The sequence below is a fragment of the Thermobia domestica genome, chromosome 7 (genome assembly GCF_964235325.1).
Source record: "Thermobia domestica chromosome 7, izTheDome1.hap1.1, whole genome shotgun sequence".
Taxonomy (NCBI): Eukaryota; Metazoa; Arthropoda; class Insecta; order Zygentoma; family Lepismatidae; genus Thermobia; species Thermobia domestica.
The window spans coordinates 160,202,284-160,346,462 of NC_137460.1; the positions used below are offsets into that span (position 1 = coordinate 160,202,284).

At 35.8% G+C, this 144,179-nt stretch overlaps 1 protein-coding gene across 1 annotated transcript; it reads left to right on the forward strand.

Annotated features, from left to right (window-relative positions):
* The first annotated feature begins 1,414 nt into the window (after positions 1–1,414).
* On the forward strand, positions 1,415–103,224 carry LOC145689388 (uncharacterized). Its single transcript, XM_081763542.1, has 16 exons — positions 1,415–1,843; positions 5,251–6,070; positions 20,694–20,814; positions 23,000–23,104; positions 28,241–28,300; positions 39,273–39,386; positions 47,015–47,116; positions 47,834–47,935; positions 58,642–58,707; positions 63,609–63,691; positions 72,214–72,317; positions 75,172–75,310; positions 76,802–76,887; positions 84,335–84,482; positions 93,743–93,812; positions 100,765–103,224. Exons 1-15 carry the CDS (start codon positions 1,415–1,417, stop codon positions 93,754–93,756), a joined length of 2,493 nt encoding a protein of 830 aa, XP_081619668.1. The 3' UTR covers positions 93,757–93,812; positions 100,765–103,224.
* Positions 103,225–144,179: the final 40,955 nt, after the last annotated feature.

Here is a 144,179-nt window from a genome sequence, read left to right on the forward strand (position 1 = left end):
GGAAAGAAATTGTTATGATGCACTAGACACAACATGATTGCCTGTTTCTTCTCCTCATGTTGAATTGTCCCATTTTAGCGATGCGAGACGAAGCCTGTGTCTCATCTCGTGGATATCCCAGTGTCATCTCGTGTTTCCGAAACGAGACAAATTGTTATCTCGTCTCCTTTCGTCTAATTTTCTTTCGTAAACCTCATAGTAATAGAAGTAAAATTGGAAGCCATGCGACTTCGAAATGTAACGAAGTTTACAAGTTAGAATTGAAAATCGGACAAGACAGGGCTATGGAATGCTTTCGAGACATTTAAAACGCGATGAGTCCAGACAAGGACATGCCACGTCTCGTCTCGGAAAACGAGATGAGACAGACGCTTTGTCTCCTCTCGTCTCGGATTTAACAAAGCCTATATTGTCTCGCCCATGCTGAATTGGAAACCTCTCACCAGAATTGAAGTGGGTCTTGTGTCAAGTGAGACATGTGGGTCAAGATGTGTAAGTCAGTTAGTGAGTCGTGGATCAACAGGATGTGACCCACTGGAATCCACCATCCACCGTGACCCACCATAAACCAGAGATCCATCATAATCTACAGACTCACTACAACGCACTCTGCTTAGTGCATTGTATATAGCATCCTCTGAACAGTCGTGAATTTGTCTACATTTTACTTTTAGGGTCTCTATTTTCTTTTTTTTTTCTTTTTTGGCATTTGTTTCTATTTACTTACCTGAGATGACTATATCTTACAAGGAAAAAGCAGACTTTGTTAAATGAACTTTTGCGTGGTAGTAGTGCATATTTAAAGTGTTAATATTACAAACTGGGAGAGTGCAATAACCAGAAATAGCGTAGAAAATGCGTCTTAAAATTTCGACTCGCCGTATAAATGATAAGACGCCTCAAATTACCAAGTGACGGTGTGGCAGAGTGTGGAGCATTCACGATTTACACGTAAGGGATCGCGAGTTCGATTGCCGTTCGAGTGAACTTGTTTTTGCTTTTACCAATAAAGTAGTCATTTATAACTACAAGTAAAATATTAATTCACCATATGTTTATAAGCCCAGTAATAGCAGATCTGGTAATGAATGAATGGGAGAAAACAGTGATAGAAAAAGGTGGTGATAAACTAATATTGTTTTGTAGGTATGTGGATGATTGTTTTGGAGTATGGAAAGGAACCAGAAGGCAATTGGAGAAATTTATTGGAGAATTGAATGATGAAAGAAAAGGTATCATGTTAGAGAAGGAAATAGAAAAGGAAAGTGTAATAATGTTTTTAGATATCAAAGTAAAGAGAACAAAGGAAGGAAATTTTATAACATCGTGGTTTCAAAAATAATGTGCATCAGAAATTTACTGCAATAAAAGAAGTGATGTCGATGAAGGAACAAAAATGAATTTCATTAGGAATATGGAAGAGAAGATCAAAATGATAAATACGAAGGAAGATCAAAAGGAGAAAGATATAGAAAGACTATGGGAACAATTGAAAGACAATGGTTACAGTGAAAAGGACAAGAAAAAGAGCAGGAAGAGAAGTAAGAAAACTGAGAAAGAAGAAGAGAAAGAAGAGGACAAGAAGAAAAGATGGCATGGTATTGAAAGTGCAGGGGTGATATCAGAGAAGATAAGAATAATTCTTAAGAGAGAAGGTATTAAGACGTACAGGCAAGGAGGAATGAAGATAATAGATATCATCAAGAAAAAGAAGATGAGAACGTCAGCGGAATTATGTAAGAAAGGAGTGATATATGAAGTATCGTGTGGGATGTGTGATAAGGTGTATATAGGAGAAACCAAGAAGAGAATACAAGAACGTTTAAAACAGCATAAAGATGATGTAAGATTGAAGAGAGACACGAATGCCTTTTACAAGCACGTAGATGAAACAGGCCACGAAATAAACTGGGAAGGAGCGAAAATATTGGAATATGAAGGGAGACATCTGGTTAGGAAGTGGAAAGAAGCGAAGAGGATAAAAGAAGTGTATGTTAAAGCTATGAACTTGAATAGTGGTTTGAGTATTAATGAAGAATGGGAAGACATTTCGAAAAGAGAAGAAAGAAGAAAGAAGAAAAGTAGAATATAAGGACAATATAGAGTTAAATTTTATTTATATGTTTTTCAATATTCACGTAGTTAATTAGTAATCAATATTCAGGTAGAAAAGTTAGTATTCAATATTAGGTAGAAAATTTCTATATTTAGATAGTTAATTGGTATTTAATTTAGTTAATATATATTAAAAGAAATATAAAGTTTAGTTAACAATGTATTATTTCTGTTAAGAGTTTAAAATTGTCACAACAATGGGCATATATTTTGAATTTTAATGAAAAATGAAAAAATGATTCTTGATTGGTGGAGATAACAAATTATGTTACGTTATCTATGATTTCAGTTGGAACAGTAGTCTGAAGAAGGAAGTGATATACTTCCGAAACTGTAACATTTCTCGTTAATTTATAATAAGGAATATAGACAGCCTTGTAAGAAACTTATGTTTAATTTATGTTTATAATGCATGAAACAATAGGAATTTTTAAATCAGTTGTAAAACTTTTCAATGTTTCATGTGAACTAGATACAAATATAGCCTATTTCGTAAAATCGTTAAATGAAAAATGTACTTGACGATTCGTGTCTATATCTGTGGACATAGTGCGAATTGCAAGGGGGATAATTAGGAAATACCCTTTGGCTATAGCATTCATCCAGTATTCCCTAGCGGATTTTCCCCTCATTCCCCTTCCAATTCGCACACTGTCCACAGATATAGACATGAAACTTCGGACACAACGACTGTGGTAACCGTAATACAGCTAGTGATATCAATATATGTTTGAAATAGGTTATATTTTGTATCTAGTTCACATAAAACATTGAAAAGTATTACAACTGATTTGAAAATTCCTATCGTTTAGAATATATGAACATATAGTGAATTAATATTTTACTTGTAGTTATAAATGACTACTTTATTGGTAAAAAGCAAAAACAACTTGGCTCGAGCGGGAATCGAACGCTGGACCCTCTACACGGGAGTTGCGAATGCTCCACACTCTGCCACACCGCCGCTTGATAATTTTAGGCTTCGTACCATATATACGGCCAGTCGAAACTTTAAAACGCATTTTCTAGGCTATTTCTGGCTATTGCGCTCTCCCAGTTTAAATGTGCACTACTACCTCGCGAAAGATGGCCCCTAAGTTCATTTAACAAAGTCTGCCTTGTCCTTGTTAGATATACACATCTCAGGCAAATAAATAGAAACAAATGCAAAAGAAGAAGAAGAAGAAGAAAATGGAGATCCTAAAAGTAAAATGTAAACAAATTCACCACTCTTCAGAGGGTGCTATATACAATGCACTAAGCAGAGTGTGTCGGTGGGTCGTACTGGGTATGTAGGTTATGGTGGGTCACTGGTGTATGGTGAGTCACGGCAGATGGTGGGTTACAGTGGGTCACATCTTGTTGACCCACGGCCCACGATCTACTTCATCTCTGGTAAGAAGCTTTCAATTCAGCATGGGCGATACAATATAGGCTTTGTTAAATCCGAGACGAGACGAGACAAAGCGTCTGCCTCGTCTCGTTTTCCTAGACGAAACGTGACAGATCCTTGTCTGGACTCGCCGCGTTTTAAATGTCTTGAAAGCATTCCATAGCCCTCTCTCGTCCGATTATCAGTTCTAACTTGTAAACTTTGTTACATTTCGAAGCCTCATGGCTTCCAATTTTACTTCTATTATTATGAGGTTTACGAAAGAAAATTAGACGAAAGGAGAGTAGATAACAATTTGTCTCGTTTGGGAAACACGAGATGACACCGGAAGAGCCACGAAACCACTGGCGGATCTAGAAGGTAAAAACTGGAGGGGCTGCCTGAATTTAGACTATGATAAGTATATCATGACCTTCCTTTACATTTTCAAAACTATATAAATAATAGCTTCAATTATTTTCATCAATCTGAAAATACGCCCCCCGCCCCGAGCTAGATCCGTCACTGCACAAGACGAAACACAGGATTTTTCTCGCCTCTCTAAAACGAGGCATTTTTACATGACGAGACGAAACAGGCAACCATCTTTTGTCTAGCGCATCATAACCATTCCTTTTATAAAATTCTGTTTTCATCTCATTATCAAGTTATTTCTCGAAATCCGACCTCTGATCATCTTCTTTTCATTGACCGTCATTGCTTCCTTCACTAACTTGTGTTCATAATTGTAATTTTTTAAAAAATCATTCTATTTTCTATGGTTTTCATTCCACGGTCAGTTTACTGTTTTCATTCTACAGCTTGTGATGTGGAATTAACATATGATAGGTTATAATGGTGTTGTGACTGTTTGTTATGTGTCTACCCCCTCCATGTAGCGGACCGTCATCGTCGGGGAGGGGGTGGAGCTGAGTGGGCGGCTTCATCATTCATTCATGTATCACCCCTCATCGTCATATAGTTGCATGCCCTCTCAGCCGCGAATACCGCTACCGGACTCGCGGGTGGTTGGTGGGAGTCGGGAAGAGGAAGGTCTAGTGGACGTCTTCCTCCACTTGGGGAGGACGTGCACCCACCCGGCCTAATGTTGTCTGCGTCCAGTGTTTGTGTTGTCCGGCGTGCTGAGTCTTTGAAAATATATTTAAAAAAAACAAAAAAAATCGCAAAACTAAAAATAATATAGAAAACAACAAAAATTAAAATACAAAAGAATCCGCACCTTTTTGTTTTGTTTTGTTCTTCCTGGGCTGGTGGGGGTCTATCCTTTTCTTTGCCAGGTTTATTTTGTTTTGTTTCATTTCTTCCTTTTTCCGGGGCCACGCGTTTTTGTCGACGGGAATGGTTTTTCTTTGCACTTCCATTCCTCTTGACCGCGTCGGCCCCACGCTGATCCTAAGGTGTTGGGCGTGATGAAGGGATTGCCAGGGGTAGCGTTAGTTCCCCTCTTAACGCCCCGGTGTGACCTCACACCCTTTTTTCCTTCATAAATGTTTATATAAAATCATACTTTTATGGGTAAAAACACTTTAATATCTGATCCGGGCTCTCCCTCACGGAAGAAGCCCAAACAAACTGAAACGGAGGTTGTGGAAAAGACAAGTATCGTGACCCCTGTTGTCCGATATCTTGTAATCAAAGATAAAGATGTTGACAGTGCCACCTCTGAGGAAAACCGTCCGAGTGCTATTAAGGGCTTATCCCCTTTTGTTATTAATAAAGTTATTAATTATCAAGCCAGGCAGGTTAAAGATATCAAGAATTTGCGGAATGGCACTTTATTGGTGGAAACCATGGACGAGAAACAAACGGCGAAGCTCATGAAGTTGACTTCAATTGGACCAGTGAACGTGTCAGTAGAACCCCATTGTCTACTGAACGTTTCTAAAGGGGTGATATCGTGTTGGGATCTCCTCAATGCTACCGAGGAGGAGATAAAATCTGAGTTGGCGGACCAACATGTTATTGATGTCGCTCGCATCAAAAGTAAGAAGTCAGCTGAACTCGTAGCTACACAGTCACTGATTCTTACTTTCAGTTTGCCCACACTTCCGGATTCCGTCAAGGCTGGTTTCCATCGTTTAAGAGTTCGGCCATATATACCTAGTCCCTTGCGCTGTTTCAAATGTCAACATTTTAGGCACACCAGCACGTCGTGTAATGCGAGTGCTGCACTTTGTGCAATTTGTGGCCAGGGTAGTCATGGTGCGGAACCCTGTACAGCGACCAAGCCCTTCTGCGTCAACTGCAAGGCTGAGCATTCCGCTTGGTCTCGCGACTGTCCCGCCTTTCAACGCGAGAAACGTATCCGAGAGCACATGGTCGTTGAGAAGATTTCAGCTGCTGACGCTAAGCGTCGATTAAAGGACAACATTCCTCCCTCGCTTTCTGTCCCATTTGCTCGAGTTGCAGCCGCTTCTCACAAAATCTGTAGCGACACAAACGTCTACCGTTTCCACCCAGACGGATACTGTCCTCGAGACCGTGGTGACCCCAAGACCCAAGTCGCATCCACAAGCGAACTTTCTAAAACCCCACGAGTTTCTGTTAGTGGTGGTCTTCGGCGTACTCCAGCCCATCGCCGATCACCTTATATCGCCGGACTGAAACTTAGCCAGCATATCCGAAGGCTCAATGAGACGGTTCTCTCTCCTAAGAGACCGAAACCTACTCCAGTTCGTAAGCCACCTGCAGTTTCTCTGAAATCTGACATGGTGGAGGACGAACTGATGGACTCCGAGTGGGCTGTTATTGGACCCCGTGGGAAAGTTCGCCTCAAACGTTGATCTTACCCTGTATGGCGCTTCTTCAGTGGAACCTCAATGGCTTCTGTAGTCACCGTGAGGAATTGATCCAACTGATCACTGACCACTCGCCTGTACTTATCTGCTTGCAGGAAACCCATTTTAAGCCTACCCAGTCCTTCCTTCTTTCTGGGTATACTATGTATCGATGTGATAAGCCAGACGCTGACCACGCTGCTGGCGGCGTGGCAGTCTGTGCCTCAGATTCTGTCCATTCTCAGCAAATTCACATCGTATGCAGACTGCAAGCCGTTGCGGTACGAGTATACTTTTCTCGTCCGCTTACAGTTTGTTCATTGTACGTTCCTCACTCAGAAGGCTTTACAACAGCCGATCTGCTTCAGCTCTTCAATCAGCTTGAGCCGCCAGTCTTGCTTGTAGGAGACCTTAATGCCTATCACCGTCTGTGGGGTTCTGTCCGTACTGACGGTCGTGGCCGACAGGTCACCGAATTTCTTGAGGAGAGTGGCCTGCTTATCCTTAATGATGGCAGTCCCACTCATTTTTCCACTGCTCACGGCACATATTCTTGTATCGACCTCTCCATGTGCAGTGCTGGTCTCTTGACCTCCTTGACATGGAGGGTGCATCCCGATCTTTGTGGCAGTGATCACTTCCCGTTATTTGTCGAAGGTCTCCCTGTTATTCTACCTTTTCCTCTCCGCCGCTTCAATTTGAAGCGTGCTGACTGGCGTAAATTCCGTGAGCTCAGTGAGTTTCATTGTCGTGATGATCTCCCTGTAGCTGTTGTGGCAGAGGCATTTGAGCAGACTATTCTTGATGCTGCTCATGGTTCCATTCCCGAATGCGGTGGCGACGTTTCTCGCCGGCGTGTTCCATGGTGGTCTGCGGCAATCCGTGAGGCTATCCTGGCTCGTCGGCACGCTCTTGCCACTTTTAATCATCATCCAACTGACGACAATCTGCAGCGTTTCCGCATTCTACATGCTCGCGCTAGACGTCTTATCAAGCTTTCGAAGCGCCAAAGCTGGATGAATTACGTTTCATCCATCAGTAGTCGCACACCTATGTCAACTGTGTGGCGTCGGGTTCGCTCCCTAAACGGATCCGCTTCTTTACTTCTTGTTCCAGCCTTAAAACTGCATGGTGTTCTAGAGACCAATCCCTCAGAGATCGCTAATATACTGGGCCACCATTTTGCCACTATCTCTGAGTCAGATCACTGCCCACCAGCCTTTGCTCGTTCCCGTCCTCAGCTGGAGCGAAACCCGTTCAATTTCCGTACTGCCAACAGTGAGGACTATAATGCTCCTTTCACGCTCGTTGAGTTCGATTCTGCTCTCCGCGAATCGTCCAATACTGCTCCCGGGCTTGACCGTGTTAACTATGATATGTTACGCAACCTCTCCCGCGATTCTCAGCTTGCATTATTGCAGCTGTATAATCGCCTCTGGGTTGAAGAGTTTTTTCCACCTGCTTGGTGTGAGGCCCTGGTTCTTCCCATCCTAAAGCCAGGGAAAGCCGCAACTAGCCCCACGAGCTACAGACCCATTGCTCTCACGAGCTGTGTCTGTAAGCTGCTAGAGCGAATGGTCTACAAGCGCCTGGTGTGGTACTTGGAATCGCATTCCCTTTTGAGCAAATTTCAAAGTGGATTTCGTCGTTTCCGCTCCACTACAGACAATCTCGCTTATCTTGAGGGTGAAATGAAATGAAATGAAATGAAATCTTTGAGTTTTACGTCCCACGTTTATGCCGGTTAGGCTAAAGGAGACGGTGATTATGAGAAATGAGTGAAATGGTGGAATGAAGAAAGTGGGAGGAAACGGGAGAACCCCGAGAAAACCCACGCACACGGTGTTTGTCCACCACAAAGTTCACTTGGCGGGGGCTGGGATCGAACCCGGGACCCCAAGCACCAGAGGTGAACGCTCTACCACTGAGCCACCGCGGCCCCCCATCTTGAGGGTGAAATTCAAGACGCCTTTCTAAACGGCGAACATCTTGTAGCTATATTTTTCGACTTAGAGAAGGCGTATGACACCACATGGCGTTACGGAATCCTAAAACAATTATATGACTGGGGTCTTCGTGGGCATATGGCCCACTTTATTTCGAATTTTCTTCACGAGCGTCACTTTAGAGTGCGTGTGGGCTCTACTCTCTCAGAGCGCTTTGTACAAGAAAATGGTGTTCCACAAGGCAGTGTTCTTAGTGTCACGTTGTTTGCTGTCGCAGTCAACAGCGTTCTTTCGCAGATCCAGCCTCCTGTGTCTGGTCTGCTTTATGTTGACGATCTTGTCATTTTCTGTCGCTCCCGCCACCTTCGCGGCATTACGCGACAGCTTCAACTGACTCTCAATCGTCTCGTTCGCTGGTCGAATGAGACTGGATTTCGCTTTTCCACCGAGAAATCCCAATGTGTTCACTTCTGCCGGCAGCGTACGTGCGTTTTTGACCCGGACTTGTACTTCGATGGCACCCGTTTGTCATTCGTTGATACAGTCCGTTTCTTGGGTCTGGTGTTTGACCGTCGCTTGTCGTGGGCACCACATGTCCGGAATGTCAAATACTCTTGTCTTCGAGCTTTGAATCTCCTTCGTGTCCTTTCCCACCGCACGTCGGGTGCTGATCGTACTGTTCTACTTCGTTTGTACCGTAGTCTTATTCGGTCCAAGTTAGACTATGGCTGTATTGTCTATGGTTCTGCTCGTGCTTCTCTGTTACGACAACTTGACACAGTGCATCGCCTGGGTATTCGTATTGCTACTGGCGCCTACCGAACTAGTCCCGTCACCAGCCTGTATGCTGAAGCCAATGAACCTTCGTTAGTATATCGTCGCAGTAGACTTCTCCTTAATTATTCTGCGCATGTGCGTTGTATTCCAGACCACCCGTGTAGACCATGTCTCCGTGGTGGTCGGATATTTGAGCGCTATGCTACACGTCCTCGCTCTACACGTCCATGGTACATCCGTGCGTGCGAGAGCTTCCTTGCCGACGATTTCGTGTGGCCCTCTCTTTCGTTGGTTCGCTTTTGTGCTATTCCACCATGGCTGCTTCGTCTACCTCGGCACGATTTACGTTTGTCTCTGCATTCGAAAAAAACAAACTAGTTCCTAGGTGTACTAGCAAGAGTTTGCCGCACTGTTAGATCAGACCCCGATTTTAGTGTGTTTTTTACGGACGGTTCTAAGGATGGGGATTCTGTAGGCTGTGCCTTTGTAACCGACGAGGGCAGCTCAGAATTCAATTTGCATCACCTGTGTTCCGTGTTCACTGCTGAATTGACTGCATTTAAGCTTGCCTTGGACCATGCTCTCACCCTTTCATTACGTCGTGTGCTTGTTTGTACCGATTCTCAGAGCGTGGTTCTGAGTATACAGAATGTCTTTAGTATGAACTCTCTCGTGCAGGACATTCTTGTGCGACGCCATCAATTGCAGCAACAGGGTTGTGTCGTCGTTGTCTGCTGGGTGCCGGGTCATGTCGGCATCCGGGGAAACGAACGTGCTGACACAGCTGCCAAGAACGCCGCCTTGGCCGGGGTTGCACTGGAGCATAGCCTTCCTTGCTCCGATCTTCATTCGTTTTTTCACATATTGATGCGCTCTCACTGGCAAGCCGATTGGGACCAGGCCATTGAGAATAAGTTACATGCAGTCAAGCCCCTCCTAGGAGAATGGCGTACGTCCTCGTGCCATTGTCGTCGAGATGAAGTGCTCCTGGCGCGCCTGCGTATCGGACACTCTCATCTGACGCATGGCTACTTTCTTCGGAGATTGGACCGTCCGTACTGTGAGGAGTGTATAGTTCCGCTGAGTATTCAGCACATTCTTGTTGAATGTCCTGAATACTCAGCTCTCAGAGAACGTTTCGGATTGCCTTCTGTTCTTACCCGCGCTTTGGGGGATTCACGTGATATAGTTCGCCGGGTACTTGACTTCGTTAAAGCTTGTGGGGTTGCTCACGTTCTCTGAGCTATTTTAATATGTTGTAGGTTTTTATTGCTGCTAAATTTTTAATTTCTGTTAACTTTTATTGTTTCTATATATTGTTATTGTTATCTGTTTTAGCTTATTTATTCTTTTATTTTCTCTTTTGATTTTCTCCTTTTATTTAGCAGCACTTTTGTTTATTGCGCTTTAGTATTTTAACGTTTCTCTTTATATCTTTTAGTCCAGAGCAACCGTGTTAATCGTGACGGGGACATATAGCCTCGTTGCTGACGTCCCCATTAACCCCCATACATTCATTCATTCATTTGTTATGTGTCTAATTTTTTGAAACCAGTGTATATTTAGATAATCGATATTATGTGGGGTTAATTGCATTCATCTATTTCTACTTAACTATCTATGTATGGTATATCTATAAGTGTAGCGTTCTACGTTTCCCTTTGTAGAACAAAGTTGTTTAAAGGCTCTGGATTAAGTCTAATGGAATTGTATAATAGTCTAGGCATGTAACTTTGTTGGGGAAATGGAAGTTAGAACTACAGCATGAAGTGTGGAAAGAGGGGTCTTTCTTTTTTTTCTCTTGAAATGTGTCTAATGCATTGCTTGTTCCGTTCACTGTATCGCTATCTGTCCTCGCTGCTTCCTTGAGGCGTTATTCAGCGTGCCTGGGTGGCTAGCCTCTGCATAACAAAACTCACGAGTGTAATATGCATGATTCACTGTGTAACGCAGTGTTGCAAAAACTTCGTTTTGTCGTTCACAAATATCAATATCAATATATTTGCTGTCTTGTCTTGAATATCAATAAAACTTGTTGTGGAAAAAAATAACTGAATACGAATCTGCTAAAAGTCTACTTATATAGTTTAATATTGAAGTCTCAATATGGTCCCTCATCCCAAAACTTGTGATTGTTTTCACAGGACACATTTGGGAAGAGACGGAGTTGTGTAAGTCACAATATTTTGGCATTCGGGACATTAGTGATATGTAGAGACCGGATGTTTAGGCACTAAAAACCTGTAAAATAGGCAGGCAAATAGGCACAAAAAATTTAAAAATAGGCAGTAAAATAGGGACTAAAATGTAACTCGAAATAATGAAGATAAATACTCAATACTATTAAAAATAGGTTCAGGTCATAGATATGTTCAAAGAATATAGAAACATACCTGACATTCAAGAGGACTTTTTGTCTTCTTTACATGTCACGAATCATCTGTCGAAGTGTGTGTACGATTTTCGATTCCAAGTTGGCACCTCTGTCACTCGTACACGACGAGGAATTCGACAACATGCAACAGGACTTTTTGTCTTCTTTTCATGTCACGAATCACCTCTCAACGTATGTGCACACCTATCTGTTCCGTTCCAATTGTCAAGATTTGATTTTCAATTCCAAGTTGGCACCACTGTCACTCGTACATGACACAGAATTCGACAAAATACAACAGGACTTTTTGTCTTCTTTTGATGTAATTAATCACCTCCCAAAGTATATGGACATCTTTGAAGTTTACCCTGTATGTACATTGTAACGTAGCACGTGTTTGTATTTACAAACACTTATTATACGTTTATATGCGTCTTTATTTATGTTGTATAAATTATATATATTCCCAATGAAGGCTTATTTTAAAGAAAATGCATAAAATAGGCAACATTAGGCACTAAAGCAATTATTTAGGCAGTAAAGGTCGAAATAGGCAAAATAGGCAAAATAAAATTGGCTTAAATCGAAACTATAACCCCCCACATAAACTTTGAAACGTTATTTTTTATCACATCTTTAATATTACAGAATAGGCATTTTGCCTAACATCCGGTCTCTAGTGATATGTTATTCGGATCTTGGAACCTTAGGTGTTAACGCTTGCAATTATTACTTTGCTGTTTTATGGCTGTTTGTATTCGGCATTCTTATTATGTAAGCATCTATTTGTCATCTCGTTGATTTGAATGGAAGCACCACACTCTCAGTTCCGGGAGCATCTCTCTCTCTCTCTCTCTCTCTCTCTGCAATACGCACATTTCTGAAGAAATTTGCCTATCGTAGAGACTCGCATGGGCGAAATGCAAGAAAATGTCTAGTTTTTCCAGTCACCACGCTCTGATACAACCCCTGATTAAATATACTTGCTTCCTCATTTTCATTGTCTCACTTCTCTAATAACTTCCACCGAAATTTTTAACTCGTTTTCACTTAACATATTAAACGGGTAGTACGCTCTCTTTTACCACCTTTCCTGTGCTGTATACATTATTTAAAAAAATAGAAATATACTACTTGCAGCTGATTCGAACCGCCGTTCTTTGGTTTTGTAATCTAGCGTTTAATCACTACACCAAGATCGTTGCTTGGTAAACGCTTAGCTGCTGGCATATTTGTTGTATTTGTATTTTATAAAATTTGTTGTATTTGCATTCTTATATTATGAATTTCGAGTGAATTGGAATAAGGTTACAAGGCACTGAAAATTCGATTTTTCAAAAGTTTTTTTTTTCCTTTTTTTAAACCCGTTTGGATAAAAATCTCATCCAATTACATAACGCCTGAGATTCAACACCGCGTAAGTAACATTTCACCAACTTTACAGGGGAGACTAAAAACTGTTTGGAAACTAGCTGTAACCTCATTATACGCGGTATTACTTTTAAGGGAATAACAGAGCCATTTGTCGTAATATAGCTATACTACTTAATCAGATTGTACGCTATCATATGCTTATTCTAATGGTATCAAAAACTCAAATTCGCGAAAATTGGAGATATGCGGTATTGAATGTCGGGCGACGAAAATAGCTTTCAATAGCTTTCAATAGATGTCAAGATCATATAACCGTATACAGCAATTTAATATCTCATACCATTCTGGATATATGGTAAAAATTGTTAAAGTTTGTAACGCTGCTTAAAAATATGTAATTCCGAGATCTTATTGTTATTATATCTACGAAAAAGTATTGTAATGTTATAGAAGCAAAATAAATAAATGTTTTAAAAGGTTCCCACAAATACTCCATTTTAAGCAATATATCGAATTTTACTATTTATTCACATCTCCCGATTTGTTTGAGATATCAAATTGCTGGAAACGGTCTTATGATCTTTATGCCTGTTGAAAACCATGTACGTAATTCGATGTGATACTTATCTAAGCACTTTTTTCTTTAAATAAAGTAACTTGAAAAAATCAAGTTTTCAATTCCTTGTAACTTTGTTTCTACTTGTTCCAAATACGTCGTATGATGACTGTAGTATTCGATATTCAGACACTGGATGTGCATTATCCCGTCCGTCTCATTTAAACTATTACTGTTTTAAAACCTTCCAAAATTTGTTTGTTTTTGTATGTTTGTGCTACTGCAGTGTCCTTAGTTTACAACACCGTATAACAAGTCTAGTATTATATGTTTTCGTTTTACATATAGATTTCCACTTGAAATATATAATAAGCTGACGTAGTGCTATTTGAAAAATACATTATGTTGGGTTGGCAACGCTGTTAAATTTGTGGTATCACAGAGTATGCCAAACAATATCCCCTCGCTGATATTTGGTACAAGCTTTCGGTGTTTTTGTCCCTCCATTAGTTTAAAAGTTACGAAGGCATATAAAGATAAATGGTCCATCCTGTTTATACTACCGTGCAAAAACTTTAGAAAGAAGGTAAAATTCACATGCTGTTTCACTCTCAAGTGGCATAGATCGGTTAAACTTGAACCATACTTAAAGTGTAGTGCTACAACATAATAGAGGAAACAGCAGGAAGAAGTATGTGATTAGAAGATCAAAAATAGCACTCTTATACAGAGGTGCAACTCATGATGGAACCCTCGTATCACAGTAGGAGGGAAATGGTCCTTAGAAGAGCGTGTGATCACCATAGACAGCGATACCTGCTCTGCAATGTTCTCCTATGCTGCTCAAAAAAGTTGGTAATCATTGTTGTGCTATGGAGTTCCATTACTCCACCAACGCTGTGCCAACTGCTGGATGGTCTTTGGTGTATCTGGACGGTGTTGCAAGATGCCACCCTATAACATCCTACACGTGCTTGATGCCATTTAAGTTAAGGGAAAAATCAGGCAAATCAATCTACTTATGAATATTCTCTCGTTCCAAGAGCTCTGTTTCATATACTTTTAGATGCGATCCCATATTATCATCCATAAAGATGAAGCTGGGCTAGACTGCTCGTCTTAAAAGGTGCACGTGGAAGAGTACAGTGTCACAATAATGTTGATTAGTTAGTATACCACGTTCAAGGATTTGGAGATAGTTATGTCCTTGCAACATTATGCCTCCCCACACAAGCACACCTGGACTGCCAAAAGGATCATATTCGACAATGTTCTGGGTTCATTGCGTGTTCCCAACTCTCGCCAGATCAGTGTACGTCAGAATCACTACTCACACTGAATATGTTCTCACGTGAGTAGAGAACGCGGGTAACATTCATAAGTCCTAAACGGCACAAGACCTCAACGACATAAGTCCTAAAAATATAGGCACTAGTCCTAAATTTTAGATCTTGTGCCTTTTAGGACTAGTGGAATATTGTACTGTATGGGTCAGAAACATGAACATCACGGAAAAATGATGAAAAACTAATGGAAGCTTTCGAAATGTGAGTGTGAAGAAGAATGGAGAGAGTTGGCTGGATGGAGCGGAAAACGAAGGATAAGGTATTAGTAATTGTGGTGGAGAAAAGAAAAATTTTATATATATTATTGAGAAGATGAAGAAAATTGGCTGGGACATTGTGTAAGAAGGAACTACATCAAGAGGGACGTGCTAGAGGGTATGGTGATAAGAGGAAGGGGGCGAAGGAGACTACAATTAATAGACGATATAAAAACAGAAAAATGGTACGTGAAGACGAGGTTAGTTGAAGACAGTGGAAGCTTCTAAGGTGGGCAAGTGACCTGCTAATAATAACAGAATCGCTATGGCGATGGTGATGATTATTATTTTAGAAAGTGAATACACTTTCGGTATGGAGATGCCGTACTCGTCAACAAATCAATGAATAGTTGATTATTTACGAATATTGGGCTCCTCCTCCACACTATTAAAGATAAACGTGGAACGAATACCCGATAATTAGCGAAAAAGATTTATATATCCGAAATGACGTTATATATTTGCACCAGACAGTCCTACGCTTTCCGAATTTTCTCTAAAAATTTTACTTTAGAGATAGCTGAGTAATATAGTCTTTTTGAAAATTCCTACAAAAGACTCTTCATGATAGGTTTTAACAGAGTGATGAGGAGTGAATCTGTAATTATCATGACATAAAAAATCAACTCCTTTGATCAGGTGATGAGCCTCAGATGGTAATGTAAGAAGGCATCTGAAGTGAAGATCGTGTGTTTGGTAATGAAGAAATTATTGGCGATCTTCGCAGGCCCGTGCTGGGATGCTAACGAGGACGGTGGACAAGTCTACCAAAAGGGCGCCCAAAGAAGTGTGAATACGTATATATACGTATATATATATAGTAACCTAATTAACATACGAAACATGGGAGATGATTCCTGGCACGGAGATAAAACGAAAAGTATAGACCAACCAGAGTGCAGAAATGCCTCTGAGCCATGACCACCCGAAAATTTTCGAGAAAATGCAACAGCATCCATACTCGAGAACAAAATGTCGGATCGAAATTGTTCAAAAGGGAATGTCCATTATTTTTAGTCGTAAATTCCATTAGTGTATAATCAGATGTGCAGTGACGGTGCAAGGGTGATTCCTAAAGAAACTTTAGTATTCCTTCGAGTATTTTATCAAACGTTGATGGAGGAAAACAAACAGCAATCAAATACAAGATTTCAACAATCAAAAATAATAGTACATCGTTCAAGTTAGAACACTTCGAATTCGAAAGAAAGAAAGAGAGATACACATGTGTGATTGATCTGTTTGTATCAGCACAGAATAAACTGTCGGGAGAAAAATTTAAATGAAAAGAAGTCTTTAACGTATCGCAGTTATATCTGTTAAACTAATGGCAATGGATGTCAAATGAACGACTTTCTGTCATAGATACGAGTATGTGAAAATGGAAAAAATAACTCTGAACCAGATTAGGTTTCTAACGACAGTCAGGCGGAAAAGATTATGTATGATGAACGAGAGTACAAGTGATTCTTGATATTATAATGGTGATTTCCACAAATTATGTGAATACAATTTGGGTAAAAGTAAACTGCATTAAGAGGTTTCCTCCTCGTAATACGTAATTCCGTGGAAGATTATCATTCCGAGCACAGAAGCAATGAAATTCGACGAAACACAAACTGTTGCGCGTGTTGCACAATGATACAAAGAAATACAAAACTACCGATTTATTCTGTTTCGTACAAAGTAAGGTATCTGCGAAAAACTCAGAAGTACCTTGTACAGTATTTGTGCAATACAGTATGTGTGCACAAGACAGCTGTGAAGAATAAAAGTTCACTGTCTGATATTGTAAACCATTGAACGCATTGCAAAGATGACATCGGCGAAGCAAATTTTTCTGCTTGCGGTCAAGCACACCTGAAATTTCGGAGATGATTGCCGCAGCTATATTAACTGGATCGACAAGTTCGTCGGCTGTCGTGGCTGGTGTTGCATACAATAGGCGTTTCATAACCTAAAATAATAAATCAAGGGGCGTGAGGTACGGTGAACGAGGTGGTCATAACACAGGTCAATCTCTCAAAATCCAACTAACTGGGAATGTTTCATGTTGCTAGGTCTGCATATTCCTGTCAAAATGTGCAGGTGCACTGTTATGCTGGGATCACATCTGCTGTCTTATGTTCAAGGGTGCATGTTCTATCCAGTTTGGAAGTACATTACTTAAAAATAAAAGATACGTACTCCTACACAGGCAGGCCGGTAATAAATAAGGTCCTACAACAAAATTATCTACCATACCGCGCGTTCACACTAAATATCTCTGCTGATCGTTCACTAGAGTTGCATGTGGATTTTTACGCCCTACATGTGGCTACTGCTAGTTTCAGGGCGGCCTCTGATCTTCCCAGTACACTTTCTTCAAATTCAACTGTCCACATAGTGCGATTTCCTCCTATTTCGAGTAGAGGAAATTGATGATACCCTATCTTCCGAAGGCGAATATGGAGGCGTGGAAAAAATAGAACAGTTACTCTCTTTAGGGCGACGGTCACGATATAAACGCCTTGCCTTTGGGCTATTTCCCCTTATCTTTCCATAAATGAGGTGTATATCTGCCTGCTCGTGGACAGGGTAATCTACTATTGCGCAGGCACGTACAGATTAATATAATCAATTTTCCTTAAACACCGTCTACAGTTTTACACGACCGTGAATAGCTGGACACAACACTCTACCGTTGTACGCAACACTTCCTATCCTGTTATACAGGAATTCCACATGTAATATGAAAGCACCGAACTCTGTATATCACTCATAAGTTGCGTCAGATGTCCACTACAACACAGATACGCTAGTTTATGACTTCCACATCAAAATTGCTATACAGGCTTCTGTGACCTACTCGCAAGTGGCACACAAAGGACGACAATTCCGTAAGTGCTGCTATGTCTAAACAAAAGTGCCTCGTTTTATTTCCTTCGTGTAGGTATTTCATCAAGGTCCAAAGTGCACAGAAAACTTCGAAAAAGATTTTCCACCATTTGTTTCATGTGTTTTCTTCTAGAAACTTTTTCCAGCAGTGAAAAAATCAAAATATAAGTGGGCTACACTACGACACTATTTTGGTATATTCACAATAGGAATTTAGTTTTTCGTAGCTCAGGATTAAGAGGCGGTTTGCCAACTCCAGGAGAAGGGAAAAGCCCCTCGAAAGTATCCCTGGAAGATTTACCTAACGGATAAATTAAGTATACTGTCCCAACGCATTTCTTTGTCTCGTTATGCAACATATACAATATCTCATGTTTCGTCCATTTCTGTAGCTTCTCTGCACAAAAGTATCAAATTCCACGAAATAACATATTACGAGGAGGAAACATTTTAATGCAGCTTACTTTTGCCCAATATGTATTCACGCAATATATGGAAATCCCTGTCATATGGAGAATCCCTTATACTCTCGTTCATCTACAGTATATGATCTTTGCATTTTTGGATACTATGTGTTTTTCCTTTACATGCCGCCTTCTTGTCCAATACACAGTCGTTTTAAACCTAATTTCGGTCAAAGTTATTTTTTCCATTTCACACACTCATAACTTTGAAAGAAAGCCGTTCATTTGACATCCATTACCATTAGCCTAAAAGATACACCTGTGATACGTTAAAGACTTCGTTTCGTTTAAATCCTTCTCCCGAGAGTTTCTTCTGTGCTGAGACAAAATAGATCAATCATACATGTGTATCGCTCTTTCTTTCTTTCGAATTCGAAGTGTTCTTCTAACTTGAAAGATGTACTATTATTTTTGATTGTGGAAATATTGTACTTGATTATTGTTCGTTTTCCTCATTTAACGTTTGATAAAATACTCGAAAGAATACTCCAGTTTTTTTGGAAGTCACCCTTGTGTCATCACTGCAGTATATCCGATTGTACACTAATGGGATCTACGACTAAAAATAATTGACATTCTGTTTTACCCGACTTCCATCCGATGTTCTGTTCTTGAGTTATTGCTGTTCTTACATTTTTTCCGAGAAATTTTCGTGTGACCAAGGCGTCAAAAGCAGGCATTTTTTTCACTCGGGTTGTTGTATACTTTTCGTTTTATATCCGTGTCAGGAGTCACCTCCTGAAGTTTGATATGTTAATTAAGTTACACCCTGTATAAATAGGGGCGTCATTTTATGTATTAAAACCCAAGGTTTGTTTAATAGCGTCAATAGGTAAACTGTGAAAATTTCTTTGCTAGAGAAACAAATTTAGTTCTTGTAAGATTTTTTTTTGTCAAACAAAATGAAGCTAAATATATATTAGTAAATCACTGTAGCTATATTTTAGAAATACAATAGGCACTGATTATTCCAATACTGATCTAAAACACATGAACAATCACAGGACAAGGGCGCCTTGCGTAAAGGGCGCACTGTACCCTTCACGGATTTTTTACCAACAGTTACAATATGTATTAATTGTACAGAACTGAGCCATACAGAAGAATAAAACAGTTTATTTTTGATGTGGTTTCACAAGGGCGCCTTATGCAAAGGGCGCACTGTACCTTTCACGGGCTCTTTACCAAAAGTAACAGTATGTAGTCATTGTACAGAACTGTGTCACACAGAAGAATAAATAAAACCGTCTATCTTTGATGTGGTTTCGCAAGGGCGTCTTGTGTAAAGATCGCAGTGTACTTATCATGGGCTACTTACCAATAACAACTATAAGAATTTATTATATAAAAATGTACCTTTATATATAATGTGATGCTTCGGAGGGCGCACCGGGACATGTCCCGGGGGCCAACACGGGCCTGACTTGAGCCCAAATTAACTCAGTTGGGTGATAATTCTCTAATTATTGCAAATTCTAATAATTACTAATTACCATTAGGCAAATCTACTTTGGTACTGAAGCAAAAACTCAATAAGAAATCACAGAAAAAAATAATATTGTTCTAAAATACGAATAAATGAGGCTAGAATCATTGTGGTTTTCCCAGCATTTTAAGAAAAGTATACTCTATTTTGGATCAAAAAATAATGTTTGGCTATTCGTTTGGACCGAAGCAATCTTCCAACTCATTCCGCTGGCAGCGTCACTGCAACCGGGTTGGTCGACGTGAGAGTAGTGCACAAGGTCATACCTCAATTCGCTTGCCGCGTACTATAAACGAGACCACATGGATCTTTTTCTGAATCTTCACCATCTATACCGACAAGTGCAACGAATGTGCGATATTTTCTGCCATTGTTAGCAACAGTGCAGAACGGGAAGAATGTTGTCGGGGAATTACTAATGTCAGAAGTCACTGAAATACTACCTCATTTGGCCTACACTTGAAAATTCGTACCTACCATTTAACATGGTTTTCGTTCCATGTTGCATTCTTTCAGACTACACAATTTCATTCCGTAGAGAAGTGAAAACGCATACGTTTTGTTCTCCAAAAGCTTCTTGATATTGCTAAAGCATTCGATCCTCGCAAAACGTGGGGGAGGGATGTAGGCTCTTAATAACCTGTAGTTTGTAGTTAATACAGAGCGTTAAGAGTGATGTTAAAGGGTGATTTGAAAAGAAGAATGTCCATATGTGTGTGGGAAAAGCTGTTGATGATGCTTCGGTTTTTTACTATATGGGATGTGTGAGAATCAATGTTATACTCAGAAACTAATACTACGCCGGTATGCATGTGGACTAACTAGAAATACACTGAATGTTTACTGCTTTAGTCTTGTATAGGTATTTACATTAAATGTCTTCTAAATTTTTTCTGCGTTATTTAGGTGTTAAGGGTCAAGAAATTATATTAATTCAATGACTGCTAACAGTGCGGTGTTTTTACAGAGGTGGGAAAAGCGGTTATGACAAGTATCCTGATGTGCTGCCATGGAGTGATGCAAAACCTGGTAAAGAGGGGAAAGTCGAGGACCTAAAGTTTCATCAAGAGAGGTGAGTCAGTAGAGACATAATAAATAGTAAACCAAATCTAGATGTTTGCAATATGACTAATAATAAGTAGGTAGGTCATTAGAACCAAATCATTAAAGTAATGAAACCGTTATATATATGGTGTTTCATAACAACACCACAACGTTTTGGAGGTGATTCCTAACACCAAGATAAGACAAAAAGTATAGACCCACCTGGGTGCACAAATGCTTCTTTTCGGAGTTATAAGCTGCCGAAAACATGAAAAAATAAACTTTAAAGGTCCATAGCTCCAAAACTAGGGGACCTGTCGTAGTCGGGTCAAGACTTCACTTAGGAACTAGTATGTGCCCTATCTAAATATCAAAGTTTCAGAAGTCTGTTTTACTTCCACGACAATTTTCAGAGGTAGTTAGTGAACATCTCCTGAGATGTGCTCGACGAACGTGCGTTTGTCTCTGCACGTCGATATCTACCGCTTCGAACTTACTGTTCGTATGCTTTCGGCCCTCGCTAACTCTACCAATATGTTCAATATGCTGTATGTGCATAGGACCTTTTTTTCTTATCTTATCGAGTCGCCCGATGGTTTTTCCACGCATAACATCATCAATATGGTCTCTTTGCGCCATTCTCCTACACGTATACTGGCACTATGTCAAGTAATGCAGCTTTGACTCACAAGTTTCTAACGTCTCGAACAAAAGTGCTTGCGTATTGAAACAGCGCTCATCACCAACCATCGTTCAATGGGTGTATACAGCATCACCAAGCGCCAACATCGGGAGTTACGCGTGTCAAGCAGTCAGGTATGTGTAATAGGATAAATTATATACATTTACCATACTCTCCAAAACTGTTGTCTATGTATTTTCACATTATTCTTAAGTTTTGCACATGAGTGTATATATATATATATATATATATATATATATATATATATATATATATATATATATATATATAATATAAAATAGATTAACGATGTGCTGATTGTTACGTCATAGTTTTCGTTATTTACACTCATTAGCATCTACTTATTTTACAAAAGACAAACCTTCAAAAAAAAAAAAAATCATTTTCACAGTTTCTACTTCTATTCTACATTCCTTGCAAAACCTCAATAACACCTAATTCTAATACTGTAGTCAATTAAATACAACCCTAATTAGAGTGTTTGAATTGTCTGTCATAACTTATAATGGAGTCAAATCTATCATCGTGTCCTTTTAAAACATTCAAAAATGAAATTACACCTATTTCAGTGATCCAGTTTTGTATTTTTTTTCTAATAATAATAATAATAATAATAATAATAATAATAATAATAATAATAATAATAATAATAATAATAATAATAATAATAATAATAATAATAAAGTACAATGTTATAAGCAAAACAAAACTACAATATTTGCACACAATCTTTTTTTTTTGTTTTTTTTTTTTTGTTTTTTATAATCAATCATATTAGAACTCCATTTAGGGACATAGGTTCGAATTCTACCCACTGTGCCAAGTGACAAAAACTATATATGCTCTATTTCAGCTATTTCTACAGCAGAGATAATCTAATAAATAAGACTTGATTTCGCATTTATGATCAAATGAAATATATTTTTCTTACACTGGATAAGCTGTATCTGAAAACATAACTACAATATTTACACGCGATTTAAAACTTTTTTCCCCTTAACTCTCTTGTTAAAACATACCTCGCAGGCATATTAGAACCACAAAACATTTCTCGTATTAATTTACCAAGAAGTAGGAAATTAAACATTCGTTACATCTTTCATTACAAATATTGTATGTTTGCTGTATGTTATTAATAAATAGCTTTAATCTATTAATAAATAAATAGCAAATCTATTAATAAACAGTTGAGCTTTTTCTTTTTAGTGTAGTTTATAACTCATTTTATAAATATTTATCTAATAAATTTTGAATTTTCAAAGTGCTTTTTCCCAGAAAGTCTATTTTGTTAACACTTTAAGGTTATCTTGGAATTGTGTCATAGAAACATAGTATGGGAATATTTTAATATTTCTTTCAGAATCTATAATTTATTTTTCGATCGTTTTGTTTTAATTTACAAAGTTCGGATTTAGGTTTTGTTTTATGCCTTTTTATATCTGTGCACTAACGCAAACTTGTTGATTTGAACTCCGTGAGCTACAAGAGTGTTAAATTTATTTATTTTCAGCTTCGGTCAAGACGACGCTGAAGGAATATCAAGTTCTCATAGGGGAGGTTATGATAGAGGAAGAGGAAGATTTCAGAGGGGAAGAGGTAACAGAGGAAGAGGAAGGTAAGTTTAGTTCAGAGCAATTGGAGATCCATACTTTGCGTTTTAATACAGGTTATTCTTGATTAAGCTCAATTACACAAAGTTCTGTCAAATTCAATAGTATATGTCATATCATAGTTGAATCTATACAGTTATCAGCAAGTATATGTACAGACATCCTACATGCTCTTTTGACAGTACTTGCCACCGGAATTTGCCAGTTAGATTATAATTTTCATTATTGTACAAAGTTACGTTCTCTCTATGCCAAAGAAAGTTTATTAAAAATGGTTGACTCGTTTCAAAGCTATTGTCAAGATGTGTGGCCCTGTTTAGTTTGTGAATGTACAAGTAACAAAAAATAAACAATTTAAGTTCTTGAAATTATAGACATGTGAAATTTTAAAATAATATATGTATATCCAACATTGAGTCGTGCTCTCAGCACGAGTCAAACGTATCAGTGCCGCTGTGTTAGAATGTAGAAGGTTGTTATACATAGGATTATGCGTAGTAATTTAAATCCGTAACTGTTAACTTACAGGAGTCAACACGGAAAATCTCTCATCTCTCTCAGAAGAAAAGGCAATTTCCTATATTACAATTTAAACTCTATACCACGATATCGTAGACTGGATGAGATTCCCAGAATGTGGTCATGTAATTCGGATCGCACGTTTAGCTATAGGTCCACATCTCATATAGCCTCGCTGTTGAAAGGAATGCGTAACTCAAATCAAATCACCACCGTTTTACAACCGATGAAACTTCATTTTAGTTTTTCATTTTTATGCAATACAGTGGCGTGTGAGAACAATGTTAGAACAAGACAGGGAAATCAGTTCGATAGTCTTACACAAACTCGAGTTCCAGTTTCAATTTGCTGAGTGCATGCTCTAACTGTAAGAGAGACCCAATACAATATAGAGCCACCAGTAGTATGATCAGTTTTGTTGTTTGTTGCTTATTTGCTTTCTCTGGCCTCTGTTTATCAAATTTTGCCTGTGTGTGTAATTTCGTTCATTCACTAATTCATCCAATAGATTATACCCTTATAATGTAGGATTTCTTGTGGAGAATGTGAAATATATATATATATATATTTTAAATATTAAATAATGCTATTACAGTATAACCCTTAGTAAGAGTTGCTTTTTTTTTTTTTTTTTTTTTAATGTGGTTTTTCACAAATGTAGAAGTGCAAATCATAAAAGAGTTTTCACTAAGATGTATAATATGAGATTTTAATATTTTGTGTGTTGTGAAACAGCAGATCTGAATGATTTTGATTTACATTTTTAAGAATTATTCATTTAAAAAGATCACAAAATTAACATACTTAAGTAAACGTATAAATTATCTTGCTTCATGCAGGGTGTTAAATGACATACCACTAAACCTAACGAACTGTTTTTAAAAGTAAATATACTATCAGTGTTTTCATCTTCCCAAGACTGAAAAACGTACTGAAATCCAGAACAAAAATAATCAAACGTATCACAGTAAAAACTAACAAAAACCTGAAGAAAAATAATTTCCGAAATACTCGCGGACCATTATGAAATGGAGTTTTGGAATTTCGGTCCTAGTATCAGTCGATAGTTATCGAAATATTTATGTTAGTTTTTTCCCCCCGATAATTTTCGAAGTACTCATATAAAAGTGAATTCACCGGTTCCAGTAAATATGACGCTCCGTGAGCCATATACGAGGCTTGTCACCTTGGCCATTTCTTTAAGTTGGCCACTTAAGTAACTTGGCTCCATTCTTGTAGAACCTGCATTTTTTCCCTGAATACTTGTACTAATTATTACTCTGAATGTTGGTCACCTGTCTAATTTAGACTTGGCAGGATTAAATCAACTTTTTCTATGCTAGTAATGTTGAATTCAGTTTTGTATATTGGACACCTACGCGATCTTCATTTCTTAGAAACCCTTTCAAAATATATTGTACTGTTGTATGTTTCGGGAGGTCAATAAACCCATGGGAGAAAGGGAAAAACTTAAACCTTGAAAGTAACTTTTCCAAAAACATAAGCGGTGGTACTGTTTATTGCTTTTATGTCTGTTCTCGGCATGTACGGAAAAGATTGTTGCCACCAAGGTTTCCCATTCATGCTCTATTGGTCTCCAGATGGATTTATTTAGCTATGGTGTCCTTTGTTTATGTTCGACTACTTTTCCATTTAGGAGCACACAAGAAATTGACAAATGACGATCGGACTCAGTCTTAAAAAGAAACAAAAGAGATATAACAGGACTAGTGCATTTGTTTCTCGTTCCACTCCCTGCTGGTCAACACAAATTAGCAATTGTTTCCTAATATCCAACAGAGTCACCTTTGGTGGCCCTCTTCTAAGGCGGGTGAGATATTTTTCATGTTTTAATCTTTACTGGAGTTAATTGCGATATCTGGATCTATGTCATCGATAAAATAATAAAAAGTACAAAGCTAATAGCATAGCGAAATTTTCACTATCAAGTGTCAGTATTTAGGCTAAGGTAAAGAACAGTATATAGGTAGGATAGGAGTATGGAAATTAAATTTTACATTAAAAAAAAATAATCCTCCAGAGAATACACATCTTAAATCCTTCGTCTTTATTATTATTATTATTTATTATTATTATTATTATTATTATTATTATTATTATTATTATTATTATTATTATTATTATTATTATTATTATTATTATTATTATTATTATTATTCAGTAGTTGATGACCATACTTATAAAGTGTCTTGACCTATCCTTGAAATTCGACACATGCGGACTCGAGCGGATTAGTAAAGAAACCTTTACAACCTGATAAGTTTTTCTTGATGTTCTTTTGGGCCACCACTGCTATATTAATATTATACTTCCTGGAAACTTTTCATAATTTCTCAGAAACCGAATAAAATAAAGATATGCCTATCCATTTCTTGAATTATCATTTGTTTAAATGGTGTCCGTTTTGGGTGATATTGCGATCTAATGTAACCACTTCAGTAAACCGTTGTCCTTAAAAAACTTTATCATATGAATGAAGAATTAAGGCTCTACGAAAGAATTTCTTCCAAACATTATCTTTTGTTTGAATTTTTCAACTTCGGATTTATGTATTGGGTGCATGCTGTATCCTTCCGGTAAACCTTGGTGTGGAATTTGTTTCATTTTCTATGTATGGTGATCTTCAGAAAATATGTTTGTTTCAGTTTCCTTTGTAACAACTTTATATAACTTAAGACCGTTATACAGAAATTTTAACTAAGCATCTTTATATAAAAATAATGTAATCCACAAAACTGTAGTATTTTGTATTGTAACTCCGGAGATTTTAAAATTTGGGCTTCAAAATGATTCAGAACATTTACCAAGAAAGCGGATAAGGGATCTCATAGCTAATACATCCGTCTGTGTGTAAATTTTACTCAGAAATCAAGAAACCTTATCAGACACTCCAAGAAGTTAAGTACTTCGCCTATTTTAATCAAGGGGATTTATGTTTTGTTAATAAAACCTGAGTACAGTCTTTGACCAAAGATAAGGAAATTTAGGCGTACATATCCACAGCGAAGAACACCAACTTGATATTATTCACAATCACAAGCGATGTGGCCTGTTTGATAATCCCACTATTATCAACTATATACTTTACCGGAAGTGTAGAACGGGCACCCAGTACATACATGAAAAGTCAGAGAAAAAAAAACTCTAATATTTGGAAGAATTTCTTGCGTAAAGCCTTAATTCTTTGTTCTAATGATAACGACAAAACAACTGTAATCAATTTATTATTAAACATTCGAAAGGAAAATGGTTTCAAGATTGACATTTCGCGAAAGTAGCTACATCAGGTCGCAATATCGCTCAAAACGGACACCAGTAAAACAAATGATGATCCAAAAAATGGATAGCCATACTTTTATTTCATTAGGTTTCAAAAAAGAAAGAAAAATAAATAAAGTTTTCGGGAAGCATAATTTTAATATAGCAGTAGTGGCCTCAAAGAACATGGAGAAAAACTTAACAGGTTATAAGAGTTTCTTCAACAATCAGCTTAAGTCAAATTTCATGCACATACCAAGACACGTATATAGGCATGACAAAGAGGAACTCAGCCACTAGGACGAAAGAATATATTCGAAATATCAAATACAGTGATGTCCCAACATCGTACCTTTCAAAGCATTTGAAAGACTGGAAGCATAACATACTGTAGATAAAGTAAAATTGATCAAAAAAAAATTTCCATCATTCGTAAAGAAACGAGCATACAAGTTTTTTTCTTTCTTTCTTTCTTTTTTTTCTTTTTTTAACCATTCAAACGAGGGGACCAAACTTAAATTTGAGCGTGGGCAGTCTGGACAAAAGTTGGAATAACATCGCTGACACTTCGTCACCAACCAGTGAAGCAGAAGGATTTATTATGTGTATTCTGTGAAATAACGAGATGTTTTTATTTTTCAGTACTTCTATCGCTATCTAAATACTGTTGCTTACCTTAGTCTTGAAAATGTTGACAGTTAGCTGAAACATTATTTTTTGAATGATTCTTAAGAATTTAGAGGAGCAAAAGTTGATTGATAAGATTGTTCATCAAGCTGTTTCCGCAATAATACTGTTCATATTTGTTACATAAGGTGTTTTATATTGTTCAAATAGTTTTTATTAAATATTATTTATCAAATACCAACAAATAAGTAGATAATAATTCATTTCTGCATTAGAAGCGGTTACATTACAGAATAAAACAGTTTTTGGGTCAAAATACGTATTATATTTCGTGTAAGTTGGCCATCTATCTTAAGTTCGATGGTTGTCAACATAGGTAAGTTTCACTGTATATCAATGTTTTCTGCATTACTAATGTTTCTTCCGTCGAAAAGCTACATGTTTTCTAATCGTATATTGATGAATGTTACACATTCGAGGATTGTATGGTTAAGATGGGAAGAATATATAATTCTTAGAGTGGTTGTTTGCAGTAAGCTTTAAAATATCACTTAGTTGCTATCCTAACATTTTTCTCTTTGCTAATACAAAGCACGTTAATTAATTTATCACTGAACAAATATATAATTCCATATTTTATTTCGAAAGAAAATGCAAATCAATTCTTCGTGATTCTAAATTAAAATTAATTATTTGTGTTGTGTTTTTAAATTCAGGGGTGGTGTTGGTGGCGGTGCTGTTAAGAAAAACTGGAAATCACGAGAGGATCTGAACAGGTAAGTGTTTTCTTAGTTGTTTTAGATACATAAACTTATGCATTATTACGGAAGTCTATTTGAGATGAGCGTGAAAGATAACGTATCCTGCATACATTTATGCTGGCTATGAAAGACAAAGTGGATGCCTAGGTTCATGTTCACCAAGATGTTTAAATAAAACTGAATCAAACCAGGCCTACAAATGGGGAGAGTCAAAGCGGAAAGGTTTCCCGAAATTTTCATTATCCATAGAGATTATTGTGGATAATGATCAGAAAGATACATGTTACGTTCCCTGAATTTACTTTCCGTGCTCTAACCTTTACTGTTGAATGCGGGCTTGGTTCAACCAGTGTATATATAAATTTTATCAACAACAAACCCACTTAATAATATTTTATTTTTTATTTATCGGAAATTACAAAGTAATAGGCCATGTACAATTCCAAATACAGTACTTAATAAAAGAACCATACATACAATAATATTAAATTAAGGAAAAAAGAATACATAGAATAGCAGCATAACATATTACGTAAAATACAACTAAAATTACATTCAAATTATAAAGAAAGAAAAAAAGAAGCATGCACAGACAGTGATAAGATAAATAGAACCAATATAATTAAAACATGCAAAAAAAAAGTGGTAAGTAAACTTTCTTTGGATAGAAGGAAAATCAGGTGTAAAAAATCAATGACATGCAAATAGTTGTCGGCATTTAACAAACATTTATATATCGGCGCATCACTAAAATTCGGATTGTATTTTAAAATTTTGAAGTTTCTTCTAGCCATGTTAGGAACACCAAGACTAACTGCCAGACAAAAATATTATGGAGTAGTTTGATGTCAAATAAAGTTCTTCGTTCAGATAGTTTTAATAGACCAAGATGGTGCTTAATTTCATGAGTTTTTTCTGAGAGAAATTTGAATTTCCATTTTAACCATAAGAGAAACAAATTTTGAACTACTTCGATATCCCTTTAAAAATACTGGGTTCTTTTATTCCAAATACTAGTACAATATTCAAGTTGACTTCTAACATTAGCATAGTATAAAATTAAGCAGGTTTTCATAGAGGAAAAATCTTTAGAAATTCTTTTTATGATTCCTAAGTTTCTTCTCGCTCTGTAAATTATGCATTCCAAATGTTTATTGAATAACAATTTGGCATCAAAAGTAACACCCAGATCCTTAACGGAGACAAGCTTTTGACCAAAACATTATCAACCACGTAGTTATAATAAACAGGATTAGTTTTTAAGGTAAAAGATACCAAACATGTTTTGTTAAGATTCAACGGTAAAGCATTCATCTTTGACCAATTGTCAATGGTATTAATATTATCTTGTAATTTAGCACAATCACAAACATTATTGCTAGTACGATAAATCTTCAAATCATCAGCATACATAAGAAATTGACAATATTTTCTCTGAAATCATTCACAAACAAAAGAATCAGAAGTGGACCTAAATTGGATCCCTGGGGTACACCAGAAAAAATATTGTGTATTTCGGAAATATGACCTTTATATCTTAAATCTTCTACAAGTTAAATATGAGATCAACCATCTAATAAAAATTGGTGATAAGTTATATGAATTAAGTTTGTTGATTGATATAGCATGAGGAAATTTGTCGAAGGCCTTAGAAAAATCAAAATATATTACATCTACTTGTCATTGGGTTTTTACAGGAGGAATAATATCATACATAAAGCATGTTAAATTAGACAAGGTAGATCAATTTTTCATGAAGCCATGCTGTTGATCCATAATTTCTGGAGAAACATGGTTTTAGAGATAATTATATACAAGTTTATCAAAAATTTTAGGTAATGTTCCTATAATAGAAATTGGTCTATAATCCATATAATTTTTCCCATTCACCTTATGGATAGGAGAAACAAGAACAGTTTTCCAACTCTCGGGATAAGTAGAGGATAGTTTTGGCAATATTCAAATAATAATAATAATAATAATAATAATAATAATAATAATAATAATAATAATAATAATAATAATAATAATAATAATAATAATAATAATAATAATAATAATAATAATAATAATAATAATATGAAATTACAGACACAGGGTGCAATTACAATTTCCAAAAGTTAATAATATATGAGTTAACAATACAAAAAGAAAGCATGCGTAAAAATCAAGATCGTAAAGCGTAAGAATAAAAAGATACAGAGATAAATTGAGTAAAACATACAGAATAGAAATAAGTAGAATAAAAAATACAGGCATAATAATAAATCATACACGTAAGACAGTAAAATTAAATAAAGATGAACGAATACAAAACAATACATGCAAAATAGAAAAAAAATATAGCAAGTGATAGGTAATGTATTTCCTCTGAATAGAAAGAAAATCAACAGTAAAAATGTCAATAATATGTGAGTAATTGTTAGCACTTGTCCCTATCCCTAATTTCTTCATGGGATGATCTTCTTCTTCTTCTTCTTCTTCTTCTTCTTATTATTATTATTATTATTATTATTATTATTATTATTATTATTATTATTATTATTATTAATTTATTTTGCGAAACAATTACTGGTATTCAGGGTAGATATTTTTTTGTTTTTTAGATTTGAAAGCAAGCTGAATGCGTTATGTTTTTTTAATACTTTTAGATTTGTAAGCCGAAAGAGATTCTCTAAATACTGCATTACAATAGTCGAACAAAGGTTGAATAAGTACATTAATTAGGTTGAGTAATTTTTTACTTTGTAGAGGTGACGTAGTAGAGTAATTGCTTTATTACACTGATTAGAAATATGCTTATTCCAATTTAGTTCCTTATCTAACAGGAATCTCAAAGTTTTCACATTAGTGGAATGGGAAATGTACGAATACACAATTTTTATCCTTATAACTGGTACATTGATTTTGTTCAATTGTTGTGCTGTTCCTAGGATACTATATGAACATTTGGAAGAGTTGATAATGACATCGACACACTGAGATAGAGATACTATTTCTATTTAGAAGCTCAGTTATTTGTGTAATAGTGTGTGGCGATGAAGTAATAAATAGCTGTGTTTCATGTGTATAACAATGGAGAAACTGCTTAATAGTAGTTATGAGATCAGAAGTATATAGGAAAAACACCAATGCACCTAAAATAGATCACTGAGGCATTCCCTTGTTAACAGTAAATGGCTCGGATATAGATGAACGCTTGTTGCTGTGTTACACGATGAGTAAGATTGAAATCACTAACAGCAGTATCCCTCCCCGATAAACACCACCTTTACGAAGACACTTGTGTCGGGTGGGGAGGATTGCGTGCTACAGTGAAATTTAGAGCTGTGTCGGTGGTAGTTCACTACCAGAAGGGCCACCCCTACCGAATTGGTCTAAATGGAGTAGCCAGACGAAGAGTGTTCTGGGAGAAGGCAGCAGTTCTCCAGTAGCCAAGTTGGCGGAAATCATAGTGATTGGTACGGCAACTTGGACATTAGTCCCAGGCGTGGTCAGAGTGACTTTAACGGCTGGGATACTGCGGGGTGGAAGGCAACGGGAAACCACCACTCTATTTTCCCTAGTTTGCTGGCAGCAAAAAGAAAACATATGAACAATGGTCTTTCGCAGGTCAAAATGTAGTTCCGGAGGTAAAATATCCCCCCATTCGGATCTCCGGGAGGGGGATGGCTTGGGAAGGACTATTGGACGAGAAAGTAATAATGGGGGGAAGACAAACAGAGAAAGAAAGACAAGGAAGAGCAAAAGGTTTAGGATAGGGACATGGAACATACGTACTATGTTACAGGGAGGAAAATTAGAAAATCTTAAAGAAGAAATGAAACAAAATAATTTAGATTTGGTAGGCGTTTGTGAAGTTAGATGGGAAGGTAATGGGGTATTGAACAGCGAAGGATATAGAATGTTTTACTCAGGTAATGAAAAGGGCGGTCATAATGGCGTAGGAATAATTCTTGGAAAGCGCTTAAAGGAGAAGGTAGTGAAAGTAGATTTTATTGATGATAGAGTTATGATGTTAAGACTTAAAGGGAAAACGAAGGATCTAGTGGTGATACAGACATATGCACCGACGACTTCGCATGCAAATGAAGAAGTAGAGGAAAATTATGAGAAAATAGAAGAAATTATAGATAGGGAGAAGAAGGGTGCATGCATAATTCTAATGGGAGATTTCAATGCAGTTGTGGGAGAAAAACAGGAAGGTAGTATCGTAGGCAAATATGGTTTAGGCGAAAGAAATGAAAGGGGAGAGGGACTGGTGAATTTCTGTAGACAGAATTCACTAGTAATTGGGAACACTTGGTTCAATCAGCACAAAAGAAGAAGATATACATGGAAATCACCAATATACGGCGGAAGATATCAGATAGACTATGTTATGATTCAGGAAAGGTATCGGAATAGCTTAAAGAACGCGAATACCCTTCTCGGGGCTGATATTTTTTCTGATCATAATCTTGTGCTGGCCGAAGTAGATATTCAACTGAAAAATGTAGGCAGAAGAAAAGTAGGTAACAAAGTGTTGATTACTGAAAAGTTGAAAAACGAGGAAATAAGAAATCTTTTCGCTGAAAAATTCGAAGAAAAATGTTCAAACGAGGAAAGGATAGGCGCAGGTAGTAACGCACGGTGGGAACATATTAAACGTTGCTTACAGCAGGCTGCAGAAGAAGCAGTAGGTTACCGCGAACACAAAACTGCTAAGAAACCATGGGTTACAGAGCAGATGTTGCAGAAAATGAGGGAGAGGAAGATGTGGAAACAGGTTGATACAGAAGAGGGCAGAAAGATGTACAGAAAGTTAAATAATGAATTACGAAGAGAAACAGAGAGCGAGGGAAGAGTTTTACAAAAGAAAATGCGAGGACATAGAAGAATTAGAAAGAGTTGGGAAATATGAGGAAATGTACAAGGAGGTGAAATCTATGGAATTTCGGAGGAAACAAGGAGGTATTATGATGGCAGTAGAAAATAAGAATGGGAAGGTAGTCAGCGAGAAAAATGAGGTCATAGGAAGGTGGAAAGAATACGTTGAAGACTTATATGAGAGTAGGGATAGACTGTGTAGCCTAAATGTTGAAGTGGAAAATGAAGTAGGCGAGGATGATAAAGATTTTAGTATTCTTAGGGATGAGTTTGAAAAGGCTATATCCGAGATTAGGAATGGAAAGGCAACAGGAATAGATAACATACCAATCGAATTCATTAAAAATATAGGAGACAAGGGAAAGAAAGAATTGTGGCGACTATGCAATGAAATATATGAAACAGGAGAATGGCCAAGAGACTTTCTGAAAACGATCATGATACCGATGGCTAAGAAATCGAACCCAAAGAGATGTGAGGATTATAGAATTATTAGTCTCATATCTCATGCAGCTAAAATTCTGCTCCGAATACTGAACAGGAGGTTATATGAAAGAACAAATAAAGATGTTGAGGAAGAGCAGTTCGGGTTCAGAAGAGGCAAGGGCACAAGAGATGCTATTGGATTATTAAGGGTGATCGGTGAAAGATTTATAGAAAAAGGGAAGAGGTGTATGTTGTATTTATTGATCTGGAAAAGACTTTTGACCGCGTGAATTGGGAATTCTAACAAAGATAGGGTTGGAATGGAAAGATAGAAGACTCTTAAGAAACTTATACATGAACCAACAAGTAAGTGTTAGGATAGGGGAAGAACTGACGGAAGAGAGTGCAATTGGAAGGGGAGTTCGACAAGGATGCTGCCTCTCGCCAACACTGTTTAATGTCTATCTAGAAGAGATAGTGAAAAAGAGCCTACATGATGATGATGGCATTTCGGTAGGAGGTAGAATGATTAGATGTATAAGATTTGCAGACGATATGGCGCTTGTTGCAGAATCTGAAAATAAATCAATAAAATGTTAGAAAAAATGAGGAAGGGCTTTGAAGAATATGGGATGAAAATAAATGTTAAAAAGACAAAAGCCATGGTGAATGGAACGAAGGGGTCTGTGTCAAATATAAAAATAGGAGGGGAGAAAATAGAACAAGTGAGTAGTTTTCGATACCTGGGTAGTATTCTTAGTAATGACATGAAATGCGAACGTGAAATAAAAGCAAGGATAGGAATGGTGAAAGAAGCCTTTAAAAGAAAGAAAAGTGTTTTGTGGGACCTTGAACAAAGAGTTGAGAAAAAGACTCATAAAATGCTTCGTGTGGAGTGTTGTACTGTATGGGGCGGAAACGTGGACATTACGTAAAGGTGACGAAAATCGACTGGAAGCCTTCGAAATGTGGGTGTGGAGAAGAATGGAAAGAATTAGTTGGGTCGAGCGGAAAACGAATGAGAGAGTGTTAGAAATGGTGGGTGAGAAAAGAACACTTTTAGATATTATTAGGAAGAGAAAGAGAAACTGGTTGGGACATTGCCTAAGAAGAGATTGTATCATGAAGGACGTCTTAGAGGGTATGGTGGCGGGAAAGAGAGGGAGGGGGCGAAGGAGACTACAATTAATGGATGATATTAAAACAGAAAGATCATACGCGAAGACGAAAAGGTTAGCGGAGGACCGTGGAACATGGAAGCTTCTCAGCTGCGGCAAGTGACCTGCCAATAAAGGCAGAATACCTGTGATGATGAACAGCAGTATCAAATAGGTTATAACATCTAAATTTAGCCAACAGCAGCTTATGATTTAAAACTTTAAAAGTCTTAGACCTAACAAGACTGAAATTACTACCTGAGTGCAATCAAAAGCATGGAGTATCTCATCGGTAACTTAAATCATTGCACTAACAGTACTGAATTAGTTACAAAATGCACGCTGACGTAACAGTAGGAATTATATCATCATCATTATCTTTTTCCTCTTCATCGTCATCGTTATCTTCATTGACATCATCATCATCTTCATCGTCGTCGTCTGTGTTGAAACTATCTCTCTCTCTCTTTTTTTTTTTTTTTTTTTTTTTTTTTTTTTTTTACATTTTTAATATTACTGGTAAAATACTTACTGGACGAAGATCATTTGCAGATTTTACTTAAGACTTCTTGCGCAGTGATAGTACTTTCCAGTTTTTTTCCAAACACTGAGAAAGCATTCTTTTACTAAGGAAAAATTGAGAATATGAGTTAAGGGAATTCAAAACAAGATGCACTAGACTTCATGCTATTTAGTGCTTCCCTCACGACGTCTGCTTCATTTTCTGGATGTAATTGGAAAGGTTTCTTTTTCCTGGATTTTTGGTTCTTTTTCAGGTATAAATCGAGTAACTAGATAATCAACTTTCCTGAGTTCGTCGAGAATAGTTTCAGGACACTGACAAACGTATTGTATATGAAATAGTAACTAATTAACTACAGGGCATCCAATATACAATGCAACCCAGTTTTGGAATAGTAGAACTTTTGAACCTGAAGCTATATACAAATAATGGTTATACTAAAATAAAGCTTTGTTCATGCACATATTTTTAAACTAAGAAGCAACGATTAAAGTACACTGGGAACCACACAGTGTTGCCAGATATAGCCGAAGGTTTTTTTTTTTTTTTTTAACATATAAATCGACTCATAACTGATACGTGTGGATGTTCTGTCGTTAATATTCAGTTTGTATAGTTGGAGTAGCTTGGAAACTATGGGGCAGAAAAAAGAATTTTTCATTTCCACCGACAACTAATCGGATGAGGCCTCTGTAAGGAGAAACTAGGAAAATCGTAGTTTTCATAAATTAGCACTCTGAATTGGCAACCCTGCTGATGTTCCAGTGCATCAAAAAGGTGTGTTAAAGATCTGTCTACGTTATGCAATTCCTGAAAACAATGAAAAAGAAACTTTGAAATTACTATGATAAAACTTCTACTTACATGCACCCGACAACACTGCTATTCACTTCTATGGGGCTACTTAAAAGATATACAAGAACAATTCTCGAACTATACAAGCCCTGGAAACGAACATTCGCAGTGCCATTGAGAATATAAAGATTTATACTCTTCGTAAAATTGCTGCCAACATACTGAAACGTGTGAACCAGTGTTTTGAATCAAAACAGGGGGTATTGCCAGCATCTGTTGTAAAGCAGATAACTCATGACGCGGTAGTAGCAGTGTTGTCGGGTGCATGTAAGTAAAAGTTTTATGATAATTTCAAAGTTTCTTTTTCATTGTTTTTAGAAATTGAATAATGTAAACAGATCCTTAACACACCTTTTGATGCACTGAAACGCCAGCAATGTTGCCAATTCAGAGTGTTAATTTATGAAAACTACGATTTTCCTAGCTCCTTCTTACAGAGGCCTCACCCGATTAGTTATCGGTGGAAGTCAAAAATTCTTTTTTCTGTCTCATAGTTTCAAGCTACTCCAACTAAATAAACTGAAAATTAATGACAGAACATCCATACGTATGAGTTATGAGTCAATTTATATGTTTTGCAAAAGAATTGATTTACACCTTCGGCTACATTTGGCAACACTGTGTGTTTCCTAGTGTATTTAATCGTTGCTTCCTAGTTTAAAAATATGTGCATGAACAAAGCTTTATTTTGGTATAACCGTTAATTGTGTATCGCTTCAGGTTCAAAAGTTATATTATCCCGAACTCCAGGTTGCATTGTATATTGGACATCCTGTAACTCTATGGCGTATGGAACCAGAAGGTTCAATGTCGCATTCACAAAAGCTCTCCCCTGACTTCTATCCTTAGTCAATTGGATGTCGCTTCTACTTTGTATTCCTATTTTCTGGGAGATCCATCTTAATATTCTCCTCCCATGTGCTCCTAGGTCTTCCAAATGGTCGTTTACCGATTGATCTTCCAGTTAAACTTTGAAAGCGTTCCTACTTTCTTCCATTGTGGCTACATGAGCTTCCCACCTGAGTCTCCTAGATTTGACGACCCTAACAATGTTTGGTAAACCATATAAATTATGTAGTTCCTCGTTATGAAGTTTCCACCATTCCCCTTTTCCTTTGGGTTTGAATATTCAAGTAAACAAAATTTATAAAATAATTGTTTATATATTTGGGATACGCAGTTCATCAGGAAGTATTAGAGATGGTTTTCTGTTAACAAGACGAAGTTTCCGTAATAATTTCCATTTATTTTGTTAATTCGTAGTTTCTTTCTTTCTTTTTTTAAATGATGAGAGAAGTATGCAATTTTTTCTTTACTAGCCGCTGCTGTTTGCAGGAACAAAGATTTCAACCAGAAACAATTGACTTGAATATTCTAATAGTTAGCTCTATTTAACAGTATCACTGCCCAAAATGTTACAAATTTTAGTTAGTAATAATACTAGTAATATTACTCTTATTTGTAATTCATGTGTGTAATGAGGGTACGGTAGATAAAGGTAGAAAGCTTGATTGTAGTGTGATGGGTGTTTGGTTAGATCTCATTTAATGTGATCACGTGGTCCATGGGTTTCTTCGGACTTTTCCCATTTTATCCCATTATTCTTATTTTATCAGTTCTTTCAGTCAAGGGCATAACTGTGGTCCATTAAATTTAAAATACTGTTTCATTCATTTCCGTTATTTGTATTACTTTCGTGTGGCTGTTTATCTTCTAATGCCGCGGTGGCTCAGTGGTAGAGCGTTCACCTCCGGTGCTTGGGGTCCCTGGTTCGATCCCAGCTCGCGCCGTGTGGACTTTGTGGTGGACAAACACCGTGCTCGTGGGTTTTCTCGGGGTTCTCCCGTTTTCTCCCACTTTCTTCATTCCACCATTTCACTCATTTCTCATAATCACCGTCTCCTTTAGCCTTACCGCCATAAGCGTGGGACGTAAAACTCAAAGATTTCATTTCATTTTTTTCTTCTAATGCTGCTATATAAATAGATTACTTTCAGTATTATTACAGATATGTTCATTATTATTTTGTACTAGCAGGATACCCGTATACCCGTATTGCATTTGGATTTCAGCGGCATCAGAAGTATCACTGTTCGTCTCAGCGACCTCGAAAACTATGGATTCGGCACTAATGTCGGTTATTTTCAATCATTTGTGTGTTGTAGATTATATATATATATATATATATATATATATATATATATATATATTCCTCCCTCCTCCTCCCGTTGTGGGACTGAATTTGGATTTAAACGGCATCGGAAGTGCCACTGTTTATCTCAGCGACCCAGAAAACTTTGGATTCGAACTAATATCAGTAATTTTCGATCATTTTTAAACATCTTCCTCTTCCCGTCTTCTAAGTTGCACCGTCAAAGTGATACGATAGAAACCATCCGAGGCCCGAACCTCATGTATGTAGAAAATTTCATAAAGATCGGTCGGGTGGTTCAATAGTTATGAAGTCACAAACATAATCACTTCCAATATTATTTATCTACTTTTGTCTAATCTTTTTTTTATTTTTTTTTATTTTTTTTTTATTAAACAGATACATTGGTAACTATGTGATATCTGGGATGCAGTGCCTCCGCGATAGTGCATCTATCTATGCTGCGTGGTGTTCGCGGTTCGATGCAGCTCTTGTCACAAGTGTTTTGTGATGAACAAACACCGTGGTCGTGCGTTTTCTCGAGGATCTTCTGCTTCCTGTCGCTTTCCTCATTCCACTGTTTCGTTCCTTATCACTGTCTTCCTTCGCCTCGGAGTGTAACTATACATTTATAATAAAAACAATTCCTGAAAACTGAAAAATTTCTGGTTGAACTCACTTTCTAACTGTTTACTGCGAGAGAAAAGAGTGAAAATATTTAGTTAATTTAAAACAGTTTGAACTGATTTTATTTAAATGTCGTTGATCCATACGAGCACCAGGACTTGAACTATAGCATATTTTTAACCTAGTCAAGGAAAACATTAATAAGCGTTAGACATGATTGTCATTATCGGTAATTAATCTAAGTATGCATTAGCTTTTTAATTTTTTTATACCTTCATAACTTTTAAAGGTAAGGAAAAAAAAACTAAATATATGTTTTACCTAATCATGAAGTTATTAAGTAACTTTTTTCTTACTATTATTATTTTACATTTTTAGTGAAGGTGCTGTCGGATATTCACAAGATGTCGTCTCACAGCCATACTTTACAGGGAGTTCAACGCCAAATCCACAGAAAATGAGGGTGGATCTTGGGCTTACCTTCAACTTAAAGTAAGTGGCTTATAAATATGAATTGTAAATGTTAGGGTTTAAGTAGCCACATTATAGTATATAGAAAGAAGTTACTAGGAGTCAGTAGTTCCTGTTTGTCTTTCAGAGAATAAGTTAATAGAATACGAATTAAAATCTCAGAGAAGAGAGTAATTGGTTTTGCTTTTAGAAGGGAAAAAAAAAAGATGTAAAATAAAATAAAATATCCGTAATTTTAGCTTTAGTTTACCTTCATAAGCTGATTAAGTATCGATACATATTGATAGTCATTGGTTATACAAGGACCTCAAAAATTTCACTATTTGAAATATTGTTTCATGGAAATTCATATTTCACTTTTGTACAGGCATCGGCTCTTTTAGCCGTAGTCTCAGACATTGAAAACAGGAGAGAAGATATATTGCAGATTTATGATTTGTTAAGAGTGTTAATGGAGAGAATTTTTCAGAACGTGACATAACCCAAATTGTGAGTTCTACCATCATAGACAGGGAGATATTGCAGCACTGCTTCTTTCCAGTCAGTTTTTTCCGCTTTCTAGGTATCTGTGCTATATAAAAACTAACTCTATGGCCTATGGAACCCGGAGGTTCAATGCCGCGTTCACAAAAGCTCTCCACTGATTTCTATCCTTAGCTAACTGCATCCAATTTCTACTTTGTATTCCAATCTCTGCGAGATCCATTCTAACATTGTCTTCCCATCTGCGCCTAGGTCTTCCTAATGGTCGTTTTCCGATTAGTCTTCCAGTCAAGACTTTGAAAGCGTTTCTATTTTCTTCCATTCTAGCTACATGACCCGCCCACCTAAGTCTCCTAGACTTGACGACCCTAACAATGTTGGGTAGACCATATAAATTATGTAGTTCCTCGTTATGAAGTTTCCGCCATTCCCCACTCCCGTTCCTCTTGGGTCCGAATATTCGTCTCAGGATCTTGTTCTCAAATACTTTCAGTCTATGTTCTTTCCTCAGAGTAAGCGACCATGTTTCGCAACCATACAGAACAACAGGCATGATTGTCGTTTTGTATATTTTAAGCTTCAGATTCCTCGATAGAATTCGCGACGACAAGAGATTTTGAACTGAATAATAATATAAATTTGATTTTATATATATATATATATATATAGTCAGTTAGTTACTTACTTAAACTTCAAGAAATTCTAAACTTGTTATTTCATCTGAATATAGTTTTCAAGGATTCATTCATTTCACCTGCGTATAGTTTTTTATTACCTATGATTTGGAGGCAACTTTATTGTGTGGTATGTTCAGTAGCTTAAATTTTTATCTCTGAAAGTGATGAAGACGTAAGTGTTCGTTGAATGTAAGTTATGTTTTCCAACAGTATTAAAGTATTAATATTATGATGAGTTTTTAAGTACGTTTCCTAAGCTTATTTTGTTTAGTAGTAGAGAGAAATCAACTGTCTATCTACTAGAAATGATAGAACTCAACCCGTTCCGGTTTTAGCGTTGATCACTGAAGATCAGGAATGGTAATAAAGAACTAAAAGCGATTTCCTGGAATCGATAAATCGTTCTAAGAATATACTGTGTATGTCATCTCCATCTGGAACTCTATCTTAAAACTGGAAGTGATGGAAACCTATTACAACTTCCGGTTTAATATTGATCTACATAGAACAGAAACGATAAGAGATACTGAGAAGCTTTTTTTTATTATTTTTTTTCTTTTTCTTTCTTTCTTTCTTTCTTTCTTTTTTTAAATTACTCGTATTAGCGTTCTGGAAATATATATCAGCATCTCAACTCTAATCTAACTGGAAGTGGCAGATATCAACATCTTCAGGTTTTAACGTTCATTGCTATAGAGTGAAAGCGTACTACATAGTGAGAAGTGGCTTTCTGTAATGAATTAGGCGTAACGATGCATAATTTCATGAAATTTTCAAAATTGAAATTTCATAGAAAAGTTTTTCATTTTTATGGTTTTTTAATACAGATGTGACACTGGTATTGTGGAAATAAAAATAGCAGCTAATACAGTCTCTCTCTCTCTCTCTCTCTCTCTTTTTTTTTTTTTTTTTTTTTTTTTTTATTCATTCATTAAAGTAGGCTAAGTTACCAACAAGAAGTATAATGTATAGAAGTGTACGTTTCTTCTTCACACATTGAGTGCATTTGTTCTTGAATTTCCTTCTTTCTTTCCGTCACTGAATATCCACTTGTTCCTGCTGTTGGCTCATTTTGGTTACGACTCGGACTTGGTCCACTCCTCTTAGAAAAGGAAGATGGCTTTTCATCTCTAACAGATCTTTTTAAATGATGTGTACTTCAGGTTATGCTTTACAAAAGTCAGTTTAGCAGCACGTTCATTTGTTAATCGGTTGCGTTTCTTCGTATCGATGTTCCCATATGTGCTAAAGTTGCTTTCACATGAAGTAGATGTGGCAGGAAGGCCAAGAACTTTTCTTGCAACTTTTGTGAGCTCACAACAATGCATCAAGTTAGACGAGACACCTTTGACGCAGTAGACCACAGATATTCCTTCGACCAGACATTTTCTTTCATTCTGTATTGTGCAAATTGAGCCAGAACATCTGTCTCATCAACATCTGAATAAAGCCTTGAAATCGGACTCAGATATTCTAGAGCGTCCGATTCTTCTTTGGTGATCAAGTTCTTGCCTCTGTAACTTGTAGCTATAATATTCGCTAACAAAGATTTGCTTACCGTCCTCGAAGAACTGCATTATGTTTTGCTCTTCCCTTTTAAGAACAGGAACGCTTGAAACTGTGTTCTGGATTTTCTTCCTCAGGTCGAAAAATATTTCATACACTTTGCTTATCTGAGTTTTGTCACTTTCGATTTTAGTGATCCAGTCTGCTATTGGAACAAGTAAACTATGAAAATTGCTTATTTTGTCCCAGAAGACATTTTGGAGAATGAGGGCCTTGGTTGTTTTCGATATTAGTTTTTCTGCCTTTTCATCAATACACAGACTTCGTGCTGATTTGTTTTGCAGCAGTCTGCCCAAAGAAATTTCTTGCGAATCCCATCGACTGACAGCTATAGTATGTGTAATTTTGTTCCTGTTTGTTTTTCCCTAAACATTGCATCCACTACTGCACTGCCGTTGATCTCGTTTATCACACTTTTTGTTTGGCCAGTAGGGTGCTTCAGATGGCCTATTTTCACAATGTCCTGTATAAGCAAGTTCAGACCATGTGCCACACAACCATAAGTTGTGACATGTTCTTCCACTTTTCTCCATGCTGCTTTCATATTTGCTGCGTTATCAGTTACCATGCCAATGAACTTTTCAGGCCCGACTTGTTCCGTGACATCAGTTATGGTTTTAGCAATGTATGGAGCATTCTGTTTCGCAGTTTTAGTTGGAAGGGATTTATAAAAAAAAGCTGGCTCGTGTGTGGTTACAACAAAGTTAATGATACTTTCTCTTCTTACGTTTGTCCACTTATCACACATTAGTCTAAGTGATGAAGCGCTTTCTATCGTAGAATCACACTGTGACTTTATTCGATTACGCTATATGTCCAGGAGTGACTTTGACTGTGAAAATCGACTGGGCATTTTCCATATTGGTCGCAATTTTTGAAATATTTAATTTTGAAATATATCCTGCTCACAACTCTAATTAGGTGTCCCAAGAACAAGTGTCATCTCCACTCTAGTCCTCTACTACGAGTTCTAGTTTCAAATTATTATTATTATTATTATTTAGACAGAGCTCCTTCGTCGCTAAGCGGCGCCTTTGGCGTAGGACACCCGGGTTCGATTTCTGGCGAGAGCTCATGTGGTTCGGATTTCACGTTAATGAGTAGGTCCCATCTCATATAGCTTCGCTGCTGAAAGAGACGTTAAGCTCAGAATCAACTAAACTCAACATTTTTAGACACTTTCACGCTATTACTAAATCTTAAATAAAATAAAAATCGGTTGCCGTGGTAGCACTAACGTTTTTGAGTCAGGTGGAGGGATGCATTGTTAGGAGGAGATTTGAAGCAACATGAAATTAAATTTGTACTCCCGCCTCCAATTTTCTCTCAACTACATTCGCAGTTAGAAAAATTAATGAAAAGATGAACAGAATAAAATTTAAAAAAGAAAATAATTGAATGGATTAAAAATTAATGTTAGAAAAAAGTAACAATTAAAATTCAAATTGGTTTCAAAATTAATGTCTTAAAATTAAAAACGAGAATTTCCAATATTATGGAATGTGCATTGTCGTGATTTGTAAAAGTAATGTATAATCTAATGGATAATATTAACAGCTTTCGAAAAATTGTTATGAAGTTACTGTTTTCACACAAAACTGATAATTAATAAAAAATAAAATTACATGAAATTTGAAAACAGATTAGCAACTAAAATTATGCATTTTAACTTATCTTTTTACATATATATCTGTTAGTTATCTACTTCTACAAGGAACATTATTTTTAGATTATCTATCTATCTATCTAGTCTCACCAAAGGAGCACGTGTAATCATCGTCAGTAGTGGTGATTTTGATGTTACAAACTCTCGTAACTATCCTTACAATACGTCTAGCTTAATTATACCTAATATTTGATAATTCATATTAAAACTAAAAAAGAAATTACGTATTACGTAATGACTGTATGTTACACTAAACATACATTTTATGTTTCACAAAGTGTATATGTTCAATGCAGCTCACTATGTGGAGACAGTTATTAGGTATAACTCATCTGTTACATACATCCTTAGTTATGTGTGTATTTTTGTTAGTGATGCAAAGCGGAAATTTATTTGCTATTTTTCTGGAAAATGTTCAGTTCATAATGGAAGATACTTGAATTAGAATTACAATTAGTATTGTTATATGACCGTGCAATTTAAACTTCCACTTGTATTTAACTCGTCCAACCCTGAAGACTAATCCTTTATTCAGTGTTTTTTATATAACAAAGTGTACGATGTACTTTCTTACATACCTCAAGTGTGACGAAAAGTAATTCGTTTTATTTATTGAATTCATTCACAAAAAGTTTATTTCTCTACAAACAAGAGGAACCTTTTCTATGGAAAAGGAGGGTAACTCGAGTACAAATTTCTTATGAGACAATAGACGATATTAGCCCATATTAAATTATATACTGTTGAGTTGACTTAGAGTTTAACGTCCCTTTCAGCCATGGGGCTATATGAGACGGGAGTTCGAACCACATGAGCTCTCATCGGAAATCGAACTCGGGTCTTGTGCATCCATGAAAAGCTCTATATATAACCTTCAGATGGCTTAGGTCAGCCCATAATAACCTTTTAATCTAAATAGGAAAAGGATTATAGGCAAACAGATCAGTCATTCACAATATGAAAATACTTTTGCACATTTAGTAAGGAGTAGCGTTTGGGACCACGGGAAAACTAAAACAAAACGAAAACGTATCGTGAGGGAGCAGGGAAACTGGTTCAAATACTTTCAACAAACCTGTTCTCTCCATGCGTAAAACTATATTTCAGCTAATTAAATCATAAAATTCAGTGATGTTTCACATAAATCCTGGTTATGCTATTACCATTTTTCTTTGTATGGTGGCTGTTTACGTGCATTTTTCATGTTAATTCGAAACGAAGATCTTAAGAAAACATTTGACTTTACTAAATAAATTACAGAACCGCATTCGAATGTGTTTAAATGTGTATCCATTCAAACAGCAGACCCTAATACGTATTATGCATTTAGTTTTTAAATTAGCCACTTTCAAAAGCACTCTTAATTCTTATCATACGAAATAATTGCCTTGCTGTCAATTATTACTCAACTATAAGTATTCGTGTTTTATGTCATTATTAGAAACAATTCACAAAATTCAATTAACGTAATTAACACTATTACCGTGAAAGAACATATTTGTATTTGTAATTAATTGAAATTATTTTCCAAAGATGTCATAATAGTTTGTTTCTTCTGCTGTATTTTGTTTTTACAGTATATTACGTAAAAACATTCATTGCTCAATGGAGTTTTTTCAATATTTGCACATCTTATCGCTTTTTGAATCTCTTGTCATAAACTGAAAATGTATCCCAAAAGTCGAAGATGAAATTAATATGAAGAGGGAAAATAATATCGATTTGTGATTTGTTCCTAATTTGTTTAGTTAAAAACTCACTCAGACATTGTCAGATTTTCAATATAAAAAATGCATGTGCAACAGAGACTGATGTGTATGTTTTAATAATTGTTACATCCCATATCGTGTGAAAACCTTATACCAAGTATGAATTATCGATATTCGCTGTCTTCTCTGTTAGTAGCCAATATTAAGAAGTATTGAAGCGCTTATCTCTGAAAATCACATTTGCATATTCAGATCCTGATAACACCAGTATCGAAGTTCTACAAAACATGAACTGTAGGTCCTAGATCAGACATTTGTAGTTTCCAAGCTAAAATTTCGTGGTATTGAAATATTAGGTTATATAAAAACAGTTTATTCTACTGCCTCGAAATAGTATTTTTGAACGCGTACAATTTCATTCAAACATAAAAGGTATTATGCTAACACTGTTCGTATATTTCGTGTATGTACCTATTTTCGTTTAAAGATGTATTTTGAGACAATATTAGCGATAGATTTTCAGATAATACTAACCTTGAAAAGTTGTTGATACTCTCTTAAGAATATACTTATTGCCATTGAACTTAATCTTCAGTTCTAAAAGCGTTCCCAAGGTTTAAAAATAAAATAAATCAGTAAACATATGAAGAAAGAACGGAGAAAGAACTATTATATATTCATAAGAGCCTGACTTACTAAAAATAATATAAAATTTACCATTTTTCTTTTGCTTGTTTTTCGTAAATGAAAGGAGATAATAAAATGCAACTTACCACAATCATAGATAATGTTATTCTACAACAGAAAATATGAACTTAAAGAATTTTCAGTGGTGTCATCCATGGAAATTACAGTGTTGCCATAACAATTCACCCAAAATGTAAGTTATGGCAGCAACCAGAGGAACGAATTCAACTGCATTTGATTACGTATCGTGTTGTTTTGGTATCCTGTGAACTACTTTTTATATAACATTACTATTTAATTTAATATCTGTATGTTAAAACTATTTTCCTTATTACAAACTAATACAACTATTATTTAAAATGTAGTTCACAGGATACCAAAACATGATACGTAATGAAATGCGGTTGAATTTGTTCCTCTGGTCGCTGCCTTAACTTAGAGTTTGGGAGAATTTTTGTTCTAGCAACACTGCAATTTCTATAGATGGTAACACTGACAATTCTTCACGTTCATATTTTCTATTATAGAATAACATTATTTATAATTGTGGTAAATTACATTTCATTATCTCCTTTCACTTACGAAAACAAAGCAAAAGAAAAGTGGTAAATTTTATATTATTTTTAGCATGTCAGGCTCTTAATGCAGGTTCAGATTAGTAACAAAGAAAATATTAACATATCTAAGTAAGATGTTTGTATTTACGTGTATGCTGTCCCAGGTCTCTTGATTTTTATCGTCTTGACAATACGTAGAGCGAAAATTGGCCATGGAAATGTAATTAGTTAAATTTAGCTTTAGAACTCGTTATTGTATAATGCTGAGCTTATATAGAATGTTACTTACTCATTTTTCTAATAGTGAAAAGTCGTTCGAACCGCTTGGCAATGAAAGTATACAATTCGGACAACCTCGACGAGGTGCATATTCGCAAGATAACCAAGGAACCAGAGGAAATTACAGGTAAGTGTTGTCAGATGATACACTATTAAGCAAAATATGCGAAATACAATATACGTATTTTTTTTATCATTAGATTTTCAAGACATAAACAGGTTGTATAACCATAACAGATACAGGATTATCACAAAAATCTTGCCACTTAGAAACACCCATATCTGACATTTTTGGGGGAATTTTTGTTCTAGCAACACTGCAGGTTGTATAACCATAACAGATACAGGATTATCACAAAAATCTTGCCACTTAGAAACACGCATATCTGACATTTGATGATACTCCAATACATAAAATTGGCAGTTTGGGGGAATTTTTGTTCTAGCAACACTGCAATTTCTATAGATGGTAACACTGACAATTCTTCACGTTCATATTTTCTATTATAGAGTAACATTATTTATAATTGTGGTAAATTACATTTCATTATCTCCTTTCACTTACGAAAACAAAGCAGAAGAAAAGTGGTAAATTTTATATTATTTTTAGCATGTCAGGCTCTTAATGCAGGTTCAGATTAGTAACAAAGAAAATATTGACATATCTAAGTAAGATGTTTGTATTTATTTGCATGCTGTCCCAGGTCTCTTGATTTTTATCGTCTTGACAATACGTAGAGCGAAAATTGGCCATGGAAATGTAATTAGTTAAATTTAGCTTTAGAACTCGTTATTGTATAATGCTGAGCTTATATAGAATGTTACTTACTCATTTTTCTAATAGTGAAAAGTCGTTCGAACCGCTTGGCAATGAAAGTATACAATTCGGACAACCTCGACGAGGTGCATATTCGCAAGATAACCAAGGAACCAGAGGAATTTACAGGTAAGTGTTGTCAGATGATACACTGTTAAGCAAAACATGCGAAATACAATATACGTATTTTTTTTTTTTTTAATTATTAGATTTTCAAGACATAAACAGGTTGTATAACCATAACAGATACAGGATTATTACAAAAATCCTGCCACTTAGAAACACCCATATCTGACATTTGATGATACTTCAATACATAAAATTGGCAACAATGAAAAAAAAACTCAGGTTTCAGGGGTTGGTAAAACTGCCACGTAGTTCATAATTTTCCACTACGAGCGATATGAGAAGATGGTTCCTAATAAAGACAGAACATGTTGTGCTCTCTATTTTCACCTTCACCTTTCGTTATTTATTTGCAACGTAATTTTTGAACAAAGCTTGACGAAAATCAATCCAGTGGACACAGAATTTATAGATTATACTTCGATTTTAATGAAAAGGGTTGCATCTCTAAACGAAAATGATTCGGCTGTCCACTTATACGTTAAACGCATAGCAGTATACGTTAAACAATGAAGTATATATATATATATATATATATATATATATATATATATATATATATATATATATATATATATATATATATATATATATATATATATAATATGTGTGTTGTGTGTGTGTGCGCGCGTGCGTGCGTGCAATTTTCACATTAAGTCCAACGTCAGAGCTAGTAAAGAACTGAACACCTCAGAGTCGACTAGTCGACTATGGAAAATCATTAGTTTGCGTTTCCGATTTTTATACTCACCGATTGCAATTGTTGCAGATCCTAAAACCTGTCGACAAAGTAAAGTAACTTACTTTCTGTAACAGTATGCAAACTAATGAAAACCAACGGTTTCATGGAATCATTAGAATTCAGCGACTAAGTCACTTTCCATCTGTCAGGTAGAGTGAACAAACGTGAAGTCCAATAATCAAAGTTTGATACTTGGACGTTTGCCGCAGATGAAACGTGGCATCCTAAGTTTAATCTTCCAACAGAACAAAATACCTCCTAGTTTCACAAAGAAATCAGAAGTACTTAATACGAAATTACCAATTAGAATTGGCCATGTTGGTTTTCCGATAGTACTCTTCTACCTGAACCAGTGGCGTGCCGTGACTTTTCTCACAAGGGACTAGGTTCGAAGAGAATGTGTGCTGTAGAGTGGAGGTCCTGAGTAGTATTGTTGACACCAAATAACACAATTTATATGTTTCTGTAAACGCTTCTTCTACCAAGCCTCTTTCTTTCAAGAAATGGATAATTTCAGTCACAGTTTTATTTGAAAAATCTAAGAGTCTGTAAACCTATATTAATTCACTCCGCAAATTGTTAAAATTTAAAAAAAAAATAAAATAAAAAAAACAACCGTAAATTGATTTAAGGGTCAAAAACAAGCAATCAGGAAATCGAGATTTCAAGTACTGAAAATTCTTTAAATCTAACAGCTCAAGAAATTGTAACTCACTGAGATCTTGAAATCACAGTATCAATAATGTCATTGAACATACGCACATATTTAATTTCTGAATCTGTTGAGTCATCTACTTTACGTCTTTTATTAGAAGGTTCCCGTTGTCATCCAATTCTACTTTTCTATAAGTCTTCAAAATCGTTTCTTGCATTTCTAAGTTGAGATACCATCTTTTGTACTCTTTGGATGCAATATTTCACATCCAAGGTTTTACTTTAAAGAATGTTGAATAGTATATCCGTGCGGAGAAATGCAAAATCGAAATCCTTCAATAACTCACACATTTTTTCTATTTTTTTTTCTTTTTTGTAGTCATGAAAGCTTCGGTGTCGCAATTATCTGAATCTTCTACAATGTTCTCAGAACACCGTAAGAGTTCTATTTGATTTTCATTTACTGCATTTACAATTTTGGAATTGTAATTCCATCGTATAGTGGCAACCGTTGGAAATCGCTTAGTTACTTCTGATTCAGCAAGCGCGTTACAGCGTTTCGATGAATATGAAAAGAAATTTGGAATGCCACTTATTCTAAAAAATATTTTACATTCCTTGATGTGATTAACAGACTGTGGAATAACGAGATTGAGTCTGTGATGATAGCAGTGTATGATGAGTGCACTCAAAAACCTTTTCACAAAAGATTGTAAACCGTTCAAATGTCCAGAAAAGATGGCAGCTCCATCCATAGCCTAGTGCTACAAGCTTTTGCTTACAATTAAAATGAGAGAGAATTTGGAAAGCATTCTCACTTAGAGCAGTCGCAGTGCAATCACTAGTAACATCTGCAAAACAAATAAATCTTTCATGAATTGCCGTCTTTCACGTACCGATTGAATGTTGAGAGATCTCTGCAATGTCCGTAGGTTTGTCCAACATTATTGCTGTAAAAAGTGTATTGTTTATTTCTGACTTAATTTTATCCAGAATTACTCACGAACACATTTAATAATATAATTCGGAATTCTGTTTGACGTTCCTTTAAACACACCCATGCTGTGAAGATGACAAGTCAACATGGGCGCCCGAACGAGAAGGCAGGGTGGGGCCCGGACCTTCCTCTGGCTCACGAAAATGTATACGTAATATAGCAAACCACGTATATTAAATACCAGACGCAACATAGCAACCATGGAGATGGGCACCTCCCTAGAAAATTTTCTTCAGGTGCCCCTGCAAGTCCATTTAGTGTCGTACTTAGGAAGATTCTGTCAATTAGGGAAATTATATTGAAGTAATTCAGTTACTTTCTGTTTCTTATGACTTCTAAATGATAACTCTTGTTTAGCCATAAAACAAGAGGAATAAATCAATCGGTTCATTAGTTCTCGGTTTGAATCAACTTCTGCATTGCTTGCTCAATTAAAAATCAATTCTGGTATCCCGAAAGTTTTCAATTTAGTTATTGTGGACAGGTGTAAATAACATTTTTCTTGGCACAACTTGGGTTTGTGAAAATTGTTCATGTCACAAAAGCCATCATTATTCCACACGTCCTTTTCTATGTGGAACAGAATACAAGGCCAGCAATACAGTTTGTTAACTATTTTGAAGAAGCAAAATAATCCGTTTTGATATTATGTATATAATTTTTCATTTTTGTCTAAATGGAAATGCTTGGAGTTGTTCTACTACTGGTTATTATTTGTTGCATTTCTTGAAAATTAAGGAATTCAATGGTCCAGAATACAAAACTGAAACGGCCGATCCCCGCCCCTACTGTCCCCTATACCAATTGAAGTAATATCACTGCTTGCGCCATCGCTTTGCTGCAAGGGGCTCGATTTCTCAGACGAGTCCCCTTCCATACTTTATTCTTCGAGTCATTTGCAAAATATATTGATAATCTAAAAAGTTCACACTTCATTAGATTTCTTAAAGTGTCAAGATTAATACTGTAAATTTAATAGCGTTAAAACTATTAACTGTAAAAAGCAAACGAGCATTAAATTCGCTTACGACAGAACGCCCGTGCTTAGAGCTTAGACAACATAATATGAGGACTAGCTGACTGGACCCTGTTCCTTTCCCCGAGAAAAGCCGATTAAAACCCGAGCGTTTCCGATCTCTACTTCGCTGTCGCACCCAGCACACGGGCACTGACTGTAGTTGTGTCGGAACAATTGAAATAGTGTTATTTTACAAACATAGAGAAATACAAACAATGTTTTCGTTTTCTTTGGTATATATTTATCACAAAATACTTTAATTAAAATTCCAGGGGACTAGCCTAGTCCCCTAGTCCCCTTGACGGCACGCCGCTGACCTGAACCTCCATGGTTCTTGAATATTACACCCTGTGATTCTTCCTCTGGGAGTGTATTAAAATTAATCCACAAGCCACCGTTAATAAAATTAATTCACAAGCCACCATTATCAACCATCATCCGTAAACTGAAAGTACACATCAATTGTTCTGGACTTTTGGAAGGCTACTCAATAGGTGCTAGTATATTAACTGATCCTCTTCCTGTCCACCTCTGGGGTAACACCTCACACAAGAATTCCCAGACAAGGAGAGCGTAGTAGGTTGGAGCTCTGGTATAAACCAGTCCCGTAACATTTAGAGGTAAAAATGACTGTCGAAAAAATACAGCCCTTTGAGATGCCTAATCGACATTGCAGCCCATATTATAACATGTGGGGGATTATGCTCTAACTCTTCATAATAATACGAGCTTTCTTGCTCCAGACAACAGTCCCTTATTTCGACAAGATCGATAAATTGCACATTTGTCTCAGAAGAGAACTTTGTCCGCTTTGGGTTCTTCACAAACACATTGAGTAAAGTTGAGCAAGCTTCATATCTTTGTCGCTCATTGACAAATGATAGCCTAAGAAATTTTAATTTAAGATTATTATTATTTTTTATTTATTTATTTATTTATTTTTTTGTATGTGTCAGCATAATCGTGTTTGAAACTCCAAGTTCACAGGATATTTTCCACAATGATTCTATGGGAGATCTCATTACAGAATATGCCACTTTTGCACATGTTTTTTGTCATGTTGATGGTCAACCTGCCCTCTTCTTATCCAAAATGGATCTAGTTCGGGAGAGTTTCTCTTGCTGTCACAGTATCGTTTGTTTCCACGGAGCTTCTTTACTAAATGGTGCTACAAAGTCGCATTGCATATCTTTCATGATTTTTCCAGTGTGTGGACATTCATGAGCGCATGCAGTGTGTGTGTGTGTGTATGTGTGTGCCTACCTACCTACACGTTCTTCCACACTGTAGGTACTTGTGTCAGCCATCTGAAACGAAATTAGAGAATAAGTACACATACATACAAAACACAAAAAAGTCAGTTATCTGAAACGAAATGGAGTAAAAATACACATACATAAGCAAAAAGATGGAGAAGGAGTGACAAAAAAAGTATATTGTAAAACAAAACTTTGAGTATCATTAATTATAAGTGTTTCTAATCAAGAAGACCATTTCTATGTTATTACCAGGGCCCGGATCTTGTTGACCTAAAATTTTCTAAAAAGTGACCTATAAAATGATACTAAAATTCCTGTAAAATGACCCTAAAATTCACAAAAATTGACCTTAAAACTTGCGTATTTATTTCGTTAAACATTGACATTTAAAAAAAAAAATATGTATTGGGTTTTAATTAACGTTTCTCACTCATATTAAAAAAGTTTTCAATTAGTTGCACTCCATTGATCATTTATGTCCATTGTACGGCAATTGTACGTACTGAAAGCATCAATTCACTCCCGAGTTGAAAATAGGAAGCACTCTTAAAACAAAAGTTCGCAAGTGTAGACTACATGAGAATAATAGATAAAAACCCTGTTTAAAATCTTTGTACTCCTTCTAATCCATTTTTAGTTATTCACGTGATCACATTCTTTGTGGTCAACAACCCAAAACTATCTGTTTGGCCACCTACCAACCCCCACATTTCGTTAAGCAGTTACAGCTTAATTTTCATTAGCTTGTTAAGAATGCAGTTTTCTACTCCAATGGAAGGAAGCATGGAAAGAGATTATTTAGCTTCATCTTTTTCAAATCCATAAACAGTGTTAATTTTAAGATTTCCTTTTGTAGAAGAAAAAGAATAAAAAGACCATAAGTGACCTAAAAGTTACTTTAAAATATTAAAAGATTACCTGAAACTTCAAAACGGCAAAAAGTGACCAAAAGTTGACTCTAAAAATATATATTTTTAGAACCTAGAGTTGATGGATAACGTTTTTATTTGAACTTGCCTTGTCTTATGTGTAACAAAAAAAAGTTGACTTGTCAACAAGATCCGGGCCCTGGTTATTACATTTTAAATAATGCATAAGAATAAATTATGTATTGTGTATTTACATTATGTACGAAAAAAAACTTAATACGTTATCAAATAAGAAATACAATACTTTAGCACGTATTTATGCAATTAAAACGCGGGCTTCCCAGAGTACAGGTTGAAAGGTAATTATTCACTATTATTGTTGCTACTATATTTTCTAAACTTAACAATGTACTTCTTATAATAAAACAATTTATTTTTAAGTAATCTTTAAAAAAATATATTACATTTTACGTATCATATTGTCATTATTGGTGGTTGTTAATAATGTAATGTACTTGTTTTCACATTCAGTAACCACATTACTATTTAATTTGCGTCATGTAATGTTTTGTAAAGAACAATTCAAGATATTTTGAAAATTTTCATCCTATTTATAATGCATCAGTCTGTAACGCTGATATGCAAACTTGAAAACAGTTTAGAGTTACGGGTTGCATACATTTAGGCGAAAATGTTATTTGTGATCCTTAGTATAAATGCCAGATGTCTAAGTCTGTCAGTCACGCCAATTCCTAATATTTCACTGTCAGGGTAATAGTTGTCGCTAGCTGGCCTGCCTCCTACCTGACGCCGAGAGATGTCGCTAGCATGCATGCAATTTGCAGGCGAGCGAAAGGCTTTGGGAGAGCAACTAGTAGCAATAATAAACAACTTAGGTTAAAATTAACTTACTGTTTTAAATAAGAGACAAAAGTGCATGTAATTACTGAATAATATAAAGATCTATGTACTTCAAAACGTAATCTTGCATAATAGGTGTAATCTTTGTGAGTTAATCATACTGAACATCGGTTGTGTGTTAATTCTCTGTTGAGTAATAGTGAGTAATATGCAAGGAGATATAGCAGGGATTAATGTATATTGTAAAATTGCCCTGATAAGGTAGAACATTTTAGCACACGGGATTTTGTTTTTTCCACATCTTTCTATGTAGTTTGGGTAAATAGGTGTCTCTAGGCCCAAGCTGCCAAGGAAAGGATTTCCACAGAGCTCCAGGCAAGTGGAAATGGCTGAGGAATTTTCAGTGCTCAAGGCAAGCAAAGGCTAAGGAATTTTCAGTGCTCAAGGCAAGCAAAGAGAAGTTGGTGTCCCGCAGAGCTCTAGGCAAGCTAGGTGGTTGCAGTTAGGATCTGAGAGCTCCAGACTGGCTGAGGCTTGGGTTAGATTAGATCTCTCTCAGCTCCATGCAAGCTAAGATAGGAGATTTGAAAAGCTGAAAGTGATGTTGATGGAGACTTTACATAATGTTTTATACCCTTTTTTGGACAACGATGTCACTAGCAGGGCTCCCAGCTGTCCTATTTTCCCATTTTTTCCCTATATTTTGGAAATTCGTGTATATTTGTCCTATATTTTAATCTTGTCCTATATTTCCTATATTTTTTAGTGTTTGAATTATTAAAAATACAAGCCAAGGACATTTCCAGTGATGATTTAAATTGCTACATATTAGCAATATGCTAAATAAGTCATAGCATTTTTTAAGGGAGTAGTCACTAATACTCACTATTATATTTTAAAATTTACTCTTTCCTATCCTCCTATGTCCACTTTTTTCCCTGTGTTTCCAGTGTGTTTATTCCTCCCCAATAAAGCTTAGCAGAGGAACCTTGCCATGCTTCAGTCTCTTATAACGTAAGCTGTGTTAGCGTTTTCTTTCAGCAGTGTATGGAACAGTATTGGCTAGGCATAGAGGTGTATTGTTATTCACCAACATATCCAACATCTTCCAGTATTGCTATGCATAATATGCAGGGTTCCCACGCGTCTTGGAAAATGTGGAAATAAAAGGTTTTCGTGGAAACGTCCTGAAAAAGTCATGGAAAGCAGAGAAATGGTGAAAATCCCGGAAATGTTCTGGAAATTATTTATGAAGTGCAAATATCCCGAAATTTATGTAACAGTTGTTAGAAATGTGTGTATATATAATTTGCAGGGCTGTAAAGAATGCAATGCTGTTACATTATTTATTTTAGAGGGAAATATGTTGATCAAATAATTCAATGTTTAATTAGATTCCAATATTTCATTACACAGTTAGTATTTTTTATAATAAACCTTGCTTTGTTGAGTGATTTGTTCTTTTTAGTTCAAGTTATTTAGATAGCTAAGCTCATATGAACCAGTTAATATATCAAGTCATTTATTTCAATCAGTTTCTTTCTTCCAAAACAATACAACAGATCTACTAACAAGGAAACCGATTCAAGTATGACAAAAAATTGTGGACGAGTTTATGCGCAAACGAAGTGTTTTTGTGTACAATTAAACCCATTAGAGGGAAAAACCCTCGAACTCAACCGTTTCGGAGATATAGAGGAATAAGGAGAAGGCTGGTGCTCCGATATTTTGCGAATTTTTGAATATGTAGCAAAAATACAAGTAAAAGACTTTTTAAAATGAAGAATTCCTTCATCCACGAAACTGTAGTAATACGTCGCCTTAGACATGAGGGTTACACAACAGAGAGTCCATAAAAATTCTTGGGGAAGAATGTTTTGGAGAGGGAAGGCGAAAATACTGGAGTAGGCGTGTAAGGTGTCTATGTATAGGTTTCTTGGTACGCTGAATCGAATAAAAGTATCATCAGTCAAATAGGACGAAAAATATAAAAATGGTGGTCGTCCAAACTTTCCAAACATTTATAATTTCTATGATTATTAATCGGTCGGAACTGTGTGTGATATACAGTACAAAAAGGCGTACAGTTTTTTTTTTTTTTTTTGAAGATACTATTTTTGTTCATTGATTCATACTTTGAGTTTTAATATATGTCACACAACTGGAGACTGTTGTATTTAAGTTTGCAACAATATGTGTTTGTTTCATATTATTTGATTTGTTTTTTTATAGCGCTTACGCACAGAATATGACGTTGTATTTTTGTTCACACAATAACGTCTCTGTTTCTTTGGCAATATCATTATTACATTTTCATATCACCTTTTCTGATTTTCTACGAACTAAAGACATGATATATTAGCAAGTAATATAATACAATTTTGTTCTTCGTGTCAATGGCGTTTGTTATTCCTCATAGCCCCTTCTTTATCCGGCCCCGGGTAAAAGCTACGCTACTCACCTCAGCATTCAGCACCGCTTTTATTCGCTCTGATGCATCTTTCTTAACGTTTCAATGCAATTTTCAGACATATTCACTCGAAACATAGCCAAAAATTAACAAAATATCAGAGCACCAGCTTTCTCCTTACCCCTCTATTATCTCCGGAACGGTTGAGGTCGAGGGTTTTTCCCTCTAATGGATTTAATTGTATACAAAAATATTTCGTTTGCGCATAAACTCGTCCACAATTTCTTGTCACACTTGAATCGGTTTTCTTGTTAGTTTCAAAAGTAAAATGTTTTTATATGCTCTTATTCTGTATTAATCTGAATCTTGTTTCGAGTTGCCCATTGGAGTGAAGGGTGGCCTGCCTTTTCTTACAATACATTTTTTTTTCAGTACTTCAGAGCATATTTTATTGTATAAACCAAACTGTCCTATATTTTTTTCGGAGGCTTGCACTAGTGTTCATCTTTTGTCACATGACCTGATAATGATGGCATTCCTGTCGTCTGCTTTTTGTAGTAGTTGTTGTAGAAGAGGACGTGATTTTGTTGATAAATAAGAAGCACGTGTTTAGAAATATAGACCACATGTAAGATATTACAGTATAATAGGATAGAGTTCAATGGTCCAAAATACGTGGCCTCTTCGATTTTCAGATTGAACAGATTGTGGTGCGCGATTACTTGAAGAAAGTCTTATCCGAAATCGTCAGTGTGTTAGGTGTATTGCGAGCAACAGTGTCTAGGGTGGCGGCGGCATACAGAATTCGTAGCAAGATTTCATTAGAGGAGTAAATAGTAAACTGTAACTAACTCAACATTAGAGAGATGATCAAATATTGGAAGAATTGTAACAAAAAATATCTGGAAGAAGCTTTTTCTATAATCATAGTCCAATGAGAGCTGAATATCCGCAGGCATGTTGTGATTTCGAAACCTGTAATGTCGCCACCATTGTGGTAATACGAAGAAGCTAGTATTGAGAAGAAAGTCTAATATCCTCGGACGGAAGAAGTGAAAAACACGTAAATGATGTACAAAAATTCATAATATGTCTTGTTTAAATGGTGTAACATTGATCTCTAACTTTCTAAAGGTGATCACAATAATCAGTAGTAACACATGTACATTTGTAATAACCTTTGGAAACTTATCCGTATTTACTATTGCATATTTTGTAGTAAACATTTTACAAAAGGTCTTGTTATCTATTATTAAAAAGTTCTACAGTTTGTTGCAAGTTGTGTCATAGATATAAAAATAAAATAAAATAAAATAAAGTTCGCTCCACATCTTATCTAATAGAGCGCATATCCGTTTCTATCCAACGGTAAGGTCTCGTCGGTCCTTGGCACTTTACCATCTGGCAAGGAACTGGATGAAGTGTTTATACTCTGAGGGACTATAGTTTTTCTTTTGACGTTATAATTACATAATTATTTCTGATTTAATATTTCTTGTTTCCGACCATGAATCGACATTAATATGTTCTTTAACTTTAAAATACTATCGTAACAGTGTAAACAAATTATTTCAATACCTCTAATATTGAATGTTTTTCCGAACTATTTAAAAAAATAAAATAAAAATAAATCAAAATAAAAGAAAGAAATATTATTATTGTATACTTTTCTCCCGTTTCAAAATAGATCATAATAATTAAAGTTCGAAAAATTATTCAATACTTTCATTGAAAATATATTTGAAAAAGTTTGAGAAATAAATTTAATTTTACTTTAGTTTAAATTGAGTGTGATATTGAAGGAAATAACAACATGAATGATAATGGAAAGAAATTGTGCAATTTGATTTCACTTTCTCAATCCAATATAAACTAATTATTTGTGTTTTTTCTTTAAAGGGGACGAGGAAAATTCAAGACTCAGTTTAAAAAGAAGAGGAGGGGAGCAAAAGGACCTGGAAATAAGTAAGTTGTGCTATATGGTCACTTCCGTTATTTTCGTATGACCAAAATAAAGAAATTAAATTGTAGAATGATTAAAAAAAAAAAAGACATAAATGGAAGGTTATTTGAGAAGTACTTGATAATATACATTAAGTCTAGTCCAGCAGAAATTTAAATTTCGTTATATGTGTCTATTCATTTGATGCCTTACTGAAAAGTTTCAAGATGTACTTTAAACCATTAAGAAAGAAAATACTTCTTCTTTTCACATGTACATTCATGTCAACATGACATGCCCCGGTATATTTTGACCTTGTAAAAGAAAGGCGATAATATGAAGTAAAACGTAACCTAGAAAATCAGGTATACTCCCCATCAACAGCAATAACGTATTTCCAGTGCTTCTCCAGAGTATGTATCCCACTATGGAACTCAACGGAGCGTAAATCAATACATGGATCACCTTGTCGAGGCTTCGGAACCGTCGCCTAATGAATGCAACAAGCAATAATCTGAAATAAAATATCCAGAGAGTTTGTGGATTGCATTAGTGTTTTCGGAGCAAGTCTTGTAACAGTGACATGGGTAAAGCGTTCTACACTGCAATTGAATGGATCTTCCAATGTTCCACTTCCCGTTATTGGGCACAGTAGTCGCCTTGACTGCTGCGTTATCTATTGATTGTGATGCATCTCGGAGGAATCATCACTTTGCTATTGAATTGGTTAATCCTTCACAACAGTGGCGGCTTTAGCGGCTAGGTCGGGTAGGCACAGGCCTACCCAAAATTTTTGAAAAATATATAAACGCTAAAAGATACAATGAAGAGTAAATATATGTTCCACTATTTATACTAATGGTAGATAATTATTTAATAAATAGCATCAACTACTACTGTAAAAGTAATTTCCTACTGTTATTAATCAAATGTGTATATGTATCCATAAGCAAGGGGCGGGCCTAGTCAAAATTAAAATCCTAAAGCCGCCCCTGCTTCACAACATCCCTACTGAATGTTTTGTAAGTTTTTGTCTGTTCCCTAACGTTTGCATCCAGTGTAAATTCGTGAAGTTTACAAGCCTGCACATTGGAGTTCCCATGTTTTACCTGTTCTCTCTGACGTCACTCGTTTAGATGTACTGGTCAGAAGCAGAAGACTACAAAAAGAGGCAGTCACTTTCTGTTTTATTAAGATCACGCAAATGGGATTTATTATATGGTAATGTTAGTACATCCGTCTGTTTGTACGTATGTAAGTCCGTTACTCCACATGATAACTCTTAAACGGGAGCGATTTTTAAAATTATGTTTTCGTAGTAGATAGCGAGAGTCATTATCATGGCAGAGTTAACCCGTTAACTTCACTAGTAACGGTGACCTTAACGGTAGCTGTCCATATACCATTTTCTATTATTGGAACAAAATATGTAATAGAAGTTAACACATTTCGCCGTTAGATGGCAGCAAACGTTCTTCAACGGTTGACATCTATTGGACGAAATTGAACTTGAAATGCGTGATCCTTTTTACCACGTACCAGAGTTTATTTAATCTCGAAACGGAAAGTGTAGTGAACATTGGAAATTTGACAGAACTTCTTTAATACGGATACAGTAAAAACCTTTAAACTAGCCTCATTTTGGTGGAACCTGCATTGTTCAATAACACATGCATTATTTCTTAATTAGGACACACATCTATCATGTATCCTGGCCACATTGGACCTATATTCGTATATGTTAATGTTAAATTTACTTCTGTATGGTGAACGTCAACAGAACAATTGATTGGGTACAAGGTCTTTCTATGTCTTAGAAACGAATTCAGAACATACTTTACAGTTCTTAAGCTTCGGAAAATCAATAAACCTAAAAGGGAAAACCTTTCGTTTGAAAGTAATTGATCTGAAAATGCAGAAGGTAATGGTAGTGCTATTTATTGCTATTTATGTCTCTTGTCAGTGAGTGTATGCATAGATTGACGCAATTAGGTACTTCCATTTATATCCTACACTGCAAGACATTTGATAGACCAGTCGAGACGAATAGATTAACCTTGTTTTTGTCACATTTTCCATCTGGAGATCACCTGTACAAAATTTGTAACGAGTGATGATTGAATTTAATGTTGCAACGTTGAAAAGTATAAGAACTGTTTTTTCTGTTTGTTTACTACTTACACAGGGAGACAATGTGGATGTTTACTACATACAAGGGGAGATAACATGGATGTTTCGAGTACTTCGTGAATTAACAAAAATAATGTGTGTGCAGCAAGGTTATAGTGAATTTGATCTTAATTTACGTTTTCATAATATTGCAGTAAGATATATGTATGTATAGAACAACTCAGTAGTGTGTTAGTAAACAGAGTATGCTAAACGAGAAAAAAAGTTTAATAGTTGTCAAATCATTATCATAACATTATTAGGCAATTTACAAAATATTCCTGTATCTAAAAATAAATTTATATTACATATTCTCAATTATACACAACTCATGAAGATAATAAACTTGATTAAATTTATATAAATAATTACTTACCTAAATCGATTACAAACAATAATTTAGAAGTTTTTTTCTCTATTTTCAAAAATTTGTATTCTTTCTACTATTCAAATATATATATATATATATATATATATATATATATATATATATATATATATATAGAGAGAGAGAGAGAGAGAGAGAGAGAGAGAGAAAGAAAACTTGGAGAAAACTTCTTTTCAATGGATTACTTGCTTCGTTCTTGAGCATCATTTGCTCCAGAATGGATGACCAGATACTCATATTTCTCTGGATATAGTTTTCCCATTCCAGTTAGTTAGAAACCATTTACAACAGATTTCTTTTTTATACATGACTGTATTAATAATTATATCTATGAACACGTTTAATTTGACACTATATATTCACAGTGTGTTTCAGAATTCTTATTTCAATGGTTTCTTTTTAAAAGATGATTCCACACACGAAAATTAAGCAAAATAGCACAGCATCGAAATCGGCCAGATCTTTAGATGCGACGTGTAACATATATGGGTAATAAGATATGAGATTACTTATCAGAAATGCTATGGTTTTGAAGAAATACGTATAGAAAATTATGCTTGAACTAATATATAATAACAATGATAATAACATGCAGTTTAAAATTTTGTTGGAGACAATAAAAGAAGTAAATCAGCTTTAATAATCTGCTTAGCAAAGATATAAAATGTGGAAAAAGCTATTGGCCAACGATGTAAATTGAATATTTTTTGGATAGTCCAAGTATAACTTTCTCTAAGAATTCTCTGCACTTTTTTGTAATGGCGTATAGTCTGAAAATATTTTCCCACATATTGTAAGACTTGATACCCAGAAACAAAGCTGAGTTCGTCCCGTGGACTTTCGGGTTTATTTCCGTGAGACTCACTTCCAGTGCGTTGTAGTAAGTATTCTGAAATACCTTGTTGTTCTAATGTAGTAACATCACAAGTATTTGCCATTATTGACAGTTAGTTCATTTGGCACAAATGTAGGAGCTCCCATGCACTACGATTTTCCTCTAATCAATTAGTTTTTATTTACGAATTACCTTCTTTTATATCGTCTACTAATTCCATTACCTTTCTTACTTCTGCCATACTTTCTATTATATCCCCAATAAAACAGTTTTTCAAGTAATATTCTAATGAGTTTCTTTTATAGCGTCCTCCATATTTAGCTAACACCTCATTGTTTTCCATTCCATCCAGTTACTCTCCCTATTTTTTTCTGTAGCCGCAGCCCAAACTTTCTTTTATTTCATCTTCACTTTTGTCAAAGCAAGTTCCTGCCTCGTGTAGCATAATATTACATATTAAGGAATTGTACCTTTATGTAATCAACTGGCTACCTCGCGTTCTTTCTGTGCACTGGTCCCGGACTTTATTTCCAGTGGAGGGTGCTTGCCTCGGACGCAAATCCGAGGGTCGAATTCCACTTTAGAAAATAAGTTCCGCCTCAAGTAGCCTCGGTGCTTGAAACGGACGCTAAATTTCAATGAGTTCGTTCCGTACTATTTCCTTTAACGACCTAAAATACGAGATCTCGTTCATTTCTATTTTTGCGAATAGATCGTTCACTAATCTTATCTTGCTTCTATTTGTTGTTCACACTTCAGATTTTTATTAAAAATGCTACCAGCTTCCAAAAACTAATTACGTGTTGTATTTTTTCTCTGCATCTTTCATTTATGATAGTACTATGTTGTGTCTTCGTGATATTCTTCATATCATTTCCTCAAATTTTCTAACATCCTTCTTCTTTCCGTTTTTGGATTACTCTATATCCTCATCCTCATCGTCACAGTGAATAAATGTAACTCTTCTATTTCCTAGCGAAATACAGTCTTCATTACGTAGACCCAACCTTCCTAACTACTTCTTTTGTATATTTTAAATAGTTTTGGCGAAAGGCAATAATTCAGTGGAAGTTCCCTTTCCTCTGTCATTTGTTATTCTTTTCTAACTTTTACCTGTTAATGCTTAACTTTTTCACGAGTCTTCGATCTTTCTTTAGCACTCCCATCAAGATAAATTTAGTTGATCATCCTATTTGCATTTAAATTACCGCGAAGAAGAAAGAAGAAAACTTTGGTAGTGTCAATTTACCTTTCACGTAGTAAAGATGTAATATGAGGCCTCGTCCACTTGAGTATTTTGTAACTAGTGCGGTAATTATGGTTTCATTTATCACTTGATGAATTTTGTAAGTGGCTGCTATACTCTGCTGGCATGATTGCCACAGAATTGCTAAATACCAACGATATTTTCCTGCTCTATATCTTCTTATAACCACTCGCATTCGGTTTCTTTGTTTCGTTTTCTGCTAATAGTAGCGCAGTACCAAATCTTATCGAAACACGCATAATCACATGGATTTCTTTAATTACAGAGGTGACAACTCTAGCGATGATGAAGATAAGGATGTTGATGAATCAGAAGATTTTGTTAAAGTGGAAAAGTTCGAATGCATTGGTAATTATTCATTGCATTTATCTATTTTATTGTATATAGCAAATAGACTGAAAGTATTTGAGAACAAGACCCTGAGACGAATATTCGGACCCAAGAGGAACGGGAATGGGGAATGGCGGAAACTTCATAACGAGGAACTACATAATTTATATGGTTTACCCAACATTGTTAGGGTCGTCAAGTCTAGGAGGCTTAGATGGGCGGGTCATGTAGCTAGAATGGAAGAAAGTAGAGACGCTTTCAAAGTCTTGACTGGCAGACCAATCGGAAAACGACCAATAGGAAGACCTAGGCGCAGATGGGAGGACAATATTAAGATGGATCTCGCAGAGATTGGAATACAGAGTAGAAACTGGATGCAGTTAGCTAAGGATAGAAGTCAGTGGAGAGCTTTTGTGAACGCGGCATTGAACCTCCGGGTTCCATAGGCCATAGAGTTTATTGTATATAGCAAGGATTAATTTTCTCTTTTGGATACTGATAGGCAAATAAACAATTACTTTAGGCAGATACCATTTGGCACATTTTGGTAAGATAGACTTTTATAATGTGTCCTAGGTGAGTGCTTAGTAAATAAACAATATAGTTTACTAGGGCAGGTGGATCAAAATAGATGCATTGATTTAAATATCTTCCAACAGGTTGGCTGGTTTAAACCAAGGTGGTTTAAACCTTGGTTTAAAGCAGCTGTTTTTTTTTCTCAAAAAAACCAACTGGTTTAAACCAAAAAAGAAAAATGTTCGTAGAAGTGTCGTAAAATCTTGATGATCACATTTTTGGGTTACCACGTTTCGCTTCCGTATATTATTCGTATTATATTCAGACCTAAATTCCCTATTTATTACTCAGAGACTATACTACAAAAGCAAATTTTTTATATATAAGTTTATGAAAGTTTATTTTGTGATTTTTTAAATAGTTTATTATTGTTGTGCAATTGCAATCGAAGATAAATTCTAAATAATGTCTCGTTTTAATAATGTTTACTATTGATAAAATACATCGAAATGCCGTACTTTTGGGAGGAGGGTGTTATACAAACCCCACGAGAGGCATTTATTGAAATCCAAAGTATCTTTGGCATCTATTTATGTATAAATGGGTCAGAGCCAAAGTGGACTCAAATATTTCGTATCTTTATTCACATTTCTTACTGATATGCAAATTAAGTCGTCGTATTTCCTTAACTTGGACTAATAAAAGTCGTAGTGAACAAACTTGGACTAAATTAGTTCTTCTGTACTCTGCAGTATTTTGAAATTGTCCATATGTAATTCTGTATAATGGTTTCAGTTGTGCAACTGTTTATCTTTTTGTCCTTCTGAAATGACTCTTTGACAATTATATTAACAAATATGTAAAGATCAGTACAACGTATTTTTATCAGGAGTCCTGTGTGAGTAAGTCGGCAGATGTATCGCATTTGTGACCAACTAGTCCCGGTTTCAAGTTCAAATGGAGGACAATTTCTCTCGGATGTAAGCCGAGAAGCAGTTTGGGTTCCGCTTTAAGCTTATGTGATCCCTTCCAGCACAATCCGGTTGCTGCATAGTAACACCAAGGCGAAACAAACTTATTTCTGTCCATATGTGATATGTATCGAGCAAATTATTTAAACCAAAAAAAAAAAAAAAAAAAAAAAAAAACGGGTTTAAACCAAAAACACCGGATTTTTTTTCAATAAAAACCATGGTTTTTGCCAACCCTGTCTTCCAGGGTAGTAAAACAAACTAAATCTGAAAAGTCATGAAAATACAAGAAATGTGTATAATAGTATTGAATTATATTGAATACTAGCTGAACCTGCGCGCTCTACACAGCGCATCATTCACATATGAGCGTGAATCTCCTTGTCATTCCTCACAGCATCTATACATGTCCCTTTACAGACACAAGTGAAGGACGTCTTGATAAAAATCGGTAAGGGGTATCATAAAGTTGAGATTTTTCGGTTATTTTTTCAATATCTCGGATCATTTGCTAGATTTGAGCATACTTCTTCTTGGAATTTCTAATTTATGTATGATCAGTGTTTTTTCTTCTTGCATGCAGTATGTAAGAAGCAAGTACATTACGTACACAATTAATTATAATGTCAGTGATATATGGTGTTCATTAGGCAAAACATTCCAAACAATAAAGATTCATCTTAGACTGGAGAAATGGTTATCCTTCGTTTTCATTATCATTTGGCCATGAAACAAACGCCGGAGATATATACACACACCGTATACAAATGTGTTGTGTTGGAGTGTATAACCCGTAGGATATACTATTTAAAATTGCAATACTTCTAGTATACCTACGTGTACTAGAAGTGTAATAAAGAAATAACGGCCATTTTTAAATATTCAATTAGAACTGAATAATCTACACAAGATTTGCAATCGATCAGTGAAAAAGCCATCTTTCGAGGGCGTGTGGTTTCCGAGATGTCATTGTCACAAGCATTGATCACAAACATGTAAACGTCCACAAACATATAAACGTTTCTTGACCACAAACATATAAACCTATCATTTTAATATATAGACTAGCTGAACCTGTGCTCTCTACACAGCGCATCATTCGCATATGAGCATAAATATCCTTCTCATTTCTCACATCTGTACATGTCCCTTTACAGACACAAGTTTTGAAAAAATATCGGCAAGGCGTATCATAAAGGGGAGATTTAATCGATTATTTTTTTCTCAATATCTCGCACCGTTTGCAAGATTTGAGCCTACTTCCGGTTGGAGTTTCTAATTCATGCATGACCAGTGTTTTCTTTCTTCTTGCATGCAGTATGCAATTAGCAAATACATTACATACACAATTAATTATAATGACAGTTATATATGGCGCTCATTGGGCAAAACACTCCAAAAATAAAGATTCATCTTACTGCTTAAACTGGAGAAATGGTTATTGTTCCTTTTTCATTATTATTTGGCCATGAAACAAACGCCTGAGACATATGTAACCCCTATATACAACAGTGTGGTGTTCGAATGTATAACGCGTAGGATATGATGCTTAATTTTTTTTAAAAAATTTCAACGCTTCCAGTGTACCCTAAAAAATGTAATAAAGAAATAATGGCCATGTTTTTTAAAATATTTTTAGAACTAGACAATCTACGCAAAATTTCCAATCGATCAGTGAAAACGCCATCTTTCTAGAGCCTGTAGTTTCCGAGATCTCGTTGTCGAAAGGATTGACCACAAACATATAAACGTCCACAACATATAGTTATAAGAACTCGGAAGATGGAAGCACAATTCACGTGCATTGATTTTAGAGATGGCTTATTAAAATACAAAGGCTTTGAACAATAATTTTATACCATAAACTTTATGAAAAAGATCTAGTTAACTAATTTGTTTAAAGTACTCGTACTTAAAATGTTTGTGTCTGTAAACGTGAAATCACACATAACCGTAAATGAAAGATTTGAAAGCCAAAGTTATAGGTTGGAGCTCGGGCGCTTTTAGTTGCTGTTGTAGCATTTTAATAGATATATATAAATACGTAATTTAATTTCTTACCTGAGAGCATGATCTCCAGTAGCAGAAGTCGTTGAACTAACGGCCAATGATAATGAACAATCTCTTATTCAATAATAGTAATAACAATAAGTCAACTCACCTTTAGATCTATTCTTAGAAACGTACTCAGGACAATTTAGTATTCCTGTCGTGAAATAGGCATATTCCTGTCATGAAATATCTTAAAGAGCCAAAGAGAAATTTTCATTTCTTTATTGTTGCTCATGATTAGGAGGACATAGTGTTTAAAGGAAAGAAGGGTGCCCAGGATATTATAAACAATACTACATAATACTCTATGTTGACCAACCAAGACCTTATCTGCTTTGAACGCCCTTTGGGCTTGCGTGGAAAATGACCCTGTATAATTACCCTATGTTGGCTTAACATATTTTACTACTGGAATGGTTTTACCATTGTTGTAATTAACCAATAATCAATTTTCATAGATTATTGTAAATAGACTTAGTCTTATTCTTATTCACGCAATTGAAGCCTTATAGTAACATGCGCGACAATTGTGTATTCTATCGTGAAAGTAATTCTGTTCCATAGATATTGCTTTATTAGTCATTTACGCACAATCGACAATATTTCAGAGCCTCTGATTAAACTCGTAAATCCAGAAAATCCCGTAATTAAGAGCTCAATATTTTGTAATAGGAACTACCTAATAAATGCCCGAATAATAAACATTTCCACAGATTATTTTAACTTACGTGTTTCGTCCCCAAAACTGCAGCACTGCTGACTCGTTTGATTAAACAATAGATTCACTGGACGTTGTTGAACACGATGATGCCTTGCGCACTTATCACAGCGTATAACCTCTGCGATGCCTTCCACATATTCGCTGATCCCAAGCGTTTCAAGTATCCTCTGATCTTATTGGCCGATATAGATAGGACATCAAAAGCGATGACATACATATAGCAGAAAGCAAACGCCAGCTGCTGTTGACACCCGTAGCCGAGCGTGCTAGTGAGTGGGTTAGTAATAAAATTCACTTTTGGCGTGGGTTCAAACCCGACCCAAGGATTTTTAATTTTTTTTTTAAATTTTCGTAACACTCTTTCGATTAAAATAAAATTGAAAATAATACTAGAAATTCTACATAAAAGTCTACATAGTAAGGAGAAATTTATAGGTGTCTTTCTTGACCTTTCCAAAGCATTTGAGTTGGTGTCACATAAAAATCTTTTTTGAAAACTACAAGATTATGGAATAAGAGGCATTGCGTATAAATGGTTAAAATCGTGTTTGGAAAATCGGCAGCAAGTAGTAGAAATTAAATACAATAACAGAGAAACAAACCAAACTACATACAACATATCGGAGAAACAAGAAATATCATGTAGAGTGCCACAAGGATCCGTATTAGGCCCGTTATTATTTTTGATATACATTAACATCCTACCAATTAATGTTACTCCAGCAGAACTATCACTTTATGTAGATGATGCTAATATTATAGTAAAATGGAAAACAAATGAGGAAGTTAAAGGTAGTGCAAACGAAATCCTCTGTAAGCTATCTCACTGGATTCTAGAAAATAAACTTAAACATTGTAAAGACGCACGCAATCAATTTTCATCATCTGCGCAAAAAACACGCACTGCCTGTGAATATTTTAATTGAAAATAATGAAATAGACTACGTGAATTCAACGACGTTCTTAGGAATTTGTATAGATAAAAATCTTTTCTGGGATGTTCATATAACAAAGCTTAGTAAGAAATTAAATCAATTTTTTCGCAATTAAAGTACTTAAAAACGCGTTAAAACATTCTACTTTAAAAAGAATTTACTTTGGATTATTCCAGTCGAATTTAACATATGGCATTATATTTTGGGGAAATACACACAAAGCCAAAGTAATTTTTACGATACAGAAGCGAATAACAAGAATGATAGCAACTCCTGAACCAAAAGATCACTGCAAACCAATATTTAAAAAAACTTTGTATACTTCCAGTACCATGTTTGTATATCTTAAATTTACTGATATTTGTAAAGAAACACCTGAAGGGTATCCTTACGCGAGTAGAACAACATAACTATGATACATTGTAGAACATAGAACTGTATAATATTTAAAAGGGTGTAAATATGCAGGTATCATGCTGTACAATAAACTTTCCCTAAAATATAAAGACTCAGGACTCTGTTGCAAAATTTAAAAAAGAACTTCAGAAATATTTATTACTACACTGCTTTTACTAGGTAGAGGAATACATGAATAGTTAACTGAAAAAAAATCTATGATCTAATTAAATCAGTGTCACTATTTGTCTTTAGGATTAGATATATATGGAAGGATTTCTACATACACTGCAAGAAATAATTACTTACTGTAACGTTATTTGTAATAATGATATCATGCAAAATGTAACCATATTATTAACCTAATGTATGTAATTTATATTATTATTATTATTATTTCTTTTTATTTTTGTATTATATATAAATGACGTGTCCACTTCACATGCATTGTAATAACAGTGCTAAATGTACTATGAAAAAAGGACGAAAATAAATACAATACAATACAGTACAATACAATACAATACAATACAATACAATACAATACTCAAATTATTTACCGAGTGGGCTAGTGATGAAAGTCGCTTTTGGCGTGAGTTCAATCCCGACCCAAGGAAAGCTTTTTTTTTAATTTTTTTTTAAAAATTTCATATCATTTTTACATTAAAACATGCGCGCAGTTTTACTATACGGATCCATAGTATAAGTAATAATAATAATAATAATAATAATAATAATAATAATAGTAGTAGTAGTAGTAAAAGTAGTAATAGGAGTAGTAGTACTAGTAAAAGTAGTAATAGGAGTAGTAGTACTAGTAAAAGTAGTAGTAGTAGTAGTAGTAGTAAAAGTAGTAGTAGCAATGGGTTAGAAGCGAATTTTGTTCTCAACATCAAATGGGCAAGACTTGCCCAAATTTTTCTGTACATTTTACATAAACTTAAAACAGCTGGCTAGGGTAGCGCGCGAATATTGAAGCGCTTAGTTTCGGCGAAAATGCGTGCCTTCGTAGGTGAACTAGATGCAACCTGAAATTTACGTTCGACTTTCTAGGGGTTACTCAGACTGGAGGATGTAGAGATACGATTTATGTTTTGAATATTATTTAGTAAACTCAGCAGCCGTTTTGTGCGCTTTGCGGCGCAGGCTATAGTTATGACCTCCTGCAACACTAACTTAGTTGCTGTTATTATTTTCCTACGCACTGCGTCGTTCTTCATACCCACAATTAATTGATCTTTTATCATCTCTTCAGCCATTGGCTCATTCTTATAAAGCGAGACTTGTTTATGTAAGACTAAAACAAATTGCAACACTAATTGTGATTCGGATTGAACCATTTTATGTAAATAGAATCTCTGTGGAGTCGGACTTACTTTCTGTCCATAATGTGTGAGTAATGTTTCATTTAGCTTTTCATATGTCTTGGCTTCGGAATCATCCGACCAAGTCATATTGTAAATATCTTCAAATGGGCATTTATTCCGAAGTTGGTCGTCGTCAAAAAACGTAATAACAGCTACGAAAATTTTAAAATCATCAATTTTTAGGTCCACTTTGAAAGAGTAAAATATAGTAGGGTAGAATAGAGTAGAGTAATTTAGGTATAAGTAGAGTAGGGTAGAGTCGGGTAAACTTAGGGTTAGGAAAATTTGGACCCATTTTGTTAAAATTAATAGAGGGTAAGTTCTCGTCAAAAATACCAACTGGAGTGTCTCTGTACATCTGCAGTCACGTTTAGAATACAAATACTCGTTAGTTTTCCACAATCCAACCATGTGGTAACCTTACCCTAAGTAGTCTCCTCCGCTTGGCTAATAGTTCCTTGATTATATATATATATATATATATAATACAAATTCATCTCTCCTTACTATTACCAAGCACATAACGAGCGAATTATCCATTTCTTCCCTGTAACTTTTCAAAATTTTGCTAGACACGGACGACCAACTTTGGAACTTAACCCTTCAAATGTCCTACTACCCTATAAAAGTTAGTAATGTAGGCGCTTGTTTTTCTTCCTGTACCGATATTGCTATACATAATTGTTCGAATCTCTTAAAGTAACATTATATATTACCCATATCGATGTCTAATGGTTGAAAAGATGTCAGATGTGAAATGATTACTGGGAGCGTAACTTCAATTAAGTACAATGCGCAATATGAATGGGATTCTTAGTTTTATAGTAATGGTTATTCACTCAGTTGAGGCCTTATACTAATATACACGATAATTATGTATCCAATCATAAAAGTGATCCCGTTAGCTTCATTTCATAAGCATGGCTTTGTTAATTATCTTTGAATAATTCACAAGATTCTATACAATATTTCGGAACTTCAGATTAAGCACGTACACCCACAAAATCCCCTAATTGAGAGCTTGACATTTTGTAACAAGAACCATCATTTTAACTTATAAATGCATACTCGAATAACTAACATTTCTTCAGACTATTTTAACTCAAGAGTTCCGTCCTAAAAACTGAAGCACTTGTAAATCGTTCTGTAAACCAATAGATCCCAGCAATTGTCATCTTTCAGTCTTTGATATTAGTGCGTTGACATAATATGTTAATAACAGTTAGTGTCTCTGTATGTGCGTACTTTGTGATGTGGCACAGTGTAAAATACCATTACATAAATCAGGTATTGAGTGCCAATACAGACATTTTGTATGGATTAACTTGCAGAATCATTTCTGTTTTAAATTGTATTTTTATTTTATTTCATGAAAGAAATTTATCTGTTGATTAACGAGATTAGTCACTCAATTCTTCTTTAATATTAATTGTGATAAATTCAGTTATAAAATTGCTATCATGAATGATTATTCCTTTTAAGAATCTTAGCATTTTTTTCCATCTGTAGAAAAATTCGTTATTTTGTGTTTAAGTCACTTTGTAACTGGTAGATAGTAATAATATATTTTCTTCTCACGTAGACAAAAAGAAGGAATTTGTAAAATTCGATCAAGATAACAAGAAAGACGAGTTGTTAACTGAAGAGGAGATGCAGAAATTCATGAAAGGAATCTGGAATATTGATGTAAGTATTGGAAAAATAGGGGTACTACTAGAGTAATATATAATTAGTAATCATTTGGAAAGAATGTATGATGTAATTTCGATAATTTAATTATTTCTAATATGTTATTTTCTTTAGAGGTTGCTCTGGATCATGTGTGTACATTTATTTATTTATTTTTACGTATTGCTGGGCATCGCGGACGGCTGTGGCCTTAAATCCTTCACATATGAGAGGTGACGTCTCACGGCAAGTACACTATCTGGGGAAGGGGGGAAAAAAGGAATGGGGCAGGAAAGAAGATACCTGGACCTCCATCTTATTGCTTTTGATTATAGAATATAATTGATAGTTTGAAAGCAGGCTGTGTTGAAGAAAAGGCAAATAAAAATTCTTATTTCTTTTCGCGCTAAATCGTGTATAAAATGTATTCATGTTCAGAGATTGTTATTTCTCAGAAACTGATGTGACAACATTGCAGTGTGATATGCCACCTACTGAGAAACTTTTACTGTTAAAATGATTTGAGATCCCTCGTATTAATAAACAACAAAATACTTCCATGTTGCCATATCATCACTATCCATTTTCAAATAAAGACAGGTACGGAGCGGAGCGACAACGGTTAACTATTAAAAAATACCGTTTCCATAGACTGAGAACTATGCATATTATAGTAAGACTAGCGTTTGGCTAGCTAGAGGCTGACACCCGCGTTTGCTCGGCCTACGGCCTCGCATCTCTTAGGTATCAGCCTTTGCATCAAGAGTGAATTTTGTGCATTTGCTCATTAATTAAATTTCCTGAATTTGGCACAGCTGGGGGCTTCGCCCCTTGACCCTCACGTTTACTCGGCCTACAGCCTCGCACCTCTTAAATCCACAATTCTACCAAATTTAAAGTTTTTTTTTCCTATATCAATTATCCAAAAGATAAGATTTTGTATCCCAAGAAAACGCCTATTTAAATAACATGAGAATTTCTTTATCCCCTCTTTAGACCCCTTAAAAACTAAAAATATTCACTTTTGGCAATTTTCCTGTAGGTTAGTCCCGGAAGGCTACAATCACAGGAAATTTTATCATTCTAAACCTGCCGGAAGTGCCCAACATTTTGGGGTGTAGATGATGTTCCATATAAATAACATGGGAAAGATTTTTCAGTTCTCCATAAAACCACTCTACAGTTGGAAATTTTTATTTTTAGCGATTTACTTAGTTAACGCTAACGAAAACGTACAAGCATACCGAATTCCAAGTTTTTATTCCAATCCCAAGTACCTAAAACATGAGATTATATGTCCAAAATGACAATAAAATATTCTATCCTTTTCATTATAATATTTATATGTCAGCACAAAACATAATTATTGTAGCACATTCCTTTGTAACCCACTTGAAATAAATTATGCTGGAAAATAATTTGGAACCAGGCGTGTATTATGTTTAAAAAGACCTAATTGCTATTGGTTTTACTCCTATAGTTCTTGAGTAGATGAATGGCGTACTCGTTTACCTTTAGTGCATGAGGACTCATGTTCGTTTCTGGATGTTAGCCTATAGATTATAAAGTATAGGATTAAGTTAGAAAAACCACGGCATTAGTGTTGATGACTGAAGGGAGATGAAGAAGCGTTAGCTTGTATCTTGTAGATCGCTGGTTCATACTATATTTCTTAACAAGTTCTATGAATATAATTTAATATTTGAAAAATAGATGAAACTTGGCTAACAGATCGTGTAGGCAGAAAAAGACCACAAACAGGTAAAAATAAATTCTGTACAAGGTACTATGATGTGTAATCAAATCATTTTTATCAAGTATTCCCGTGATCTACGTCTATTCAGATTGTATTTGTCAGAACATATTATTTGTTTGATTTTTATCCAGACACTCGACACATATGACAGAACTAAAAGCAGGCATTGCTTTAAAATAGAGCATTTAGCTCAGTGTTAAAAGCATTTAAGTATTATTCAACTATCTAGTTGACAGTTGTGCCCGAAGGTGACGATTCTAGTCCTTTTGTCTTTAGATGTAAGATATTCTGACTTCTTAAACTGCCTTACCAACCCACTTGGCGCAACGGCCCATTTGTGAGCCTAAGCCAGTTCCAGCGCCATCTGCTAGCGATTGGCTGAACTAGTCCAGCCTAGCGATAAGCATTCCCTGTCTCAAATAGGCCAATCAGAAGCTTTCTAGACTTAGCGGCCGTCACGTGACTCCCAGTTTGCCTTACGACGATGGGTGAAAGCACCGGCATCGAACCCGAGACCACGCGGACATGAGTCCAACGCTCCTACCACTAGATTACTGTATTTCCCACTTAAGAGGCCTCATCACTGCAAAATTAAAGTACAGCTAATTTTACAGTAATTATACTATAAAAGATAATCAAAAAGTGGAACAAGATCTCCCTAGACAATATTATTTTGCGTGAGATACCGTTATCACGACTTATTTATCTGCTTTCGATTTCCAGCCATTTAGAAAATCAGCATTTATTTTCGCGTTTCTAAATAAATGCAAACGGAAAGCTACTAGGTGACTCGTGATAACGGTACATCATGCAAAATAATATTGTCTAGGGAGGTCTTGATCCAATTTTTGATTATCTTTTTTCTATTTGATGATATCACATAATTACTATAAAATTAGCGGTATTTTAATTTCGCAGTGATAGGGACTCTTAAAGTGCTGTACAAGTCTTAATTTCTTAGCAGTTAATGCTACTCAATTCAATTCAAAAATTTAACAAAAGCAACATAATGTAGCAATAAAGTTTAATGTATTTTTTTCTGCTTTTATCTTGAGAATAGTTAAAGTTGCTTTTTTGAACCTAAATTTGTGTTGTTTTATAATTAAAAATTTACAGCTGAAGAAGAGGTTGAAAGGTGTTGTTCTAATTGGTGTATTAGATGGTAAGGATGTGTCTATGGTGCCAACATACGTTGAAGAAGTAATCAAGTTTAAGAAAGAGAAGAGGAAGGCTCGATATCACATCACCAATGATTGTAAGTTAATTCATATTATCATTTAAAATCATGCACAATAAGCACAGTTTTCATTAATGTTCTTCTAACCTTATTATTACGTGTTCGAATTTGAGTAGCTCGTTTCCAAAGGGTTCTTTGCCCATGAAGAGGAAATGGTAGAAAACAAAAAAACTAAAACTGTCTTTTTTTGGGGGGTGAAGTATAAACTGAGAACATTTTAATGTCCTTTGTTGAATTAATTAATGTTAATTAATGTGAAAATGTGTTATGAATAAAGTTCATGTACATATAGGCGTATAGTACTTCATAGTATAGTATGTGTATAATAGGCGTACTGGCGATGACCAATTTCGAAATTTTTACTTTCCGCAATTCGGACAGTAAAATCGGAATAATTCCGGAATTCGGAAAAATACCGATAGCTGAAAAATTCCGGAATTTTCTAAATTCTGGATTTATTTCGAATTCCAGAATTTTTTCCAAAATCCGGAATTTTTCTGAATTTCGAAATTTTTCCGAAATACGGAAAGTGAAATTTCCGAGTCCGGAAAATGTTGGCCATCCCTATTTAATACTAGGATTTAAAAAAAAAGGGGGGGGGGCAAGGGGGCTTTATAACTGGACGAAAAGTTTATATTTATTTTAGTGACTTTAGAATTGTTGAATCTCAGTAAAATATATTCATATGCAGATTTATGGGAGGAATTCAATGTTACGAATAACTCAGTTTTCAATTTTTTGGGCCAAGAACCTCTTTGGACATGGGCGCCTCATTTCAAAATGTTATTCTCTCAATAAGTTCATCTACTTCCACTGAAAGGCTTTTCAAAGGTTGGTGGAGATTACAATTTAAGGAAAATGAGTCTTTTGTTTTGGATACTGTGTTATAAAGGGTACGCTTCACTATAGACTAAATGTAATAATTTCATCATTTAACTGCTGCGTACAAGTATTTACATAATAACGTAGCACTGATTATTTCGCTGATTATAAATACAATAAATACCGTTTCATCGTATGTTTTTATCGTTAATAAGTTACATATCCGAATAAACGAATTAGCGCAGATGTAGAATTTGCATGTGGTTTTAATTATTAATGAATAAGCATATCTACGAACTATTGATTGATGGCTGATAAGCATATTGGTATTAACCTGGAGCGTATTACGTGTGCTGACGGGATAAAGCATGAATATACTATTCAGGTAAAAAATGTATTCTTACATTACATAAAATGTGCGTAAAAATGCGAACGTTAACATATCGTATTGAAATAAATTGCTTGTTTACTGTATTATATTATAAATATATTTGAATTAGATATATTGTGTGTTGGACACATTTCAAACCCGAAAACAGATTAACAAGTTGTGGAAATAATTTATTTTTTGATAAAATAATAACACTATATTAAAATGGTAATTTATGCATGATGTCAATGAGATTTTACTCTGGATTTAGATCTCGTGGTCTTATGAATATGCTACTAATACTTCTTCTGTTTTAGTATCATCAGATGATGGAAAGAACAAAGGGAGCTATATGTCCAATGAAGATTTGAGATCACTTCTGGGAGCACTTTGGAGTATTGATGTAAGTTACTATATGATGTAGTACATGTGATTAAATCCATTCCATTTACGAAACCTTACATAAAATAAATGAAGTGTAATGCTGAATGAACAATTGTGTGCTCAGTGAACCCAGAGAACTCATTTAAAAAAAATCCTTTTAGAAATGCTTCAGGTAGACATAAGGGGCGGTATTCAGAAGGAATTCGTTAATCAAGCGTTAGTCCTACTATTAGTGTCGTATTAGCTCTGTGCTAAGGAGGTGTACTTTTTTGTATTCAGTCTGCTTGGAGTTCAGCTAATAAGTTGATTTGGGTATGATCAATACCTCGAGTGAGAGAAATAAATGTGGCAATTACAGAAATCTAGACGTGCGCATGCGAAATTCGAATGAAATTCGAATATGTGAAATACGAAATTCGAAATGTTTTCTTTGTGGTTTGATATCACAACAACTTACAGTTACGAGATGGAATTATGATTAAATTGTTCATTTCTGAGGAATGTATTTATGAGGGAAATAAGTAGAAGTCAATTAATATTAGCGACAATAGAAGGATTATGTTGTAATTGTAAGGGAAGATAATTTATCGATCAGTTGTATGTATCCCTCAGAAAACTGGAAACTTTGTACTCATCTTTTACTCTTCACCTTAAGAAACAGTTCTACTATTGTAGAGGACTCGGCTAAATAGCTGCTTCATAGTTAACGCACCCGATGAGGTGATAGGATAGAAAGAAAGAAGGAAAGACAAATAATTAATTGCGTTTGTATTTTCATAATGTAAGTTTATTGTAACTAAACCAGGGTACCCTCTGCTTTAAATTAATTAGTCACATGTGATTAATTACTACGTGCTAATCAAAGTTTCTGACTACATTTCTGATAACCATGCGTTAGTCATATCCTTAGTATGGTGCTAATCATACTTCAAAACGACCCTGCATAAGGCCTAGGATGTTTTAGTAAATTCCCAACAAAGATTTGGAAGAAACAGGTTATTACGAACAGTGAAAAAAAGAACCACAAGCTAAATTTTCGAACCCTCGGCATTTTTAGATATTTAATTATTTAAGTTTACATGAGAGAAGTAAGATTTCATCTAGGCGATAGTCCTTTCGTTAAAGAGGGTCGCGGTGGCTCAGTGGTAGTGTTCACTTCTGGTGCATGGGGTCCTTCGTTCGATCCCAGCTCGCGACAAGTGAGCTTTGTGGTGGACGAATACAGTGTGCGTGGGTTTTCTCGGGTTCTCCCATTTTCTCCCACTTTATTCTACCATTTCATTCATTTCTCATCATCACCGTCTCCTTTAGCCTAGCCGACATAATCGTGGGACGTAAAACTTAAAGATTTCATTTCATTTTCCTTTCATTAAAAAGCAGAATACTATTTGTAGTCGTTACTATTTAATGTCGAGAAAGTAAGGAAAGGTAACGTTGTCTTAAGATAGCTTTCAATTTGAAAAGTATTACCTAAATATGCATTATTTATTTATTTTATTCCTGGTAAGATAGTATTATTTAATTGTTAACTGTCTTTTAATGTGTTGTTTCCATGTATTTATTAGTTATACCTGTGCCTGATACAAAAAAATAAATTCTCAAATGTATTCAATGAGTGAAGTAAAAAACAGGGAAGAAAAACAATTATAATTAAAACAGGCTAATTCGGCCATTTTGGCACGAGCCATCTTAATACACAATTTTATTTCAAACAATGTACATTTAAAACAATATTAGTGAAACACTCCACAGGGCTCTCAGGCCGGGACTTTCTTTATATAAATCTCCCGTAAGGAAGGTAACTGGAACTGGAAAGATAGGCACTACACATGCGATCTTGCAAATCGGAATTCAATAAAAGCACACGAAATTTATTCAGCCTGAAGTAATCACTATCTTACGAAAGAACATTCACATAATTCTATAAACTTTTAATGGGCATGAGTTTATTTGAGAAACAATGTTTTAAATCGAGAGGACTGAAGGCGTACGAAATATTGACCTTGCAGAAGTAGTTCTTCATAATAAGTGAAAAATTAATCATATTAGTAGAAAAAAATGCGTTGTAGAGAAACGTTAGTCGCATAACATTTGGAATATTGTTTTATGAAAATCTTATATACTTTTATTACGTTTAAAGAGTGCAAGAATTTCATGAGACATGTTTCATAGTAAGATAGACTTTCTGTCAAGTGTTCAACTAAGATACGCCGTGGTCTTAAACTGGCAACATTTCTCTTGGTCACTAATGAGGTAGGATTATATGCATGAAGGTGTTTTCAACTGTGACAACAGCTACCTGCGGTGTGGCAATAAGTGTCATGCAGTGCGACACATTTCATAGTTTAAACGTTCAGGCTCTTATTTCGTTTGAGAGGCTTGTGTATTTCATTTGCATACCTGTTGGCAGTTATGCAGTATTTCTTTTTCTCTCTCTCTCTCTCTCTCTCTCTCTCTCTCTCTCTCTCTCTCATATATATATATATATATATATATATTGTCAACCCTCCTGCGTGTGCCTTTAATTTTGGGATTGCGTAGCTCAGTTACGCAGGAAGATTGTCCTCTGGACATTATCTGAAATGCCCAGGAAACTTAAACTTAACCTACAAACTAGAACGGGGAAACGCTAATAACAACTCAAGTGTTTAACTGTAACAATTCATGTATTCAAATTCTCTAATCATGGTTAAGTGTAAAATGTGTGTGAATGTAGCGGATATGTAAAACAAACGTCAGATCACAACCTAATAAATTTTGGTTATTTCTTCACTTGACAACAACTCTACATTGGAACACATACCTTGGGTGTTGTTGGTTCTCTCCTCTGGATAACGTAGAGCTCGTCCTCTATTGTATAATGGCCTGGATAGAATTCGTAGACTAACAATGGTCAGACCTTAAACTTGGTACTGCCATCGACTGTGATAGTAATAAATGTTAACTCTCGACTGAATGATACTCGACTCCTTTCTCCTTCTATCGTTCTCCAGTTCACTCGTTCTCTGGCTCTCTGGTTCTCTCTCGATTTCTTAAAACATGGTCTTTTTATTCCCTTTTCTCGGCTGATGAAACTGCTACATCATCATCCATCGACATCTTTCAGTGTTTATTCATCTCATTGCCGAAACTTATGTCATCAAGTGATCGAAATCTCCAGACACCTACATCTGCAATCTGACTATTTTGACATATTCAAAATCATGTGTTTTTGTTGACAAACATTTTACAAAACCTTTTACATTGCATTTTATTGTTTGTTGTCTTCGTTAGCATAACATTGCTACATTCTGCTAATGTCTTGTTTTATTCTTACTACATCCAAATAAACAAAACCAAGTGTCTGACCTAATTTTGAAATAAACTTAACCTATATTTTAATTTTGTAATAATCTTCATCCAATTATTTATCCAATTTTAATTACAATCATTCCGTTCAATATGGATGTATTGACAATATATAACTAACTAACTAACTAACTAACTAACTCTATGGCCTATGGAACCCGGAGGTTCAGTGCCGCGTTCACAAAAGCTCTCCACTGACTTCTATCCTTAGCTAATTGCATCCAGTTTCTACTTTGTATTCCTAACTCTGCGAGATCCATCTTAATATTATCCTCCCATCTGCGCCTAGGTCTTCCTAATGGTCGTTTTCCTATGGGTCTTCCAGTCAAGGCTTTGAAAGCGTTTCTACTTTCTTCCATTCTAGCTACATGACCTGCCCACCTAAGCCTCCTAGACTTGACGACCCTAACAATGTTGGGTAAACCGTATAAACTATGTAGTTCCTCGTTATGAAGTATCCGCCATTCCCCATTCTCGTTCCTCTTGGGTCCGAATATTCTTCTCAGGATCCTGTTCTCAAATACTTTCAGTCTATGTTCTTCCCTCAGAGTAAGTGACCATGTTTCGCAACCATACAGAACAACAGGCATGATTATCGTTTTATATATTTTAAGCTTCAAAATATGATATATGTCCAATAGACAAATGTGATTCATGCGTAATGGCGGCTCAGGTCACTTAAGTGAATATTTGGATGTTGATTTTCCTCAAAGCTGGATTGGGGAGCTACTGAATGGCCAGGCTGGTCATCAGACTTAAATCCATTACATTAGTACCTCTGAGGACGTTTAAATCTATTATTTATATGACTCCAGTATCTCTGGTTGGCGTTATAAGACTACCTTCTATGAACGGGTATGAAGAAATAATAACAGTCGAGATATGCATAAAAATAAAATACATGGAGCTAAGGTTCAGAGGATTCGTACAACTACGAAAACGTCACTTTGAACAGCTTCTATTTTAAAAAAAATATTTTTTGTGTGTAGTTTCACCTTCTTGAATTGCATTAGTGGTTGTTTTGTATGATTGTTCTTATTTGTTTAATGACAACTTTGTTAAATAATAAAACTTAACCATTTACTTAATAATGGGAAGAGTAATGTCAGGAAAACTAATTGGATTTGTTACATATGATATGGCTAGTCATATGAGACAAATAACATTCTCATTTTTGTGGATGATAGATCGTAACGGAAGATTTGGAAAGTTCTAATTACGTGAAATACAGGTAGTAGGTTGTTTCGGAATAACATGAAACAACTGCTAGTTGAGAAAAGTTTCCGGACCTATGTTGATATGAGCCTTTTTCAGTGTTTGATGAAACACACACTTAAAACACTCGACATAAGTTGTAATCAACATGGTACGCCTTCTTCTAGAGTTATAAACCGCTGAAAATATGAAATATCACGTTTTAAAACGCCCTAGCCTCAAAACTATGGGACTCAAGACCATCGATTAAGGAATTATGGAACTAGCAGTACACTATCTGAATATCTGTTTTACCATCCTCTGATACCAGCGAAACGAACTGTACAAAGAGAGGTGGGGTACGGGGAAGAATTCTGAAACATAGGTATTTGGTAGTTTGTGTACTGCATAGTTTGGGTAATTCATTGAAGTGCTTGCAATAGATCTCATAATGTTCAAGGTAGAGAGTTTTGAAAAGTGATAGTATGCATTTCCAGAAGTTTATAACTATGAAAGGAGCCGTTTTTCGACTCGATATTAGAACTTTTTTTCTTTCACTTGATATAAGAAATCACCTCCCGAAATTTTTTGGAATTACCTTCACCCTGTCTATATATATAATCATTAATTAGTAAAAGTCCATTCATAGATGACAAGACAGAACTTTAAAAATGTATGAGGGCGTAAAATGCCTTCGAATATGACTATGGGAGAAAGAACTGATGATAGTATATTTCCAAAGAAAAAAAAAAGAAAAAAGATTGCTGCTAATAAAGATCAAGCATCGTAACAAATGACAGAATGAGATAATGAAAATACGTTACGTGAAATATGTTAGTTTCTGTACAGGAAAACAACTTTTGCTATTTTTAGAAACAGACAATTAATAACAAACACAAAGGCAAAAGATTTTAATAGTAATGATTCACTTGTATGGAAGTGAGTCGGTTTGAATGAAACCAAAACTTACGCGTTGTGAAACACCTTAGTAAACAGAATTTTACGGAAAGCATTAGTACTGTACAGGGCTCCACGATTATTTTCTTCGAGGAAATTAAATTTGAGTGTTGTGTAGAGAAGTCCATAAGCGCTATTTGCTCTACGAGAGATTAAAACAATATGTTTATTTTTAGATTCTCAGGTTCGTTAGTTATTGAAACTGATATTTTTTAATTTATAAAGATATTGGATAAAAATATCCGTTTTCTTTACAGAAATGGTGTTCAATGATTTTTCTTTAGCTGGACGTCAATGTCCAGTACCTTGGTTATATGAGACAGGAACGTGTATTTAAACATAGAATAATATGTGTTTGCTCAAACCAAATCTAGGGCCACTCGCTTAGAATTTAAATAATTGAAACAGATTTTTTTATAGTTTAAATTCTTCGCGAAATATAATATACGAAATTTTAACTTAGCAGTTCTATTATTTAAACTAATAATACAACATACATTCAGTTGTTCACTTCAACTAACTTCTTTCTTAACAAGAATTTTAGGAATGATCCAAAAAATGGATCAAAAGATTGCGATCTTGGCCAATAGTTAGTTTTGGATCAGTGGCCACATTTTGAACGGCCCCTAAATCGAGTTTTTTAAATTTATTTATTTATTTATTTTATTTTCTACGGAATAAGCACATCATAGTAAGTTATCTGATAGTTTTGGTTTGGCTTCACTATATGTACAGAGTAGTTCTCCAGATCAAAAATATTTTTGATATAAATATATTGGATCTCGTGATCCAAAAGAAGGCAGTAAATATGTGTAAAGAATAGTGAATTTGAAGTAGTTTTTATGTCAGTGAACCATAAGCTGATGAAAAGCATTGCTGCCACCCACCATAACTCAGTTACAGCATAGGACTGTGGTGACTCAGTGGTAGAGCGTTCACCTCTGGTGCGTGGGGTCGCTGGTTCGATCCCAGCTCTCACCAAGTGAACTTTATAGTGGACAAACACCGTGTGCTTGGGTTTTCTCGGGGTTCCATTCCACCATTTCATTTATTTCTCATCATCACCGTCCCCTTTAGCCTATCCGACATAATTGTGGGACGTAAAATTGAAAGACTTCGTTTCACTTTTTTTTTTTTCAATTACAGCATAGAATAGTACACACAACATGCTGTGGTTTAAGTATCTTGTATCCCATTGGCAGAACTGGATAATACAAGGGAGGAGGAGGCAATACGTGTGCTTTGCATAGTTCTAGTTGGGAAGCATTGGAGAAATGTTTACGTAGTTCAAGATGGAGGGTAATACAAAACAGAAACTTAAAGAGGTGGGTAATAGTAGTTCAGAAAAGTGGGATTGGAATTCCTTAAGCTATAGAGTTAATTTAATGATAAAAGACAACTCTTATGTTTTATCAACTTCCTTTATTTCTATTGTACGATTTATTACGAGTTTAGGCCGACAGAATTGGTAAATGATAATTGTGTTTTGTGTTGAAACAAATTAGATCAGTTCTTAAAACAATCATACATACATTGATTGATTGATTTTAGCTTTACGACGTTGTGCAATATGGGGGTCGCGAAGAGGAGAATGATGCCTGTCCCAAACCACATCAGAGCAGAAATCCTGTGCAGTTGGCGGGTTCATATTACAGACTGTTATTCAAAATCACCGGAACAGAATATGCTCTTCTTCACCATACTAACCTGCTTCGAAGAGCTGAACTATATCACTACGCTTTTGGATTATAGACAAAACATGTGTTGAACGGGAATGAAACGTGTGTGTACGCACATTTGTCGATCAAAGTATAAATGTTTCTGAAAATTATTCTTTTACCTTTTATTTCATGTTGTTTGACTTTCTTTCTTACTAATCATTTAGAAGCAGAAGTTTCATGTACTATTCTTGATTATACATTATTATGCGTCTAAAGATAATTGAGTTGAATTTGTTTCAATTACAGGTGAGAAAGAAGATTGATGGTATTGTACTGATCTCCGTGGGAAAAGATGGGAAACCCAAGACTATAGCACCCAGAACTTTGGATGAACTTATTGGATTCAAGAAGAATCAACAGAATGTCAAAGTGCTTAAGGTTTCAGCACCTGAAAGTAAGATTTCCTTTATTATTATTATTATTATTATTATTATTATTATTATTATTATTATTATTATTATTATTATTATTATTATTATTATTATTATTATTATTATTATTGGAGTCCCTCATGGCTAAGTGGTGAGCGTACGCGCCTGTTGGCGTGGGAGACCCGGGTTCGATTTCCGGCAGGAACTCGTATGGTTCGGATCCCACGTTAAGCTGTAGGTTCACGTCTCATATAGCCTCGCTACTGAAAGCACGGTAAACTTAAAAGTAAATCTATTATTATTATTGTTGTTTTATTGGTGTTTCGAGACACAGTGTAATCAAATTAGACATTCTACCAGGAAGAAATTCGAGAAAGCATAGCTGTCTACAGAGATGTACTAGTGCTAAACAGCATATCAAAACCCCCTTCTTTCAGGCTGAGCTGCATCGTTGCATTGGAAAACAGCGGTCCTTTAATGCTCCATAAAATCTACTTCATTCTTTGTAATAGATTACATTACTCTTACATTGGCATTGTGGAATGTTTTAAAGAAAACCTTGAGCGATTATTTATTTTAAATCATATTTTTGGATTCTAAACATGTTAGGAAGGTGTTATTTAAAACTATATGATCATGTACTGACTTGTCACTGAATTAGATACACCTACCTAGTACCGTATCGCTCCCCCCTTTTCCTTAAGAGCAGCAGCGAGAAGGCGGGGATAATAACTTCACTAGCTTCTGGACGTCGTCTGAAGGTATTGCAGGACGTGCGTCCACCACAGCGACCCACAACTGGTTCGTGTTCACTGTCTATTCCGTACAGCCTTCTCCACGACCTCCCATAAAATGTTCCACTGGATTCAAATCTAGACTGTGGAGGGCCACTACATTGACTGGAAGTCGGTAGAGTGTTCCTCGAACCACTCGACTGTGCCTAAACACAATCGGGAACCTGTGAGCATGAGAGTTGTCTTGCTGAAAAATGTCCGTCCCGTTGGCATGAACCATTGTCATGAGCAGGTATACATTTCCCCCCGGATGTACAGATTGGCATTCAGGAAGTCTCTTACGCGGGCTAGTGGTCCTAATGACCCCAACTGAAGACACCGTAGGCCATAATACCTTCCCAACTACATTGCACTGTACGAACTTGACATGCGGGATCTATGCCTTCATGCTGTTGTCGAGAGATTCGGACTCTCTCATCGGCGCGGGATGCAATCGGAATCGGGATTCATCACTCCAGATTACCCACTTCCACTGTTCCATGGTCCAGTACTTGTACCTTCGAGCCCATACAAGGCGTTTAATCCGATGGCAGCCTGTGACCTGGGGCACCTGGATTGGTCTGCGACTCCTGAAGCCAAGACGATGCAGAGAACGTTGAACTGTCCTTACTCTAACAATTCGAATGGAACTTTTATTCAAATGGGATGTGATTTGTGACTGAACCTGACCCCTATTAGTTCGTACGACACGGTTCAAGAGGCGCAGTCCACGTTCATTGAGGGTACACTGACCTTTGCACTGTAACCGGTTCCCTGCATTTGCATAATCTCGACACTCTTGCAACTGTGGTACACGAGAATCCCAGTTGATTCGCAGTCTCTGAAATGGAGTGAACCATTCATCGATCACCAACAATCTGCCCTGTGTCGAACATGTGTGGTAAGCCCCATGCTTTCCTATATATATATATATATATATATATATATATATATATATATATATATTCCACTTTTATTTTTAATGTTTTAGGTTACTGGACTGTTAAAAATACTGACAGTAATAAGCTATCCCTTTTGTTAAATGTAATTGATAATAGTATATCTGTTTTTGAAAGAATATGTATAATATGTATGCTATTATTTTGAGTGTGTACAGTCAATGACAGTGAAAGCTTATAAACATTAAGAGAATATAAGGTACTTTAGGCATTAGGAACCAATTTTTAACGAGTGAATTATACAGTGAGCTCCTTCTAGCGCTCGGCATTCATGTCTATCTGTGATACGAAATTCGGAGTTGGGGAAATATTGTACACTCACCGCCAAGTAACCTAGTAACCTGTTTTCCCTCCTCTTTTATATTTGATACCAACCGCTTCGTTCGAATCACTATGACTTTTGTCTTTCTAACATTTATTTTGATCCCATATTCGTCACAACTCGTTCTCAAGTTTTCTAACGTCGTGTTGGTTTTCTTTTTAGATTCCGCAACAAGCACCATATCTGCAAAACATCCACACCTAATCATTCTACCACCTACCGAAATGCTATCCTCATTATGTAGGCTCTTTTTCACTATCTCTTCTTGATATTAAATAATGTTGGCGAAAACCATAATCTCTGTTGAACTCTTATTTCAGTTACACACTCCTCTGTCATTTACTCCCCTATTCTAACACTTATTTGTTGCATCATAATTATGTAAGTTTCTTATGAGTCTTCGGTCTTTATATTCCAACCCAGCTTTCTTTAGAACTCCCAACAATAACTCCCAGTTCACGTGGTCAAAAACCTTTTCTAGATCAATAAATACTACATACACTTCTTTTCCCTTTTCTATAAACCTTTTACTGATTATTCTTAATAATTCAGTTGCATTTCTTGTGCCCTTACCTCTCTTGAACCCGAACTGTTCGTCCTCAACTTTTTCATTTGTTCTTTCAAATAACCTCTTTAGTATTCGAAGCAAAATTTTTGCGGCATGCGATATGAGACAGGTAGTTCTATAATCCTCATATCTCTCCGGATTGGATTTCTTAGCCATCAGTATCATGATTATCTTTAGAAAATCTTTCGGCCACTCTTCTGTTCTTATATCTATCTCATTGCAGAGTCGGAACAGTTTCTTTTTGACCTTGTCTCCCATGTTCTTAATGAATTGGATTGATATATTATCTATCCCGGTTGCTTTTCCATTCTTAATCTCTGATATAGCTATCTCAAACTCATCCCAAAGAATACTAAACCCTTTCTCATCCTCGTGTACTTCATTTTCTGCTTCAACATCCAAGCCACACGCAGGGCCGTCGCGTGGGTTGTAAGCAACCGGGACGAGAATTCCTAGCCCCCCCCCCCCTTCAGTGTATTATGAAAAACAACCAGAGTTTATTCTGTACTCATAGATTTAAATATGGAATGTAAGATCATAATCTGACGTAAGATAAGAGAAGTTAGTATTATGTCAATTTTTAAAAGTGAATGGCTTTTGTAGTTAAAACATAAATGTTAATGGAAACAGGTTTTGAAATCTTGAAATCGAGTGCTATTCTTGTTTATTTTGAACTGACATCAACATAGTAATAGCATAGAATATACAAATATTAACTTCCAAGATATAAAAGAAATTCTTCTCACAGAGGGCTGAAGAGAATTCCAGTTCAATAATTCTGGACGATGTTCTACATTACCGGTAATTTTCAAGTTCAGTATTCTATCGAGAGTCCCTCAAGGATCTAATCTAGGTCTCCTTTTGTTTCTTCTTGTTATTAATGATATTCCTCTGTGTATTAAAACTTCTTGTATTAAGTATTAATTCTGTGCATTAAGTTCTTTTTGCCGACAATCTCAAATAATATTCCAGAGTAAGTTCAATTAATGACTGCGAGAAAGCTCAATAGGCTCTACAAAGAGTTCAAATATGGTGTGATAATAATAAATTAATCCTTAATGTGTCCAAATGTAAATCTGTATCTTTCACGAGGAAAGAAAATCCAATTAACTTTACCTATACAATAAGTGACACTTCCTTGTCTACCCCAAATACTATCAAAGATCTAGGAGTTATATTTGATAGCAAATTAACCTTTGCTCAACACGTTGACGAAATAACGAGTAGTGTATATAGAAACCTAGGCTTAATTTATAGAATAGGACAGGATTTCTACAAAGAATCAGCATTTATAAGGTTATATTTTTCGTATGTGAGGTCAAAATTAGAATACTGTTGTACTGTTTGGACACCAAATGTCACTAAATACTCTGATGCAATGAAAAATATATAGTTCAAATTTTTAAAAATGCTTACATGCAAGAAAACAGGTTTCTACCCACAGTATGTCGCTTACGAAGACTTAGTAACGACTTTTAGTTTTCAAACTTAGGAAAAATTATATGGATGTTTGATCTGTTGTTCTTACATAAATTATTAAACGTAAAATTGACCGTCCAGAATTAGTTTCAGAAGTATTATTAAGTGTCCCAATAGGTAAGACTAGAACAGCAAACACTGGGACATTCTATTGTAGAAAAGCAAGAACTAAGATATTATATAAGTCTCCTCTGTGAAGAATGTGTGCTTGATATAACGAAATAATTATATTTCATGTAGTAGATGCATTTAGTATATTCGAAAACAAGTTCAAAACATTGTCAGTCAATAACTTATGCATAATTAAACGACGTACATTTGTGTTTGTATAATAGTATATGAAGATAATAATCTACACGACACTATAACTGGGCGTTAAACCTGTTGTGTTGTCCTTATGAAAGAAATACATTTTACTTAGCCGAGGCCTGATCTTTATTAAAATATCTGATTTAACATTTTTTTACTAACATAATCTGAATTCCTTGAATTTTGTTGATTTGTCGTCCCGTCGCCCGGAGCGATAGCCCCGGTCGCCCCGCCCATGCGACGGCCCTGGCCACACGGTCTATCCCTACTCTCATGAGTCTTCAGCATATTCTTTCCATCTTCCTAACACTTCACTAAGATATTACATGCATGGTATCGTATTATTGTGTGCATTATTATGCATAGGAATTCCTGATATTTTCATTGATAGTAGCTTTGATGTTTTTGCGGATTTAAAATGTATTGTTGATATCGTTAACATGATAACGAGAGTTAGTCAGTTATCAACGAGTTTGAAATACATTGTAGGCTTACCGCTGATTATCCGTCTAGAATGTAAATTTTAGTACTAGTATGCGTATTATTATACGTAGGAATTTCTGGCATTTTCCATTGTTGCGGGCTTCAAATATATTGCTTGTATCGTTACCATGGCAACGAGAATTGATCAGTTACTAGCGATTCTATGAATGATATAGAATTCGCTGCTTGGATAGTAGCACGTTCCGCTTATTTTAAAAGTGCTACCTATATTTTTAGCTACAATATTAACCTGTGCTTCAAATTTCTGTCTAGTTTAACGTAAAGCCAAGCATTTCTGGACATTGGCGGCAAAGTGTAGCTAATTAAAAATCTGTAACTGTTAGATATCTACGAGTGTTGTTATTAGATAATTTCTAGGAATTAGAAGTGAAGCAATTGTTTCGAATTGTTTGAGATGCGCCTACTGGGCCTCAAATTACTTTGTCTTACAAAGCTTACTTGATAGTAATGGCACAAGGTCTTAACCATTATATTCATATTCATATTCATATTCATATTTATTTGCCTGTTCATAGCTTACAAATGAGGACAATCCTCAATTAAGCATTACAGTTGTCAGATATGATTTACATTCTCTATATATTATCAGTAAGATAAGTTTCCACAGAGTAATAGCTTTTTTCTAACAATAATTCTAACTGAGTATTTCTGAATATCCGTTTTTCGTTAATGTCCTTATACTTTGTTGGTAATTTGTTATATAATTTTATATAATTCATATACACAGTTTTGCTAAAATTTGCATAATTCTGTTGGATAATATACATATTACAATTCTGCCTAGTATTGTATGAGTGAATCGTATTAGCTAAAGTAAATAAATCCTTGTGCTCGATTACATACATAATTGTGCGATATATATATAAACTAGGTAATGTCAATAATTTATATTTTTAAAAAATATTTTTACATGAGGATCGTTCAGGCATACTAAACATTATTCTAATAATTTTTTTCTGTATTCGGAATGTACTAGCACTTATTCTCGAATTCCCCCAAAATATAACACCATAGTTTATTATTGAAAAAACTTTGCTATAGTATAAGGACATGACAGCTGCCTTGCACAAACTACCTTGCAACCTACGGAATGCAAAGCAGAGTGAACTGAGTTTAGTATTAATGTATTCAACATGAGTATTCCATGTTAAATCTTCATTAACATATACTCCTAGAAATTTAATAGATGTTGTTTGACATAATTCTACAGTGTCTACAGTTATTGGTACAAGTTCATTTCTTTGGCCCGGGAATCGAAATTTGACAATGTTAGTTTTTCCTAAATTCATAGTTAATTTATTTATGTTTAACCAACTAATAATTTTTGTCAGCGTCTTTGTAGTGAGCCTTTCTGCTTCATTTACTGAGTCTCCACTGACAAGAACATTTATGTCATCAGCATACAATGTTGACTTCACACAGCCTAGACTGTTAACTAAATCATTAATATATACAACAAACAAAAGAGAACCCAATATTGATCCTTGTGGTACTCCTTTTGTTACTTTTATTAAAGATGATTTAAAAAATTTTCTTCTGCCATTTACCTCTTTACAGATGCCAACAGTTTGAGTACGTTCAGATAAATACGACTTTATCCAATTGTTTGCCACACCTCTGATGCCATAAGAATACAATTTTTCTAGCAAAATACCATGGTCTATAGAATCGAACGCCTTAGATAAATCAACAAAAGTACCAATTACATGCTTTCCTTTATTTATATCCATTGCTACATCAGAGATGAAATTAAAGATTGCAGTGTTGGTTGACTTCTGGTTTTGAAACCCGTGTTGACTTGTGGATATTATATTATTTAAAAGGAAAAAGTTATTTAGTCGCGCTTTCATTGCTAACTCAAATATTTTAGAAAAGCACGACAAAACTGAAATAGGACGATAATTATTTAACTCCAATTTACTTCCCTTTTTATACACAGGTGTAACTCTAGCTAACTTAAGCCGCGTAGGAAAAAATCCTGTCAAAAATGAATGATATATGTATCAGAGTATCGCAAATGTAATATAATACTCACTGGATGAATCAACTGCAGTGATCTTCTTGCTGTACCAACCTCACATTTTCGGTTCTAGCTTCTAACTCCCAAGCTTATCCTTCATACTCTCTAAGATACGTCGTTTTCCGTTCCGTGATCTCTGAGCTTCCTTGAACTTCTTACTTGCAGCATACAGGTTAGCTAAGACGATCTATTTACATGTGTAAATAATACTTCTACCCGTGGTACGATGTCTACGTTAGCTGTTTTATTTCCTTGTAAGTTATTTACAGGTTCCGTTTTACACCATTCTCAAAATAAAATACGAAATTACTGAATTTTAGGTATTTTACAATATGATGAGTCTTGATCCTCTTAATCTGCGTGGATCGAATTAAATGTTTCTAAACACTCAAAGAATAGAGTTTCAGTTCGTATGAATAAAACCTATAAAGAGTCTGTTGGAAGAAAGTATTCATCAAGTAGAGAACAGGAGTGTGACGATTCTTACAAAAGTCAACGCAAGCAAAACTAGCAACATTCATTCGCGAACGAATCTAACTCAGTCATCTCGTCATGAAGTCAAATTGTTCAACAAAAGTTGTTTCCTATCACTTTGTGAAAGGCAATTGCAATTCTTCAAATGTCATTTACCGGTACTTCTTTAAATGCATGAACAGACAATCCTTTCATTCGAAAGAAACTCTTATCGTGATTGCTGATGCCAACCCAAGAGTTATCACCGATATTCCTGCAGCGCTCAGACTCTAAACATATTAGTCCTAGAACACAGGTAATCTCATCAGTATATTCGACTACATCTTCTTGCTAATAGATCCTTCTGCCAAATTCTTTTACAAAAGAGGTTCAGATATTCAAAAACTGTCCTCCTAGTCTTAATTGTCCGACGACCTCATTTCATAACTGTTTGTTCGTTTCTTATAGATTTTTTACTATCCTTTAAGGTTTTTTTAAGATTCAAAGTTTAAAATCAAAGGATTTTAGATCAAGTGTATTTCATTATTAACATTTCATTTAACATGCATCATTATTATTAGTATTCTTTTATTGTCATGCGACTAAAGTACCGATGTTTTTAATATGCAGGCTGCAGAATAACACCATTACCAAACTTCAGGAGGTATGTTCTTACACCAAATGAAAGAAAAAAGTGCTAATATGGGCTGAAAACGCCTTGGTCAGAGCTTTAAACCGCCGAAAATGCGAAAAATAACTTTTTAAAACGCCCTAGCTTGAAAATTATTCGGCTATCGCAAGGAATTATACACGAACTATTATGCGCTTTATCTGAATAGCCACGTTGCAGAATCCTCTGATAGTAGCAACGATTTGTATAGTGGAAGTTAGAGATACCTTTTAAGTAGCAACTAAGCATTTGTTTCATCGGTACCGAAAATGGTAAAATTTGAATATTTATATAGAGCCCGTAGCGGGTCCATAGGAAGGGCGTTCGATACGACCGCTTCTTTTTATTTCTGTCCTTAGTACAGATATTGACGTCATTGTGAGACGAAACACATTCATGTACGCTATACATGATGATTGATATTCAGCATCACAGTGAGAATTTATATATAGCTGAACCTGCGCTCTCTACACAGCGCATCACTCACATATGAACATGAATCTCCTTGTCATTCCTCACATCTGTACATGTCCCTTTCCAGGCACAAGTGAAAGACATCTTGATAAAAATTGGCAAGAGATATATCCCGCTACGGAGAAAACAGCCAGACCCAATAGATATTGTAAGGTCTGTTCTCATGCAGGAAAGACTAGTTATGGCAAAAGAATGCTAAAGAATACAACGTGAATGTGTCCTGAATGCAATATGGGTCCTTGCATGCCAGAATGTCTCATGCTATTTCATACCAAGGCTAAATACACCTAAGAACTCAAACCACGGACTTTTTCTCCTATATTGAAAATAGCAAACATAAACCACTATAACTCATGTAAGGATATATGTATGATCGTATATTTGTTTGTGGATGTAGAGGAGGCTATGACCTTTAATTTGATGTAGTAAACACATCTACTGAGTAATAGAATATTGTCTAATTCTTCAATGAAAAACACCAAAAGTTGCCGGTTTTCTAGGTAATTATTCTAAAAATACGCCGGTTTTATAAGTGATAAAAGTGTTACTATTCATGTTTAAGATCGAAAGATTGATGTTAAAGAAATGCGCATTCCATGAAGTAAATCAATACAATAATAATAATAATAAATTTTAGTATTGTATTGAATTTTTTTTATTTATTAGAATATATACTGCCTTTCATGGAATTTTTAAGCTCTGTAGCTGATAGCGCATATTATTATATGTTTTTCTTATTTTCTCCTTTACAGAAAACAAGAACTAAAATGATATAAACTGCAGCAAATAAGTATCCTATCGGCTTCTCAGTTATATTCACAAGTAAGTATTTAATTCTAACAAAGAGTGAAGCACGACAATCGCAATTTCTATATTGTACAACACAAAGTATACTTAATTGATTGGTTGTGCTTTTATTTTGTAATAATTTACAAATTTAAACACTCGTTTTAATAGTTGTTTTAGTTTGGAAACCTCGTTCCAGTGGTTATAGGAGGGGTTTTAATTAGAGTATGCTGGGTAAAAATTATAGGGTACGTAAAGAATTACAAACTAATACCAGTCGCTGTTCTGTGTGAATATGAGTTTATAATCACCGCTCACAATATTGTGATATTTTTTCAATGAGAAAAAGCGGAAAGGCTATTACTCACCGCAAGAAATATGTAGCAGAATTTTCTTCTACATGCAACAGGTAGCGCTTTCGGAAGATGCAACTTCCTTCATCAGCCTCTAGTAGATTTCAAAAAGGATAAAAAAACATGAAGCATGCTTAAAAATGGTTAAAAGGTTAGGATATGTAAAAAACAAATCTTCTGTCAAACATTAAAACACATGGGAATAGAAACTCACTGACGTTGTACACTCACTGAGTTTCTACTAAGAGTTTGCATGACCACACACATCTTTGATGACTCCGAACAAATTGACGGAATTTGGTTGGGAAGTTTGATGTATCCACCGTATAGCCCGGACCTTGCACCGTCTGACAACCATTTGTTTCGGTCTCTGCAAAACTCTCTTGATTGATAAAAATGTCCGACCGAAGCGCCGCTGAAAATCACTTGGCCAAGTTTTTCGACGATAAACTACAGAAATTCTACACCGATGGAATTATGAAGCTACGCGAAAAATGGCAAGAGGTCATAGATAATAATGATCAATACGTACTTGATTAAAATTGATTTTCAATAAAGAAATGTTTTGTTCAAAAATGTACCAAAAAACCGCGGAGACTTTTTATATGACCCTTTGTATTACTCCTTCTTTCTCCATCATTCCCAACTCCTCTTCTTCCCTCTTTGCTTCTTCCTTTTCTGTATGTAGAAATACTTCCAGAGATTTTTCCGCTGTATTAAATCTGTCACTACCTATGTATTCATAGTGCCTGATGAAGCCAAGTGGATAGTTCGTGAAACTGTTTCACCTTAATAATTTTTACAACACACGTATTGTTTTGCTCAGTGAGTAGTTTAAATCTGATTTAAGTTTATCTTAGAATATTTATTTCTACTCCAATTTACGTAATGTACTAATTGTTGTGTACAAGAGTTAGAATATTAGGTAGTGCTTTCTTTTACTACTTTGAAGGGATAAAATTATTACAAAGTGACTTTCCTCATGAGCTACACTCTCACCGATTCAGTATGTTTTTATATAATTGGTACACTCTTGTCCAAAGCTTAACGGAATGTGCGAGTAACTGTGACAATCATGAACAGTTAGTACAAAGATGTTTCTGCTCGCTCAGAAGCTTGAAACTGACACTCATGCACATTGATAAATCTGAATGAATACACTTACTTCATGTGTGTTACCATTTGTTAGCCGTCACCAGTCCGGGTTTTTGTTTTCAGAAATGTTCAATATGGTGTGTGAATATTGCGTACAGCTATGCAGGTTGCACAGCATGCGTCCATACTATAGATTAGACCATCAAGAATCTGTTGTAGTGAAGCACCTTATCCCATGTATACTCGATGGGATTGAGGTCTGGTGATTGCTCTGACCTACTCGAGACGCGTGATGTCTTCGTGCTGCAGATAATCCTGCCAACTGTGGTCTATCTGGACGTACATTTTCACCCATAAATTAAATTTAGGACCGTATGCAGTACGGAACAGTCGGACATAATTTCATGAAAAGTTCAAACTTGAAAAGTTCGCCGAAAGTTCCGCTCATTTTTTTCAATTGTCCATTTAAAAAATCCCTGTAAAATTACAAACATTTTGATATATAATGGCTATATTAAAAATCGAAGTAAATTTATTTTAGTTTTTTTCTCTTTCTAATAGTACATAATATTCAGATTTTTTTCAAAAGACGTTACGGAGCGTTACAAGCATGTATTTCAAATTCCAAGCCTATATCATAAAACAGTGTGTTTTCGGCAGACACCTTCAATTTTACATGATGCTGACAACCGAAAACTTAAATTTGACTTGCACAAACAAGTTTATATCATATAAGATAAAGCAAAAACGTTACAGGAAACACTTAGCAAATTTAGTGTTTTATGAAGTAAACTGCTAAGTTTGCATCAGAAAAGTTGAATTTTACATAATAAAACACAAAACTTAAAATTTCCATTATAAAATAAATAGTTTACAAGATAAACCTTGAATTTTACATCATGAATCCAAAGTTGACATGCACAAAACAAAGTTTGCACAATAAAATATAAAACACAAATTTCACAGCAAAATCTTTAAGTTTTAAATCATAAAACACAAAGTTGACAGCAGACAACTTGAGCACAAAAAGCCTATATCATAAAAGATAAACACAAACCTTACTGTTAAAAAAAGCTTGAAGTTTACATCACGAAACAATGTTTTCACCATAGATCTTGAATTTTATATCATAAAACACTAAGTTTGCAGCAGAAAACATCTAGTTTGCATCATAAACCACTAAGTTTGCAGTATAAACCTTGACTTATACATCATAAAGTTCAGATGCACAAAACAAAATTTGCATCATAAAACAGTTTGCAGCACACTTGAATTTCATACCATAATACACTAAGTTTGCATCATATAACAGAAAGTTAACTACATAAAATTTGAATATAATCATTAAACAGCCTTTTACCCATAATTTATATATTTTAATTTACTTCCAAGGCTTAATTAGCTACAACCAAAATAAAATAAGTTGCGTTACGTTTCAGAAGCTTATCGCTTCATCAAACAATCTTATACAAAATGTAAAATGTTTAAAAACTTTTATCATCTTTGTACAAAAGCAACAGTAAAAATTAAAAGTTAACGTTTTCAAAACAATAATACATGACAATTTGACCGAAAAGTCAGATAAATAATTATAACAATTACTTTTATTGTACATTTTTCTTTTTGTTCTTTCTTCTCTTCCTAATATTCTTTTCTATTCCACATTTATTATCAACTCACAGTTCCAATTCATCACTCTATCATCTTCTTCTTTAATCCTTCTTGCTTCTTTCAATTTCCATATAAGCTCTGTACTTTCTTGTTCCAGAATAATAGCTCCTTCCCAATCAATTTCATGTCCTGTTTCACATATTTGAAGTGAAGGAGTACAAAGATAATATAAGATTAAAAAGAGGCAAGAATGCAATTTTTTGAACATGTGTTAGATCAGGACATGAAATTGATTGGGAAGGAGCTATTATTCTTGAACAAGAAAGTAGAGAGCTTATAAGGAAATGGAAAGAAGCAAGAAGGATTAAAGAAGAAGGTGATAGTGATGAATTGGAACTGTGGATTGATAATAAATGTGGAATGGGAAAGAACATTAGGAAGAGAAGAAAGAACAAAAAGAAAAATGTACAATAAAAGTAACTGTTATAATTATTTATCTGATTTTTGGGGTAAATTAATTGTCAAGATATTGTAAGGATCACAAATTTTAAAATATCCGCGTGTTGCCCCTCGTCCACGCCTCTGGATACAAATACCTGTACACGATTCCTGTTTCCGCACTTAAATTGCACAACAGACTGCTTAAGACGTACACGATCCTCAGGAAGAAAAAAAAACTAGACAATGAATACCTCCTTGCGTTTTACTGACTTTTCCACTGTTTCCAACACCTAACCAATGCCCTCACCCGCCAGGTGCCAAGCTACCAGCATCTTTCCCCATACCCGAAGGTCTGGGTTTGTTATTTACTTCTTTCACTTGCATGAAACGGAACAAATACTACCTTTTTCCATCTACTGACGGGACGGACGGGACTCTCCCCGAAACCGATCAAAACGAGAGAGATGGTCGCAATACGCATAGATAAGGCGATTTTAATGATTCTGTCTTTGTTTAAAAGAATATGCTTCCTCGGTGGTTCCATATCAATGTAATGAGCATCTAAGGATAATCTCCACAGCTAGATCATCCAACTCCTCGACGGATAAATTTCTGAAATGAAATGAAATCTTGAAGTTTACGTCTCACGATTATGTCGGCTAGGCTAAAGGAGAGGTGATGGTGAGAAATGAATAACCCACGGGCGCACACGGTGTTTGTCCAGCACAAAATTCACTTGGTGCGAGATGGGATCGAACCAAGGTCTCCATGAATCAGAGGTGAACGCTCTACCACTGAGCTACCGCAGCCCGCTTTATGTATTTATTATTATTATTTTAAGTTCTAAAGATTATACTTTCTCCAAGGTTCGAGATCAATTAGATCAGGATCTGATGACAAGTCTTTGGAGTTAAACCACGAAACTCCTTAACAGCTGGTAATGTTAATACCGTGTGTGTATAATTCCGTATGCGTAGACCGAGGTACATCTTTTCATGCATGTTTCGTAGGCCGACCCGTTTTATAGGAAAAGTTGGTATCCTACGACAGAGGTAACGAAAAAATAATAATAAAAAAGCACGCTTAAAAGAAAAGTAACCGGCTTCTAAAACACACTAAAAACAGAAAAATAAACTTTTTTAATGAAAGAAAATAATATTAACAGACTTCAGAAAAGTGCTGTAAAGCAGAAAACAGTAACAAGAAAAGCGCTTAAAGACGGAAAATAATTAATTACTGTTACCTATAAAACTTCTTGAAGTATGCCGAGCGAAATAATTAATACCTCATAAGATTAGCATCAAAACTAGTTTTATATAAGGCATGAATTGGATGGCCATGGCACTGACTACAAAATTGTTTATCATTGTCTTCATAGGTATTCTGCCATTATTGGCAGGTTACTTCAGTAACTGAGAAGCTTCCATGCTGCACGGTCTTCCGCTAACCTCTTCGTCTTCACGTACGATTTTTCTGTTTTGATATCGTCCATTAATTGTAGTCTCCTTCGCCCCTTCCCTCTCTTTCCTTCCACCATACCCTCTAGCACGTCCCTCATGTTACAGTTCCTTAGCCAGTGTTCCAACCAGTTTCTCTTCCTCTTCTTAATAATATTTAAAATTGCTCTTTTCTCCCCTACCATTTCTAACACACTCTCATTCGTTTTCCGTTCCACCCAGCTAATTTGCTCCATTCTTCTCCACACCCACATTTCGAAAGCTTCCAGTCATTTTTCATCATTTTTGCGTAATGTCCATGTCTCTAATCCATACAATACAATACTTCACACGAGGCATTTTATGAGCCTTTTTCTCAATTCTTTATTCAAGGTCCCACAGAATAGTCTTTTCTTCTTCCTAAAGGCTTCTTTCGCCATTCCTATTCTTGCTTTTATTTCACATTTGCACTTCATATTATTACAAATAATACTACCCAGATATCGAAAACTAATCGCCTGTTCTATTTTCTCCCTTCCTACTTTTACATTTGACTCCGAATCCTTCGTTTAAATCACCATGGCTTTTGTCTTTCTAACATTTATTTTCATCCCATATTCTTCAGTCCTTCCTCAAGTTTTCTCACATATCAGATTGTGCAACAAGTGCCATGTGATTTGCAAAACGTATACACGCAATCATTCTAAATTGATTATAGATAATAGTAATAAACTTGAATTTTTTTAAACAAAAGAAACACTGATCAAAGCTTAAAACCAACTGTATTTTAAATTATAATATGTAACGGTTTCGGATATCTAACATATCCTTCTTCAGACACTATCGAACATAAATGAAAATAGAGACATATATGTAGTCATTGTTATAATTTTTAAAAAAAAATGTATTTGCTGAGGCCTTCAGCCAATCCTGTAAATCTCCGTGTTCATTTTCCAACTAATCATGTTCCGCCATTTTTTGTTCTTATAAGAGTCTTTTTTTATTTTCTTCTTGTCTACGCTATCCAAACTTCCTTGCCATAATTCATTAATAGGTAAGCCTCCTGTCCAGTTCATCAGTTTATCTCTTCCTACCTTCTTTATCCAATCTGCTTCTTTCCACTTCCTTATTATCATTTTCTTCATCCCCAATACTTCCGTCTTATCCCAATTAACTCCGTGATTAGTCTCCTTAACATGTTTGTATATGGCATTGGTTTCTTTCTTCCTCCTCACATCATCTTTATGTTGTTTTATCCTTTCTTTCTTTTTCTTTCATGACATATCGCAGTCCTCACACCATACCCTGTAGATGACTCCTTCTTCCTCAACTTTAATCTTTTTGGTGCTTTTTCTATTCTTCTTCTTTATTGATCTTAATAAACTTTCTCCACTCTATCTATAAGTTCTGACCCCTCTTATTGATTTTTTTATTTAATATCCCACAGATACGACCTTTATGCTAAAGAAGATGGATGATTGATGGAAGTGAATGATCTTGCTTTTAATTTTTGTACTCTCTCACTAGGAATTGAATCCGAGACCACATGCAGCAAAGGCACTCGCACTAGTCACTATACCGCGGCGAGGGTTTAGTAATTAATTGTTTTCTGCTTTAAAGAACTTTATATTTTCTGGTTTTCAATCCTTTCTTGAAGTCGATTAATGTTTAAAGTGTTTATGCTATCTTAACACTTTCAAAGTTTTGACTTGGAAATCCAATCGTCAAACGTCCATTAAGAAGAGACGCAGATAGGAGGACAATATTAAGATGGATCTGGCAGAAGTAAGGGTACAAAGTAGAAACTGGATCCAGGTGGCTAAGGATAGAAGTCAATGGAGAGCTTTTGTGAACGCAACATTGATCCTCGGGGTTCCATAAGGCATAGTTTTTTTTTTTCTTAAGTTAGTTTTATGATATCTCAACAGTAAAATTAGTTGATGTGAGCATTTTCTTCCGTTAGAAATTTGCATGTGTTTTAGAGTATGGAACTGCTGCTGTATGTTTATTTCTCTTTAGTTTATTTTATTTATGTATTTATTTTTATTTCAGGATTGGTGATGGTATAAACAAATGTGAATCAAAGAAACCGTAGTCGTGAAAATTCCTAGTTTTATCTCAGTTTATCTTTGATTGTATTTTATGTAGTTCTTCTTGTCTTGTAAAGTTATTGTCATCTTAAAGGTTGTAGTTTTAGATGCTATATAATTTTCAGTAACTGCTGCTAGAAGCAATGGTGGATATAATGCAGAATATTTTAGGGATGATGTAGTTATTTAGAAAAAGACTGTCTCGTAGAGAGATAAGTACAGAAAACTAAAAAACAAATTATACTTAAATATTGGAGCATTGTTAAATTCTGCTCACAATGTATATGCTACTCTAAACTGTTATAGAAGAATACTTGTTTGGATGTGATTTATTACAATCTAGAATCAAATGCTACATATTCTGTCATTGATAGAGATGATTGCACACCATCTTAGTCCTTATACCCCTTGATAATTACGTAGTCTGTAGATTAATAAATAAGGAAAAAAATCAAATTGGTTGTAAATTCATCCTAAAGAACTTCTTTCTTGTCGTGGTTTGTTTTTAAAGATCGTGGTTTTACAGAATATAATCGGATTTGGCTTTTATCATCGTCTCACTTTCTGTACAAATTTTAAACTCCAGGTAACTAATGATACTGTTGTTTATGTAATTAACTGTCTTTGTCAACTGTTTTTGTTTGATAATGCGTTTCTCTGTCACGTTAACAAATTGTTCGTTACATTATATTTTATGTAAATTCCATATTGAATTTTTAAGTCGATGGTGGTGAGTTTTAACATTCTTATTAGTTAATTGTAAAGTTTATATGTATATTAGTCACTTTTAAGCATTGAACTAGTCTTACAGAGAAAAGAAAGCTTCAGTCAGCTGAATTATCATCAATGTGATGTAGAACAAAAACAAACTTCTGCACATGATAGTTTAAAATACCATTGTTCCTTTTAAAATTCTTCATATGTGAAAATGTATCATTTTATTGTGTTAACGTTAGTTAATAATTTGATTTTGGAGAATGTTCATTACACCAATGGGAAAGGCTGTAATTGAATACACTAAAATACTAAAATTATTCAAGATTAATTTTAGGATTGTTTAACGTACCTACTTTGAATGACCATTGTAATCACTTCTACTGGAATAGGATCTGTGATGTCAGTTCGTTAAAGAGAATGAAGAGACATATCTTCTAAGTTCAGAAGAAAGTTGTTGCAAATACAGCTTCCCTTCTAGGACTTCAGTATTTCGAAAATTTCTTCAGAAATGAAGATAGAGGAAAGTATACTGTTGTAATTATATGCATTAACACACATAATCAATTTGAGATTCTGTAGCAACGATGTATGTTTTCAGTCATGCTGACAGAAACGTGTTTATATAATACTACAATGTAATCTCAGCGATCAATATTCCTTGGATAAGTTTTGTATTCGTGTACGAATAACACAAAATAAAATTAAGGTTAAGATAGGAACTCGTAATAATTAAGAAACACGGGATATTTTTAACTTTTTTGATAGATATTCTCGTAATGTTAACAGAAATGAGTTCCTATCCATACGATCTACCTACCGATCTAACTACCATATGATGTTAGAATGTACGCAGCAAGTAATCCCCGAGTTTCTTTTCTGAATACCTTGAGAATTAATCATCTAAGTTAAATACGAATTCCGGTAACATACCGAGAATTACAAATCCTGTTACTTCGTCAAAAGAACAAATAATGGGAGAAGGGAGTAAATGTGCGATTTTGATGAGAACCGTACACGGATATATTTGAAATTGATCGTTTTTACGTTTGTTAGTTGCTGGGAATCCTTAGTCTCTGGATGGGAGCTATGCTGCTGGATTTAAGTTTGTGGCCATACTCAAGTCGATACTATGGGGAAAAATACCAGCTACGAGCATAGTCCTATGCCAGAGTAAATACGTACGTAACTGATAGTTCAGTTGAAATTCAGTTACGGTTGGATTTTCTGTGAGGTATGGTAATATAGTAAGTGTATGTTTAGGTGCACTTATTTTATGTATATTGACCGTATCTCACTTTCGGATTCTATTGTCATGACTATGACTTCAGCACAAAATGAAAGTGTGCTCATTTTGGTGCGCATACAATTCAATAAAAATAAAGAATAACATTTTAGATGTTGAAAAAATAAGGAAATAGATGTTGCACTAATGGGACACATGTGTCTGTAAGGTCGAGAAAACATTTGAATGTATTTATCTTTATATAGGTAAATATGTTCTTATTCTCTGCTGTACTTTTACCACTATATTTGTTAGTTCTGTAGTATACATTAATTATACAAGATTCAGTTTGTGGTGAATGTTGATCATATTGATGTAGCTTCTGCGTATTGTGTTACATAATTACACTGTCTTTTGCAAGTGCACTTGTAGGATAATGTGTAATTGTCATGATTATTAATAAAGCAAAACGTATGGAGCTGATTCCGATTTTTTTCTATTGTTATATGATTAGCACTCTTAATTATAATCTTCGTACTAGTTTATATTTTATAAATAATGTATAGTAAAAATTGTTCGGAATTTACTCACAATGCTTTAAATGTAATCTTTGATTCTTTTCTTTCTCGCATCTATGAAGATAAGTACAGATCAGATGGTGAGTTGTCATGTTGGCTTACCCTTTAACACGGGAACCTCAGAAGATGCCAATGAGGTACTGAAGAACCAATTAACTCGTTATGTAGTAGTCCTCATCATACAAGCTATCAGATGCAAAAAGCTCAACTTTTTGTCTTTCAAGAAAATTGACGTTGAACTTTCTCAAATGACATCAAAATAAACCAGTCTGAACATAAAATGTAAATTAGTAACCAGTGCTTAATCGACATCAAAGTTTAATTAAGTTTGAGCAAAACACTTCCGACAAAATTGCCTTCAAACTTTCCAACTGCAACATTCACACAAAAAGTTTGCATTGTACAAGGTAGGTCAAAAGTTAGATGAGAGTACTAACACAAGAAAAGTTATTGAATTTTTGGTGCGCATTGCCCATTGATATTTGAGGGCTCTGGTAATCTCACAAACACAAGTAAAGTATGACTGCAATGTTGGAGTTCGCTATCTTCAAGACCACTTTTAACTTTTTAAACAAGAAGATCAGTATGCAATGGAAATCGCAGCTCATGTGTGGTAGGTGCAAAGTCCAGTGTGCTATATCCCGATACAAACTTCATTTCCTACAGTGGTGTGGGCAAACTCATGACCAGATTCCGAGAGACGGGCTCTGTGTTCGATAAACCTCGCAGTGGTAATCGAAAATAGTCTATAGATGAGGCAGTCACTGCCGCTGTTTTCTCATTTTTCAGCAAAAATCTCCAACTTTGCACACAGCATTTATATTAAGAGTGTAGAGTGAGTCGAGCGTCCATAGTAAATGATACATTCCCTTAATAAGTGGTACCAGAGACATGGCGAAAAAAAAAAAAACATCGAAATCAGTCTGAACTATTAAATGTCTTTCAATATAGAATATGAATGGGAAGCCTGCATAGCGTCAGCTTTTCATATACTCGCCGATAAGATATAATATACGTATAATATATATAACAGTGGTGTCCAATTATAATGTGCTTGAGGGCCATAACCGTCTTTACTAGTAAAATGGAGGGCCGCTGCTACTGCTAATATTATTATTATTATTATTATTATTATTATTATTATTATTATTATTATTATTATTATTATTATTATTATTATTATTATTACGCTAGAAAAGAAAAAAATCTAAAAATCGTATTTGAAATATTATATATAAATTCAATTCAATGTGAGAAATGAAGGTGACTAGCAGCGTTTACAAGGGCCGGGATATCTACATTCATTCCTGTCGTTGTAAGCCGCAGAAGATGTAAAAGAGAAGAATGTCCAAGGCAGCTTCTGAAGCGATTCTTCACAATTTTCTGGTAGAAAATGCATTTTCACACAAATAAGTACTTTCAAACACTGGCAGTCCTTCCCGACCAAGCTTCAAGATTTAGGGAAAGGTGTTGCCGTTGATTCTCGCTTTTTTATTTATTTATTTATTATTTTATATATATATATATATATATAGAATCACTAAATGGATGCCTTACTTCGAAAGAAGAGTGGAAACATTAAAAGAATGAATAAATATAAATGAAAATAGTAATAAGAATCGTAAATCATGAAAGCTTTGTGGGCCGCGCAAAATGGTTTGGCGGGCCGCCATTTGGACAGCACTGATATATAATATACGTATAATATATGTATATGTGTGTATCTTGGGGTGGAGGAAACGTTATATTCAATGAAAAAAAATCCTTTTCTCTCATCTTCTGAAACATACAACAGTTGATGATTTGAAAGGGCTTCTAGAAAATGAAGACCACACATTGTCCATTATACAGAGGTAAATTTAATGTCATAGCAATAACGTTGCTTCAATGTGGCTAATTGTAAAGATAGGCACGTGACCAAATGAATGATTTATGGGAGAACGCAGGTTGTACAGGCTAAAAGTTAGGAGGTTTTACTACTTGGCACACTTCAAACTGTGCTAATGTCTGCCATTTTCCCATTCCACTTCACTAAATAAATAATAATTAGCGTTCACTTCACTAAATAATTCGTATACAGTGAGTTCAAGTTTTCAATCAAAATATTGTATAACTGTCTTGCTTCAATACGCTAAACACATATAAAATATGAAGCTATCATCTGTCTAGAATAAAAGTTGATACGGAATCATCCACACCCATAAATATCCAGTTCTGAAACGAGTCTTTTGGATGAAAGGCAAAATTCTTACAGCTTTACCAGCAGTAAACATTTACAAACAAGCTCTACCATATTGAAGCAAATATAAGACATGTCTATACATACGAACATACAAGTAGTAATTTGTTTCCAATAATACACAATCAACCATAATATCTTACCTTCAAGAAAAGTTTTGGTTATGAAATAAATGTGTTACATCACTTCATTAAATAACTTTGAAACTATACTTATTTATTACGATGAAAATAAATCGTAACAGTTTCAATAACTTAATGTTATCTTCATCAGACGTTAACTGGCACAAATATCTTCGTAACATTAAATTATTATTGTTGTATAATTGTAATTTTTTTCAGGAACATGTACCTACCAAGCCGTATTTACTATGTGGTAAGATAAAAATATGTTAATAACAATTTAAACAACTGTACAAAACTTTAAAATATCAAATACATTTCCTAATCTACACAAGAGGAAATCTGGAAATGATATAAAAGAAAAACTTGTCCAGGGAGTAATATATATCCTTATTAAAGTACAAACATCTCATCCAGTTCCTTTCGAGATGGTAAAGTGTCAAGAACTTTAAAATATATCTGTCATTACTATTTAAAAAAAAAAAAAGAGGATACTTTCGGTATTTAAAATATAAAGAAATTTATTCTTTCGAGCTGTTCTTTACAAACACACAAATCACAATTGTTTAGGCTCTTTCCGAAACTTTTAACAAAACAATATATTTTTTTTTATTCCGTACATTTCTTAAATTATTTTCTTCTTCAGAATACTGGTTATCTCTGGCCTTATATTATTAGTCAAAATAAAATTAAATAATTGCAATAAAGTATAAATTCAAAATGAAAATGATCTAGAATTTCTTAATGTATTATGGCAGAAAAGCCAAAAGCAACATCTCAGATTCGGAAATTGCATTACATTTTTGTTTGAGGGAGAGTAACTGTTTCAGAAGTATAGCCTAGGGCATAAGAAAGTGTAAATTCGGTCTTACCATCAACATCTGGCTTATTGCACACAGGAATCCATACTATACACATTGCGTACTACTCACTGTGACTCAACACATAAGACCGTTGCAGTGCACAAATATTCAGTTACTAACTATCGAAGATTATACCAGGTTATCATAAAATAAGTATCGCTGTTCAGATAATTCTGGAGACGTAACCACTTGACAGAATGCAACCAAACTTGGTAGGAGTACATTTGGGGACATGCAGAAGTGATTGGTGTAGAAAATAAAATTAGTTAAAATTTTCGCCACTAGAGCTAATTGTGATCCTGTACAACACCAAGTAAGTGTAGCATGGAAGAAAAACGACACTAGTGATGCTACATGATAAGAAAGGCTGTAATTACGTGAGTCTCGTGACATTGATTACCAATGCTATTGATACTCAAAGGTCAGTGGCGGATTTGCGGGGGAAGGAGGCTTTTGAGCTGAATCGTCCCTTTAAAATTCTTGGATATCTTACAAAAACGACGTTAAATGTTAGTCTTTTCTGTGCTCATAAAGTGCAAGCTTCCCCCAAAATTCCAGGAAAAGATTAGTGTCAAATCTTGACTCCAGAGTTCATTGCGTTTCTGTTTAGTGTTAAGTATGGTATGAAAGACTATTGATATTCAATGAAAGAAAGGCTGTAATTACGAACCCGTGCGACGCGTGGCATTGATTTGTACTCCTAATTATAACCCTGTGGTGTAGTGATGTACAGTGTGTCTATAAAAGAACTCCGGGGTTTTGAGGCAAAATATTTTAATTAAGTACAAACGTACATGCATGTGTTATACATGATTGGAAAGCTTACATTTTCAAGTTTCGTTTTTAACAATTTAATAAAGTTCAATATGAGCCCGTGAGTGGCACGGTACACAACAGACTTAGTTTCTATGAGCCAAATAATACATTGAGCCTTTTGTTGGGGCGTCACCATAGCGCGAAGCGCAACAATCCACACGGCACGGCACTGATTCACTGACTAGCGCAGCCGCTACGTCTCTCAAGGTCAACGCTCCGCAGCGCTACCACCTGTTGATAAAAACATTTCCAATTAGTATGACTAAAACTATTTGAGCTAGTCGTTTCAGAGAAATTAACTAAATTTTGCTCTCTTTTATCGTTAATAAGATATGAATTTTTAAAACCCCGGAGTTCTTTTATAAACACCCTGTATTATGGGTGATTATGGTGATATGGGGTTCTGCCCAAAGGCAGGTCTTTGACGTGAATGTCCCTGGGCAAGGAAAACTCATGGTGACTAGTACCGTATGAGATGATGATGATGTCATAAGGACGTGACCTACAGACTAGCACGGGATCCGACTCACGTGTGTCTTCACCGGAAATCGAACCCAGGACCCCTTGATCACAAGGCAAAGAGTGTGGAAAGAAAAAGGAAGCAAACACTGGATCACCACCAATTCACTGCTGGAATATATGGTGCTCAAACCCGTATCACAGAAACACATGCAGGCGTAAGTAAGCACCTGGAGAGGTAATTACAGCCTTTCTTATTATTTAGCATCAATAGTGTTGTTTTTCTTTCACGATGCAGTTGCCTGGCGTTGTACAGCGCCACAATTACCTCTGATGGCGAAAATTGGAACTAATTTTGTTTTCTACACCAACCGCTTCTGCATGTTCCCAAATATACTCCTACCAAGTTTGGTTGAATTTTGTCGAGTGGTTACGTCTCCAGAGTTCTCTGAACAGCGATACTTATTTTATGATAACCTGGTATTTTCTCAATTCACTATCTACATAGGGTTTCTATGGAAGAAAATAATGTTTTGTGGTTGAAATATTTCAAGTTGTGAAGTTGGATTTGATGTAGTTGACCGTAATCTTGTTTTTATTACTCATATTTATTGTAAATAATATGAAAACAACTGTATACTCTCATTAAATTAGAACTTGCATCAGAAAAAGTACTCAAACTATTTAATGAAATCTAAACCTTTGTAATAATGGATGATCATTTCTGAAAATCAAATTCATATACGAGTTTATTGTCACGTGAAAATTCGTAAAAGGAACACAAGAATAAAGATTTTGAAACCGATTATAAATAACTTTTAACATGTTTTAAGCTCATTCCTAGGCCTATGTCAGACAAAGTGAGTGAGCGACAGAGCGATGTTGCAGATTGGTTGCTATTTTTCAAGCTTCAAATAGGGTTATTGAGAACACATACATAAAGTACGTTCAGTAATCCGTGTAGTTTTATTTTTTAATGTTTTATCTGTAATGACATAAAAGTAAATATATAATGACATTTTTTATATTTTTTAAAATTGTTTTTCAGATTGAAATCATATCCTAAAAATGATTTGTCGCTCTGTTGCACGCTCCAGCCTCCAGTGTGGCATAGTTGTCACTTTGTCAATCACGCGCTTGCAAGGTTTATCTGACATTCGCCATAGTCCTACAGAGCAAAAAATGAGGTGTTGAAACAACACAAAATGTCTACCACTTTATAGCGTGTTACTTGTGTGTTAATTCAATACTAAGCTCAGCTCAGCTCAGCTTGAAAGTGAGGTTTTGTGTCTAGTATCGGACAAAAGTCCTTGACTCGATGACAGCTATAGAAAAGAAAATGAATAGACCTGTGAGGGGTGAGTTAGAATATGAGATACGACGACGTTATGTGGCCTTCAGCTGCAACTGTCGCAGTGAGGGGGTAGAGTGTGGGTAAAGAGTTATGCTACAACCTTGGCGTCCTGTAAGTTCGTCGGTGTATATGCGCTGTGCCAATGGCTGCAAGAGCGGGGTTGACGTGGCGGGGGAGGTTGGCCGAAAAACGAGTATGGTGTTGATGTAACACGTCCCGGATAGGATATATGTTTAAGTCCTCTAAAAGTTGACGATTACGTGTATATCGGTCATGGCCTGTTACGATACGAGCTGCCCTGGTTTGCACACTCTCGACCGTGCGCAAGTGACTGAGTGCCACATGTTGCCATGCTGGACATGCGTAGGTGATTGTGGACAAAATTACCATTTTAAAGACGTGGAGTCTTGTTTCATGATTTAAGGCACTGCAACGCAGAATAGTATAGAGGGCAGACAATTTTCGAAGGGCTCGGTGTTGTAATGTCCCTGATATGATTTAATGGCCTCGATCTAAGATAACTCCCAAGTATTTTGCATGCAGACGGTGTGGAAGTTCAATGTTGTTATAGTATAAACGATGGATGGTTCTGCTGCGTCTTTTGCTATAACAGACTGCAACGCTCTTATCCGCGTTCATTTTTAGTCGCCAGATGGTAGCCCAACGTTGAAAGACATTGAGTTGGCGCTGCATGTAGTGGTAGGAAAGACGAAGATTGCTGCTGTTCGTGAAGAAAGCAGTGCCATCGGCGTATGTTGCAGGAAAACAGTGTGACACAATGGGTGTCTGCGGCGTATAAGGTGTAAAGCAGAGGCGAAAGAACCGCGCCTTGAGGCACACCAGCTTGAATTGGTTTGGGAGCAGACTTGGCCTGTCCCACAGAGACATGGAAAAAGCGATGAAAGAGGTATGAAGTGAGGAGTTTGAGATAAGGTAAAGAGAAGCCTTGTAAGCGAAGTTTATAAACGAGGCCTGGTAACCACACCTTATCAAACGCCTTCGAGATATCAAGGTATACACCCACAACATATTGTTGTCGATTAAAAGAGGTAGTCAGGTGGTCGACTACCCTCACTAATTGACTTGTTGTGGTTAGTACCAAATTGATGGTGGGGGAGTATATCATAAGTGGTGACGTGTTCGTGAAGTCGGGCGAGAAGCACTCGTTCGAAGAGTTTGCTCACATGAGATAACATGCTAATTGCTCTATAGTTTTCTGGGAGAGTCAGATTTTTACCTGGTTTAGGGAGAAGAATGACCTTCGCTTCTTTCCAAGCACGGGGAAAGTAACAAACCTGAAGGATGCCTGTAAATAAAGCAGCAAGATAGAGTAACAGCTTCCGTGTCCCATGTTTTAGTAGTTCCGGGCGGATCTGATCAACTCCAGGCGCTTTGTTGTTGGGCATGACGCTCAATTTTCTTTGGTGTTACGACCTCAGGCAGGGGAAGTATTGGTTGAAAAGCATGGTAGCAGGTTGGCTCAGATGTAACTTTATAATGAAGCAATGCTGTTATGTTGTAGATCTCTTGTATATTTAGAGTTTTCTCGAGGGAGATGAGAAAAAGGGGCATGAGAACCCTATCTCAGTTAGTGAGGCCCCGACGAGACATTTGATGAATGGTGAGTAGCTTAAAGCCTAAGGTGATTAGTTCAGACTGAAGATCAGCGATGTCTGTATCGATGGGTAATTTACGAACGACAACCTTTAGGGGTTGGTCAGTTTTGTCGATGCCAGTAGCGTATTCAGTTTTCGTCTGTTCGCAGTAGTTTTTAATAGTTGTGAAGTTGTCCCTAGAAGATAGAAGTCCTCAGGCTGGTATTGAGATCTGCTGACTTTCTTCGTTGGTATCTTAGTCTTTTTTTTTTTCGTTGGACGTAGCCATCATAGGAGCTGAGATGATGATGATATTTCAAAAATATTAGCTACCCTCCGAAGAGAAGAGTATCATAATAAATCGTTAAGCCAAGAGAAATAGCAAGGTCGTCAACATATAATATGAATTTGGTGTGCCAACCTCCGTGGAGGTTTAAAAATAATTCGACTGTTGTTTCCTTCACTTCGATGAGGTAAGTAATCCAACCATATATAAGATGTTCGCGATTAAATTCAACCAATGGGGATGGAATGCCTAAGTGACTCGCTTATTTTTCTCCGCCAGCTACGGATACCCTATTTTTTAACCTGGTTAGAGCTCCAGGTGGTTAGTTCCAATACTAAGCACATCGCCTTCCAAGCATATCAGATATACATCGTTACTGGCTGTGAGTATTTGCATTGTTTTTTTATTGTTTAGTATAAGCAAAGCTTTCCGAAATATATTTCGCATTTAGGGCAAGTAACTAATAACATTCTATGTTTTCTGTAATCGGTCACAATAATATTGTTGTAAACCTGTGAATCATCTGACAACAGTTACACATAAGGCAGTGCTTCCATCTGTTTTCTTTATCTGTTATTCTTGTGTCTTAGCACGTATGAACAGAAGATGGCAGAACTGTTGCCTATGTAACTGTTGTAAGACGATTCACGGGTTTACAACAATATTATTGTGACCTATTACAGAAAACCTAAAACATTATTCGTTACTTGGCATAAGTGCCAAATATATTTCGCAAAGCTTTGCTTATATTAAACGATAAGTACCAATGGAAATTCTCTCAGGTAGTAACGAGTTATTTCTGATATGCATGGTGTTGAATTAACACACAAGTACATTCTTTCTTGGTATCAAGGAGCCTAACCTCTCTTGTGTCAGTTAGTGTGCTAGCTAAGACCAAGTGTTGCAATACGCATTTGTGAGCTAAAGTACACGTACAGCACTTAGAGGGTGGACGGAAGTTTTCACTTTCGAAGGGCAAACTTGCTTTTTGAACCTCATCATCATCTTTTCATTCATTTTCATCTTCCTTTGGGCTTCGGCCCCAGGCTATTCCATAGTGATGGCGGACTCTGGCAATGCTAACGGACAATCGGTTCTCGGTCGACATACAGGACTACCAGTTTCTCTTCCGACAAATATAGGCACTTCGCGTGCCCAAGCTGCACCCACTGGTACTACTACTCGCACTCGACATTTTTCATGGGGTAGCCAACCTGTAGCGAGTACGTCTAAAGAAAGACATCCATCTACTGACTCAACCCAATCTGCAAAGAGATTTCGCGGTGGATCTCAATCTTCTAACGTCCAACCAATGGACATTGGATCGCTACCTTCAGAATCATCCTCTGTAATTCCAGAACCTGTTTACAATTTTCTCCTCACCGATTTTGACACGAAATACACCCATCCTAAGATGGTCTTTCTCCAAATCATTAAATACGTTCCTCGCGCTAATGTTGAACAAATAGTCCAGATTAGAAACGGATACATTATAAAATCAAAAGATCCTAATTTCGGAACCTATTTACGTAATAAAGCATCTTACGAAATCTTTGGGAAAAACGCAAAACTAACAAAAAAAGTCAGATTCTAGGCCGAAACAACCACCACCTCTTAAGAAATTGCCAATGTTATCTGTCGTTATTCGTGGTGTTCTCCCAGAGTTCACGGACGACGAAGTGCGCGAAGAACTTGTTCAAGAGGGCATCAACATTGACAAATGCATACACATAAAAAACAATAACGGACCGACATATATGGTTCGCGTTTTATCACAAAACCAACAGGCTATTGATTATCTTCTGGCGCATGGTGCCCCTATTTATAAGAAAATCCATAGAGTTGAGCCTTCTAAAACTCCTGGGCCAGTACCTCTTAGGTGCGAGAGATGTCAATCCTACAACTCTCATTTTACTAACAACTGTCCTAATCAACCGCGATGCGGATATTGTGGCAACCAACATGAAACTAGGTTGTGTCAAAATCAACAACAACCTCCCAAGTGTTCCACTTGCGGAGAGGCGCACCCCACTTACAGCTACCGTTGCAAGGCTAAGCCCTCAGCAGAACCTACTCGCCCAGAGTTTACTGCACCTATTCGAAGTAGCGATAAAACAACACCTCCAGCCCAATCTATCCTACATCCGCTCAGTATCGAAGATTTTCTTCGTTGTCTGACCATAGTGCTCCAGAACGTGATGCCATTTCAACGCGATCATATACTTCGCACCATTACTGCCACTGCAAAGTCGTTCTTTAACATCAATATGCATGGTACTTATTCAAGACAATATGCTCATTTTCAAATCGCGCCTCTTGAAACTATTGTTTAAATCTATATCGTTATTGCTTGTAGTCATGAATTTCTTATTTATTAATATACGATCTTTCCAGCAACACAAACTCCTCTTAGAGCATCTTTTACTCGAGGAACAAATTGATATTTTTGCTCTTAATGAAACTTCGCTCAAACCTGATATCACAGCACGCCTAACAGGTTATATCCTTCACCGACATGACTATAGAGAACCTGCTGCCAGAGCTCAAGGTGGAGTTGCAATAGGTTTCTCACCAAAATTACCATTTAGACAATATCACTTACAGGCTTGTATGAATCATCCAGAACATCTTCTTTTCTCTGTTTACTTTCCCTCCATCGTCATAAACGTTGCTACAATTTATATTCGGCCGAGACATCCAATCCCATTCGACTTTTTCAATTATATTGCCCAAAACTTTCGAAATGTCGTCATTATGGCTGATATCAATATCCATAGTCGAAGCGACCGGGAAAAACAACATTTTATGAACTACGTAACTCAACAGTTACATTTGCATATCCATGACTTACCTAGTCATACCCGGCCAAGTAGTCAAACAACACCTGATGTTGTAATTACAACACTTAATCTAGTCGGTGACTGTCAGGGGCGGATCCAGGACCGACTTCTGGGGGGGCGGTGGGTTGTCATACTGCTACTTTTAAGGGCTCCAAACTTTGGGATGCGTTTTATTCATATATATAAAATAAGAAAGTTTCCTCTTCTGGGGAAGGGGGGGCAATTGCCCCGATCCCTCCTGGATCCGCCCCTGACATAGACAGTTGAGTCATTTTCAGTTTTCACTCAAATTATTCTAAATTATTAAGAGGTTTGATTATAATAATAATTATTTTAATTTTCTCTCTTTTTTGGTCAATATTGCTAAACATATCATCATCATCATCATCATAGCTATTCTGCCATTATTGGCAGATTACTTGCTGCAACTGAGAAGTTTCAACGTTCGGTGGTCCCCAGCTAGTCTCTTCGTCTGGACGTAGCAATTTTCTGTTTTAATACCTTCCATCAACTAGTCTGCTTCGCTCCCTCCCTCTCTTTCCTTCCACAATGCCCTCTAGCACGTCCCACATAACACAGTTCCTCAGCCAATATCCGAACTAGTTACTCTTCCTCCTCTTAACAACATCTAAAATTCTTATATTTTCCCCTACTGCTACTATTTCTAACACTTTCTCATTCGTTTTACGTTCAACACAGCTAATTCTCTCCTTTCTTTCCTAGATGCTCACATTTCGAAAGCTTGCAAGTTTTTTAATCGTTTTTCCGTAATGTCAATGTTTCTGCACCATAGAGTACATATTGGAATAAGTAATTATTAATATTTAATTGAAAGTTTGTTTAATACAAGGATTTGCTAATCGTGGTTGAAAAGAAAGATCTGACACCTTTAGAGTGTAGAAATAATTTTGCAATTCGTGCCATTTCACACTGTTCAACAAATTTTGATCGAAAGTATGTAAATTCTTTGAAATTGCGATTTTTACATTCATTTAAGCATAATGTGAAAGGAAATGATAATAGAAGAATTTTCTTAGCTCAGGTTGTGAAAAAAACGCCCTTGTACAGCAGTAGCTGTATATATACAAACGTATTAATATTTATAGAACATTTAAGCAAAATCCTTCCAAAAACCTACATTTCACTTTTTTTTTATCTATTTCACTGTGATGTGATAAGCTGGGGAGTTAAGAAGTACCCTAACCTATAGCTTTCTATACCCTTGTACTTCCTTTTTCAAAATTGCGCAAATACCAGTTTCACAGCGATACAGAAAATAAAGTAAACGTGGTCAAGTTAAACATTAACAATTCCGTAATAAAAATCAGTATTAACATCAAAACATGAAAAATATGTACAAATACCTTTTTGTACAGTCCGTGACATAAAATTTGTCCAAATGAATAACAAACTCTTGCCCAGTTTTCTTATGCATTCCCGCAATACATGTATCAATCGATTAGTTGCTTCTAGTATTTATTCCAACTCCTCCCCGTCCTCCACCTCTCCTTGTCTAAAGCAGTGTGTGTGACGTAGTACACTCTTTCCATTCAGCTGAAAAAGAAACAGGAATCAAGTTTACAACGTTATAGCTTTAAAACAGTCTTTTCCATTCGTTTGTTCTGAAATATTTTTAAGAGCCTAAATTAAAGGAAAGTCACACAATCTTCCCAGAGCTTCATAAATATCTTTAGTTTCATTCTTTTCTTTCTTTAAAGAGTTCAAGCTAGTAAGATGCTCCCTAAGAAATCTATGGAAATTGCCAAGAGCTCTAAAATATCTACGGACAGAAACGAGTTTTATTCAATGATTAATTTAATTTCTTTTCAGTAAGTGCAAGCAAATGTTTCAGGGGCGTCATTTGGGGAGGACAGGAGGGTGTAATTCCCCCTCTCTTGAGCTTCATAAATACGTATTTTTTGATCAAATGTATAGTAATACACTAATAAAAAGTGAAAATCTTATGTCGCCGGAGAATCTCTTCCTTCTTCCCCCCCCCCCCCTCTCCGAATAAAGTCTAAAAGACACTGGTTTTAACAACAAACCTATAGAGCTACGATAGCACATTGCTAAAGAGCTTACATTTGGTTTCAAGAGTCGAAGGTTTGATCCCAAGACATATGACTTCCTGGGTGACATTGAGAGAGAGAGAGAGAGAGGGATTCAAGTATGGAGACAGAGAGGGATGATTTGTATATACAGATTTAGAATTGGGGAAAAATGATCGGACAGCATTCGTATTATGACGAAAATTCTGATTTTGTGAAAGATAAGAAGGGAAGTTTTCGAACTGCGAGGATCACATTAGGCTGTTGTCGAATTAATGTGGAGAACTCTTTTTAGAGCATCAGATGATTACGAAAGGAGAGAAAGATCTTCAGAACTGAGGAATTAAGATTTTAAAAAACCGGTTTCGGCGACGGGTTTCGAACCACGAACCTTGTAGTTATCGAACCATGACTTTATCCATTCTGCTACGGAGAATTCTATTACTCGTTCACATACGTTTCCCTTAGCTGCGTTGAAAGCTACCTTAAGGGGATATTCCAAAAGTTGACTCGGTGGATGCGCCGTTCAGATAGGACGTAAACCTCTTGTAACTTAGTTACAATGTGCAAAATGAACTTCCTCTTCTTCAGGACACTTTTTAAAGCTTTAAAATTTGTTACTATTGTTTTAATTAAGTTACATTTGATAGAACCATCTGATAAAGTAGTGCCAAGCCCTGTGCGTCATTGTCTGTTAGGTAAATGGTTAATGTAAGTTACTTTTACGTGGATGGTCCGAGCTTCCAATCAAGACCGTTCTTATTGATTATTTTATTTGAGCTACGCTCATACTGTATATTCCACAAGTTCAATTTTGAAGTAATGTAGTCACAGCCAGGCCCGCAACTAGGGTTTCTGTCACCCGGGGCAAACACACAATTCGGCGCCCCCCCCCCAAGGTTTAGTCGAAAAGTATCACTTATGGATTGCAACTGTAAATAACATTCTTAATGAAACCAGTTATATCGATTTTTAAGTACTTTAACCCTCCAATACGCGCGCGGGCTACCATTGTAGCCCAGCGTTTTTATTTTCCTTGTCGCAAAGTAATTCGAGATGATAACTCAAAGGGTGTCTGTGTACCTTTCTATCAACTATCATTCTGCGTGTTTAGGGTGTGGTCAAACGTAAAATCGAAAGGATCTCATTGTTGTTCTGCTTGAAAGTTTCATGGGCTACATCTGTATCCCGCGCGACTATTGATGTCACGGGTGTTCCAAAGCGTCAAAGTTTTTTCATTATAGTTTGAGCGTTGATCAGATGGTCAATGAGTTTCCAAAATGCCAATTCTGATGAGAAATGTTTTTAAAACCAATATTTATGATCCAAAATCATTGAGAACATAACAATGCAACAATAAAAAGATTATTTTTATTTCTGTAAATTTTTCGGTGTAATCCTTTGATGTGGAGAAAAGAAGAAAACTTTCCATCAACAATGAAGCACACAAGAACTCCACACTATATTGTTATGTGTACCTCTCGAAGCTTGAGCACTTTCTGTACCTTTTGGGCACCTTTCTGTATACTTTCTCTTTCTGTATATATGCACCTCTAAGGTGCACACAAGTGATAGAAAAAATTGATTCGAGCAAAGCATCTCTCTTTACAGTGCATTAACTAGAAAGTTCATTAAATATGAAAGAAATTGCTTCATAAAATATTAATAAATAGATCAAGATATTTAGATTATTTAATGTATAGTAAATATTATACATTATACACGATTAATGTAAAAAAAAATGATTGAAATTAACAATAAAGCATAATAAAGCATAAGTTGAACTGATAGATAACAATTCAAAATGCCTCGAAAAGCTCTCAAGCAAAACTAATAGATAAAGCTTCATACAGCCTTCACTCGCAAAATCTCTTGGTAGGCGTACAAGAAACAATTAAATACACCGAGGCGTCTAAATTATCTTTTCCGCCACAAAACTGCCCTCTAGTTTAAAAACATTACAGCAATTGCGTAACATTACAGGGGGCGCGTCTGAGCTAAACTCTTCAACCACCAGCAAGCAACAAAAATCGGGAACTTTTCGCCCCCGCCCCTATTGATAACAGCGTTTTAAACTTCAGAGCTGTTCTCAATGGAATTATACAAACAAACAGCTCCTTGTGGTAGGAAAAGGAAAGGGGGGCGGATTCTCTGTGGTCGCCCAAGGGAACAAATGCATGCAATATTAGGTTTTTAATGTATGACATTACACCTATTTAGATGAGACTCTCTCTCTCTCTCTCTCTCTCTCTCTCTCTCTCTCTCTCTCTCTCTCTATATATATATATATATATATATATATATATATATATATATATATATATATATATATATATATATATATATATATATATATATATATATATATATATATATATATATATATATATATATATCAACGAAAAGAGGTCCCATGGAAAAGGCCAAGTAAACTTTTGATTTCTTTTAACCTCTAGAATAAGTTCCTCAAGGGAAAGGGTGCGAATTTTAAAACAATTGATATATCTTCTTTCCGGCGCCCCCTCCAACCACGCGCCCGGGGCACGTGCTCCCTCTGCCTCCCCCCCCTAATTGCGGCCCTGGTCACAGCTAGTTTAATTCGAAATAATTTTCCAATATTATATTTGTTACTAAATTTACATGGCACTCCTCACTTGTTTGTAGCCCTGCATAAATGCAAAACTGTTTTAAAAGTATATTTTACTTTCAAGTTTTATTGTTTTTTTTTAAATTGTCCTTCAACTTCATTTTATAATTATTTTCTATTTCTTAATTATAACATATTTTCTATTTATATTGTAGTCTATGTTACACGTTTATTATTTATATTTTATGTCTTACCTTTGAAGAAGAGCTTTTGACAATTCAGAGCAGCAGGGACATACACAGGATGCAGGCCTTTGCAATCAAGAGCTTTTGCCCCCACGAAATCACTACTTCTTTTTGTAAATTATATCTAAGTTTAGAGATGATGATAGCAGGGGCAGATTCAGGGGAATGCGTTCGGGCGATCACATCCCCCAGAATAGGGAACTTTTTATACTTTTTATTTTAAAAATAAAACATATCCAAAGTATTTTTCATCTTTGTATTATAAACTTATATTAAAACCTAAAGTAGATAGGCCTTACCTTCTTAAGAAAGTTAATTCTGCAGAAGAGCTACTTCTCCTTTTCTAAATTTGTTTTTTCTTTTCTTTTTTTCTTTTTCTTTTTTCTTTCTTTTTTTTTGCAATCCGCTCTTACCTTGATTTGACTTCGAACGACCGCCCCTCCCAAACAATCATCCTGGATCCGCCCCTGGATGATAGACATTTTAGTAAAATATGCCCTCAATCGCTGAAATAAATTCCTGTCAAGCTTTCGATCGCTGAAATAAATTTCTGTCTACGGCCCTGCAAAACAGTGACGATTTTAGGGAGTGATCAGTTAGTAATGCCTCCCTGGAGCAACGACACTTCCCCAGAAGTCATATCTCCGATAATTCAGAATGTGATTTGTGTATTATGACTTTTCACTCTCAGTGTCTTGAAACGCACCAAAAAGGAACTGTTCTGAAGTATTTACTGGTTCTCCCTATGACCCCATTTCAATATGGCCAACCTTGGACATATACACATCTGAAATATCACCTTTTATGTCAGTGATCCCGAGAACTATTCATTCGACACAAATATAGGATATTTTCGATTCTTTATTCCTGTTACCTTCCCATTGTCAACTCGAAGCCAACCAAGGCTTAATTTGGACTTACGCAGCATCCACAGTGTCACTTTTCATTTTTGCATATGAATTCGACACTAATTTCGTTCGTATTTGACTACTTTTACATGTCACCTTCACCTCTTGGTAGGGATTTTTTCAGTAGCTCGCCCCCACAACTATGGAGAAATTTCAACAAACTAAGTATAATTATAAATTATCATCTGAAACACAACAGTACGGGTGATCTTTTTCGCAGAGGAATTCGTTAACTACTGTTTCAATATCAATGTATTGGCTTTTTTTGCTCTGCATGCTGGAGATTGCCAAAGAGCTCAACTTCATTCTGTACTATTGTGCTATGAATATAGTGGTTTAATTCACTGAATACTCGCTTAGATGATGCTCTCGTCACAGGAAAAGTGAGATACAGTTATAAAAGAAAAACGAAACGAAATATTTAAGTTTTACGTCCCACGTTATGCCGACTACGCTAATGGAGACAGTGATGGTGAGAGACGAATGAAATCATTTAATGAAGAAAGTGGGAGGAAACTGGAGAAACCCGAGAAAACTCATGCACACGGTGTTTGTCCATAATAAAGTACATTCAGCGCGAGCTGGGATCTAACCAACAACTCCATGCACCATAGGTAAAGTTATAAAAGAATAGGCGTCTAAACAAATACGGAATACTACTATCAATGAGAGTTGTATAAGATTAGATTTTTATTTATTTCATTCTAAGTTGAAATTTCAATCAATCTTGATCGTCATTACTGTTCGAAATCCGGACAAACCAGTATTCCCTACTAGGGTAAAGATTAATTGATCGCCAACAGAAATCCAAAATCCTCTGTATAACCCCACGTTCCATTATTCCATATATACAATTAAGAGTCCAGCGTAACCTACCAGTTAATACGTTTTCTTCTTCTTATTATTATTACTTTTAACACCTCAAAAATATAGGCTCATAATTGAACCACTGATTGGAAAAAGGGAATAAGTACATAAAAATATTTTTTCCACTTTTAAGCTTTTCTCCCCAATTGCAGTACTACAATACAAGATTCTTCTTCTTGTCTTAGAGTTTGTCAGTTCTTTTGCTACAATTAATCAGTTATACACGTGTTGAAACAAATACAAATACGCCTCGGGAAGGTTTTTTAGCGTTTCTGAAAACTTAGGTCTGATGTACTTATTCCCTTTTGCTGGAAATAGTTGCTGCAAGGACATGATAAATCTTTTCGGTAGACTTCACAGTCTATAGCTCCTTTACAACTTCCTTTTAATCTAAGGCTAAGTAGTTACATTTTAGACAATGAGGAAAAAGTGTGAAATTAATTAAAACCCTTCAAAGTGGAGTTACGAATCTTCAATGGACCCCATTTTGCTGTTGGCCTCGCTCAACGCACTCCCGTCACTGTTCAGGGTGCACGATGGAGTTTCTCCCTTTTAGGAATACTTTCTAAGACAGTACTAGTTTTTTTACAGCTGTTTCAATTGAGTTGTATTTGCTAGAACTGTCGGTTAAAGGAAACAAAAGATCCTATACTCAAACACAAATCATCTCTCTAGAAGCTCTAATGGAAAACGAAACGAATCGTCGTAAACATGTTACGTTCTTGAAGAAAAAAACAGCAAAACATTGATTGCACAAACGTATAATGGTATCATTTGCTTGCAAATTTAAAACTTATAGAAGTTAATGGCTTGTTAGGTGAAGGGTTAGTAAACAGGATTGTTGTACTGGTGGTCCAGGGTTCGAATCTCGTCCGTTGTTCTTACGTTTTGTTTCTTTAAGCTACACTGAGTTGTTCATTCCAATTCCTTAAGCTTGAATTAAATCTAATACCAGTTAGTGAATTAAAAGTAGCTAACATTATTTTCAAATACGAGACGTTAATACATGCTTGTCACTAGCTCACAATACTCAACTTTGATATAAACTCTTGCAGCTTTCATTTAACTCATTTCTTGACGTGTTTTGTTACAAAACTCATGAATCGTGGCGAACAAAATTGCTTTACCAGATAATGGTGACTGCTTTGAAACCAAATTATAAGTATGAGAATTAAACGTATCATATCTGTAGTTTGGTGTGGAGAAGAAACCAAATAGCGAACGAAAGGTTTAAGAACAACCACGTTATTAATATAAACTATGCCAAAGATTATTGACTTATATGATTTAAAAAATCGAAAGAAATTTTGAAAGAACAAAAAATACTAACTTAGAATTTTGTAACTGGAGGCAAGGAAATCTAATTTAAACATACTAAAACATACCATTTAGCGCATATAGAGCGTGGATCTGTGCTCAAGGCGCTAGCTAATAATCTGGAGGTTCTCAATATTTATTATTATTATTATTATTATTATTATTATTATTATTATTATTATTATTATTATTATTATTATTATTATTATTATTAGCAAAGTAATTCAATAACACGTTAATATCTTTAATTATTTCTCGATAACTACTCGAACTTAAGACGTCCTCGATTCTAAGTCGCACCCCGATTTCGCTGGGCTAAATTAAAGAAAAATAGTAATATGTTATGGTTTTACTATTACTAAAGCACTTTTTGATATTGGTCATTTTCGATGATTTTATGTATTCCTCTCCCCTCTCCATGTTGGGGGCACGGTATGACAAAAATTATCCCAGGCCCGAATGTCATGTACGTTGAAAATTTGATCGAAATCTGTTGTATGGTTCAAGAGTTGTTCTATTTATTTTTATATATTAATCTCCCCTTCTCTTATCCTCTCCTATGTTCTACCGTCAAAGTGAAAATATTAAAACAAAAGTTTCTAGGCCCGAACGTCGTCTATGTTGAAAATTAGATCGAGATCGGTCAGGTGGTTCAAGAGTTGTTAAGTTTTATTCATTTTTATAGATATCTCCCCTCCCCTCCTTCTACCCTACGTTCTACCATCAAAGGGATATGATAAAAACCACCCCAGGTCCGAACTTCATCTATGTTGATAATTTGATTAAGATCAGCTTGGTGGTTTAAGCGTGATGAAGTCACCAAGACAGCATTTTTATTTTTATTTTTTTACATAGTCCCCCCTTCCCCTCCCCCACATTGTGCCGTCAAGGCAAAAAATGAAAACTTCCCAGGTCCGAACCTTATCTATATTGAATGTTTGATTGATTGGGATCAGTCGGATTGTTCAAGAGTTATTAAGTTTTATTCATTTTCATATACTTACCCTCCCCTCCTCTTCCGCAAGTTCTAATATCAAAATGAAATAAAAAGCTTCCCAGGTTCGAATTTCATCTATGTTCAAAATGTGATTGAGAACGATCGGGTAGTTCAAGAGTTATTCATTACCGAACATTGTCTCTTTTATTTTTATATTTATAGCTGTTATATATCTTCCCCTTCCTCTCCATCCTCTACGTTATTCCGTCAAAGTGAAATGGCAAAAACCATCCCTCGCGTTAATCGAGACGGGGACATATAGCCTCATTGCTGACGTCCCCATTAATCCCCCTACTCATACTCTTTAGTGTGTTTAAGTTAGTTTTTTTGTCTTCAGTTGCAAATTTCTAAGTTATTTTTCTTTGTTTCAAAATTCTCGCATTTCTTGTATGATAATACAAGTTAATAATCTTTTACTTGTTTTATATTAATAATCTGAGTTGTTCTTAAACCTTTGGTTTCCAATTTTGTTTTGTCTCTACACCAAACTACAGATATGACAAATTTAATTCTCATACTTTACATTTGATTTCAAAGCGGTCGCCATGAACTGCTTAAAAGCACTTTTTCCGTCACGAAACACCCAGCAGAGGGCGTACGATATCGTCTACAGCAATGAGAGGAAACTCCGCCTTGTTACGTGACGTCACATGAAGCACGTTCCGTTCAAACACCTAAGCAAAGCTATCATTTTGCTTCTGGTGTGAAAATGTCTCACTACGAAGCTTCTGTTAAATTCAGCGTGATTGCTTTAATTGAGCATGCGGGCATGAACTATAGCAGGCGCGAGATATGGCGTTAACCGTGCTACAGCACGGAGGTGGTGGAGGAGATATGACGAAACAGGAGATGTAAGACGTAAAAGAGAAAGTGGGCGACAAATAGTTTCCTCTGCCGAAGAAGACCAGAGTGTAATTGCCCAATGCCGTGAGGACCCTTTCATGTCTGCCCGACAGTTACAAGAGGAAACCAATTTCCCAGGCGATGTTACGACTGTCCGTCGTAGACTCAAATCCTTTGGTTTGAGATCATACAGGGCAGCTGTTAAGGAGCGACTAACAGAAGACCACATGGTTGACCGTCTGGCGTTTGCACAGTTAAGTATTGCACGCGTGTGGGACGAGGTCGTTTTCACAGACGAAAAAATATTTTCCAGTGCAAACTTCGGGCCGAAGCGTGTTTACCGCCCCCCTGGAAAAAGGTATGCCTCTGAATACGTTTCCCGTTCTGGTCGAATGGGACATGTAACTGTCCACTGTGGGGCATGGATATGCAAGGCTGCAAATTTCGGATGAATCTACAGGATTCCTGGTCGCCTAAACGCCCACAAGTATGTGGAACATCTGGATGAAACGCTTCCGGAAATAAAAGCTCATGTAGGTGACGGCATATTATATTTGCAACAGGACAATAGCTCGATACATAATTCAAATGTGGTTCAGACATGGTTGCAGAGGCAACCTGATGTCGAAATAGTTGACTGGATTCCTCATGGAGCAGATCTGAACCCTATTGAAAATATGTGGGCCTCTGTTGCAAGAACATTGCGGGAAACCTGGTCGAACAATCCTCCACGAACATCTAATGATCTTTGGGAGCGTGTTGAAGATGCGTGGTCGATCTGTTGCACCCAACGCTATATCTCTCGCCTGGTGGATTCAATGCCACGGCGTATGGCAGCTGTAATCGAGTCCCAAGGGGACTATACACACTATTAATAAATGCTCGCCCACAACACCATCAGCCCTCTCGAGGGCTACCTAATTCGACCCACTCATTAACAAAATTTTATGAAATACATTACGCGACACCAGTGAATGTAAGTGTCTCAGTATGTTCTGCATTAATAAAGAGGCTAACATGCGAGACTTGGTGGCCGAGTGGTATTATGCTTGCTATGTAAACCAAAACCGCCTGTAACAGTGGTTCGAATCTAGTGAAGAAGACCCCTACTTTTTATCACCAGGGATATTTGCAATACGCCTTCTGCTATGTCCTCCTTCGTACGGTCTATTATATGACACATAATGTGGACCGCCATAAGTTTTTACTTAGTAAACAATTAATAAATATATGAACAAATACCTAGGTATATTAGAGTAACAATGGAATATAGTACTTTCGTCTGACTGACGTCGTTCTGCAAATGTTCATTGTATTACACCGGAAGATGAATTAAATAAAGACTGGAAAATTTGATATAAAAATTGATACGTAATAAGTTAAAGACAAAATATGTAATTATAATCTCATATTTGAAACTAATTTCGACTACAATTAATTCTCTACCTGCTTTCATAAATAATCCAAACCAAACTTCGAGGTTTGGAATGCACAAACTAAGTGTAGCTAAGAGAAAAACTAACAAGAAGAGCAGAGATTCGAACCCACGACCACCAGCGTAAGAATTCCTTTTACTAACCCTTCATCTATCAAACCATGACGTGAACATGACTTTTGTAAGTTATAAATTTGTATCCAAGAAACACCAGTAAGCGTATGTGCAACTACTGCTTTGCTCTTTTTCTCCTCAAAAGCGTAACATGTTTAGAACGATTCGTTTCGTTTTCCATTAGAGTTTCGAAAGAGATTATTTGTGTTTGAGTGTAGGATCTTTAGTTTCCTTTAACCGACACTTCTAGCAAATACAACTTAATTCACACAGCAGTTAAAAAAACTCGTACTGCCTTAGAAAGTATTCCTAAAAGCAGAAGCTGCATCATGCATCCTGAACAGTGACGTAACTAACGGTAGTGCGTTGAGGGAACCCAGAGTAAAACGGGGACCATTGAAAATTCGTAATTCCACTATTTTTCCTCGATGTCTAAAATGAGACTACTTTAGCCTTACATGGAAAAGAAGCTGTGGAGGGGACTGCGAAGTCTACTGAAAAGATTTATCACGTCCTTGCAGCAACAACTTTAAGTTTTCGAACAGTAATGAAGAACAAGATTGATTGAAATTTTAACTTAGAATGAAATAACTAAAAATCTAATCTTATATAACTCTCATTGATAGTAATGTTCCGTATTTGTTTAGACGCCTATTCTTTTATAACTTTACCTATGGTGCATGGGGTCCTTGGTTCGATCCCAGCTCGAACGTAAGAAACAAAACGTAAGAAGAACGGACGAGATTCGAGCCCTGGACCACCAGTACAACAATCCTGTTTACTAACCCTTCACCTAACAAGCCATTAACTTCTATAAGTTTTAAATTTGCAAGCAAATGATACCATTATACGTTTGTGCAATCAATGTTTTGCTGTTTTTCTCTTCAAGAACGTAACATGTTTACGACGATTCGTTTCGTTTTCCATTAGAGCTTCTAGAGAGATGATTTGTGTTTGAGTATAGGATCTTTTGTTTCCTTTAACCGACAGTTCTAGCAAATACAACTCAATTGAAACAGCTGTAAAAAAACTAGTACTGTCTTAGAAAGTATTCCTAAAAGGGAGAAACTCCATCGTGCACCCTGAACAGTGACGGGAGTGCGTTGAGCGAGGCCAACAGCAAAATGGGGTCCATTGAAGATTCGTAACTCCACTTTGAAGGGTTTTAATTAATTTCACACTTTTTCCTCATTGTCTAAAATGTAACTACTTAGCCTTAGATTAAAAGGAAGTTGTAAAGGAGCTATAGACTGTGAAGTCTACCGAAAAGATTTATCATGTCCTTGCAGCAACTATTTCCAGCAAAAGGGAATAAGTACATCAGACCTAAGTTTTCAGAAACGCTAAAAAATCTTCCCGAGGCGTATTTGTATTTGTTTCAACACGTGTATAACTGATTAATTGTAGCAAAAGAACTGACAAACTCTAAGACAAGAAGAAGAATCTTGTATTGTAGTACTGCAATTGGGGAGAAAAGCTTAAAAGTGGAAAAAATATTTTTATGTACTTATTCCCTTTTTCCAATCAGTGGTTTAATTATGAGCCTATATTTTTGAGGTGTTAAAAATAATAATAATAAGAAGAAGAAAACGTATTAACTGGTAGGTTACGCTGGACTCTTAATTGTATATATGGAATAATGGAACGTGGGGTTATACAGAGGATTTTGGATTTCTGTTGGCGATCAATTAATCTTTACCCTAGTAGGGAATACTGGTTTGTCCGGATTTCGAACAGTAATGACGATCAAGATTGATTGAAATTTCAACTTAGAATGAAATAAATAAAAATCTAATCTTATACAACTCTCATTGATAGTAGTATTCCGTATTTGTTTAGACGCCTATTCTTTTATAACTTTACCTATGGTGCATGGAGTTGTTGGTTAGATCCCAGCTTGCGCTGAATGAACTTTATTATGGACAAACACCGTGTGCATGAGTTTTCTCGGGTTTCTCCAGTTTCCTCCCACTTTCTTCATTAAATGATTTCATTCGTTTCTCACCATCACTGTCTCCATTAGCGTAGTCGGCATAACGTGGGACGTAAAACTTAAATATTTCGTTTCGTTTTTCTTTTATAACTGTATCTCACTTTTCCTGTGACGAGAGCATCATCTAAGCGAGTATTCAGTGAATTAAACCACTATATTCATAGCACAATAGTACAGAATGAAGTTGAGCTCTTTGGCAATCTCCAGCATGCAGAGCAAAAAAAGCCAATACATTGATATTGAAACAGTAGTTAACGAATTCCTCTGCGAAAAAGATCACCCGTACTGTTGTGTTTCAGATGATAATTTATAATTATACTTAGTTTGTTGAAATTTCTCCATAGTTGTGGGGGCGAGCTACTGAAAAAATCCCTACCAAGAGGTGAAGGTGACATGTAAAAGTAGTCAAATACGAACGAAATTAGTGTCGAATTCATATGCAAAAATGAAAAGTGACACTGTGGATGCTGCGTAAGTCCAAATTAAGCCTTGGTTGGCTTCGAGTTGACAATGGGAAGGTGACCAGGAATAAAGAATCGAAAATATCCTATATTTGTGTCGAATGAATAGTTCTCGGGATCACTGACATAAAAGGTGATATTTCAGATGTGTATATGTCCGAGATTGGCCATATTGAAATGGGGTCATAGGGAGAACCAGTAAATACTTCAGAACAGTTCCTTTTTGGTGCGTTTCATGACACTGACGAGGGAACCTATCCAAGTGTAACTCTGACTTGGAGTCGAGACTATGGCCGTTGGATACCTTGTCCCTAGAGAACATAACACGAGAAAGGATACATCCTCGATCGCAACCGTTGCGGAGATATAAGCGTAAAAAGTTAGAAATTGAGCTCCATACTATACATTACAAAGTCAGCTTCCGGGTCAGATTTTTCGGAAACGGTCAGGTAAGGAAACTCAGCGAATACATATCAAATTAGTGTTGGGAGCCCAGCACCTTTTGAATGAAAAAATGTTACCCCCGGGGCACTCGCAGGGTCCCAGGCGGGGTCCAACTCAAAATTGGCAAATGGAACCGGGGGTCAAGTAGCATATTGTATGAAAGCTATTGTTAAATAAAAGAAGATAGAACAAATCTCAACTGTCTATGATAACCCTGTGCAAACGGGCAACTGGTCAAGATGTCAATACAACCTACATCAGAAAATATATAGCCACTCTTCTAAATTCGTTAAGTTGTGACAATAACAAAACAGAAACTTTTGCCTTTTGAACTTTTCACCCTCCACGACTGTTGCGATTGACAATGTATCCTTTCTCTTCTAGGACACGCAATCCAATGGCCATGGTCATTCTATGGTCCATTGGTCATTCGAAGTCACACTTATACTTGGATAAGGTCCGTTGTGTAACTCTGTGAGACTCTGCAACAATTTGTTTAACTTCAATACCTTGCACTTTTAAACGTGTTTTTCTGTTTTGTTATTGTCACAACTTAACGGATTTAGAAGAGTGGCCATATATTTTCTGATGTAGGTTGTATTGACATTTTGACCAGTTGCCCGTTTGCACAGGGTCATCATAGACAGTTGGGATTTGTTCTATCTTCTTTTATTTAACAATAGCTTTCATACAATGTGCTACTTGACCCCAGGTTCCATTTGCCAATTTTGAGTTGGACCTCGCCTGGGACCCTGCGAGTGCCCCGGGGGTAACATTTTTTCATTCAAAAGGTGCTGGGCTCCCAACACTAATTTGATATGTATTCGCTGAGTTTCCTTACCTGACCGTTTCCGAAATCTGACCCGGAAGCTGACTTTGTAATGTATAGTATGGAGCTCAATTTCTAACTTTTCACGCTTACATCTCTGCAACGGTTGCGATCGAGGATGTATCACTTTTCGTGTTATGTTCTTTTGCTAGAAGGTATCCAACGACCATAGTCTCGACTCGAAGTCAGAGTTGCACTTGGATAGATTCCCTCGTGAGAGTGAAAAGTGATAATGCACAAATCACATTCTGAATTATCGGAGATATGACTTCTGGGGAAGTGTCGTTGCTCCAGGGAGGCATTACTAACTGATCACTCCCTAAAATCGTCACTGTTTTGCAGGGCCGTAGACAGAAATTTATTTCAGCGATCGAAAGCTTGACAGGAATTTATTTCAGCGATTGAGGGCATATTTTACTAAAATGTCTATCATCCAGGGGCGGATCCAGGATAATTTTTTGGGAGGGGCGGTCGTTCGAAGTCAAATCAAGGTAAGAGCGGATTGCAAAAAAAGAAAAGAAAAAAGAAAAAAGAAAGAAAAAAATAGAAAATGAGAAAGAGCTCTTCTGTAGAATTAACTTTCTTAAGAAAGTAAGGTCTATCTACTTTAGGTTTTAATTTACGTTTATAATACAAAGATGAAAAATACTTAGGATATGTTTTATTTTTAAAATAAAAAGTATAAAAAGTTCAATATTCTGGGGGATGCGATCACCGCAAACACACTCCCCTGGATCCGCCCCTGCTATCACTATCTATAAAATTATATATATATATATATATATATATATATATATATATATATATATATATACAAACAAAAAAGTAGTGATTTCGTGGGGGCAAAAGCTCTGGATTGCCAAGGCCTGCATCCTGTGTATGTCCCTGCTGCTCTGAATTGTCAAAAGCTCCTCTTCAAAGGTAAGACATAAAATGTAAATAATAAACGTGTAACATAGAATACAATATAAATAGAAAATATGTTATAATTAAGAAATAGAAAAATAATTATAAAATAAATTTGAAGGACAATTTAAAAAAAACAATAAAACTTGAAAGTAAAATATACTTTTAAAACAATTTTGCATTTATGCAGGGCTACAAACATGTGAGGAGTGCCATGTAAATTTAGTAACAAATATAATATTGGAAAATTATTTCGCATTAAACTAGCTGTGACTACATTACTTCAAACTTGAACTTGTGGAATATACAGTATGAGCGTAGCTCAAATAAAATAATCAATAAGAATGGTCTTGATTGGAAGCTCGGACCATCCACGTAAAAGTAACTTACATTAACCATTTACCTAACAGACAATGACGCACAGGGCTTGGCACTACTTTATCAGATGGTTCTATCAAACGTAACTTAATTAAAACAGTAGTAACAAATTTTAAAGCTTTAAAAAGTGTCCTGAAGAAGAGGAAGTTCATTTTGCACATTGTAACTAAGTTACAAGAGGTTTACGTCCTATCTGAACGGCGCATCCACCGAGTCACTTTTGGAATATCCCCTTAAGGTAGCTTTCAACGCAGCTGAGGGAAACGTACAGTATGTGAACGAGTAATAGAATCCTCCGTAGCAGAATGGATAAAGTCATGGTTCGATAACCACAAGGTTCGTGGTCCGAAACCCGTCGCCGAAATCAGATTTTTTAAAATCTTAATTCCCCAGTTCTGAAGATCTTTCTCTCCTTTCGTAATCATCTGATGCTCTAAAAAGAGTTCTCCACATTAATTCGACAACTGTCTAATGTGATCCTCGCAGTTCGAAAACTTCCCTTCTTATCTTTCACAAAATCAGAATTTTCGTCATAATACGAATGCTGTCCGATCATTTTTTCCCCAATTCTAAATCTGTGTATACAAATCTTCCCTCTCTGTCTCCATACTTGAATCCCTCTCTCTCTCTCTCTCTCTCAATATCACCCAGGAAGTCATATGTCTTGGGATCAAACCTTTTACTCTTGAAACCAAATGTAAGCCCTTTAGCAATGTGCTATCGTAACTCTATAGGTTTGTTGTTAAAACCAGTGTCTTTTAGACTTTATTCGGGCGGGGGGGGAGGAAGAGATTCTCCGGCGACATAAGATTTTCACTTTTTATTAGTGTATTACTATACATTTGATCAAAAAATACGTATTTATGAAGCTCAAGAGAGGGGGAATTACACCCTCCTGTCCTGCCCAAATGACGCTCCTGAAACATATGCTTGCTCTTACTGAAAAGAAATTAAATGAATCATTGAATAAAACTCGTTTCTGTCCGTAGATATTTTAGACCTCTTGGCAATTTCCATAGATTTCTGAGGGAGCATCTTACTAGCTTGCACTCTTTAAAGAAAGAAAAGAATGAAACTAAAGATATTTATGAAGCTCTGGGAAGATTGTGTGACTTTCCTTTAATTTAGGCTCTTAAAAATATTTCAGAACAAACGAATGGAAAAGACTGTTTTAAAGCTATAACGTTGTAAACTTGATTCCTGTTTCTTTTTCAGCTGAATGGAAAGAGTGTACTACGTCACACACGCTGCTTTAGACAAGGAGAGGTGGAGGACGGGGAGGAGTTGGAATAAATACTAGAAGCAACTAATCGATTGATACATGTATTGCGGAAATGCATAAGAAAACTGGGCAAGAGTTTGTTATTAATTTGGACTTAGAATTTTTGTAACAAATTTTATGCCGCGGACTGTACAAGAACTACACTGCAATGTAGACAAAAGTTTCAAGAGATCCCTTTTACAGGATTATGTTTATTTTATTTTGAGCGTCTTCGCTTGGCTTGCCTTTTGTAGGTTACATCTGGAGCATCCCTTGCAATAGTCCAACAGTAGTCGGCCAATATGTTAGAACTCCACTTTCCCTCATATCTCTTCACCATGGCTGCAATATCTTGATGGAAACGCTCACCATGTTCGTCACTTACTGCTCCACAATCTTCGGGAAAGAAGTCTAGATGTGAATGAAGAAAGTGGAATTTCAGAGACATATTGCAACCAAGATTTTCGTAGCACAATAACAACTTTGCTACCAGTTGTTTGTAATTTGTTGCTCGGTGTCTTCCCAAGAACTGTGAACAAACACTCTTCAAGCTTTCCCACGCAGCTTTCTCTTCACCTTGGAGAATTTCGTCGAACTTGTGATCTTTGAATAGTTGCGTAATCTGTGGCCCTATGAAAACACCCTCTTTAACTTTGGCATCACTTAATCGAGGGAATTGTTCTCTTAGGTACTTATAGGCCTCATCCTCTTGGTTCATGCTCTTAACAAAACTTTTCATAAGACCTAATTTAATATGTAGAGGGGGAAGTAAAATTCGGTTACGATCTACCAGTGGTTCATGCTGCACATTTTTCACTCCCGGCTGAAGAGTTTCTCTGGTACTCCAATCACTTTTACGGTAATGAGATCCACGATCTCTACTGTCCCATTCACATATAAAGCAACAATACTTTGTATATCCTAACTGCATACCTAGCAACAGTGCTATTACTTTAAGGTCACCACAAATGAGCCACTGAAAATCGTAATATTTAATGGCTTGAAGTAAACGTTTCAAGTTTTCATAAGATTCCTTCATATGAACTGCGTAACCTATAGGAATTGAAGGAAGTTCATTTCCAATATGTAAAAGCACTGCCTTTAAACTCACCTTGGACGAATCTATAAAGAGCCTCCACTTCGTAGGTTCGTAATTAATTTTAAGTGCTCTCATGAGACCATTTACATCTGTACATGCCACAAGTGTGTCTTCCATAGTAAAAAATGAAATGAACATCTTCTCCCTATTCCGATACACTGAAATATTTACTTTTTTCCTGCAATAAATTCCATTGCTTTAAGCGTGACGCTAAAATTTCGGCTTCGCTTTTCGAGAGGTCCAAGTCTCTGATTAGATCACTTAGTTCCTCTTGAGTAAGTCTATGTGGTTCACGTGGAGGTTCTTCTACACCAAACGTAGGGTCCTTCGAAGTACTTGATTCAGGAGCTTCAACTTCTTGATCATCATCAGAAAAAAGATCGTATTCTTTAGGTGGGTCAGGAACAGGCAGTCCTTCTCCATGTGGAACAGGGCGCATTGCAGAAGGAATGTTAGGATAAATCAAGGCCCGCTTCTTCTTCGTGGAAATTTCCTTCTTGACGAAAGGAACCATACAAAAATAACAGTCTCTGATGTGGTCGTTTGGCTCCGTCCAAATCATGGGCACTGCAAAAGGCATTGAGCGCCCCTTCCCATTAATCCAATTTCTTAGATTGCTGGCACAAGTGTTACACGCAATGTGGGGTGCCCAAGATTTATCTTGGTCTCCAATTTTACAACCAAAGTAATATTGATAGGCTTTTCTTATTAGTGGTGTTATAGTCTGCTTTTGTGAGGAAAATGTTACTTCCCCACACACGTAGCAGAAGCTATCCGCACTGTTTACACAATTTCGCGGCATTTTTGTTTATTGAAATCCTCAAAATGTCACTTGAAATAGTTCCGACAACTATTTAAAAATATACATTCGAAATACCAGTATTTTTTGCGTACTTGTAGTTGTATTTTTATGTCCTGCACTACACAAACGTCACACCCAAAACGCTGATAACTGCACTAAACCTGTCTTTTCTAACAATAGCAGAACACTACTGAGCAGTGTTGCCACAGTCCTAGCTCTGGAGTGGGCTGAAAAATAGTACCAAATTGAAAGAAAAAGGGCTGAATTCATTATTACGTGTAATACGTGGTTTTATAACATGAAACTGAAAGAGATACACTTCTATAACACTCCCCCCTCCTCTTCAAAGAGTCCAGATCAAGAAAGTGTTCTTTTTAAAAACGTACAAATAGGAGGACCTCGAACAACCGTGGAAGTAGGGCCTAGATGAAACTTTTCTCGCACGTAGAAAGTATAACAGAGGCCACAAATTAAAAGGGAAAACAGTTATCTTCTTCAGTATGTATTGTAAGAAATCCAAATGCACCTCCATTTCAATGTGGCCGATAAACCAAAACGGTGTTATGGTCATGTATGAAAGAGTGTGCTTCTCTCTTTAAGATTAGAAGCTAAAATTTTCTACCATAGTGTTTCTTTCTCGTCTCCATGCACGGCACGGATGAGCTTATCTAGCGTCATTTGTTTTCCGTTATAGTTTGAATTATGAATTTTCCACACAAAGTTCGTAGCGTTATACGGTGTGTCACAGAATGAATGTTCAACAACATTTTTTGAGAGTCCAACACACAGTGTGAGTAACGTGAAATGTAGCAAAAGTCTTACTGACACTTTCGAAAATGTGACAAATATTTGTTAAATGGTGCTGAATTGGGTAGAGTTGTACCAACTTTTTTTTACAAAAGGTGCTGAAAATGCCAGCGTGGTACCAACGGGCTGATTAATGACAAAAAGGGCTGAATTTGGTACAATTGTACCAAGTGTGGCAACACTGCTACTGAGATAAGGAACACAATGAAACCAAGTGTTTATATAGTTTCTCCAGTGTTGCCGGATCAGTGTAACATTTTACCCCAAACGAAGCGAATATATTTATTTTTAAAGCGTTATTATTAGACGTGCCTGTAAAACGAAAAGTAGAGCTAATATTCGAAAATAACTTTCAAATTCGTGATCAGCACCACAAAATCAATAAGAATTAGCTGATTTTGTTCGATTTACATTTTCGTTGTTGAACAGTGAATCTGTGCCGTCTTGATTTTCTTTCATGTGTCTCAGGGGTAGCTTCCCCAGTTTGGGAACCAGTGGAGCGTTGGATCTGTTAAAAAATATAAACAGATTACGAAACGTTGTGATTTATGCATATCTTATAAGTAGTGAAGCGTGGGCACCCATTAAAAAATAAAGGTCATCAGCTATTTTGTACACTATCATCATACATACATGACGTTAAATTATATTACATTTAGAAACATATATTGTATTTGCGTTACTATTGGCGCATTGTAGAGTTTATTATCCCTTATATCCATAGTAAAATTTATCTATGAAAAGCTTGAGATTTCTTAACAGGTTGACTGCCATGAGCATCATATGTGGTGCTCACCTTATTTTTTGTGGGGCCATGAGGACCATATATGATGCTCATGCTCGATATAACAAATTACTAACCTATTCAGGTTCTTGAGCATCATATATGATGCTCATTGTCACAAATTGCTGTGAGACCATAAGCATGACATACGGTGCTCGGCTCCCATTGGTACATTTTCGGGAGAATCAAAATATCGCGACAGAAATGTGACATGACCTTCATAATTGAGCCAAAGGTAAGAAGAAATTTATGGCCTACTGGGACCATTACCCTCAAATCACCTTGGCAGTCAACCTGTACTCTTGCATGCAAGACCAAGACCAAGACTGGGTGTGCAAGACCAAGACCAAGACCAAGACTGGGTGTGCGAGACCAAGACCATTGCGATCAAAAAGCCAAACAGTTCAGATTTCAGGCTTGTGTTGAATCTACAGGCATGTAATAGTTATATCAAATATTTAAGCATACCGTTTCAGTCTACAGAGGACGTTTTGCAGGTTTTAAAAGGAAAGACCCTAATAACAACACTTGACATTTCTCAATAGTATTTCCAGATAAAAATATATCCAAAAAGCACTAAATACATGACTTTCGAGGTAAAGGATACACGCAAAAGTTATAAATTCCTTAGATGCGTAATGGGCCATTGTTCCTCTTCCCAACCTTTAACTATAGTAATTAAAATGCTATTAGATGGCTTACCTAAACGCATTACCAATTTCGCAGATGACATCGTCATTGGTTCTTATACGTGGGAACAACAACTCTCAGATTTGGAACATTTGCTGTTGTGAATCGTCAATCCTCTTGAGTTGACGAAGTATTTATTACATTTGGAGCAGAGGACATCTCTGGAATTAAAACTAGTTCCATTCGGTGTGCAAGATATATGTTTAGATTGATTGATCCGTACTTATTACTTCAATTTTCCGTACTACTACTACTACTATTATTATTATTATTATTATTATTATTATTATTATTATTATTATTATTATTATTATTATTATTATTATTATTATTATGGCACATTCTGATTTTCCCCAAATCATCGTAAATGTTTAGAACTGTAGGTTCATATTGACAATAGTAGTGCTGCTATATTATTTCATGCGGACAGTTAGTTTATTGGAAATTTGATGTGCTTCACTGACTTTATAAATGCAATATTGCACGTTCTGAATCACTTTATATAGATGCAAGAAGAAATTCTTACTTTACAGTTATATGAACATTTTCATATAGTATAACCCTGACTAAAATGCCATACTGCGTTAGAAAAAAATGGCTGCTTATCATCATTCTGCTAAACTAATTAAATAATAACAATAATAATAATAATAATAATAATAATAATAATAATAATAATAATAATAATAATAATAATAATAAATAATAATAAATGTTCTTATGTGAAATTAAAAATACAGAATATAGATAAGCATTACACCTACAATTAATTAAATGAGAACTAATAAAATGAACTGGGGCGAGTCAAAACTTGCCAGTAACTCTAAAATCCATGAATGCTTTTCAAAGCTAGTTGTTCCAAACTCTATAATGGACGGGACAGTAGGATAAGGAAACTGATCTAAAAGAACTCCAATATTACATACCATCAACTAACTATATTCTAGTAATAAATTAGGCCTGATCATCAGATCAAAGTTTATTCATATTAACCCCTTACTGTATATCGTTAATTATGGCACTCTACTTGTTGATAAATATTTTCTGCCGGGGCACTTCAGACACTTTACTTTTAAATTCTGTCCAGCATCATCCTCAAATTTTAAGAAAAAGTATTCTTTCAAATGTTCGAATGGTAAAATATTTTCGTTCTCTATATTTATAAAAATATCATCGATCAAACTCAAATAGACTACCATTGCACTCCTAGTTCACTCACTGAATGTATTTATTTGGTACTATCAAAATCAATGACAAAATCACCCAGGTGCTTGCAATCAGAACGTGATTTCCCTCAGACTCTACTCATCTTCCAAAAACAGCAAGTGGCACTAAGGTCTTATCTGTTTCTCTGTGTGTCGGTGACTGACTGTCGGTCAGTAACATACACAGAAAAATCCGTTATGTAGACAGCAGTATATTGTACAAATATACGGAATTCTCTTGATTACTACAGAAATCAGTACGAAGCATACGTTATCCATATGCGACATACGCAATGCGCACATCTAACAGCCTTCCGTGTATTACATACAAATACTATGTTACCTTCGTCAGCTATATGTTATAAACGTCCATTTGTATGTGAGATCCTGACAGCCTATATTGTTTCATACGGAAAGTACGTTCAGATGGAACACTTATACAGAAAGTATTATAAAACACGCGTTTTCAGTTATACGTTTGCTGTACGTTAAGTCCAAAAACTACAGATTTTCAAATTTAGGATGTTTTTACGTAAGCCACACACGATTTTTTCTCAGTGTACGTAATTAATGCTCAATTACTCCATTCTGAGAAATTCACTTACAGGAAAGAAACATTTATTTCCTAAAAAATACATATATTGTACTTACTCATCTGAAATGCAACGCAAGAAAAAAGTAACGGAAACTAGGTACGTTAAAACTAATTAACTAACTAACTCTATGGCCTATGGAACCCGCAGGTTCAGTGCCGCGTTCACAAAAGCTCTCCACAGACTTCTATCTTTAGCTAATTGCATCCAGTTTCTACTTTGTGTTCCTAACTCTGCGAGATCCATCTTAATATTATCCTCCCATCTGCGCCTAGGTCTTCCTAATGGTCGTTTTCCTATGGGTCTTCCAGTCAAGACTTTGAAAGCGTTTCTACTTTCTTCCATTCTAGCTACATGACCTGCCCACCTAAGCCTCCTAGACTTGACGACCCTAACAATGTTGGGTAAACCGTATAAACTATGTAGTTCCTCGTTATGAAGTTTCCGCCATTCCCCATTCCCGTTCCTCTTGGGTCCGAATATTCTTCTCAGGATCCTGTTCTCAAATACTTTCAGTCTATGTTCTTCCCTCAGAGTAAGTGACCATGTTTCGCAACCATACAGAACAACAGGCATGATCATCGTTTTATATATTTTAAGCTTCAAATTCTTCGACAGAATTCACGACGACAAGAGATTTTGAACCGAATAGTAACACGACTTCCCTGCTTTTAGTCGACATTTAATTTCTTCGTGAATATGATTTTCATCTGTTAATATTGATCCTAAATATTTGAAAGTATCCACTTTATCAAAAGTATTATTTAATATTTTAACGCCCCACAATTTGCCGTATTACGGTCCCGACGCACTTCCATGTATTTAGTTTTCTCTGCATTTACTTCTAAACCCATGTCCCTGCAAGCATTTAATAAGATCTCTGCATTTATTTCTACTGTTCTCCTATCATCCCCTATTAAATTTACATCATCAGCATATGCCATCACCTGGTGAATACCGTTCAACTGTAGGCCCTGGTTGCTATCTTTGATTTTCCTTATAGCGTATTCCAGCACAAAGTTAAATAATAATGGCGACAACGCATCTCCTTGTTTCAGGCCATTTTGGACGTGAAAGCTCGTGGACAAAAAATTTCCTACCCGGACTTTACTTTGGGATTCACTTTAGCATATCTTAATTAATCCAATTAGCTTTCTCGATATTCCAAGTTCTGTAAGAACGTTGTACAATGTTTCTCTCCTAACCGAGTCGTAAGCCTTTCTAAAATCAATAAATAGTTGATGTACCGGGATATTGTATTCCCACTTTTTTTCGAGTATTTGGCGAATGGTAAATATTTGGTCGATAGTTGATCGATTTCGTCTAAATCCGCACTGATAATCTCCAATAATTTCATCTGCGTATGGGGTCAGTCTTGCTAATAGAATATTTGAAAGGATTTTATAGGATGTTGACAGAAGAGAAATGCCTCGATAATTATTACAGTCAGTTTTGTCGCCTTTCTTGTGAATTGGAACAATGATTGATTCTTTCCACTCTTGTGGCAATTCTTCCTTGTCCCAGATAAGGAGAATGAGATTGTGTATCTTGTTCCACAATTTTTCGCCTCCAGCTAAAATTAACTCAGCCGGAATTTCATCCACACCCGGAGATTTGTGTTTCTTTAATTTCTTTATAGCGGCTTCTACTTCTATTCGATTGGGTTCTGGAATATACGGTTCTGCGGTGTGTATCTCCTTTTCTCCACGCGCATTAGTTTTTGGCTGCGTGTTCAGCAAATCGTCAAAGAAATCTTTCCATCTATTTAAGAGGCTATCCGTATCAGTGAGAACTGTTACGTCAGGTTTCTTCAATATATATGCACGAGGTTGATAGCCTTTCTTAAATTCGCCTATCCCCTTATACATGTCCCGAATATTTTTATTTTTACTATTATCTTCAAGTTCCTTAATTTTAGCTTTCAAGAAATCGCGTTTCTTTGTTCTAAAAGTTTTGGAAGTTTCCCGCCTGATATCTGCGAAATTTTGTGTAGTTATTTCATTCGGATTTTGTAGCCACCGTAATTTTGCCTGTTTTCTCTTCTCTGCTAGTTTAATGCATTCTTGGTCGAACCATGGTTTGTTCCTACGTATTTCCGCGTGTCCCAATTTTTCTATTGCTGAACTTTTAATGCTATCTCTAATTTCAATCCCATTCCACCATTTCACTCATCTCTCATAATCACCGTCTCCTTTAGCCTAACCGGCATAACCGTGGGACGTAAAACTCAAAGATTTCATTTTCATTTTCTAATTTCAATCCAAGTATCCTCAACACTAGTACATTCCGAGTCTTCTAAAACCGAGAATCTATTCGAAACTTCAATCTGGTATTCCTTTCTTACATGGCTCTCTTCTAATTTCTTTAAATTAAATCTCTCCGTTTTCGGACATTGAATATTACCTTTATTGAACGATAATCTCTCCCGTATTATCGCTACTACCAGGTAGTGATCAGTGTCACAATCAGCCCCTCTAAACGACCGGACGTCAAGTATGCTAGATTGTCTTCCTCTATCTACTAAAACGTGATCAATTTGATTATGCGTTTTTCCGTCTGGTGATGTCCAAGTGTATTTATGAACATCGCGATGTGGGAATTTTGTACTCTTCACGATTAGGTTTTTGGATGTTGCAAAGTTCACGAGTCTAACACCGTTGTCATTACTTTCCTTATGCAGACTTTCGTTCCCTATAATCGGTTTGAAAATATCCTCTCGTCCTACCTTCGCATTCAAATCCCCTAATAGAATCTTCATATGGTATCGCGGGAGTTGGTCAAATATCCGTTCCACTTCTTCGTAAAAACTATCCTTTATATCGTCAGCCTTATCTTCAGTTGGAGCATGTACATTTAAAACAATAATATCACACCACCGTCCCTTGAGAGTAATAAAAGAAAGTCTGTCAGTAACAAATTCAACCCGTTTAATTGCTGGTAATATTCGTTTGTGAACGAAAAACCCTGTTCCTAACTGGTGATTTTTATTTCCTTCCCCGTAAAAGAACGTAAAATTTCCGGAATTCTCAGATCCATTTCTTTCCCACCTAACTTCCTGAACTCCTACTAGGTCCATCCTGTATTTCTCTAACTCACTCGTAACAGATTTTAACGCGCCTGCCCTATAAAGACTTCTAATATTCCATGTTCCAAATCTCATGTCCATTTTCTTTTGCCGAGGTCGTGCCAAGTTATCAGTCCTTGTCCGAGGCTTTTGTGAATGTTTCTGAACAAGTACCTTTTTTTTTTACAGGATGAGGGTGTTAGCCTTACCCAAACCCCCAAGCTGGAGGACCACTCCTAGTCGGCTGTCCGCGACTGCTTATTCAGTATATTCGCAGCTAACCTCTATATCTAGAGGCCTTCTCCTCGATGCGCAACCTGAGGACGCGGCATGTCGTGGTGACAGGAACCCACGTTACACGGTCTAGGTACGTTACTTAAAAGTTTGTAACGCGTTACCGTAACAGTTACTTTACAAAAAATGTAACGCGTTACTAGGAAACTTTACTTCCGTTACGTTATTTCCCAAGATTGACTCCAGCTCATCGTCATTTACCTTATATGGCCGGCCTAAAATTTAGCCAGTATATACGCCAGCTCAATGATACACTTGTTCCCCCGAAAAGAGCAAACTCTCCACCTGTTCGTAAGCCACCTTAAGTTTCTTTGAAATCTGACATGATGGAAGAGCAACTAATGGACACTCAGTGGACGGTACTTGGCCCACATGGAAAGTTTCGCCTGAAACATTAATTTCTGACTTTTTATTGTTTTTTCACTATATTGTTATGGCTTTTCTCCATTATTACTATTATCGCTATTAATTGTTATTAATAGAGGAAAGTACCCAAATTTCGCCCAGTAGCGTAATTTCACCCACCAGGAAATTTTAGCTATTATGGGTTGATAACTCTGCAGAATGTCTTCCCCGGGGAACAGAAATCGTACACAGTAATCTGTGAGAAAGTTAATAGCGTGGTAAACACACAGTGACAAATCGAATAATTTTCGTCATCTGAAGTTTCTCAGAGAATCTCTCTTCTTGTGAAACCTACAGTTGAAGGCAGGTTTGTTTAGTATTTCAAGATCACCCACCTGATAGATCCTAATTTCGCATAGGGCGAAAATGGAACATCAGTTTGTGTAGAAAGTGATAAGTGTACTTTGGTATCAAAAAAATCTGTAATAAAATGTAAGAAGAAAGTAACTCTTTGCATTATTTTGCAATGGGGGTCAAGAGGAGGAATCTCTGCATTTTATTTCTGCACATTACAGTTTTATCTCTTTCCGTTCGACTATCGCGGCAGCCCCGACAGCATGAATATCGAGTTGTCGGGTGAGATGTTTACTTTTCACGTTCTACGCTATTGTAAGAATTTGTGGGAAGCGAAACTTTACACAGCTAAGTCACAATGTACTCCCGTTTCCTTTCAGATGGCAACGAAAAGAAGAACATGCGATTAAAAAGGTGAAAAGTGGGATGCGTGCACAAAATGTCACACTTAGTTCCATGAGATATGCGCAGGCCATGGAGCCGAAGATCCTTTTATTTACATGTGATACTTACCTTTGTAACTAGGGCTGTAATTTCTCAAAAAATTGTGCCTGAACAAAATAAATCTGCGTTCTCCGAAGTTGGCCTCTCTCTTCTTGAAAAAAGTAGATAGTTATGTGGTTCATTAATATTTTATTTTTATGTGTAGAATGATTTGTGTTCTTAAGTTTGAATATTTCCTTTTTAAAAACTTGTGATATTTTCGTTTAGCTCGTTGTCAAAGTTTAAGCACATGAAAAGACATGTACTGGGCGAAATTTTGAGCTCATTTTCAAAATGGCAAATTTCGAGTTAATGTATGAAATAAATATGTTCTTCATGTAGATTGCGTCGATTAATTTTAAGGTGCAAAGAGTATTTAGATAATAGTGCGTGGAATACTTATTAATATATTTATATTTATTTGCTTTTCGTAACTTTGAGTGTAAATGCTATAGAAAATAGAAAAAAAGTGGGCGAAATTTGGGTACTTTCCTCTATATATTTACTATTTACTGTTATTATGTATTTGCTATTCTCTTATATTTATTACTTTCTCTTTTCTTTTTGGATTTTATTTGTATTTTGCCGCAGTTTTTTGTCTCTTCTATTTTGACGTTTGTAAAGAAACTTTTATTTACCGCAGTGACGGGGACAGATAGCCTCGACGTTGACGCCCCCATTATATCTTAATCAATCAATCAATCAATGTTCTGTAGCCTTCTAATATTATCAGGTTGGCGGTTACAAAGCCATTTCATTTACGCTGTATAGAGACTGGAATAGTAAACAGAAGGATTTGACAATATTCAATAACGTTTACTGCGAGTAGTGATATTTTTTAAAATGTTTTTTTAACTGATTTTTTTGTTTAAGTATCACTTTTGTTTCAGTTTAGTGGATTATACACTAAGAAAATGTGGTTACAACATTCAGTACGGGTACTTGTAAGTCCTATAGTTCAATCCTGAACTGGGTGTCTTGATTGGTTTCCAAACTGGCATTTTAGCTGCTGCCAGTAAGTGTGGGTTATTCAACCACCATATCCCAAATGTCGTTTTGGTTGCCTAACTACCTTATCAAGTACCTGGAAGTTATACATCTTAATATATTAGATGTGTGCATAAATTTCTAGCGTTCCTTGCTTAGAACAAAAAATATTTTTTTTAAAGTAACGAAATACAACCCAAATCATCAAAGTATTTTTCTTGACTCTTTATCCCTTTAGCCCATAAATCAATTAGCTTGCGCATTCCCTACCCAAAGAAGGACTGTAACTTTGAGTCGATAAAGTTGTTGATGCAATTCTTGATATTATCAATGGTTTCAAAGGCCAGAAAGTATATGATAATCTGAAGGAGCGAGATCAGGTGAATGTACCGTATATGTTGCATATGCAACCCAGGTTACAGATTGTTTCTTTGTTGACAAAGCGACATGTGAACGAAAGTATAGCTTCGTGTGTTCCTTGCTTCGTAAAAGGTGGTTTCTCTCCGATTTTTCGTTTAAATGGATTTTTTTCTTTTTGTACCGTTCGGCTTTGATGGTTTTACCAAGTTACCAGGGTTCAGCAATTTGTAATAGAATCCTCTCTTGATATCGCACCAGATCCAAAAAAACTTTTTGTCATGGATATCCGTTTCAGCAACGGAAATTGTCGGCTGACCACGATTTACCCACTATTTTCGACATTTGGAGTTTTTGGAGCAAACCCAATTTTTATCATCTGTTACGATTTTCTAATAAGAAACTTTCTTTTATGGCGAGCACGAAGTGACACTCAAGTGTTCAGACAACACATTATAGTGCGTTATGTAAACCTTTGTGGAATCAATTTACTGCTTTCTGGATCTTACCAAGCGTATGCAGACGTCTACCTTCTCACCCAATTTTTTAGTTGTTTGCCACGGGTCTTCTCCAAGTAGCGTTTCCAGATCATCGTTTTCGAGTTCTTGAGGTCTTCTATTCTTTCACTTGTCTTTCAGGTTGAAATCTCCCTTCTTGAAGTTGGAAAACCTTTCTCTTACCGTATTTGTATCAATCTTGTCCTTCCCATACACTTCATCCATCGTTCTTTTGCCTTCTGCAGCAGATATTCCAGGGTTGAAATGAAATATTATGCGATGTTGAACCTGT

What these genes read in the sequence shown, in the direction of transcription:
- LOC145689388 (XM_081763542.1), top strand. Translation starts at nt 1,415, where the DNA reads ATGGAAGAGAAGATCAAAATGATAAATACGAAGGAAGATCAAAAGGAG. An exon ending in TCACGAGAGGATCTGAACAG is followed by an intron (nt 28,301 to 39,272) that starts GTAAGTGTTTTC and finishes TTACATTTTTAG; the next exon opens with TGAAGGTGCTGTCGGATATT. An exon ending in GGAAAAGTTCGAATGCATTG is followed by an intron (nt 63,692 to 72,213) that starts GTAATTATTCAT and finishes CTTCTCACGTAG; the next exon opens with ACAAAAAGAAGGAATTTGTA.